The sequence below is a fragment of the Doryrhamphus excisus genome, linkage group LG10, assembly GCF_037039965.1.
Source record: "Doryrhamphus excisus strain RoL-2023G ecotype Guam linkage group LG10, RoL_Dexc_Guam_v1.1, whole genome shotgun sequence".
In the NCBI taxonomy this organism is placed as follows: Eukaryota; Metazoa; Chordata; class Actinopteri; order Syngnathiformes; family Syngnathidae; genus Doryrhamphus; species Doryrhamphus excisus.
Genome location: NC_136366.1, coordinates 5393504 through 5536949, shown reverse-complemented (window position 1 = coordinate 5536949; position 143446 = coordinate 5393504). Strand labels below are relative to the sequence as shown.

Here is a 143446-nt window from a genome sequence, read left to right as displayed (position 1 = left end):
ACTCCATGCTCGCTGATCGGCCCAATACCCTATATAATAGGTCACATAATTATTTTTGCTATTTATCTTTATTACTCTAGTTAGTTCATTCACATAAAACTAAGCCTACGCCAAAGTTGTTCTTCCTCTTTCATTTGATATATTACCTTTTATGTATTATTATTATTATAAAGCTCGTTTGTTTTGTATCATTGCTGTGATAGAAGAGAAAAATTATTGATATTCTTAATATTGCTCAAATAAATAGAACATGCAGACTTCCTTAGTTATAAAATAAATATGTGTAAAAACAATATTATTATATTGTATATTATTAGTATTGTCTGTTTTTTTAATTATTTTTATTATTAGTATTATCTGTTTCCCTGTACAGTGTCCTTGAATTTTTGGAAAGGCCCCTTTAAATAAAATACATGATTCTTCTTATTATTTTTATTAATTAAAACAAGCATCATAAAGAAAACGTAACAAAAATTGAAGAAAATGATTGAAAGAAACGCATTAATAAAGAGTAGTAGTAGAAATATTGGTTTCAAAATACATGCAGGCTTCCTCTGAAGAATGTCCAGTTAAGGGTTCTGTATTTTTAGTTGTGAAAATATTGTTATTATTAGTGGTAGTATAAAATGATATTAGTATAAAAGAATCCTACAAATTCCTTATCATTTCCTAGAGTTTATTTTGTTATTTATTCTATTTTATGTTATTGATGTTTCATCTGTACAGTGTATATCTGTACTACTACTATAATTATTATTACTATAAGCAGTTATTACTACTAGTAGTAATATAAAATAGTATTAGTGGAAAAATTAGTGGAGGTCAATGAAATCATTGAAAAGAACTTCCTAATATCATTCCTTGTGATATTACTTTTGTTAATACGGCGGAGCTGTCCATGCACATGTGGTGCTGACATCCCCTCCAATAGTGTGCAGCTTTTTTTTTTTATAGTGTCACATAATTGTTGACTTTTACATGTTTTTTTATCTAACAACAAGTTGTCTAAAATGATATAATAATCTAATCTAATAAATAAGTAAATGTGATAACATGTTATTGCAAATGTGAATCTTACATGTTAATTGTTAAACAAATAGCATTTTCTAAAATGTGACCTGTAGTAAATTCTAATATTAAAATCAAATAAAATACATTTTAAAGAATACTGAGAAGCCTCTTCTTCTACTTTTATGTAACATAACTGTTGACTTATAGTCGTTGTTGAACAAAAGTCTGTCAAATGTGAATACATTTTGTTATAAATGAAAAAAAGGATGTTACTTTAGTTAATACGGCGGAGCTGTCCATGCACGTGTGGTGCTGACATCCCCTCCAATACTGTGCAGTGTTTTTTTCTTATAGTATGTCACATAATTGTTGACTTTTACATGTTTTTTATCCAACAACAGGTTGTCTAAAATGTGATAACATACAAAATAAATAAATAAAATATTTTAAAAAATTAATGTGATTACGTTTTATTGTAAATGTGAATCTTACATGTTAATTGTTAAACGAACAAAAACATTCTCTAATATGGGACTTGTAGTGAATTCTAATATTAAAATCAAATAAAATACATATTAGAGAATACTGAGCAACTTTTATGTAACATAACTGTTGACTTATAGTCAACATATAGAGTCGTTAATTGTTGAACAAAAGTCTGTAAAATGTGAATACATTTTGTTATAAATGAAAAAAGGATGTTACTTTAGTTAATACGGCGGAGCTGTCCATGCACGTGTGGTGCTGACATCCCCTCCAATACTGTGCAGTGTTTTTTTCTTATACTATGTCACATAATTGTTGACTTTTACATGTTTTTATCAAACAACAGGTTCTCTAAAATGTGATGAAATTTTATTGTAAATGTGAATCTTACATGTTAATTGTCAAACAAATAAATAACCTTGTCTAAAATGTGATTAGTTGTAAATTGTAATATTAAAATCCAATAAAATACATATTAGAGAATACTGAGCAGCCTCTTCTATTTTTATGTAACATAACTGTTGACTTATAGTCATTAATTGTTGTCTACTTTAGTTAATACGGCGGAGCTGTCCATGCACGTGTGGTGCTGACATCCCCTCCAATACTGTGCAGTGTTTTTTTCTTATACTATGTCACATAATTGTTGACTTTTACACGTCACTTGTTCTTGATTTTGTTTGTTTAAAGACACAAGTAGACCTGCAGTGTGTTTGGGGGCGGGGTTAGTGTTTCATTTGCATAAAAGATGCTGTACATTTTGTGCGTCACAGCCTTGGCTCGTGATGGGAAGGAGGGAGGGAGGGGCGGAGTGGAGGGGGCACCCACGGGAGTCAACAATCTGCAGGAGAGTGTGTCTGCGCAGCAAAAAGCAGCCGCCTGATGCCATATGATGACTTAGCCCGCAGGCGTTACAGGTGACCGGAGCGTCCCGCAGGCTGGGGGAGGGTCTCATGCTGGCTGGAGTTCCACGCGAGGTGACCCGGCACCGGCGCCGGCAGCTTGATGCAATGAGGACAGTCACAGGAGAGCTCAAAGTAAGTCTGGAGAGATTCTCTTTTTAATCCTCGCTTGAGCCATAAAAAAATCAATCCAAAAATGGAGGGAACGCGTTCCACAATGGAGGACAGCACGCCGCCGCCACAAGTCCCCAACCCGGCGCAGACAGCCGCCTCCAAGCTGTCCCAAATGGGGGAGAGAACTAAACAACTTGGAGCGGCCATGCAGGACCCCGCTCGGCAGAACCGGCTCATCCTGGTCATCGTGTGTGTGGTGCTCCTGCTGGACAACATGCTGTACATGGTGATCGTGCCCATCATCCCAGACTACCTGGAAGGGCTGCAGAAGGCGGCGGACAAAGCTCAGGCGCCCCCACTTGGCAACCTCTCCAATGTCACAACACACCGAGCGGCCAAGGGTAACTTCGACGTGCAGATTGGCATCCTGTTTGCCTCCAAAGCCATCGTGCAGCTGCTGGTCAACCCCCTGAGCGGCACCTTCATCGACAGGGTGGGCTACGACATCCCGCTCATCATCGGGCTCAGCATCATGTTCCTGTCCACGCTCATCTTCACCTTCGCCGAGAGCTACACCACCTTGTTTGTGGCTCGCAGTATGCAGGGCATCGGCTCGGCCTTCGCCGACACGTCCGGTATCGCCCTGATTGCAGACCGCTACACGGAGGAGGCGGAGCGAAGCAAGGCGCTGGGCATCGCCCTGGCCTTCATCTCCTTCGGGAGCCTCGCAGCGCCCCCCTTCGGCGGGATTCTCTACGAGTTTGCAGGAAGGCGAGTGCCCTTTCTGACCCTCGCCGCCGTGTGCCTCATCGACGGGATCCTGTGCCTCCTGGTGCTCAAGCCCTTCTCCAACCGGGAAAGGGCAAACATGCCGGTGGGCACCCCCATCTACAAGCTCATGATGGACCCCTACATAGCGGTGGTGGCCGGGGCGCTGACCATCTGCAACATCCCGCTGGCCTTCCTGGAGCCAACCATCGCCAAGTGGATGGAGGAGACCATGAGCTCCAGCCAGTGGGAGATCGGAATGACGTGGTTCCCCGCCTTCTTCCCGCATGTCCTCGGGGTGTTCCTCACCGTCAAGCTGGCCGCCAAGTACCCGCACCTGCAGTGGTTCTACGGCGCCATCGGCATGGTGTTCATCGGGGCCAGCTCCTGCACGGTGCCCGCTTGCAAGAACTTCGGTGAGCTCATGATCCCGCTGTGTGGGATCTGCTTCGGCATCGCCTTTGTGGACACGGCGCTGCTGCCCACGCTGGGCTTCCTGGTGGACGTGCGTCACGTCTCCGTGTATGGCAGCGTCTACGCCATCGCCGACATCTCCTACTGCGTGGCCTACGCCATGGGGCCGGTGGTGGCCGGGAAGATCGTGCACGACCTGGGCTTTGTGCAGCTCAACCTCGGGATGGGTTTGGCCAACGTGCTGTACGCTCCGGCCCTGCTCCTGCTGAAGAATGTGACCCAGATGAAGCCGTCCTACTCGGAGAGGAACATGCTGCTGGAGGACGGCACCTCGGGACTCTACGACTCCATCAAGATGGAGCAGAGGGAAAAGAAGCGGAAAGGTTTGTGCACCACCATCGACGAGAACGGCATCGAGACCTTTGTGCAGCGCTCCTTCTCCGAGGAGGAATCCTCAGGTGGAGAATATGCATAAATCTTTGTGAAATAAGTGCCAAAATGTAGATTGTTGTCCTTCCTCTTTAATCAAGCGCATTAACAACTTAAAGAACCGTGAAGCTTCAGCTGTTTGCAGTAGAAAGGAGCCATTGATTGTATTTGTGACTCATCCATTGGTTCCATTCAGGGATTCCGTCCAGAACAGACACTCGTCTTTACGTGTGTGCTCATTTTTGCCTTTTAAGTTGCACTGCTAATAATTATGCAAAAATAATGAATGTGTGCGTATGTGTGTGTCCCTGAAACGCTTTATTTGATTGGTTTGACGATGATGTAATCAAGGAATGCAAAAGCCTCAATGTATGATAGATGTATATTGGTGTACAGAATTAAATGAATATCATGTCAACCATGCTCGTGGAAGTCTTTTGTCATGATAACGATAATCATCATGATAATGTCTATAACCATATACTATATCATGTCTAGAACTATATACTATATCATGTCTAGAACTATATACTATATCATGTCTATGATTATATACTATATGATGTCTATAACTATATACTATATGATGTCTATAACTATATACCTGGGGGTGGGAAACCTGCCGCCCGGGGGCTGCTGTGAGAGTGCAAGTCTAAAAATCTCAGTGCACATCATATTCATAATAATAATAAATAATATATAAATATATATATATGTGTGTGTGTGTGTGTGTGCAAAATATACACCATAATAATAAAACCACAAAATAATGATCTAGTATACAGAATGTTTATAACTTCCATTATATATGTTTTATACATTTATTATGACCTAAAGTGTGCTTATAACAGAAAAATTTAATAGAGGTAGTATCAAAATTTAAGAGAAAATATTGAATATATATATATATATATATATATATATATATATATATATATATATATATATATATATCGAACGTTATGAGCAAAGTGCAATTCTAAAAACCTCAGCACAAATTATAATAAAATAATATCAATTATAAGAAACACAAAATATAGAATATGTTATACAATATTGTGGATAATAATTTAAATAATAATAAAATGTATGTAATATACTTAATAATTATAAAACCACAAAAATAATGATCATAATATTTAGAAGAATTTGCCAATGATATTATATATACGTTTTATACATTTATTATAACCTAAAATTTGCAGTAACAGTATCAGTAAAAATATCAGTAAAAACATCCAACAATAAGACTTAAGTCCAATTCTAAAAACCTCAGCACATACGTACAATAAATAATAATAATAAATATTATTATATAATAATAATAAATATAATAAATATTTTTCAAATAATATCAATAATCAGCATTCAAAGCACAACTTATATAATAATAATAATAATATATAGTTATATATATAATTATAGTTATATATAGAGAGTAATAACAATAAAAATATGAGGTACACAGCGATCATAAAATTTGAACAGAAAATGGCCTTTAACGAAGTCAGCGTCTCAAATATTAAATTGCAAAAATCCCTACCACGACCTACTGCACATTCACGCACACTACGGCGTCAGTATGGCGTGCTCGGTGTGGGGTGGCAAATAAAAGTTGCCGGCGAATAGCAAGACTTCAGGGAGGAGCCTTGGCAAGACCCCCCCTCCCTCCCCACAGCGTCCCCTTCTGAGCCAGCCAGGGAGTTAGTCCAGCTCTCGGTCATGTTGCAGCTTTAAGGATGCTGGGGAAAATGAATCGATTGGAGAGAAATTCCAGATGACAGGTGAGGTGACCACATTCAAGCCTCCCGCTTGAAGCTTGAAGACCAATACGGAGTTATTCTTATCTCACAGGTAAGCCAGAAACATCATAAATTAAATGATAAATATTGAAGTATTTAAGATTGTAAGAATGATAAACAGGTGTCAAGTTTTATGACGTTTTGATTGATTTGATTCATTAAGGGATGGAAGTGACATTGCCATGAAAAAAACGGAGTTGTTAATAATTTGGACTTGAAGTTGTATGTGGTTGGTGAGCACTTAAGCATGTATTTCCAATGATGCCTGTCAAATGAAGCTGGGGATTTTCATTGACCAGATATCTGAGAAATTGTACTGTTTAAAGGCAAAGTGTACACTTTTTAGGGGGACATTTTTCTCTTTTCTGTACATTTTAAAGATATAAAAACAGCTAAAAAAGAGGCAGCTAAGATTGCACGTAACGTGACACGTCTGTTAAGCCATGAAAGCTTATGTCTGCAGTGACATTGTTATTATTATTGTTGTTAACATTGTTACAGCTGCACGGCGGACGAGTGGTTAGCGCACAGGCCACACAGCTAGGAGACCCGAGTTCGATTCCACAGTCTGCCATCTCTGTGTGGAGTTTGCATGTTCTCCCCGTGCATGTGTGGGTTTTCTCCGGGTACTCCGGTTTCCTCCCACATTCCAAAAACATGCTAGGTTAATTGGCAACTCCAAATTGTCCATAGGTATGAATGAGAGTGTGAATGGTTGCTTGTCCATATGTGCCCTGTGATTGGCTGGCCGCCAGTCCAGGGTGTACCCCGCCTCTCGCTCGAAGACAGCTGGTATAGGCTCCAGCAGTAAATGATGAACATTGTTAGGCCCAAGAACTACATTACTCGTGTAGTGACACCACACCGGCTAGCCACTAGCCGGCTAGCTTCAACACCCTCGCTTTTGGAGTTTGGTTAACACGAGGACTAGCGTTCCTTCCTATGTTGCCATGTGACATCTATGCACCCAGGAAGGAAGTTCCAATAACGCTTAAAAATGACGAAAATACTGCAAAATACCGTACTGTGCAGCATAGATGTAAAACCAGAAAACCTTGTAGCGGACTTTCTCTGTGAATTAGGTGTATCCCATCATCCATCCATTCATATTATATGCAGCTTATTCTCACTAAGGTGGGGACATGCTGGAGCCTATCCCAGCTGTCTTTGGGCGAGAGGCAGGCTGGCCAACCATTCAGAGGGCACATATTCAATTCGTTTTTTCCCATTCAAAGCATGCAGCGACATTTCCTGACTTTCAGGGTAGCATTTAGCAGTGTATACAGTATGTACATTTATATGGTATATGGTACTTTATAAGGTATGAGCCGTGAGAAGCAATCCAATCATTTTCAGGAAAACGGATGGAATTTGACCATTTAGTGAGCACCCGAAAAGGAAATGAATGCAGAGTTGGGTGTGAGACTTTGATTGCCGGTCCCGGTTTGCCGTTGCTCGCGCAGCTGGTGGCGTTCTGCTGTCTTTTGACCTCCGAATGAGGAAATGCTGCCTTTATGATTGACGCCAAGAAACATACGTTGAACGGATGCAAGTAGAACGGCACTGCATCATTCTGACGTAGTCATAACAAAACCATAAATCAGTCAACCGGCATCATAATAAACAAATGGATTCCATGGTGCATGTGTTCTTACTAACAATAGTGTATTTATTAAAAAAGGGATTCACCATGCCAGTTCTCAATCAAGAACCCTCCAAAGACCCGGACCCCGGTGATGTAAACACCATTTATCTTATCTAATCTAAATTTCTAGAAACATCAAAAATCAGAAATCAAGTTAAAAATGCTACACCTGTGTCTAGAGTCTGCCAAAACTGCCCCTCCCAGCGCTGAAGACCACATTGGACACGTACCTGAGGGGCATGAAACACCTGCTGACAGAAGAGCAGTTCAAAAAAACACAAGAGGCAGTGAAGCACTTCGGCGCTCCTGGTGGCGTGGGGGAGCTACTGCATGGCAAGCTTGTGGAGCGGAGGGAGAAGAAGGCCAACTGGGTAAAAGAAACACACAAATACTGTATATAAGGTACACATTAGGATCAAATCATTATATTGTGACAGGGTTTATTAAATGTTTATTTAATATTTTATTGTTTTTTCCACAAATATATTATTATATTTATATATAAATATTGTTATTTGAAAAATATTTTTATATTATATTTAAAATTTAAATTTATTATTATATATTTTTTTTATTTATTTATTTTGGTATTTACTAATACCAAAAATAATTTGATATACTGATAACCAATATTAACCCATTTAGACTTAACTGTTTGTGCACACCTGGAGGTAAGGGCTCAAACTAATCGGGACCTGTTGATATGTCCTAATCATATATCATGACATGACTATCACCCCATGACAACTACCAGGAGAACCAGAGTATAGCGGGGAGAGAGCCACCTGGCGTGGCCCAGCATGGTGCACTGTATTCGGGCACACTGCTGGTGTGACGCCATGGAGGTCTCTGGTAAACATTTAACAGTAACAGGAGGTCTCTGGTAAACCCTCCATGGGGGATGCGTCCCACCCCGGTGGAACTGGAAGAACTGGCCGGAGACTGGGAATTCTGGGATGCGACCCAGTATCGGAAAATGCTTGTATGAATGGGATGAAAATTTGCTATTAAATGATCATCTTGGTGTTTTTTTTCTCTCTTTGAGCGTAGGTGTATGACTACTGGTTAAATGACATGTACCTCAACAACAGACTCGCACTGCCGGTCAACTCCAGCCCAGCGATGGTCTTCCCGCCACAGAATTTCAGAGCTCCTATTGAGTCCATAAAGTGAGTGTGTGTGTGTGTGTGTGTGTGTGTGTGTGTGATGGGAAAAGTGTATGAGTGATGCAAATCAATCATCCTAACCAGGCAAGTCTTTGACTGGGAGACTTTGACTAAAGATGCAGAGCCTCAGGACTTTGTGTCATTTTTGGGGGAATTTTGCCCATGAACACATATTTCTTCCCCTTTTGTGTGCATTATAACACGAGAAAACAAGTTAATATGAGCTATGTGCTGTCCTCACAACGTGTGTCTGTATGCCGCTAGACAGCCAACGAACTAATGAAAAAAACTCTGCACACAAAGCTAGCTTTTCTTGCTTTATGAAGCTTTCTTGTAAAAAAAAAAATGTGGTAACTGAAACATACAGAAAAAATAAAATAAAATTCCAATACTGCTCATGTTGCAGGCTAAACACACCTTAGCTAACAGTTAGCTAACACACGTACACCAACTGCAAATGCAAGCTAGCAGTAGCATGAAGTTGAAAGCGAAGCGGAAAAAAAGTACAACTTTTGAAATACAAAATACATCTAAGTAAGTGCTTTATACACCAATATACTTACAGAGACGATAATTTCACAAGAAACAAGCGTTTACAGCAACTTTCAGCGTGTTTATTAGGTTTTCCCGTTTTGTTTCTGCCGTAAAGCAAGCCTGCTTTTCACCCAGAGAAAACGACAAAGCTTGTCTATATACGAGAGCACTCACTCTGTAGTGGCCCAAAACGATACTTTCTAGAGAAGACGTCTCCCTATGTAAATTTTTTAACTTTGGCGTTTTTAACCATATTTATTAGAACTTTTAGCTATTTATTACTTTCTTTGTGACTAACTTATGAAACGTATGAATTATTAATGACCCAAAGACATGACAAGCTAGCCTACACTATTTTGAAAAAAAAAAAACCTCTACCAATGTTGCATGGTTACATGCATAGATGCTGTGATGATAACAGGGAATAATTGCAGTAATTGCAGTAATTGCAGTAATAATTGCCCTATTTGGAGGATTTAAAACACTTCTTTTTCCCATTCAAAGCATGCAGCAACATTTCACACCTTGACTGTTTCTTCTCGTGAAATGATAAGTGTGTGTTGCTATAGATAAAAAAATATGTGCAGTGTGTGTGTGTGCGTGTGTGTGCACATTATTATTTGAGTGGTGTTTTAGTTGAAAATAAAAATATTTTTTGCTGCAATCACATCTCAGGGCATAAATATAAAATACTCCAGAAATGTATTTTATGGAAATAAGCTTATTTTTTATTTAAAAAAGCTGTGGCATTTTATGAATATACTGGTCTCTAACGAGTTAAAAAAAAAAATTAAAATATTTCATTTAATTAGTGAGAATATTTAAGGCATTTACGTGTCGAAGCCAACGATGCTGCGTGTTTTGTGTGGGATTGTTCAGCAAATGAAGCACCCGACAGGACAATTTTTGAAGATTGAGAAAAAGACAGTAAACTTGTATGAATGACTCGGAGGGGAGATTTGATGAATTATGAGGACAGATGAGGTCATTATAGAGAAGATGAAGAGCTAAGAAGGGATGGAAGACACCAAAGGTGGATTGGGTCTGGTAAACCTGCTATTGATCTACCAGGAACCACTAATACTATTACATTTTAACTACCTTTACAATGAAAAAAATAATAATTATCCAACAAGATCTTACCACGATTTGTTGTTCCTTTTTGCAGGTTTGCTGCAAACTTGATCTCTGGAATTTTAGAGTACAAAAGTCAACTTGATACGTAAGTGAAAGTCAATTTCTGACAAATAACCTTGAAGGAGGTAAATATATCTCTTTTACGTGTTGGCAGACGTGCTTTACCTGTGGAGTACGCCCGAGGTCAGCTGGCCGGAACCTCTCTTTGTATGGAGCAGTATTACCGCATCTTTACCTCCTACCGGGTACCGGGCCATAAAAGGGACACGCTCGTGGCGCAGGACAGTACCGTGATGCCGGAACCGGAACACATCATTGTGGCTTGCAAAAACCAGGTTAGATGGGGAAACTTGAACACAACATCCAGAACCTGAAGACTTTACTACATAAAGGAGCATTCATTCATTTTCGACTGCTTATCCTCACATCCTGGACTGGTGGCCAGCCAATCACAGGGCACATATAGACAAACAACCATTCACACTCACATTCATACCTATGGACAATTTGGAGTGGACAATTAACCTAGCATGTTTTTGGAATGTGGGAGGAAACCGGAGTAACTCAGTATTTTTTTATGTCATTTTGTGAACAAACTGGACTTGGCAGAGGTCTGAGCTCCACTTTGGCCACTGAAAGCTTTGTCAACATCGGGTAAGCTGTTTTTGCAGCTAACCCCTTCAGGAGACATCGTCTCTTTGGTGGAGTGATTGAACATAGACCTCCTTCAAGGCCAAATTAAAGCAAAAAAAGTACAAATTTCTTCTCCTTAAACTAAAAGTACAACTGAAAAGAAGAGGTCCTTGGTGGAGGTAATACGTGCTAAAGTGTAGACCTCCACAAGGGCCAACCTGCTACAAAAAAAGTTTGAATGAGTTTGCAACAAACACCAAAAAAGCACAAGTAATAAGTCATTGAGCACAAACCTCTGCCAAGGCCAAATTGATGAACTCTTGCAAAAAATTGTCATGAAATCCTGAACTGGCTCCAGCTCCAGACTTTCTACTAAAATACTGACAAACACACACCTGAGAAGATAAACTCCTTGGTGGAGGTGATAAGCGCTGTGGAACAGAGACCTCCTCCAAGGCCAAACCCTGGATTTCTTCTTCTAACACTACTAAAACTGAAACTAGAAAGAGGTCCAGGCTGGAGGTAATAAGTGAGTTCCTACTAGAACCCTAACTCCTAACTAACAAACAGCTAAGAAAATAAGCTCCTTGGTGGAGGTAATAAGCACTGGACCACAGACCTCCTCCAAGGCCAAACCCTGGATTTCGTCTTCTAACACTACTAAAACTGAAACTAGAAAGAGGTCCAGGCTGGAGGTAAGCGAGTTCTACTAGAACCCTAACTAACAAACAGCTAAGAAAATAAGCTCCTTGGTGGACGTAATAAGCGCTGGACCACAGACCTCCTCCAAGGCCAAACCCTGGATTTCTTCTTCTAACACTACTAAAACTGAAACTAGAAAGAGGTCCAGGCTGGAGGTAAGTGAGTTCCTACTAGAACCCTAACTAACAAACAGCTAAGAAAATAAGTTCCTTGGTGGAGGTAACAGTGCTAGAGTGATAACTTTTTACATGGCGTAGCAACAGGAGTTCAGAACATTCATTCAGCGTTTCCTGAAATCCCCATCCCTAAGTATCTGATGTTGTTCTTCTTCTGTTAAGTTATTTGTGCTGGATGTGGTAATCAACTTCCGCCGCCTAAGCACCCAAGACCTCCTGACTCAGCTGGAGAAGATTGTAAAAATGGCTGAAAATCCTGATGAGCGGCAGCCGCCCATCGGTCTTCTTACCTCCGACGGTCGAGCAGAGTGGGCAGAGGCTCGCGGCGTGCTTGTGAGAGGTAGTAGTCCCACGGCGGTTCAGTTCTACTGTCCAACAGGCTGACAATTCCTTGCTCTCTTAGAGTCAACCAATAGGGACTCGTTGGACATGATTGAGCGCTGCCTTTGTTTGGTCTGTTTGGATGACGCCAGCGGGACCGACCTGACCGACTCCACGCGGGCCATGTTGATGCTGCACGGGGGTGGAATGGGCAGGAATGGGGGCAACCGCTGGTACGACAAGAGTGTGCAGGTTTGTACTGGCCTAAGGATGTAAAAGTATTGGTTACTCCAGACTGGCCACACTACTGGGAATGATCTCTCTAAGGACTAAGGCGTAGGGCGAGCTGTGGACCGAAGCATGGAAGTCGGGATTGGTTGCAGACGATGAGGGGCCGTGATGAGAACTGTCGAGATACCTTGAGGATAGGACCCCAAAACAACCTGTTGTACTTCCCCTAAGCGCACTTGTAAACAAACATTCACATTAAGAGAAAGATTAGTTCTGAACTGGGTCAAAAGCTATTTAGCTGACAGGAAGCAATACATAAAGCTAAGAGAATACACATCTGCAAGTTCATATATTACGTGCGGAGTTCCCCAGGGGTCAATACTGGAACCATAACTGTTCGACTTGGATGATACCACTGCTTTTTGTTCTGTAGGGAGTACAGACAAAATCATTAGAAAGGTCAGAGAAGTAATGGTCACACGAAAAAAAATGGCTTGATTATAATAGATTGTCCTTGAACCTAAATAAAACTAAAATCATGCTATTTGGTAACAGCAGAAAGGACACGCACCAGCAAATACAAACAGACGGTGTAGACACTGAAAAAGTGAAGGAAATTACATTTCTGGGGATCACAATAAATTAAAATATGAGCTCGAAACCTCATATGAGAAATATACAACATAAAAGGTGGCCAGAAATATTTCAATATTGAACAAAAGCAAATTTTGTTCTCAATCATAAATCACTCCAAACTCTTTATTGTTCTCTGGTTCTACCATAACTTACTTATTGTGTGGAAATATGGGCTAAAACTATAAAAGCAATCTTCACTCGCTAAATGTACTGCAAAAAAGGTCAGTAAGGATAATTCATAATGCCGGATGATGTGCTATATATATCACTATATTGACACTTACTATGGTACCCATTATGTCATTGGATGCTCATATCACCTCGTACTTTGGTGCATCACAAAAAAAAAATTAAAAAAATTAAAAAAATTAAAAAAAAAATTAAAAATTTAAAAATTTAAAAATTTAAAAATTTAAAAATTTAAAAATATAATAAAATAAAGTTTAAAATGTTTTTTAATTATTAAAAAAAAACTTAAATTATATTAGGAAAGCAGGAAGTGAACAAATGTAACAGTTACTGATTGTAAAAGTAGCAGATGAAGGGGTAGGATTTAATAAGCTTTGCTTCTTCCTACTCCTTTTGGACATGTGGAACTGTGAACTGATTATGTGATGCATTCAATTGTAATCTGATGCATGTTCAAATGAAATAAAACCATTACCAAATGAGGTCTTTTAAAACGAGGTCATTGTGTCAGTTTGTCGTAGGCGCTGGTGGCTGCTGCGGAGTCGTGTGTGAGCATTCGCCATTCGAAGGGATTATTCTGGTGCAGTGCATCGAGTACCTTCTCAAGTACATGTAAGACTTTCACTCCCGGATTAGAGAGGATTTTGAGAGGTCCAACTCTAAAATGATGCACACTTTGCTGCTGTAGGACCGGCAGCCCATCCAAGCTGGTGAGAGCCTCAAGTGTGAGCGAGCTACCAGCACCCAGACGACTCCGCTGGAAATGCACTCCGGGGATGTGCAAACTCCTCGCATCTTCTGAAGACAAACTCCAAAGGTTTGTTTTTTCCTGTTGCGGGTTTTCCACTTCAACTGCAAAATGTGTTTTGTTTTTTTTTTAACAAAGGCTTGTGAAGAATCTGGACATGAACGTCCACAAATTCCACCATTATGGAAAAGAATTCATCAAGAAGCTGAAAATGAGTCCAGATGCCTTCATCCAGGTGGCTCTTCAGCTGGCCTACTACCGGTAAGTAGAAAGGCTCACAGGACTTCGTGTCATTTCCATCTTCATCCCTTTTCTCCATGGATCTTAGATGTCACGGCAGGCAAGTTTCCACCTATGAGAGCGCTTCCATACGACGCTTTAAGGACGGCCGAGTGGACAACATTCGCTCTGCTACTCCAGAGGCCCTGGACTTTGTCAGAGCGATGAGCAATGGGCGTACAAGCGTAAGGAGTTTGACGCTAGATGGATTGGATTGTGTTGTCGCATACGTTGTCCCCCTTTGTGCAGTTGGCTTGGTCAGGTATCAACATAGGAGGTAGACTCGGGGGAGATCCAAACCTCTCCATGGACAATCACCTATGGCTACTAGCACACCCAACCTCGGGCCAATCCACCTGGCAAATGAATGAATCTGGTTTCACTGTTTACATTCTTAGAATAGCGATGTCACGTGACTGAAGAGAGGGGGAAACGGACAAACTGCGTATCATTCAGTTGCAACATTAAGCATATGGTAATGGTAATGGTTTTATTTCATTTGAACATGCATCAGATTACAATTGAACGCATCACATAATCAGTTCACAGTTCCACATGTCCAAAAGGAGTAGGAAGAAGCAAAGCTTATTAAATCCTACCCCTCCATCTGGTACTTTTACAATCAGTAACTGTTACATTTGTTTTTGACAAAAAAAAAATTCAAACAAAAACAAACAAAAAAGTTAAATTATATTAGGAAAGCAGGAAGTGAACAAATGTAATTTTTTTTGTCACGTACCAAAGTACGAGGTGATATGACCATCCAATGACATAATGGGTACCATAGTGCGTGTCAATATAGTGATATATATAGCACATCATGACTGGTTCAAGACTCTTCATCCTTGTATTTAGCAAACATCAACTGCTTGTATTGTTTCTTGAATTGGCTCATCGTTGTGCATTGTTTGAGGTCCTTACTCAATCCATTCCATAGTTTGATTCCACATACTACTGACAGTTACTATGGTACCCATTATGTCACTGTATGGTCATATCACCTCGTACTTCGGTACGTGACAAAAATAAAATAAAAATAACTTATAAACTATATTAGGCAAGCAGGAAGTGAACAAATCTAACAGTTACTGATTGTAAAAGTACCAAGTGGAGGGGTAGGATTTAATAAGCTTTGCTTCTTCCTATTCCTTTTGGACATGTGGAACTGTGAACTGATTATGTGATGCATTCAATTGTAATCTGATGCATGTTCAAATGAAATAAAACCATTACCATTACCATTACATACTGAAATGCTTTTTAACGTAGTCCTAGCATATAAGTGTAATGCATTAGCATTAGCATTAGCACTGATTTCTACTTGTGTTTACCAGGATGCAGACAAGATGGAGTTGCTACGAGGCGCCATAACAGCACAGACAAAATATTCCACAATGGTAACTATCAGTGACTGCGCTTCACGGTCCCAATCTTGAATTGGCCTGACAAAAAAAAAACATCATAGCGACTTTGGTTTCCTTTTCCAGGCTATCATGGGGATGGCCATTGACAACCACCTGCTGGGATTACGTGAGATCGCACAGGAACTGAAGATGGACAAGCCGGAGATGTTCAAAGATGAAGCATACCACATCAGTAATCAGTTCCTGCTCTCCACAAGTCAGGTAGATCTTTGTTTAGATCCGTCTGAAAACCTGCTAAGCCTTGTAGTCGTCGGTGAGCATCCTGATCTTTCAGGTTCCAACCACTGTTGAGATGTTCTGCTGCTACGGACCCGTGGTTCCAAATGGATACGGGGTGTGCTACAACCCTCAGGCGCACCACTTTGTCTTCAGCGTCTCCAGCTTGCGGGAGAGTCCTCAGACTTGTTCATCACAATTTGTAAAAAATTTAGAACAGGGACTTTTAGACATGAGGGATCTATGCCGAAAAAGCAGCCCTGATCCCCATGAGCCTAAACAGGGGCAGACCATGGAGACCCCTACCCAAAAGAAACCCGCAGACCTTAGCAAGGGACGGGTTCTAGACAAGACACAAAGCCAGGCTAATTCAAAAGCTGGAGGTAAACCTTAGAACCGGACTTGAACCGTGTCTCTAATGTTCCACAGTAATGGTCTACAGTCGTCCCTCCTTTCTAGCGGTTAACCAGCAAGGTTGGGCAGACGTATTTCAATCCTCTGACCACGCCTCTTTGTCGCCCTGGCGCTATTCCACCGTACCGTAGTGTTTTTGTATACTTGTTAAACACATCGCTCCTGTCGTTATATTTTCCATATATATTGTAAGTTCCTCCTCCTTCCTTCCGCAAATTCTTCTTCCCTCTTCGTTTTCTGGGGTGCAGCCGCAGGGACCTTTGACAGCGTAGAACATTTCGTCGACATTGTGGGTGCTCTTGGGGATGACATTTGGTAACAAGCATACCCTGCTAGTTATGAAACATTTAGGTTAATAGCTCAAAACAAATGCATTCTGTACTACCCAGGAAGGCACGGAGGAGATTGATTGACAATTTTCCACAGTCCCTTAGCCAATCAGAACACAGAACACAATACATGGGTTCTCTCTTAGCCAGTCAGGCACTAAAAACATTGTGCAAAACAGCAAGTCCGCAAAAGATGAACCGCAATGTAGCTTTGTAGGATTCAGATTAATTACAGCATAGAAAACCTGTTTATGACTTCTAATTACGTTTTTAACGTCATTTAAATGGTCTAGAAATGAAATAATACGCCAATATTCACCTTTACACGCCTATTATTCATTGCTTACAACGCGTTGCTCAACTCTTATGCTGCAGAAACTTAAGACGGCTGCTAGCTTGCAAGCTATCAAGCATTCTTCTAAACTTAGAAAGCCAAAAATGTACCATTTCCACACAGAATGGGAGGCGAAATTCTTTTTTTCTAGTGACCTGGGGCCTCTATATATATATAAAACATGTAAAAATGTGCGTGGAAATCTGACTAAAAGTCTGCGTACACCAGAAACCTAAAATATGCGTACGTGCAAAACTATTCAGAGCTAATAAAAGTGGCGTACGGTTTATAGACGACCATCAAAATATTAGCTATATTGGAATGAGTTCAGGAGGACCTAATGTTGTGTGTTAGTTCAAAGCACAACAAAAGAAAACCTTGACACTATCCACACAAATAAAGGATGCGGTAAGTAAACTGATGACATACTTTGACAAATGCAACAAAAAAAAAAACTTAATTTTTGATAAAATATCCAAAGAAAAGTGAGAAACTGAGCACTGAGTACATATTAGCTCTTAGAATTATTGGAGAACCTGATGTTAGTTATAATTAATATATGTTATAACAACCTGATGTTTGTTATAATTAATATATGTTATAATCAAACACATAATATTATCATGATGATGAAGTAAAGTGATCAAGTATTCCAGAACTGCGTGTGTGTGAAAAACACATGAAAAACACATGTTTTTCATGTATCTTTTAGTGTGGATAGTATACTCTGTATACACAAATGTTTTAAGTCAATAATAAGTCAATAATGTTTATTTCTAATCTGCGATTTCCGTCAACGTACTGGTGCTCACATTCTCACATCCTGTTGTGTTTTTATAAAGCAAATACTTTGCCGTACGCAGCTTTTAGCCCCAGTTTTGTGCGTACGCAAGCCATATAAATGAGGCCCCTGAATACTAGCATTAATTAATTGTCTAAAAAAAACACAATACAGCAAAGGAGCAATGATCAAATCACAATATTGCGAGGGACGACTGTATATATATATATATATATATATATAGACAAAAATATAATATGGTTAACCATAAAGAGATGCAATGTAATGTCAATGCTCAAATAGTGTGTCAGTTGGTTGCTAGGTAAAGTAAGACACTGCTTTTCATGTTTACTAAGGTAACGTTAAAAGCAGGCACTTTTGAGCATGCTGCTTACTGGTTGGTTAGCGCTTCTTAGATGAATGTGTAGCAGGTCTTGCTGAAAAAAAAACGGCTTAGACCAGGTACCAGCAAGACCTGCATATGTTGTGTTTTTGTGCTGTACCTCCAGACCAGCATAGACCAGCTACCAGTGAATGCTGGTCTGTGGTGGTAGCTGGTCCATGCTGGTTTTTCCAGCAGGGTTATTCTGTAGACCCGAATGGTATTGCCCAAATAATAATAATATTAGATTATCTTTAATTAAGATTAATTAACTGTAATTCATTATATGAAGCATTTTTGGTACAATATTATTTTATAAGATATACATTATTTATTTTATTGTAGTGTTTTTTGCATTGAAAGCAAAGCTACGAGCTAGATGTGTTTATTTTTGTATCATAAGGCCTGATGTGGAGGTGCAATTGTAAAAAAAACTACACATATACTGTGTGAAATATATAAAACATACATAGTAGAGGTGATCACTGTATTTATGGACTGTACCGCATTTATTTTTGTCTATAAGAACAATCAGATGCGTAGTTGAAGTCTATGTAACATATACACTGATGCATGTTAGCAGCTTACACACACACACACACACACACACACACACACGTGGCAGGAAGACCAATATTAGTGTATACATTATATATCTACATATATACACGCAGGTTCAATCTTCTCTGTGTATTCAAGTGTACTTTAATGGAGCATTTGCACGCAAAGAGACAGTTAAATAGCTATGATGTTTATTTACACATGAGGGTTCAAAGGAGACGAGCGAGCGAGCGTCAATAACTGCCCGTCGAGCCTCACGGGCTTTGTTGGCGCCGTTTGTGTGTGTGTGTGTGTGTGTGTGTTCGAGCCTGATGTCGCAAAAAGTAAACAAGTCTCTGCGCCAGCTGGTTGATGTCTGCTAATGAGGATGGCTGTGACGATAAAGAGGCATTCCTTCACTAACGGCTCAGATGGCAAAAAGCAAAGGCAGACACGCGTCTACTGATGCCTGTCAGAAGCACTTTAATTACTTAATATCACATATATCACAGTGTTCTTTATACACAGGTACTGTGTAAGGATGGAACTACATCGGGGTCACGTGTAAAAGGAGAAACACTAAAGTCATAATGTCATTATTGTCGTTATGCAATCGATTTATCTTCATCAATGGAGAAAGTTGTGGTGTTGTTGTAACGTTGTTATGTTATAGGGGAGAGAATAAAGTTATATGGCTCTGAAAACATTGTGTGAAGTGATGAAAAAAATGTTACCAGAAAAAAAAGTCATAATGTTCCAAGAGGAGACGCGCATGGTGTTCCAAAAAAAAGGTTGCAAAGTTAAGAAAAAAGGATGTAGTGATTGTTATGAGAGTAAACCCACAAAGGAACCAGAAGAATATTATTATGATTAGTGTTGGGAAAATGTTTTTTGTCAAATTGGCTGTAATGTTGCAAGAGGAAAACAATGACAAAAGTTCTGGTGTTGGGGGAAAAAAACCTTGTAATGTTATGCTATTACAAGTAAAAGGTTAAAGGTCATAGGGTTAAGGTAAAAGTAAAAAAAAGGTAAAAAAAAAAAGGAAAAAAGGTAAGGTAAAAAAAAGTTGTGTTGTAATGTTGTGGAAAAAAATAAAGTCAAAATGTTACGAGGGGGCTGCACGGCGGTCGTGTGGTTAGTGCGCAGAACTCAAAGCTAGGAGACCAGGGTTCAATTCCACCCTCGACGGGTGTGGAGTTTGCATGTTCTCCCCGTGAATTTGGGTTTTCTCCGGGTACTCCGGTTTCCTCCCACATTCCAAAAACATGCGAGGTTAACTGGCCAAAGACAGCTGGGATAGGCTCCAGCACCCCCGCTACCCTCGTGAGGAAAAAGCGGTAGAAAATGAATGAATGAATGTTGCAAGAATAAAACAATGAGAAAAGTTCTGGAGTTGGGAAAAAAACTTGTAATATGTTATGCTATTACAAGGAAAAGGTCAAAGGTCAAACGGGTAAGGTAAAAAAAAGTTGTAATATTGTGGGGAAGAATAAGAAAGTCAGAATGTTACGAGGGGGCTGCACGGCGATCGTGTGATTAGCGCGCAGACCTCACAGCTAGGAGACCAGGGTTCAATTCCACCCTCGGCCATCTCTGTGTGGAGTTTGCATGTTCTCCCCGTGCATGTGTGGGTTTTCTCCGGGTACTCCGGTTTCCTCCCACATTCCAAAAACATGCTAGATTAATTGGCTACTCCAAATTGTCCATAGGTATGAATGTGAGTGTGAATGGTTGTTTGTCTATATGTGCCCTGTGATTGGCTGGCCACCAGTCCAGGGTGTACCCCGCCTCTCGCCCAAAGACAGCTGGGATAGGCTCCAGCACCCCCCGCTACCCTCGTGAGGAAAAAGCGGTAGAAAATGAATGAATGAATGAAGGTCCCCTTTAAGCTACAATAAAACAACAAATAAAGTTGCAATTATTTGAGAATTAGGCTGCGGAAAAAGTTACAATTATTATGAGAATAACGTCAAAATGTTCTGAGGCTGAAGTTATAATATTACAAGGAAAAATTATGATTATTTAAGAACAAAGTTTAAATATTTTTGGGGGGAAAACAGCAAATTTGTATAGTATAGTATATTTGTAGTAGTAAAACATGTTAAGTAACCTAAAAAAAGACCCGGAAATAAAACTGCACCTCCAGTCCAGTTCAAGCTTTCCTCCCCTGGAAGGCATTGAGGTTGAAGGCCGTTTCCATGAACTTCTTCAGCTCGTTCAGGTGTGTGGACTTGTTCCCTGTCGCAGGAGCGGCGGCAGGGTCCCTCCCGACGTACCTGAAAGAAAAACACAAGTATGATTTAAATGACGCATGACGTACCAGCAGAGGCACACGTCGACCTAAGCCCCCACCAGACGGGCCTCTTGTTGGCCACCACGGTGAGAAGACGAGGCCTGATGTAATCGTAGTAGCCCATGTTCTTGTGCTCCTCCTGACACCAGATCAGCTCAGCCTCGCTGTTGTGTTTCTCCACCTCCGCTCGGACCAGGTCAAAAGGGAACGGGGAGATCTGGGACAGAAGGATGCATCACTGCACCGCATTTGGAATTTGACTGGAATATTCAGGGAAAAGTCGCACTAAAATCAAGCGGGAATCCTTCAGCCACCTGCAACGCCAGTGTCATGGCGATTGAAAAATGAAAGTTTTCCCAGAGACCTCCGTGGCAGCACATCAGCTGCTTGGCGCTTGTGCCTGAATACAGTGCACCTTGCTGGGCCACGCCAGGTGGCTCCTTCTCCTCTGTACTCCGGTTCTCCTGACTTCCATAGCGGCACACCGACTGCTCGGAATATGTGCCCGAATATAGTGTCCTCTGCTGGGCCACAGCAGGTGACTCCCTTTGCTCTATACTCTGGTTCTCCTGACTTCCATAGTGGCACACTGACTGCTCGGAACATGTGCCCGAATATAGTGTCCTCTGCTGGGCCACACCAGGTGACTCCCTTGCCTCTATACTCTGGTTCTCCTGATAGTGGTGATGTGGTAGTAGTCATGCCATGATAGTTGATTAGGAAAACATCAACAGGTACACTTGGTCAAATCCTACACTTGGCCAATAAATTAATGAATGACCCTTATGTATGCATGCTGGGAATGTACTAAACCAGTACCAGTACCAATACCAGTACCTTCGTCCGGGGACTGCAAATGTTGAAACAAACCTGCTCCAGTCTGATGATGGCGACCTCGTTCTCCAGGTTCTGTTGTTTCCTCTCTTTGCTCAGCTCATAGTAGACTTTCCCAGTGCAGAAGATCAACCTTCTCACTCGGTCCGGACTTTGTCCAGAAGGTCCATGGTCCGGGATCAGCCTCTTGAATCTCGTACCTGCAGAAGTTCAACACAAGGCAATATCAACTTCCTTCTTCAACCTCTGGCAGACATTAACAACAACGTAAAAGTCCACCTTTGGCGAGGTCGTCAAAACTGGACCTGGCATCAGGGTGTCTGAGCAGAGACTTAGGCGTGAAGACAATCAGCTGGGAAAACAAAAAAGTTTTCATCACACAAGGCCGCCATGTCATGTGACATCAGCACAGGGACGGCATCATAAACAAAAGCTTTGGAGTTCAGCCAAGCGAGACAAGAATACTTATTTGCCTTTTTTAGTGCAAAAAGAGACAAATAACACCATATTCCCTATTGACATCCTGACTCATTTGCTCACAGTGCTTTATTTTCTCATGCTCAGTGGAGCGTCACATGTGCAGGCGACGGGGGATCACTTAAGACCGAAGCTAAAAAACACTCAAGCTGTGCGTGAAGAAAAGAAAAACATACAGTAGATCCTCAGCTTTTTGCAGGCGTTACGTTCCTGTACCAGCAGGAAATGACGAAAAGGTGTTTATTCTTGACATCATCCAATATGTTTGGGGCAACATTTGCAATAAAAGTGCGAAATCTCAACGCTAGTTGAGAAAATCTGCTTTTTATTTGTTATTCTTTGTGTATTGTTTTTACATTGTTTATTGTCGTTTGTTTCTACCTGCCAGGGGATAACAGATGGAAACTCGCAGTTGTGCTATAATCTGGCATATCTGGATTTTTGCAGATGTTCATCAACCTGCACTGTCACTAATATATATATATATATAAATAAATGAATCATACATAAACTGGGGTGTAAAAAAAACAAAAAAACTAAGGCAAAATTTTAACAAAACATAATGTTTTTTGTTTTTTTTTTTTTACAGAAACCTAATCATCCAAAACTGGAACATCCAAAAAACAAGACTGCAATGGAAAACCAAGACAAAATTTTGACCGAAATGTTCACTGAAAACAGAATCTTACCTAAATTGGGGTGTATGAAAAACCAAAACAAAAAATAAGACACGACTTTTACATGAACGACCAAATTACAAAAAAGGAATGATATGAAAACTGTGGCGTATTGTAAGATTGTACGAAAACCTAGAAAAAAAACAAAAAAACCGAATCATCCAAAAACTGGAATACATGAAAACCAAGACAGTGTTGAAATATGGTTTTTGTTGTTGTTTTTTATCGGAATATGATAAGCAATTTAAAAAAATTATAAAGTTGTAATTTTTGGAAAATTAAGTTGAGGATCATCAAATTTTTACAAGAAGAAAGTGGGAAAAAAATGGAAAAATGGAGTGGAGAGCAAACCTCCACTCTTCTAGTATCTCCTCCACCTGTTCCTTCCTCTCACTACAAATCCCAATGTCATCTGCAAACATCATAGTAAACATCAAGGTAAAAACACTTTTTAAAAAGTCGTAATAATATGAGAAACAAAACAAATGTTCTTTTTTTCTAGGTTGAGGTGAAGTTCCCATATTATTAGAATAAGATCAACATATTATCAGAAGAAAATCATAGTTTTAGGAAACAATTACAGAGATGATTTAAAAAAAAAGTTAAAATATTTGTCAATAAAAAAGAAAAAAAAAGCCAATAATACGCTTTTGGCCAATTGACTGCTAATCTGGGAGAGAGGTATGGCCCCTAGTGTCCACTCCAATACGTTGCCTACAGCCACAGTTGTTAATGGCTAATGTCGGATGGTTATTTGCCTACATGGTAGTGGACTGAATGGAGTCATCATTTGGAGCTTTTACATGTACAATTGGAAGACAATCTGAAAAAAAAAAAACCCAACATAAAATAAAATATTGAAAAAAGAAGACAGTGCAAGTCACGCTTTACCGGCTTCCTGAACGGCAGCAGAATCTGCCGTCTGAGCACATGACAGTAGTTAGCAGGCGTGGAGCAGTTGACCACAATCCAGTTACAGTCGTACAGCTGCTGCACTTCAAAATCTCCACCAAAATCCTAAAATAAGAAGAAAATGTGAGTTTTACTTCCTTAGATTGAAGCTGTGAGCGACATCATTTCGTACTAACACACTGAGGATGCTAATGTTGCCACTAATCTTTTGATCGTATCTTCTGCTGATGCCTCCCGGGGTGCTTCCTCACATATGCTGACCCCTGGGACCTGACTTAACCTTATACTTATATATATATATATATATATATATATATATATAGATGATTAGTACTTACGGTATTAGATTGTGCAGGCATGCCCAGTAGGATACAATAACGTCAGTGTAAAATTAAAAATAAGCAAAAAATAAGCAAAAAATAAGCAAAAAATAAGCGAGATAAAGTCAGACAGATGGTTGGGACATGTCCAGAGGACAGATAGTGAATATATCAAAAGAAGGATGCTGCCAGGTAGGAGGCGTAGAAGAAGACAAAAGAGGAGGTTTATGGATGTAATGAAGGAGGACATGAGGGTAGTTGGTGTGAGAGAGACTGCTGAGGTTCTCATTGGGAGCGACCAGGATGGATAGGATCAGGAAGGAGTACATCAGAGGGACATTACGTGTTAGAGGACTTATGGATGTAGTGAAGGAGGACATGAGAGAGACAGATGCAGAAGACAGGGTTGGATGGAGGAGACTGGATAGCTGTGGCGACCCCTGAAGGGAAAAGCCCAAAGAGAAAGAAGAAGATTCTATTCTATTATATCTACTAAAATGAAATCGTATAACAGAGTTGAAATAAAAAGGTAGACCTACAGGGAAGTGATCTGGATCGTCTTTGCTCATTTGCAGGAAGCGCTCAGGTCGGGCTGATGAATGTTCTGGACCCTGAGGACAGATCATAAGTACATGTCATGTATTTCCCAGAAATGCATATCCTCTCCTTACCATTCCCTCCATCCCGTGCGGGAGGAGCAGCACGATGCCGTTGTTGCGGACCCACTTAGCCTGACCGGAACTGATGAACTGGTCTATGATGCACTGGGCGGTGTTGTGAAAGTCTCCAAACTGGGCCTCCCAGAGAACGAGGACGTCGGGGCTGGCCATGGCGAAACCCAGCTCGAACCCTGTGGGCACGATCAGCGTGAATGCGGCACTTGGAATGTTTTAACGGCGGTGTGCGCCTTTTACCGAGGACGCCGTATTCCGACAGGGAGCTGTTGCAGACTGTGTAGGGCGCCTGGTCGCTCCACAGGTGGTTCATGGGGACGCATGTGCGTTTGTCCACCTCTTGGTCGTGAAGGACATGATGACGGTGGCTGGAAAAAACATGCAGGAAGTGCTTAAAAGACTAGAAGCGAAGAGGCAAACCTGGCGTGGTGTTGCTGTTAAAATGTGCTAGCTATGTTAGCGTTGCTAGTATGTAATAAAAGTCGTCTGTTACGTTGTGCAGAGTTGCATTGTACAGTCGCCACTTTTTAGCACCGTTTTTCCAAAAAAATTAATTAATAAATCATGCTAATGGCGGCACAGCGGTCGAGTGGTTAGCGTGCAGACCTCACAGCTAAGAAACCAGGGTTCAATTCCACCCTCGGCCATCTCTGTGTGGAATTTGCATCCAAATTGTCCATAGGTATGAATGTGAGTGTGAATGGTTGTTTGTCTATATGTGCCCTGTGATTGGCTGGCCACCAGTCCAGGGTGTACCCTGCCTCTCGCCCGAAGACAGCTGGGATAGGCTCCAGGACCCCCGCGACTCTCGTGAGGAAAAAGCGGTAGAAAATGAATAAATGAATGAAATCATGCTAATGGCGGCACGGCGGTCGAGTGGTTAGCGCGCAGACCTCACAACTAAAAGACCAGGGTTCAATTCCACCCTTGACCATCTAAGGAGGTGGTAAGAAGGACTTAAACCAATTTGGATCTGAACGAACCTGTTGATTTGTCCTATTCAAATCAGGAATGAAACTTATTTTATTTGGGATTAATGTCAATTAAAATTTTAGTTTTTTTCAAATGAATGTTTTCTCTGCCCTTCCCCATTTTTGTTCTTTCGTCCTTCATTTGCCTCCAATTTGTGTCCCATAAATGTCATTCATGGGACATTTCCATCCCTGCGTCCTGTGAACATGGCGTGTCTATGGGGGCCCCATTAGCGGGGAAAAAAGGGGAGCACCGGCGGCGCCGCACACATCCAAGACAAACACGTCGAGTTGGGTGTGTCGCCGATACACTCGCTCAAGTGGAACACGGCAATATGCTCAGCTCCTGTGAGAAGAAGTGAGCGACGGGAGGAAGGAAGTAAACAAAGTGAAGGTGGAAGGAGCGGATGCGTTTTTTGACTGTTGATTTCCACGAGGGTGTCACTGCCAAACGGGAGGCTAAGGAAAAAGGGCAGGACAGTGTCTGGTTAGTTAATGTGATGTATGTCGCTGGGAGTTGGGGGGGAGGGTAAGGGGTCGCAGAAGATTGGCTGCTGGAGAAATGATGGGGGACAGATGAGACAGGCGCTGGCTGGATGCGTTCATGTGTCACGTCTTTCTTTATGCCGTGTTGACACCTCGTAGGCGACACGAAAGAGAATAAGATGACGTCTCACCGCTCAAGACGACCTCAGATTATTTAACAACAGTCCAGCTGATTGATTACAACAAGCGCATGCAATACACCCTTCCTAGACAAGTTATATACTGTTAGCGCTACCTCGCTAGTTAGCAATTCCTTCCAAAGGTCAAACTAAAGCACAATATTATGAAAACTGGCGAGTGTGAAAGCCAAGACGGTGTTTGAAAACCTTTACAGGAATACGAAAACCCAATGATATGAAACTGGGCCACATGAAAACCTAGTTGTTTGTAAACCAAGGCAACATTTCGGGAACATAATAAATCATACATAAACTGGGCTGTACATAAACCGAGGCAAAATTTGGGTGAAAGTTTCCAACAGAAACAGAATCTTAAAAAAAACTGGGGACTACTGAGATATACAAGGGCGTACAAAGACAGTGCTGGATAACCGAGACAAATTTTTTACAAAAATATTCAATGGAAACAGAATCATACTCACACTAGGACGTACAAAAACCAAGACAAAATCTGGGTCAAAGTTTTCAACAGAAACAGAATCGTAAAAAAAAATGGCTGTATCTTAGAAGTCGACATAAAAAAAAAAACATTGTTGTTTATTATCGACTCCTATACTGTTTGTAGCTAGCGGCGAGTGTGACCAACCACAACAGAGTGGGTGTGCCTGGAGGCGGGCTGTGGGTGGAATACATCAAAACAGACCATTTTGATGGAAATTCTGGAAGAACTATAAAGCCTTATGTGCTGGTTATTGTGTGTAGCTGCTCTATAGGAGTCCACAACCCAATACAAAGGGACAAAAAATGAGCATAAAAGGTAAAATTTAAGATTGGCTGTACGAAAACCAAGACAAAACTGTAACAAAAAAATTCAACAAATACAAAAACAAAGGCAGCGTACAAAAACTGAGGCAAAATTTTGACTACAAACGAAAACATCATGCTAAACTGGGGTGTATGAAAACCAAAACAGAAAATGACAAGACAAAAATTTTATAATACTAAAACTGGGGAATTGAGTAAGCGATGAAACTTGAAGCTTGCAGAAACTTTGCATTTTGGATAAAGCTCCTACTAAATGAGATCTGCAGGTGTACCTTGCAGGAAGTGCCGTCTTACCTGAAAGTGCCCCTCTCCACATCCTGCCCACTGAGCCGCACGTGGGTGCCACCTTTGAGAAGAGATCCAAAGGCCATGTACTCTCCCAAGGCCCAGTCCAGCTGACGAGCCTTAACCAGGTCAGCTCGGCTGCGCAGGACACGAGACAGACCTTGGACGCACAAAAGACACCAAATCATGAAAAAAGGGATGCTCTTGCAAACTGAAGCAGTAAAAGGAATGGTGCTGCTGCAGAGAGTGAACGCTAAAAGCCTGGCTTGATGTTGAGATGTTTGAAAAGTCATCTGAATTAATGAGTACAAACGCTGATGGAAAAAGCTCTCGCTGGCCACCACATTAGGTACGCCTGCACCATCCAATGACCTGCTTCAAAATGCACAAAAACCAGAGCGTACAAAAACCGAGACAAAAGAAGCAAAATGTGGGGGAAAAGTTGAAATATTAAGGAAAAAATACTTTTTTTTTTAAACGTTGCAATTTTTTGAAAATTGTGGAAATATGAGTCCAACTATCAAAGCAAAATTTGAAAAAATATGTTCAATGCAAACTGAATCATACCTATATCATACTCAGGCTTACAAAACATTTACAACAACAATCAAATGATACAAAAACGAGCGTACAAAAACTGAGGCAAGTTTAAAAAAAAATGTTGAATGGAAACCATTCATTCATTCATTTTCTACCGCTTATCCTCACTAGAGGCGAGGTACACCCTGGACTGGTGGCCAGCCAATCACAGGGCACATATAGACAAACAACCATTCACACTCACATTCATACCTATGGACAATTTGGAGTGGCTAATTAACCTAGCATGTTTTTGGAATGTGGGAGGAATCCGGAGTACCCGGAGAAAACCCACACATGCACGGGGAGAACATGCAAACTCCACACAGAGATGGCCGAAGGTGGGATTGACTGGTCTCCTAGCCGTGAGGTCTGCGCGCTAACCACTCGACCGCCGTGCAGCCTCAATGGAAACCAAATTATTGGTTCCTATTCCTATTTTAAAATTTGGATGTAACTGTAGTTTGTGCACACCTGGAGGTAAGAAGGACTGGAACATACTAAGATGTGACTGTGACCAAGTGTACGTGTTGATTTGTCCTATTCAAATATCATGACATTACAACCACCATATCACTACCACCAGGAGGACCAGAGTATAGAGGGGGGCGAGCCACCTGGCGTGGCCCAGCAAGGTGCACTGTATTCGGGCACATTGTATGCAGCAGCCGGTGTGACGCCACGGAGGTCTCTGCTTTTGCACTTTTCAAAGGCTGCGACGCTCGTGTTTCAGGTGGCTGATAAGGGTTTGTTTTTTTGTTTTTTTTGTTTACAAGTGAGGTCATTGGAGGTTAACGTTACAAGCAGGAGAAAAAAGGAGTGCTTGATTTGCTCACCTGCATAGTACGGTGATCTCGCCTCATTGCAGCTACTCTGAACTATTATGTTATTGGATCGGTTTGACAATAATAATTGTAGTAGCAACTTAGCTTTTTTTTTTTACTTTAATAAAGAAAACTGACCAGGATGTATGGTAAAGTCTTCCAGAGGTACTGAGCTGGCAGTCTGGCCAATGTGCTGCATGATCTCCTCGTCCAGTCCTGTGGGGGGGCAACTCATGGTCTTAGGTTCTCCTTCTGCTGTGAAGAAATCTACAAGAACATCGAAATGAATGAGAGAAAAATAATGATTATAAGGAGAAAAAGAGTTTGGTACCAGGCCAGGGGGAGTCCAACCAATGTCGAATGTGTGAGATCTTCTCGTCCTTGGAGCTGGTGTACGCCTCCTCACATATCCTGTCATATTTGGCCACTTCCTCCTGCGACCACACATTGACCAGTTCATCAACAATATATGTAGTGCTATGTAGTTTATTTGTATCACACATGCTTAAAGAGGTACATTAGGGAACTTCACGCTGTCAAACTTGCACTGTTCATCATACCTGAAATGATGTAGAAAAAAAAACAATAAGCAAATCATAACATTTAAAAATCCAACTTTATACAACAAAGCTTTAAGAACTGATATTGCAAGAATGTACAACAATTTCTCAACTGGCCTTAAACTTTTGATGAAGGTTGTATGTAAAAATGATGAAGGAACATAAAATATACAGATGGTGTAACCCTTCTATAATTTGTCATTATTTATTCTGTAGCTATGTATTGTCAAAGGAATCAGTGTCAATACTATTAGTATTACAAACAATATTTGTTTTTAGTATTGCTAGTTTCTTTGACATTTCCCTCTTATTTTAGAAATTATAATTTTTTTATGTTATATGATTGATATTATCATTGATATTATTTTTATATCAGGTTTTAAAATTGTTGTTATAAACAAGAGTTGACATGGAAATTGATAAAGTAGTAACATAAGGATACTTAATAATAATAATAAATAATAATAATACATTTTATTTGTATAGCACTTTTCAGAGTACTCAAAGACGCTTTACAGTAGAGAAAAATAAATCAAAATAGAGTTGAATAAAAAGAGAGTAAAAGATGCATTAAAATACTTGTAATAATAATGCAACAATACACTGTACAACAAAGTTGAAAATGTATTTTTCTTTATTTCTATAAATAAAGAAAAATATATTTGAAAATAGGCTGTACGGCGGTCGAGTGGTTAGCGCACTGACCTCACAGCTAAGAGACCCGAGTTCAATTCCACCCTCGGCCATCTCTGTGTGGAGTTTGCATGTTCTCCCCGTGCATGCGTGGGTTTTCTCCGGGTACTCCGGTTTCCTCCCACATTCTAAAAACATGCTAGGTTAATTGGCCACTCCAAATTGTCCATAGGTATGAATGTGAGTGTGAATGGTTGTTTGTCTATATGTGCCCTGTGATTGGCTAACCACCAGTCCAGGGTGTACGCCGCCTCCCGCCCGAAGACAGCTGGGATAGGCTCCAGCACCACTGTAACCCTCTATATATTTTCAAAAAGCAGCTTACGAAGAAATGGCGACCGAGAGGGGATAGCCAGCGGTGAGAAATGGTCTAACCCGCCAGTCATAGCTCAGCCTGGCTCTAATATGAAAAGGCTATTTGCGACTGTCCACATTGCAGGGTTCGTCCATGAAGGCAACGTCCATCAACAGCATGCACGGAGGCGATGCTGTATATGTATGAATGGTTATTGCCCTTGAATGGAGGTGCTGTTTTGGATGAAGTGATGGCAGTGAATTACACATTTACATCTACTGCAGCATCAAATGTCAACGCAGTTTCCACACTATAAATCCCGCGTATTTGGATGGTCCTGCAACTAACGGTATATATCCAAATATATACTGTACATATAGAATTGATAATATGCTGCCCTTACAGCTGCACTTTTTTAGGGAATTTTACCCATCATATGATTTTTATATGATATAAAAACAGATAAAAAGAGGCAGCTAATTTACGCTTGTAATGTAACACACCTAGAAAGTCTACTATTAAAACACCTCCACAAACTTCAACCAAGGTTTTATGGTTTTATATCCATAATGTAAGCATGTAGCAACAGCTACATTTATGATAATGTGTCATACTTACAGTATTTTGCTCGTTTTAAGCATTAAGCAAGCAGCAGCGAGGACGTTTCTATATTTAACCCCCCCCCCCGCAACGTTGAAATGGTATGTACGGATTCTCAAAGAACGGCAGAAAGCTCGACAAAACGTCCGTCATTTGCAAAGAATTCTGCGTTAAGAAGCCGTACAACGGCAGCACGACAAACATGCAGAACCCCCCCTTAAAAAGGGGACACCACAACACGGACAAGTCTACCACCGCCTCCCACACACACACTTTTCCTTTAAGTGGAATGATGCTTGGGTTTTTTTGGCTTTTGTGTGAACAGTCATGGGAAGGTCCTATCTTGACACACTCCTAAATATTGTAACCTCTTTTCAGTACAAAGTAAAATAAAGTTCACATAATTTATCTTCCTGTTGGTGAGATGGCCCTCTGTCCCAATACTTTTGTCTGTGGTATATGGCGGTTCGTCACCTCAAATTCCTGCAGCGTGACCACTCCCTCGGCAATGAGTTTGTCGGAGTACTTTTTCAGCACGTGTTCCTGCCGGCGTATCTGCTTGTACATCAGAGGCTGAGTGAACATGGGCTCGTCCATTTCATTGTGGCCAGAGCGCCTGTAGCAAACCTGAAAAACAACATGGAGGATGTCCTTCAATAAAGCAAAGCATGGTCCTATACTGAAACTATATTGAAGTTGTATGAATTCCAGGTAGTGACCAGGTCGATGACAACGTCCTTGTTGAAGGTGTTCCTCCATTCCGCAGCCACACGACACACGTACACGACGGCCTCGGGGTTATCGGCATTAACGTGGAAGATGGGAGCATTGACCACTCGGGCGACATCGGTCGGGTAAGGGGATGAGCGAGCGACCCGAGGGTCTGTTGTGAAGCCGATCTGCGAATGGTCAAACCACACAGTAGCGTCACATCTCCTCTTGGATGTCTGCTGAGAGCGTCTACCTCCGTCCGTCTATTATAAAAGCTCATATGTTGCTATGAAAAGCATTTATCTTCAATCTGTAATTTGAATTTTTTATGAACAAAAACAGCTTTTGGTTTTCAGATAAAAACTACAAATGTGGAGGGAATTTTTAGTGGCTGTATTTGTTAAAAAAAATATATAAAATGGAGATACATGCATTTTACTGGACAGCAAGCATTTGGGCTATAAATGTCATGTATATTACATTTGTTTTAATTTTTTTAAATGTCACAAATGTTGAAATATACGAATTTTTTAATTTTAATATGAATAAAATATTTTTGAATAAAAAATAACAATGAAACATCTGACTCACGGTGTCATTTTAATAAGAACATGTTACACTAAATTCATCACATAGCGACTTAACACTCAAAAACTGTACCGATATACCCACTATGAGTATTAAAAAAAACTTATTAAGTTTTCCCATAAAGCCTTGCATCTGAGCAATACATTCATTGGGGCACTGCAATGACTTCAGCTTCCTTCTGGGCTTCAGACTCCGGGTGCTATGGCTCCCTCTGGTGGACGAAGGCAGCATTGCAGTCCCATCTACCATTTTCTATGCTGCTTGTCCTCCATTTTAATATGTTTGAATAAAAAATAACAATGAAACATCTGACTCACAGTGTCATTTTAATAAGAACATGTTACACTAAATTCATCACATAGCGACTTAACACTCAAAAACTGTACCAATATACCCACTATGAGTATTAAAAAAAACTTATTAAGTTTTCCCATAATGCCTTGCATCTGAGCAATGCATTCATTGGGGCACTGCAATGACTTCAGCTTCCTTCTGGGCTTTAGACTCCGGGTGCTATGGCTCCCTCTGGTGGACGAAGGCAGCATTGCAGCCCCATCTACCATTTTCTATGCTGCTTGTCCTCCAATGAACGGTTCTTCTGGCAGTAATTCATTATGGGAAGCTGCTAAACTCGTATTGGTACCGGTACATGTAACATTTCCAAGCTTCCTTTTGAGTGTTAAGTTGCTGTGTGACGAAAGAAACCCTAACTTGCTTTCTCGGAATAGAAAAGAGCAGGACCCTGTCACCTGATTGTTGACCACCACATGGATGGTTCCATGGGTGGTGTATGAGGGGAGCTCACTTAGGTGGAAGGTTTCGTACACGACACCTTGCCCAGCGAAAGCAGCATCTCCGTGCATCAGGATCGACATGACCTAAAAAAAAACCACCCGATTATTGACCCGATGAGACAAAAAGGTCAAACATGGTTTGTGTTTTTCTCTATCATGATGACCTTTTTCCCGAGCGTGTCGCCCCTGTAGAACTGCTCGGCTTTGGCCTTTCCCTGGACCACCGGATCCACCGCTTCCAAGTGGGACGGGTTGGCCATGAGGGACAGCGTGATGTTCTTCTCTGTCCCACGGTTGATTCTCTCATGGTGCATCCCCAGGTGGTATTTGACGTCCCCTGAACCCTGCAGGCCATAACGGAGCTCACACAAACGTGTCTCCACAGGGGGGCGCTACATCTACCGAGCTTCCTCACTTCATCAGCGGCCTCTAATTTGGGGTCAAACTGACAGAAGATCTGATCCAAGTCCTTCCGGATCACGTTGGCTAAGACATTAAGCCGACCCCTGGGAGCAAGAACAGTCCATCATATGGATGAGCGGGAAGACAAGATGGAGTTTACGTTACCGATGCGGCATCCCCATGATCACGCTGTCGACGCCGGCGGCGCTGGAGACGTCAATGATGGTTTTAAGAGCTGGGATGAGGACTTCACAGCCTTCTAGACCAAAACGTTTCTCTGACGACCACTTCCTGGCCAGGAAGTCCTCAAACCTAAGACCAAGTACAGTCGTGTGAAATAATGACAACATTCTACTGTGTGGCCTGCCATAAATACTGTACGATTTTCAACATTATTAGAGCCTTGTAGACATGAAATAACAGCCCTATAGTCACCTTTACGCTCCTATTAAGCCTAGGTCACAACCAGACATATTGGATGTATGAAATATGAAAAATCGAGGGATTGTGCTGCCACGGCAACAAGACTCATGAGCAACGAGTCTTCATTCACTGCTGACCGTGTTGATCTGACGAGGCGAGCTAGCAGCGTCCTCTTCTCAGCGTCGCCCAACCGCATGAGCCCAGGGGTTTCGAACTTCTGCCGAATCCACTGACACTGGGTCACGTTGTTGATGAACATAAATTCAACGCCCACGTGAGCGCAGTAGGACGCCTGGGAGGGAAAGGAAACGCTCGATGGCCTCCTTGCAGTTCCAGGAAAGGTAGAAGAAGAAGTACCTCCAGTCTGCGTATGACCTCTCTCAGAGGGAGGGTGGTCTCGCCTCCTCCGATGAAGGTAGTGTGAGGAAGTCGGAAGCTTCTGTCCAGGTCAGACTCACCAAGACCGTAGAACCCTGGTATGACATCATAGGGAGAAATAAACTGATGCTTTACCAAATGGCTAATTATTATAAACATATATATAACAAACAGGTAATAAATATTTTCAGACTCTTATATATTAAAGTATATAATGATAATAATCATCCTTGGTTAGATACATTTATATGATAATTACAACCAATTATACAATGTCATTATGGGAGTGCTAAAAATAATATACTACACATAAAAAGCATCTGAGCTTTTTATTGTTTATTGTACTTGAATTGTACTTGAATTTATTTTCTTTTAATTTATTTTATTTTTATGTAATTTAATGTACAATCATGTAATGTGAAATGAATTTGTTTAATTAAAAACAAAAATTGAATCCCATTCCATTCAGATTTAATTTAATTGGAAATATATTTACTTTAAAATAAACATACTTAGAAATACATTTTTAATAAAAATAATTGTAAAGTTCAATTAAATTCCATTTGACTTAATGTATTTTAAATGTGTACATAAAATTAATTAAAATATAATAAATGTAAAAAAAATGTAATAGCCAAGTCCATTCCATTTTAATAATTAATTAAATTTAAAATTTAATTTGAAAAGATTTAAAAGTTAAATGTAATTTAAAAGTTAATTTTAAATGTAATTTAAAAGTTAATTATACATTTTATTTAAAAGTTAATTTTAAATGTAATTTAATAAAATAAAATAAAATAAAATAAAATAAAATAAAATAAAATAAAATAAAATAAAATAAAATAAAATAAAATAAAATAAAATAAAATAAAATAAAATAAAATAAAATAAAATAAAATAAAATAAAATAAAACTTTAATTGGATTGTTAACTTATTACTAAAACTGAAAATATTACGATGACATAATAATTCAACTAAACAAGAAAATAGATTTTAAAAACGAGCACCCTTAAAAGGCATAGATAAAACAGATAAAACAGATAAGACAAAGACTTGAACGGCATTTTGAACAAAAGTAGTGCAGCATTAATTCACGGAAAAGCGATGTATTTGTGACGTTTTGTGGCGATTCTTTTTCATCTGATGTTACGTGAATATGCACTCCTGATAAACAGCTTGAAAAGTGAAAGACATGTTGTCTTTCCGTAGCAAAACAACATGATTATTTTTGTCTTCTGAAAAGGAACGTCCAAGCGGCTCAGCCATTTTGTGCTTTTATGAAGATTTTTCTGTAAATGAATATGAATGGCTAGGATGAAATGTCTACTGTCGAGTAGCCGGTACAAGTAGCCTCCCCAGGGACAAAGCCCACCTGCTGAAACTCAAAGCTGAGCAACAAGATAAGAGGAGACAGGTGAAAATCAAATTAAAAGACAAAAGGGGCCAGGAATAGACTTCATGTATCAGCTGACCATGGAAAAGGCCTTGTTAGCTTTCATTAGGCTGCGATCCACCTTGTCACAATGCATCATGTGATGAAATGCTGGGACCATAAACAGACAGAAAATGTGAGGAGGACCTGTGAGGACTTTGAGGAGCAGATGGCTGCAGGTTCAAGACCCGCTGCAGGTTCAACACCCGCTGCATGTGTTTACCGATGTTTGAAGTACCTAATTTATCAATGGTGGTGATGAGATCAGAAGGAACGAAGGAGTCCAGGTCAGCATCCAGGATACCCAGAGGATCTAACTGGGCCACATGATGACCACGGATCTGCAAGAGGGGGCCAAACATGGCTGACGGAGCTATTTGTAGTCCGGATGTAGCGCGTGTGATTACCTGGTAGGCTCTGATGAGCGTGTGCACAGCCAGGTGGTCTTCAACCACTTTTTGCGTCGTGTCGGGCGAATGGGACAGGACTCGACCCTGAAGGAGGGTGGAGGGTCGTCTCGCAACCTCCTCTGCAGGCGGACTAGGTGCTCCCTTCCTGTTTCGGAAGAAGGCGTCCCACGACTGGAAAAGAACCGTAGAAGATAAGTAAAAGAAGGGATGCCAGCTGTGCAGATGTTACGTATTAGAAGATAGCGTTACCTCGTGAACATTTGTAGGATCCTCCAACCAAGCAAAGTACATCTCCTCCACATAGCTGGAGCTGCTGCTCACTGCCCCAGCCACTGTAGCCTCAGAGGAACAACCCCTCCTGGGATGGGGCCTGCACCGGGACAGGATGCCTCCGCACCCTCCGCACCCTCGCCACCACAAACCTCCTCCGGCCCTCAGGACACATACCAGCCCCTGAAAATGACTCATGGCTGAGGGTGAAGACATGTGAAATGATTAGCAAACGCTTTTGAATCTTTGTTTTTACACTGGCAATCATTCATGGAAGAACACCGGAAGGTTTACTACAAAAACAATCTCCGGGGGCGGCACGATGGTCGAGTGGTTAGCGCGCAGAGACCAGGGTTCAATTCCACCCACGGCCATCTCTGTGTGGAGTTTGCATGTTCTCCCCGTCCCCGGGTTTTTTCCGGGTATTCCGGTTTCCTCCCACATTCCAAAAACATGCTAGGTTAATTGGCCACTCCAAATTGTCCATAGGTATGAATGTGAGTGTGAATGGTTGTTTGTCTATATGTGCCCTGTGATTGGCTGGCGACCAGTCCAGGGTGTACCCCACCTCTCGCCCGAAGACAGATGGGATAGGCTTCAGCAACCCCTGCGACCCTCGTGAGGAAAAAGCGGTAGAAAATGAACGATGAATGAACAATCTCCGGTGTCCATATTTGCTCATTTCAATGTCTTCCCAAAATCCACAAGGAAAATATACTACAAATATTACAATGAAATATGATTAGATATTATATATATTGAATAGAATTAATACAACTATATCAAAAAACCATACTACTTAAAAATCCATTTGCTTCATCGTATCAACAGTGTCAAATGTTGCAAATAAAAATAAAAATGAAAGTAACAGTATTTGGCTATTTGAATGTACCCTAAAAGGGGGCTGCACGGCGTTCGAGTGGTTAGCGCGCAGACCGCACAGCTAGGACACCAGGGTTCAATTCCACCCTCGGGCATCTCTGTGTGGAGTTTGCATGTTCTCCCTGTGATGCGTGGGTTTTCTCCGGGTACTCCGGTTTCCTCCCACATTCCAAAAACATGCTAGGTTAATTGGCCACTCCAAATTGTCCATAGGTATGAATGTGAGTGTGAATGGTTGTTTGTCTATATGTGGCCTGTGATTGGCTGGCAATCAGTCCAGGGTGTACCCCGCCTCTCGCCCAAAGACAGCTGGGATAGGCTCCAGCACCCCCGCGACCCTCGTGAGGAAAAGCGGTAGAAAATGAATGAATGAATGAATGAATATTTTAGTACTTTTTGGTTTTTGTTCTTTCAATGTGCCTGGGTAAAAAGGACAAGTGCTACTGGGGGTTCTGTTGCGTTACTAAGGACAACGACCCTTCTGCCTGGTCCGTTATTCACAATAATGGAACTAACGGGTTTTATTTTAGGTTTTTCTATGAGAACCTTCCAGGCCAGAGAGACCAGCCGGACGTTCCTTCGCTCTGCAGCGGGTAACCGGTTGAATTTTCTTCCCATGGACCTTCCCTATGGATAAGTTGACCCATTTGACCTGTGGTCAAGAAACTCCCATTTCTTCTTTTTGCTTGTACTAACTCTACTAACGTGTAAATGTACAACATTTCAAGGCAAGTTTTTATTTCCATTTGTATGTATAAAATATTAGGAAGTATAAAAACACCATTTCCGTCGCACAAATGCTATGAAAGAGTTAATATTTTCCAAATAAAAGGACTACGGGGAAGCCCTCCTAGCATGCTAAAAGAGGCCATGTTTGTAAACAAAGACAAAGCCGTCCACGCCACAGAAAAACAATATGCTAATATGACGGGAATGATTCTTCTTACCTGCTCTTTACAGGAACTCTTATTTTCTTATTTTCTCTTGGCTAGCTACCTGTGCTGTTAGTTTACCAGGGACCACTAATCCCAACCTCCCCACCCACTCGCCCCCTTCCAACATAATCTTCCGTAATCTGCAACCCCGGCCTGTGACGTCACAAATGCGCGTGGCGGAAGTCGACAGGACAACGTGTTGAAAATGTCACTTTGTGCTCTCTTCTCAAAGACCGTCTTTTACTTTGGCTGCCGCCGCTGGGGAGGACGGAGAGACGACCAATGGCAGAGCTGGAGCACGCGGAAGATGACACGCCCCCTTTCCGAAACCACACGCGCACACATTCGGACACAACATTAGGTACACCCCAAAGGAACCATGGCTTCCAGGGAAGCACTAAAATCAGAAATAAAGTCAATAAAAATACACTAATATATATGATTTATTATTATTATATAATTAAAATACACGAATAATATGGCATAATAACTCAAATATTTGAATAACAATGGGGAAGCACTAAAATCATGAATAAAGTCAATAAAAATACACTAATATATATGATTTGTTATTATTATATAATTAAAATACACGAATAATATGGCATAATAACTCAAATATTTGAATAACAATGGGGAAGCACTAAAATCATAAATAAAGTCAATAAAAATACACGAATACATATGATTTATTATTATTATATAATTAAAAAACACGAATAATATGGCATAATAACTCAAATATTTGAATAACAATGGGGAAGCACTAAAATCATAAATAAAGTCAATAAAAATACACGAATACATATGATTTATTATTATTATATAATTAAAAAACACGAATAATATGGCATAATAACTCAAATATTTGAATAACAACAGGGAAGTACTAAAATCATAAATAAAGCCAATAAAAATACACTAATACATATGACTTATGATTATTATATATTTAAAATACACGAATAATATGGCATATTAACTCAAATATTTGAATAACAATGCGGAAGCACTAAAGTCATAAATAAAATCAATAAAAATACACTAATACATATGATTTATTATTATTATATAATTAATATACACAAATAATATGGCATAATAACTCAAATATTTGAATAACAATGGGGAAGCACTAAAATCATAAATACAGTCAATAACAATACACTAATATATATGATTTTTTATTATTATATAATTAAAATACACAAATAATATGATATAATAACTCAAATATATAAACAAAGAACAATAACATTTCTCCCAATGCTAACATGTGTGAGTCTGAATTATGTCTTATGTCTTTTTGTTTTTTGATATGTTATATATTGGGCAATAGAAGTGGTGACTATAGGGGTGTTACTTCATGTCGAGAGGGCTCTAATAATGTTAAAACTGTATTAAGAAGGTTGTAAACAGGTTTTTAATGCTCTATCAAAATATACCATTTATGGATGGATGGATGGATGGATGGATGGATGGATGGATGGATGGATGGCTGGATAGATTGCCAACGAAATGTCGATGCCTGGCTCCCATATAATAATAATGATAATAAAATAAAATAAAATAAAATAAAATAAAATAAAATAAAATAAAATAAAATAAAATAAAATAAAATAAAATAAAATAAAATAAAATAAAATAAAATAAAATAAAATAAAATAAAATAAAATTCACTTATCACGAGTTACACTAATACTCTGATGCCACGTAGGGGATGAGTTCAGGACCTCTGGTCTAAAATAGGAGTTACTACCGACTCATTATGTGCATGCCGTTGCTCCAAACGCGAGCCTCAGAATGAAGGGTCAGGCAATTATGAAGTGAAATGCCATTTTGTTTGCAGGAACTCTGAAGCCTGACAAAGATGGAGCGAGGGCCATTTGTTTTCTGGCGTTTTATTAATAGTGTTGATGCTGCTGCAAGGACCTGTGCCACTGGGCTAATAATGTACTGCACGGGGCTGCACGGGGCTCCTTGGTACAGCACATCCTCTTTCGGGACAATTACCATCACGACACACAAACCAACCAAAACAAGAACTTGACACTGTGTCTGGTCACCTGTCCACAGACGCAGTCTCAAGTTCTTGTTTTTTAATGCACAAGATTAGACACATGCGATCCAGAAAAGAAGTAAATGTCACAAAAAAGTGGGCTAATAAATTGACACACAAGGACTGCGGATTTCAGAAAATAACAGATGAAATGATACAGCACTCTACAAGAAGCACTGAAGTCTGTAAAATTAAATAATTAAAAATAAAAAAAATACAAAAATTATTAACTTAATAATGATGAAAATGGTAATATTACGTATATATATTATAACAATAATGATAATGATAATTCATTCATTCATTTTCTATATTTTGAGTGTTAAAAACCTGTTTACAACCTTCTTAATACAGTTTTAACATTATTAGAGCCCTCTAGACATGAAATAACACCCCTATAGTCACCACTGCTTTTGCCCAATATATAACATATCAAAAAACAAAAAGACATAAAAAGACATGATTCAGACTCACAGATGTTAGCATTGGGAGATCTGTTATTGTTCTTTGTTTATATATTTAAGTTATTATGTTATTATGTCATATTATTTGTGTATTTTAATTATATATTAATAAATAATATGTATTGTGGGGGGGGGGTTGGGATTAGTGGTCCCTGGTAAACTAAACCAAAACCAAAAAGTACTAAAATATTAATTCATTCATTCATTCATCGCGGGGGGTGCTGGAGCCTATCCCAGCTGTTTTTTCGGGCGAGAGGCGGGGTACACCCTGGACTGGTGGCCAGCCAATCACAGGGCACATATAGACAAACAACCATTCACACTCACATTCATACCTATGGACAATTTGGAGTGGCCAATTAACCTAGCATGTTTTTGGAATGTGGGAGGAAACCGGAGTACCCGGAGAAAACCCACGCATGCACGGGGAGAACATGCAAACTCCACACAGAGATGGCCGAGGGTGGAATTGAACCCTGGTCTCCTAGCTGTGAGGTCTGTGCGCTAACCACTAGTCCGCCGTGCCGCCCTCTGTTAAATAATTAAAAATAAAAAAAATAAAAAAATTGTTAACTATAATGATGAAAATGGTAATATTAATGATGATAATAATGATAAAGATTATAACAATAATGATAATAATAATAATAATAATATTACAATGATAATAATAAGAGGGGAAAACAAGACAGTGGCATGATGATTATATCTTGCAAAAAGGGGTAGGCATTTATTATCTTTTGCTTCAGCCTACTCCTTTTGGGCTTGTGATCAGATAGCTGAATACAAATGTAAATAAGGGAAAGTTATATTTTGATTGATGTAAGAAATGCACTGTAATGTTTCATATATTTGCCCAAATAAAGGAAAAAAAAACAAAAAACAAAAAAAAAAGGTGACTGTTTTAGCAGGATGTGTTGATTGGGAATCGTCATCATCGTCATCGTCGCCATCGTCGTCATCGACTGCACCAAAGGTCCCAGTGATCAAAGCTCAAGAGAACAAGTTAATGTTTCATTCAGCTGAAAACAAGTTGATCCACATTTTCAAAAATAAACATTCAAGTCCGCCAACCCCAAAGTGACTTTGTACCCGAGCCGCATTTGGGGGCGACGCCACGTGTAATTCACTTACACAAGCCGAGCCCCGTGTGCCGTTTATGGATTTCCAAGTCGTGACGTTACTTAAGACGCCTAATTCATCTAATAAAGCAAAATATGAAAGCCCAATTTCATTTGTCTTGAGAGCTGTGGGTGTATGCAGCGTCACGTAAATCAATCACCTTTGCCATCATTCAATAATGCATGATTTGATCAAACAAAGTGACTAATCCGCCATGCCGAGGCATGCCCTCAAAGGGCCTGCAATAAAACTGCTTATTTCTTCATGAGCGATGAATAATTAAGTTAATGACGGATGGACAGATGGATGCTTTTGAGGGTGGAAATCATCAAATTATCCAACACATGTAAATATTAGTCATTAACCACGTATACATGGACCAAATATTCCAATTCCATTCGGTTTATTTGCTCAAACGGAAAGAATGGAACCTTTGTATACACCTCATTCCCAAAGAAAAGTGCCAATCCAAATGAATATATAATGGGATTCAGAGGGGTGGAATATTCCTTTCCCCAATCCGATTGAGGTATCTTGTACCCGCTCAATTGGAAAGTTGTCAGACTGCGTTTTTCTTCGTGGTGTTTTTCTTCTTCTGTTGTTTATTGGCGGTTGGCAAGCAGCTTTCGTGTGCATTAGCGCCATCTGTGGAACAGAATCTAAACCCTTCTATACTTTATTCATAAGTCCAGTTTTATTAAAAAAGAAAATATATATCTATATAAAACATGTCCCAAAGTTTAATTATAAAATATTAGCAAGATTGAATTGTATCTTTTTTCTGTTTAAATTTATCCCGGGTGCGTTCTTTCAGAGCATGTTCAGATATGACGTAACACGCAGATCCAGACGTTTTTCAGTTTTAAAAATGGAGGCGAGCAATCGACACTGGACTGCTGCGGAAAGTTTGTTTTTGATTCAAACTAAATTTCAAGACTGGATGAAGGATAATGGATAATGGCTCTCCTGTGGGTGGTTCGCTGGAGTCCCAAAGCTTTAGAAATGGCTTGATGACCTTTGACCTTTTCTGGACTGATAGACCTCAATTAACTTGAATGAATTTGGATTTTTTTTTTTTTAAGCAAAAACATTTCATTTAAAAACTGCATTTTGTGTTCAGTTGTTGTTGACTAATATTAGATGTATTTTATTGGATATTTCTCACACTTAAATGTTGGATTCTTGAGAGATTGTTTGTCTGGAATTATGAATAAAGTTTTCATTTTTAACGTAGTTAATAATTACTCATTTATTTTTTTGTTTTATTTGACTTATTTCTTGTTTAAAATACAATTGTCACATTTTATGCTACTATATAAAATACACTATGAAAAAAAGTTTATCAGGCACGTGACGCGTAGTTGAGTATTGATATCGCCGATACCAGCCTGAATCGACTCCGTATTGTACCTCTTGCATCCAGTAGTAAGAAATAAAACACTCATTCCAGAGAGAACAGCAGAGAAATCAAACTTGAGGGGTAATATGTTTTAATTAAGAAATAATAAAAACAGCGCAACCTAAAAACCTGCGGTACAGTACTACGTGATACATGTACAGGTGTTACCTATGTAACCATAGCGTCGTTAAATAGTGCCTATACATGTCAATTCCTGTCATTTTTTTTTCAAAAAGCAGAGTAAAACATTAAAATAATATGTTGTGATATTTTTTTTTTCACTCTACTGTTTTTGATAGCATTGTGAGGAAAAAGACACATTTAAGGGTACAGAAGAGCGGCGTAGGCATATACTGTATGCGTTCAATAATTCTATAAGATATTGTATGTTACCCATGCATAGACTAGCGTCTCAGTCACTCGCCGCTTCTTTCAGCAGATACATAGCGAGAGCGATACAATACTGGTAAAATAGGGGTCATCGTCATTGTCAAGGCCTGGATTAGCAACAGTGAAAACAAGTCGGTTACCACGTATGGGAAGTATTTAGACACCCTGTTTCCACTGGACGGTACGTACTCGCTATTCCACTTGGCGTCTGGAACCTGTGTTATGTGTTACACAGCATCCACACATTGATGAGAAGTGGTTGGGATACTACAGACAGATCCCAGCCATAGAATATTTTAGTCATGTGTTATTTTCTGTTCATAATACACACACAGAACAACGAATAACACTTTCTTCCTTCTAATAAACAATGTGCGCGGGTGACGCATTTAAGCGCACTACGTAACATGAGTGGAAAAGTGATGTTAAATTGTCATTTATAGAGATGCACTATTTTTTTTCCCAAAACTTTCTGCTTCTTAAGACCGATATGGTTACTTTATATGTACTTTTTTTAATATTTGGAAATAAATGTAGTTAGTGTACACCTGGAGGTAAGAAGGACTGGAAATGTACCTGTTGATTTGTCCCAATCTACTACCATGACATGACTACTACCGCGTCACTGCTATCAGGAGAACCAGAGTATAGAGGGGGAGGAGCCACCTGCTGTGGCCCAGGAGGTTGCACTATATTCGGGTACACGCTTCAAGCAGCCGGTGTGATGCCATGGAGGTTGCTGGCAAAGCTTTTGCACTTTTAAACGCTTCGGCATCTTCGGGCCTTTTTTCTTGAAATTATCGGTTTCCTGAGCTATTTCTAATATTATGGGATGGATTGGTGTGATGTCATAATTCCATTATTATTGTGTAACCCGAGTCATTTGATCCATAAAATATGGCATTTGTAATTATTTCACAATGATTTCTGTAGGTACAATTGTAATAATTTATTTTTTTCTGATAATTTTTTGGGAGTTTGGAAATTATTGGCTTTAAATTTCCTCTTATGGGAACAAATCACCGTTATCATACTTTTTGGTTTAAGTGGACATTTTTTAAACAATGTAAGCCGAGGTTCCACTGTACTGTACTGTACTAGTATATTCTTTGTATACATGGCTAAAAATGACATCGTACCCTGTTATACACTGTGTATATCAAAGAAAAGTGGGATTTTGTCCGTCATCAACAATCCTTATCGTGTCATCCAAAACATGAAAACACACTTTTTCTCGTCTCTTTTTGGCGCTTTTTTCAAAAGGCTTTACAGGTGGAATAGGCGTGTCCCATTATGTGTATTCTTAGCTGCCTGTTTTTAGCTGTTTTTATATCTTTAGAACGCACAGAAAAGAGAAAGACGTGTGTTCATGTCTCACATAAAGACTGTGGATGATGGGACGAATTCCAAAAAAAGTGGCTCCTCAGTCTCCTCTTGGATAACGCAGTCTTGTATTGGCAGTGTTATCCTACTGGATTGTTTTTGTTTGTTGTCGTATCTCGCCTGGGCGATGCGTTCAATGTGGTTTTGGGTTCCAGCCGAGTGGAGTTGGTACTATGCGTCATTTTGAGTTTTCTTCAACCTTTCATGAGCAAAAATGAAACATTGCAGAGCACATTTGGACAGCAAAAAGGATGTACTATTGCTATAAATGTACTGGTAATACTGGTAGAAGGCGCTACCTACGAGAAAAAAGGCAAGTCTGTGTTTTGGTCGTTTGTGTGCTGGGATCACAAACCTCGGCCATGTTCACAATTGCAGTTCAGTTCTCTGGTCCAGACTAAGCAGGGGTGTCCAAACTTTTCCCCTCGAGGGCAACAACACGAGAAAGTATGCAACTTTGCCACTTTGATATTTTCCATTTTCAAAATATTTAAAAATGTTCTTTTTACCCCCCAACATACTTTCCAAAAATTACAACTTTGTGTCGTTTGTCATAATATTCCAACTTTAAGAAAAAACTAAAATGTTTTCTTTGATATTTCAACTCTATGCTGTTACAATGATATCATATTTGCAGTTTATTCGTAATTATGACTTCACCCCCATAACATTAAAGGGGACCTATTATGCTCATTTTCCCACACTTTCAATTGAGTTGTGGTCTGCTGTAGCGACACAATAACCCGCACAGAAAACTTTCTAGATCATCCAGAATCTGCACCTATTCCAGCTGTATTTCCTTTGATTTGTGCTTCCTGCCCAAACGGTCTGCTGTCATTTATTCCACCCATGGTGGCCCGCCTCTGTACACGCCCACTCCACTGTGATTGGTCCCACGCCCCCAAAGTGCTTCCTAACTACAAACCATATCAGGAGGTCCGCCCCTCTGTGACATCACAAAGAAATAGTTTTACAACGCCTTCTGAAACAGAGCGTTTTGAGCCATCCCAAACTTCTTTCTGCGCTGACTTCCAAATGTGCAAACCTCATGATTGGAAACTTCGGCATGGTTTAACACCAGAATACAACATTCCCAATCCAACATTCCAACTACTTTTATAGGTCAGAAAGTGGAAAAAGCATTTTCCGCAACCTAATTTTCCAAAGTTTTTTCCAGTGTTATGCCACTAAAATGACATTACTTCTCATAATATGACGTTATTCTTGTAAAATTAAAAATTTTCTCATGAGATTACAACTTTTTCTGATAAATATTTGGACTTTAATCTTGGAAATTTACTGCAGATTTTTTTGTTTTCTTGTCGAATTACACTTTCAGAATGTACCGCGCCGTTTAAAGGGCCCCGAGCCGCACTTTGGACACCCCTGGCACAACATAAGAACCTGATTGGACAGCTTTTGTGACCTAGTACATGACTGAACTGAGATTTAGATACTGCTGTACTTCCGAGATGTACTTTTAAAGGGTGACAAGCAGAAATACTACACTTCCAACACCTTTTCTTTAGATGCCATTTTTGCTGCAAGCCAAGTGAGACCCACGCCTCAAACGGTGTCGGTTGCCGAACGAATCCCAAAGCCCGCTACAGTTCCCTTCAATAGTTCCCGTCAACTGAACCAAGCGTACCAAGTTTGAAGGCACCCTTATAGGCAGAGTGTAAGAGTGATTGTAACCAGAGTCTTATTAGGGTAGGAGGACCAAGAGGAACCTCCTGTACATGCCCCTTTTTTTTTTTTTTTAATGGGAGTCCGATGTTACAGGGGACATCCCAGAATCCTTAGCGGAGTCCAAGGCATCGGCGGTGGCGGGGGAAGAGAAGCTCTGGTAGATGAAAGCGTAGAGGGTGACGTCAGGTCTTGTCTTGCGGCAGTTCTTGCAAACCAAATGGGAATACTGGTTCAAAAGACTGTACAGCCTCCCTGGGATGACACAGGAAGAGACGTGGAGACGTATGGGGGTGAAAAGACACCAAAGAGACCGAAGAGAACAAACAGCTTGAGCTCCAAAGGACAAAAAATATAGTTGAAACTCGGTTTTCGGGCAAATTTTGTCTAGTCCTGTATTGTGTCGTACCGCGTAGGCCTGTCAAGACAATTATAAGAGGCTTCACCGTGTTCACTGCGACCAGCAGCTAGCGAGCGAGTAGCAGCTAGCGAGCAGCAGTTATTAAACATTACCGATATATTCATTCATTCATTTTCTACTCGCTAGCTGCTACTCGCTAGCTACATGTGTCGTGCACTACACCATGTTCATGATAGCGGAATGAACGGAGTCTCTTTGCCCAAGTGGAGAAAGACCAGGCTGCTGCTCGCTAGCTGCTGCTCGCTAGCTGCTGCTCGCTAGCTGCTGCTCGCTAGCTGCTGCTCGCTAGCTGCTGCTCGCTAGCTGCTGCTCGCTAGCTGCTGCTCGCTAGCTGCTGCTCGCTAGCTGCTGCTCGCTAGCTGCTGCTCGCTAGCTGCTGCTCGCTAGCTGCTGCTCGCTAGCTGCATGTGTCGTGCGCTACACCATGGACTACTTACTCCGTGCCTGTCGTGTATAAAACATCTAATGTCAATTTCAGCCCATTTACGAATCATGAAAACATTTGCGGCAAAGACAGTGAAACTTATGTTTCAGTTGCCGTGATTCCCAAAGTAAAATTAGATTAGATTAGATTAGATTCAACTTTATTGTTATTGCTCATGTCACTTGTACAGGGCAACAAAATGCAGTTAGCATCCAACCAGAAGTGCAAAGTACCTTAGTAGTAAGTAAATATAGAAAGAGAATAGAGCTGTAAATGGACAGATATACGTACAAACTATAACAGGCTGCGACTATAATACAGTGAGGATACACCTGACTGTGCAGGAAATGCGTTTGGCTGCTTCCAAACGTTACACCTCCTTCAACGTCAACAGTAACAGTCAATCAAGGAAGTATATATGCAAATGACTTGACATCCGAGAGCCTCAGGAAATGGAAATAATGTCGTACAAGCCAACCAATCACAGCATTTATCAAGACCTGCAAAGCGTATTTAAGGGTGAAAATTAGTGCTGATTACAAAAAAATGGGTCTGTATCGGCGGGTCTGCGGGTCTGCTCCAGTTTAGTAAATGGATGGCTGCGGGGAGAATTTCACTGAAAGGCCTCAATAAATGTCAGCGGAGGGGAGAAGGAAAAATGAAAAGGGGGGGGAGGGTGAGAAGAAGGAGAGGCTGGGGTCACCAGTAATCCACTCAGAGGCTGAATGGATGGGACAAGTGGAATAATTTAGCATCAACATGGGCAGGGCTTTAGTTTTTTTATGCATACTGGCCTACTACATGACTTTAGTCATGGCGGCAGAAAGACAACATCGATAAAGGCCGGTGGAATGTAAACAATAGGAAGTCATCTCTCTTCCAATTTAATATGGTAATTAAAGATAATTACACACAATTCCTCAATTGTGTGTACATAACCCGAGTAGCATGTCAGTCCAAATACTTACGTAGCGTTCATTAGACACACAGTCAATGAAATGCGTCCAGTTATTAATCATTAACATTAACCTGAGTAATAGTAAATTTAAGTATATAAAAAAAAGCTTAAAGCTTAAAAGCTAAAAGCTTAAATTCCACCCTCGGCCATCTCCGTGTGGAGTTTTCATGTTCTCCTTGTGCATGCGTGGGTTTTCTCCGGGTACTCCTGTTTCCTCCCACATTCCAAAAACATGCTAGGTTAATTAGCCACTCCAAATTGTCCATAGGTATGAATGTGAGTGTGAATGGTTGTTTGTCTATATGTGCCTTGTGATTGGCTGGCCACCAGTCCAGGGTGTACCCCGCCTCTCGCCCGAAGACAGCTGGGATAGGCTCCAGCACCCCCGCAACCCACGTGAGGATAAGCGGAAGAAAATGAATGAATGAATGAATGAATGAATAAATGAATGAATGAATGAAAAAAGCTTGCTGCATCGCCACAACTTCAAAATATCCTTAGAGAAACCCTGAAAACATTCACGGTTATCTGAAAAGTAGTTTCCTGCTTGTCAAAGGGAAACCCTTCCAAACAAAAGCGAACATGATCACCCTTACCCACAGTGACTTGTCTCTCTGTCAGGAAAGCGTGCATGTCGTGAACGTCTCGCATGAGCTGGGGATCTCCAAACGTGAAATAGGCCACGTCTCTGTCGGCTTCTGCCGCAGCCATCAGCTGAATCAGTGCTGACAAAGAGACAAGGAGAGAGTTAAACAAGAGGGAAACCCCAGGCGACTGCAGGAAATGTTTGCAGAATAAGCATCATTCCGGTGACTGAAGGAACGTCGACTGGAGCGCTGAAAGGGAACAGACATTTCTAATTGGTCAATAAGCAAAGCGTGCCACCAGTGACAGGCACATTTGTACCGCAAGCAGTGAATGTTGCACCAGCATGAGGCAAATTAGCTTTTAAGACTTATTAATATTTAACAGAATGGTTATTTATTCCGGATTTATGAACACATGACTGAAAACATTTTCTAAAGGGCTGCAATCTTTGTAGCGACCATGAGGCGATATACATGTGAGCAGCTGGACATGACATAACACGCTAAGCTAATTCCATAGCTAGGAGACCAGGGTTCGATGCCACCCTCGGCCATCTCTGTGTGGAGTTTGCATGTTCTCCCCGTGCATGCGTGGGTTTTCTCCGGGTACTCCGGTTTCCTCCCACATTCCAAAAACATGCTAGGTTAATTGGCCACTCCAAATTGTCCATAGGTATGAATGTGAGTGTGAATGGTTGTTTGTCTATATGTGCCCTGTGATTGGCTGGCCACCAGTCCAGGGTGCACCCGAAGACAGCTGGGCAACCCCTGCGACCCTTGTGAGGATAAGCGGTAGAAAATGAATGAGTTCTCCTCCTATTTTGTGTGGAAGTGGTAACTTTTTGGCTTCTTATTTTGTCTTTCCCCACCCTCGGCCATCTCTGTGTGGCGGCACAAGTGGTTAGCACGCAGCCCTCACAGCTAGGAGACCAGGGTTCAATTCCACCCTTGGCCATCTCTGTGTGGAGCTTGTTGGAGTTTGCTCCCTGTGCATGCGTGCGTTTTCTCCGGGTACTCCGGTTTCCTCCCACATTCCAAAAACATGCTAGGTTAATTGGCCACTCCAAATTGTCCATAGGTATGAATGTGAGTGTGAATGGTTGTTTGTCTATATGTGCCCTGTGATTGGCTGGCCACCAGTCCAGTGTGTACCCCGCCTCTCGCCTGAAGACAGCTGGGATAGGCTCCAGCACCCCCCGCTGTGAGGAAAAGCGGTAGAAAATGAATGAACCATAAAACAGCATAATCTCTTAATATATTCTGGAAAAACAGATTTTTCTGCCACAAAATTCAAAGCACAAAGTGACGAGGGATTAATCTAAAGCAACAACCAGAGTGGCACTTTGGACATCCCTGCTTTTATAGTATTGCTCTCTGTCAGGGTTGAGTACGTGATAAAGCCAAATTGACTATTTAGCTCGTTAGCTTCCCATGGTGTTGCTGGTTCTTTTTAGTTCTTTATTTAGTCTGCAAGGATGAACTGAATCTATGACGCGGCATTTAGCGATTGGCTAAAATGTGCAGCGTTAAGTATTCTCCAGGACAGCTAAGTGAACCCCCCCTCCCCGTTATGAAGAGTGATGTTGTGTGGGTCCACAGAGGGCTGGAATTTATGCTCTCCCTGCCTTGTAATCAATCGGCCTTTTAATGGAAAGCATAAACGTTTGTCAGCGGATCAATAAAAGGGAGGGGAGAAGCGGGTGAGCGACACACGGGCACGGCTACTAATTGAGCGAGGTCGGGAGAGATCTGCAAATGCAGCAGCGAAATCGGGAATGGCAGGAAGTGAAGACAATTAGATACTCCATCAGGAGTCAAACTCAGGGCCAGGGGGCCAGATTCGGCCCGCCATAATGATTTATGTGGCCCGCAAAAGCCTGAAAATAGGAAAAATACACTTTTTTATTTTAGTATATGATTTTATTATCTTTAGTATTTAAAACAACAATTGGCTGGCGACCAGTCCAGGGTGTACCCCGCCTCTCGCCCGAAGACAGCTGGGATAAGCTCCAGCACCCCCGCAACCCTCATGATAAGCGGAAAAGCGGGAGAAAATGAATGAATTTTAAAAACATATTGTCACTGTATGACTGTTTGTATATTTTAATCATTAATTTTTATATATAAATATATATTTATATATTTAATATCAAATAATGTTGTTTTGTATTTTTTCTATATTTTTTATGTAATATTTTTAATATATATTATAATTTTTATATATTTTTTTAATTTTTAATTTAATATATTGTTTTAACTTGTAAGTAAAATAAATTAATTCGACAGTTTTTCTTGTTGAATGGTTCTTTTAATAATTTTATTTCATTTTCTTTATTATTTAAATGTTTATATAATTTATTTTTTTTATAATTTTCCAATTATTCTTAAAGAAAACAAATATAAAATTAATTCATTAATTTTTTACCACTTTTCCACCCTTGTGAGGAAATTCTAAAATTAAAACAGACAATTTTTCTTGCTGGATATTTCCATCCCTCCATTTTTTACCGCTTATCCTCACGTCCTTTTGCAGGGGGTGCTGGAGCCTATCCCAGCTGTCTTCGGGCGAGAGGCGGGGTACACCCTGGACTGGTGGCCAGCCAATCACAGGGCACATATAGACAAACAACCATTCACACTCACATTCATACCTATGGACAATTTGGAGTGGCCAATGAAGCTAACATGATTTTGGAATGGGGGGGGGGGGGTCCCTGGAGTCTCGTACCTTTGAGTCTTGTGTCTCCACCGAAAGCTCCACAGCCCCAGTTGCCAGTGGCGATGGCCGAGAGGTGCTTTCTGTTGGCATTATTTCGGAAGAATCCACAATATGCCTAAAGGAAAAATAAACAACGGTAATAAATCAGTGGTGTCCAACGTGCGGCCTGCGGCTATTTGCAGGCTGCGGCTGTTGGCCAGCTGCACATTTTAAATATTTAATTCAACAAAATAAAAATAAAAAAAACAGCAACCTTGCAACCAACATGGCAATGTAACGATCAAATGGCAATCATACCATACCATACAGTGGTGTGAAAAAGGGTTTGAGTCCTTCCTGCTTTCTTTTTTTTCCCACTTAAAATGTTCATCAAATCATCAAACAAATGTAAATATTAGTCAATGACAAATGAAACTCATTATGAAGGGAGAAAACAAATCCAACACTCCCATGTCCCTGTGTGAGAAAGTCATGGCCCCCTAAAGCTAACAGCTGGTTGGGCCACCCTTAGCAGCAACAACTGCAATCAAGCGTTTGTGATAACTTGCAATGAGTCTCTTCCAGCTGTGGAGGAATGTTGGCCCACTATGCAGAATTGTTGTCATTCAGCCACATTGGAGGCTTTTCCAGCATGAAGCCTTTTGAAGGTCATGCCACAGCATCTCAATAGGATCCAGGTCAGGACTTGGACTAGGCCACTCCAAAGTCTTCATTTGGTTTTCCTTCAGCCATTCAGAGGTGGACCTGCTGGTGTGTTTTGGATCATTGTCCTGCTGGAGAACCCAAGTTGGTTTCAGCTTGAGGTCACCAACAGATGGCCGGACATTCTCCTTCAGCAGAACTCATGGTTCCATTTATCCCAGCAAGTCTTCCAGGTCCTTAGGCAGAAAGACAGCCCCAGACCATCACACTACCACCACCATATTTTACTGTTGCTATGATGTTCTTTTTATGAAATGTAGTGTTACTTTTAAGTCAGAGTAATGGGACACACACCTTCTTGTCTGGTCAGACCACCGAGTATTTTCCCGAAGGTCTTCGGGATCATCAAGTTTTTTCTGGCAAAATGGAGACCAGCCTGAATGGTTTTTGGTCTTGTAACTCTGCCACGCAGGCCGTTTTTGCGCAGTGTCTTTCTTACGGTGGAGTCATGAACACTGACCTTAACTGAGGCAAGTGGGGCCTGCAGTTCTTCTTCTGGATGTTGTTGTGGGGTCTTTTGTGACCTCTTGAATGAGTCGTCGCTGTGCTCTTGAGGTCATTTTGGTTGGCTGGCCTCTACTGGGAAGGTTCACCATTGTTCCATGTTTTGGCCATTTGTGGATATCCTTTCCCACTTTGCCACAACTCAGGTGTGATAAACCACAGTTAAGTACTGGAGTAATCACTTTTCCCACACAGGGTCATCATGTAGGTTTGGATTTTTGTTCTACTTAATAATAAAAAGTTTCTTAAAAACTGCATTTTGTTTCAAGTTGTTCTGTCATTGACTGATATTAAAATTTGTTTGATGGTCTGAAGGAGTGTGACAGAAAAAAAGGAATCAGGAAGGGGGCGAACACTTTTTCACACCACTATAAACATGCTAGCAACCTGTGAGGTTCGAGGTAAACAACAGGCAGGCCCATTAGAATTAATTCATGCAACAGGACTCTCATCAACAATGAATGATAACAGAGGACAATCCATGAACAGGCGGCACTGGAGAGATTACAGATAAGTAACATAAATGGTGTGTTCAAGGGCAGCTGAACACAGTGCGAAGTCTCAATGCTTGAGGAAAAAAAAAACTCCTTACAAACTCCTTATATAGAAAAAAATGCCAATTTTCAGAAGAAAAAAAATACATTTATGACTAAAAATCTGTATATTTTATATTCTTTTCTTGAATGGGAGCAAAACAAAACCTGTGCCTCACCTTGTTGAGCTCTCGGGTCATCTTTTCCGGGAGAAATTGCTCCATGAAGTGTTTATATTTCAGAGCATCAATGGCCACGATCTCGGTGCATCGTCTTTGCCAGTCATCTCTTCCAATCAGCAATAAGAAAAGTCACTTTGACTGTGAGGAGGAAAGGGGCAGTAGCTTAAAGCTTAAAAACTACCTGGGAGTTTCATCTTTGTAGCTCTCGTCCCATTTGTAGGTCTCAGCATAGCCTGAATATTTACTGTACTGTTCAGCACCTGCATAGAAACACATAGGAAGGTTTTTGCATTGAGACCTTGAATGAAAATCCAAAATTCTGGGATAAAACCTCTGAGACATGGCTGTCACTACACAAAAGGCATCAAAAACATCCTGAGCATACAATCAGCAGTCAGAGCACACAGTGGGGCACAATTTCTCAAATCAAATTTAGTGCTCTGCCTGCGAGTACTCGGTATCAGCATGGATTGGATTGCCGTCAATAAAAAGCCTGTGCTTTCATAGGTAATCTGCTTTGGGGGTTGACATGAAAAGCTCGCGGGCGTAATCGGGAGAAACCAACCGAAGCCGAGAAGCCATTAACAGCGTCCTAAACAAAGTCAAGACCCCAGGAATTTGGTCATTTGCGGCAAAGCGGAGTGCACTTCTTGGCTGCACCCAGCAGAGGCGCTGTTGATGCAAGTCTTAAAGACTTTTCCACATGACAGGATGTGCGTATTTAGTAGGTTCCTTTGGAACAGGGGTCTCAAACACGCAGCCCGCAGGCCAAATGTGGCCTGCAGGACACTAGTTTGAGGCCCCCGCCTTGATATGAAAGTTTAATGTTAGTGCGGCTGGTTGTCATCGTGTTGGCTAATTGTACACTTATGATTTTAGTTGTGGCTCAAAATATTGCTTTATAGTATTATACATATTATTATAACCGGGTCGAAACAGACCCTAACAATACAGTGGTCATCATTTCAACCAGACCATTTTAAAATGTAGTAAAAATTATTTTTTGGTTTATTTTGTTGAAATAGAGTCAAAAAGCCTTGATGCAGTAAACAAATGTTATGTGATTCTTTTCATGCATTAAAATGTAAAATGGGTCGGTGCCGACCCTAACACAAGAGGAGGGTTAAAATGACCAAAATATGCTAAATAAATGCAACCATAAAACCTTGTTGGAGGTGTTTTGAAAGCAGACTTAATAGTGTGGTGTGCATTAATTACATGCCTCTTTAGCTGTTTTTATATCTTTAGAATGCAAAGAAAAGAGAAAGATGAAGGATTGATGGGAAAAATTTTTTTAAAAAGTCCACTTTTCCTTTAAATCACAGCCATTTCTCATTTCTTTTCATCGATTTTATTTCAAACACTTGGCATTGGTGTAAAAAAACAAAAAAACAAAACCCAACAAGCAGGGTTTCAATGAGCTCCAGAATTGGCTAAATGATGTTCCTATGAAACATTCTTCATCGTGGAGACACCCTAAAATGTCCACTCCTACGAAAGGACCATTCATTTGTACAACACGTCCCTGTTCCTCCATTTATCAGGAGACAAGAGCCGCTGTCCTCCTCCATCACCTTGATGTCATTTGTACTGGAAACCACCCCGCCTCCTTACGACAACCCCCGCCATAAAGGTTCCCATCAGCAGATTACATCGTTACTACCTTCCCATCTATCTGGCAACACGGAGAAGTCGCCCTGACGTCACACGGTTGAGATGAATGGAAGACCCGTGTTTACTCTTGCTAAGAAATACAAAACGGACAGGTGAGCAAACGTCTGGATTGCAGGAAAGACAATCGAGCAAAGACGGCATGCAAAGGTTTGAATGAATCTGCGGCGTAACTACTCCATTCCATTAGTGGAGCAATGACCTTAGTTGGGTTATAAATTCCATTCTGTCCAAATGTAATAAAGTTAAGTGGGGAGGAGGACGGACGGCGGGAGGAGGGGGGACGGTGACGAACAACTGAAGGTGACTCAGAAGAGATGAATGTACCTGCTAGAAGACGGTCCGGCGCCGCCGTGTCGCTGGCCGCCGTGCTTAATAAGGCAAAAGTCGATTTTTACATTGATAAAACAGAATGAAGCCGTTTTTGTGCGCTTGGTGGAGGATTGCTGTCTGCCTGCTCCAAGACAGCACTGCTCGGTGGAAACCAACACAAATCTTATCCTGGGGGATTTCTAGAAATAAACCTCTATTACCTTCTTTCCATTATGTGGAAATAAATGAGTGCTAATGTAAGTGAGGAGCAGTCATTGAATGAGGTGGTGGCTAGAGGCCCCCGGGTTTGATTCCCTCAAATGGTGAGAGAGCTGGGGGTGTGTGTGGGGGGGGGGGGGGGGGAACCCCACGTATTTAAGACCTTAGTGTGGACTTGCTGTGTTTACTGCTGTGATGGGAGAGGAAAACAAATACAGTAGATGCCCACAAATTTGTAGATTTTTGGTTTAAAAAAAAAAAGACTCAGACTGAGGAAAAGACAGGAAACAGAACTGGAAGTAGCAGAGATGAGGTTCTCATTGGGAGTGACCAGGATGGATAGGATCAGGAACGACTTGTCATTGGGGCAGACTTGAATGGACATGTTGGTGCAGGAAATAGAGATGAAGAAGAGGTGATGGACAGGTTTGGTATTCAGGAGAGGAACGCAGAAGGACAGATGGTGGTTGACTTTGCCAAGGTTGGTTGTAGTGAATACTTTCTTCCAGAAGAGAGAGGAACATAGGGTGACCTAAAAGAGTGCCACTGAGGAAAAGACAGGAAGCAGAACTGGAAGTAGCAGAGATGAGGTTCTCATTGGGAGTGACCAGGATGGATAGGATCAGGAACGAGTTGTCATTGGGGCAGACTTGAATGGACATGTTGGTGCAGGAAATAGAGATGAAGAAGAGGTAATGGGCAGGTTTGGTATTCAGGAGAGGAACCCAGAAGGACAGATGGTGGTTGACTTTGCCAAAAGGATGGAAATGGCTGTAGTGAATACTTTCTTCCAGAAGAGAGAGGAGCATAGGGTGACCTTTAAGAGTGTCACTGAGGAAAAGACAGGATGCAGAACTTGAGGTAGCAGACATGAGGATGCTGAGGTTCACATTGGGAGTGACCAGGATGGATAGGATCAGGAAGGAGTACATCAGAGGGACATTACATGTTAGAGGCCTTGGAGATAAAGTCAGTTATCGGCCAGACTGAGATGGTTGGGACATGTCCAGAGGAGAGACTGGTGGCCAGCCAATCACAGGGCACATATAGACAAACAACCATTCACACTCACATTCATACCTATGGAAAATTTGGAGTCGCCAATTAACCTAGCATGTTTTTGGAATGTGGGAGGAAACCGGAATACCCGGAGAAAACCCACGCATGCACGGGGAGAACATGTAAACTCCACATGGAGATGGCCGAGGGTGGATATTGTGAAATATAATATAAATAAAAAGTAATGTAATGTGACTTCTTACCTGTGATGATGAGGCATTCATTGTGCTCAAGCGCTTCGGTGAAGAGACGGGAGACGATGAGTTCGGGGTTGATGATGAACCGGATCTCTTCTTGGACCAGGCCGTTTCCCGTGACGCCACCACCTACAAATCTGTTTGCAAAGTCCACCTTGTGAGGGGAAAAAAAAAAGACAGACATGTTTAGTGGCACTGATAACATACTGTTGTCCTTCCTATGTGATTGGGGTTAACTGTGAGATGTGCCGATTGTGACTTATGCAGATAAATGACTCTGTTCGCGTCTCCTATTAGCCCGCCACCCACTGTGGTCATTTAATACAGATAAAGAAGCTTGCTTCCTGCTTGGGAGTAATCAAATCAGGAAGCACAATCTGGCATGTGAAGTAAAAACTGGGGATGTGAAATCTTCATGTTTGTGTAAAGCCACTCCTCCTATGACCAATGCTGCCATTTCAACATGTCCGTCAAAGGAAAAGGGTCCTGCTCACTGGCCCACAGCCACATCAATCCACATGACAGCACGAGTCTTATTTTTTTTCCAACCGCATCTCCTCACCTCATTCACCCCCAGCCTTACCCCCCGCTCACCTTTTAGTCTCACCCCCCTTTGACAGACTGACAGCTCTGACTCTGCCCCATGGAGGCCAGGCACCGAGGACTCCGCCTGGCTCGGGCTGGGTCACCCCAGTAAGATGCCACCCCCCCCCAATGTGTACCCCAGGGTCCTCCATCTCCACATACATCTCTGAGCTACTCATGTGTGTACTTCAGCTGTCAGGCCAAAGTTTAAAAATACCCTCGCCAGGCTTGGACCAGTAAGGGTGATGACTGAAACACACAGACGTGTACACACACTTTAAAAAGTGGGCTGGACCGATGATACAATGCAATTAGGCATGGGTCCATGAGATTCTGACGGTATGATAACCTTGGGCAAAAATATCACTGTTTGACGGTACTGTAATTGCAGCTCTAATGTCTTATTTTACACCATGTGAGATAAAACAATGAAAGTAGAATATCGCGGTTCTCCTTAATCAGATTTTTTGTATCGTTTTTTTTTAAGCATATGAATGTGTATTGTGTTCTGCTTCCTTGTATTTGGTGTGTCTTTGGTGTATGAAACGGACATGGTATACATTCATTCATTCATTCATTTTCTACCGCTTATCCTCACGAGGGTCACTTAGGGTGCTGGAGCCTATCCCAGTAGTCTTCGGGCAAGAGGCGGGGTACACAGGGCACATATAGACAAACAACCATTCACACTCACATTCATACCTATGGACAATTTGGAGTGGCCAATTAACCTAGCATGTTTTTGGAATGTGGGAGGAAACCGGAGTACCCGGAGAAAACCCACACATGCACGGGGAGAACATGCAAAGTCCACACAGAGATGGCCGAGGGTGGGGAAAGACAAAATAAGAAGGCAAAAAGTTACCACTTCCACACAAAATAGGAGGAGAACTCATTCATTTTCTACCGCTTATCCTCACGAGGGTCGCAGGGGTTGCCCAGCTGTCTTCGGGCGAGAGGCGGGGTGCACCCTGGACTGGTGGCCAGCCAATCACAGGGCACATATAGACAAACAACCATTCACACTCACATTCATACCTATGGACAATTTGGAGTGGCCAATTAACCTAGCATGATTTTGGAATGTGGAAGGAAACCAGGAATAACCCACGCATGCACGGGGAGAACATGCACACTCCACACAGAGATCCCGAAGGGTGGAACTGAACTCAGGTCTCCTAGCTGTGAGGTCTGCGCGCTAACCACACGACCACGGTGCAGCCCAACATGGTATACAGCCCATGCGCCCAAATGCCCACAAATGCAAAACTACGATACCTGCAGCATCCCGTAACCGTCATCCTCAATGGTGCCTTCACAGGTGATATGTAAGCGTGTTAGCTGAGACTGGCAGCTTGAAAAAAAAAAAAAAAATCAGAGAAGCTGTCAGTGATATCATTTCAGTAAACAAATAGTGGAAGCTTTTTAACTAATACAGGGGAACCTCGGTTTGTGTATATTTTCTGACTAGCATAAAATATGGTGTTATTATAATATTATATGTTTATACACTATACACTACACTACACTATACACTACATGGATCCAACTGTGTTGTTGAAGAAAAAGTGCATTTTGGGCGAAATTTGTCCATCATCAAGGGTATATATCAAATATATTCAAATATTGTATAAAAAAGGAGTCTTACTTCTCCCAAGTTGGCAGATTGTTCAAGGTTTGTCTTGTGAATGTCACAAGACCCTTTGGCCCTAAAAAAAAAACAACAAAATTAATTGAGTTGAAGAAATTGGAAAAAAGGTGCTGCTTCTGATACTTACTGGTGTGTGTAACTCTCCTGAAGTAGCACATCAGTGTTTTCAATTTCTCGATTTTTCTTGATGAGGATCCTTCAAATAACCTGCAAAAGGAAACAGAAGCAATTTAATAATGGTGTCTCTTGAAGAAATGTTTTTGCCAATAATCCAACATCCTGATATTGTCTCTTTTCTGTGTGCTCCAAAAATATGAAACAGCTAAAAAGAGGCAGCTAAAAAACATCTATTCTGTCTAGAAAGCCAAAAAACCTCCAACAAGGTTTTTTTGGTTTTATATCCGTGCTGTGAACATGTCACAGGTGCATTCATGATAACATGTCATACATACAGTATTTTGCGGCTCCCTGACATACGGATTCTGAGCTCCACCGCATCATGGGCGCCTCTGACAAAGTGTATCCCACAATGAGGGCTATCCCTCAGGCTACGTTACAATGTTCATAGTCAGGGGTCTCCAGCCAGTAGATCACGAGCTGCCAGTAGCTCCTAAACACTTTTCCATTAGCTCTCCAAAGACTTCATCCATTTATCATCAACTCCTATACCACTATATTAGAAAGTGGGGTTCGTTTGTAGTTAGGAAGCACTTTGGGAGTGTGACCAATCACAGCGAAGTGTGTGGAATAAATTAAAACAAACCATTTTGGCGGGAAGCATAAATTTAAGGAAATACAACTGGAATAGGTGCAGATTCTGGAAGACCTAGAAAGTTTTCTATCATTCAAAAGGAAAAAGTCATTTGTCTCATTGCGCCATTGTTTCCTGTCATTTCCTTCTCAAGCAGAGAAAAGCGCCAACTCAAGACATGTCTCCTCTCCAACATATCCATCATTTAACAGAGGACAAACCTCGACAGTTATGCCAAAATAGCAATCAGCAGATTGCTTGCCGCTCTGCCTGTCCAAGACGGAGCATCACTGCAGCCAATAAGCAAAGTGACGGACACTCCCTCAATTATAGGAGGGGATGGGGCAGGGTGAGGGTGGGGGGTGAGGTAATAACGATCCACAGCGAGCGTCCCGTTTTAGACTGCACTGCTTGTCTTGTCTCATCTTTACAGAACCTCTTTTCTGTATTACGCTGCAGGCAGAAATGCTGATAGGGAAGGTGGGCAACGAAGCGATGGCAAGGCTATGCGACTGGAATCGATGCTTATGTTATTTCGCAGGCCTCTACGCCAATGTCCGATGTGAGGGAAGATACCATTCTTGTACAAATGACAATGATAGCAGGACAGAGCTTCAAGCAAAAATCTGAAGGTCTAAGTCCACTCAAGTCAAAGCGATACCTTCTAGCAGTCGCCTCTAAGACTGAAATTTACAGTAGAACACCAAACGTCGGACAAATTTACCTGCATTTTAAAACAATTTATCCCATAGGAATACTTACATTCCAGAAAATACAGTACTTACGTATATCATGCACTTAAATGTAAATTTAAGTCAAAGAGCACTTATGATACAAATTACAGACCTCTAAATGCTTTGCAAATGGGGAAACAAGCAAAATCAGCATTGTATCAAATACTTGTTCTGAAAATAAGTACTTTTTGCAGGATCTTGCAGGTCTGCCCACTTACAAAGAGTGCAAAATTTTGTCTGAGCACAGCATTTCATTGGAGGTCAGGTGGCATCAAAACTAGATGGATAGACGATGCTGCAATGCTGCCTCTGTCCACCAGAGGTGCCAAGAGGGAGGTTGACTTAATTGCTTTGCTCATTTACAGTGCATTTTCCTCATTTAAACTCATATTGGTTCATGTTTGTACATTTCTCAGGTATACCTTTAGAGTTTTAAAGTTGTAATAAGATGGGTTTAGTGTTCTAAAAGTTCACTTATAGCTTGTGATTGGCTGCTGCCATAGAAAGAGTGACTGTTCCGTCACTTCACTGTCACATGTAAGGGCCACTAGTGATTAACCGTGACTAAAAACGGTGGTTAATTTAATTACAATGTTTAATCATTTGACATTTTTATAAATTCAGATTCAAGTGATTTTGTGGAATTTTGTTTGGGATTCCATCTCTGATTGTGACAATGTACATATGATTAAAATTATACATAGTTGAATTCTTTGTGGGCGGCATGGCGGTCGAGTGGTTAGCGCGCTGACCTCACAGCTAGGAGACCAGGGTTCAATTCCACCCTCTGTGTGGAGTTTGCTTGTTGGAGTTTGCTCCGGTTTCCTCCCACATTCCAAAAACATGCTAAACCTGCAAAATCAGCAAGGGATCAAATACTTATTTCCCCAATGCATCTGTGAGGGTTGTTTTTTTTTAAAGGCAGTAGTGCCCCCTTATGGAACTCGGGAGTCCTATGTTACTTGGTCTATCGACAGATTTGAATATGCAGATCTACTCTTCTGAAGACCATAAGCCTGGGTACTACGTACTTACTGTACCTACTACTGTACAAAGGGCACCTACAGAGCAGTCCCTTCTCCTTTACCTGTAGAAGTTGATCTCAGGATAGTTGCAGTACTCTGACTTGCGGGAGTTGCGTCTGGGGAATGTGCAGAAGAAGGCGTTGGCCAGAAGACAGGCAATTTGCTCCTGAGAGAAGGTCAGGGAATGGTTCAACCGTGACTTCAGCAGCGGGATTGGCTGGGAAGAGACCACGATACAAGGACCGACATTGATGAGACACTGAGGATACATACACGAGTGTGACAGCGTGGGTCGGAGGGCTAACGAGGCCGGATGATTAGTTTAGCAGTCAACAGGAGACACACGAAGGGTTCCATTAAGTAAATGGGCTGAAGTAATTATGCTCCTTGTTTCTTTGCGCTCTTCCATGTTGGCTCAGTCGGACACAAGGTCTCATCTATCATCTCTGATTAGAGCTAAAGAGGCTCCCAAGGCTGCCCAGTTAGCAGATCAATACCAGCTCTAATAACAACCCGGCTCAACATCTGGCTGCAGGCTGACTCCTGCAATACCTGAGAGGAGCCAACCACTGGGAATGATGACATTTGGACTTGGAATTCTTGCTTTGCCTGAGATGAGATTTTCCAGCCGTGCTTTGTCTCCAAATGATATTACATTTAAAAAGATACGTGACATGCATGGGCTTAACTTAATGTGGAAGTGAAGCAGAAGCACTTCTATTTGACCAAATGAAGCAATGCTGGACCAAAGAAGAGTCTGTTTTATAATATATAATATATATAATAATAACATTGTTTAATCTGTGCCATTAGCAGTGTGTATTTTAACAAAATTGTCAAAAACAACAAAATAATATAATAAATATTAAAATAATATATACAGTATATATAAAATCCTATTTTAAAAAGATATACAGAGGGAATTACTTTTAATTGAACTTTTTACAGTTCTATACTGTATACAAAATATTACCATAAAACACACAATACATAAAACTTATGTATGTATGCAATGTCTGCTCCTGGATATGCTCCTGTGCAATACTATATGTATATTTTGGATATCTTGTATATATATTGAATATATCTTGTTAAATTGTCTTTTTTACTCTACTTTTATATACTTTTTTTTTTTTAACTTGACTACTGCACTGAAAGGACAAGCTCTCCAATCTCGTTGTACATCTTGTATAATGACAATTAGGCCATTCCATTCCATTCCAATGACAAAACACTTAACATAGAAAACGCTTCAGGTTAACTGACAAACGAGACAGATAAGAACCAATAAGGGTCCGGAAGACATTGCAAAAAAATTTTGAAATTACCAGGTCAAATTTACTGGAACTTTTCTCACAGGAATCAAGATTAACCATTAAATTTTTTAATTTAAATAAGAAATTAAATTTCCATCTGCTCTAAATAAACCAAAGCAAAAGGTTGCCTGCTCAATATCAATGGCATTGCTTCTTCCTACTATCGCAGTTGTAGTAAATCATCCTAATCTTCATAGTAGAAAGCTACAATACTTACCATGGTGCAGAGGCGAGGAGCACTGAGCGCCAGCTTGACCATGGAAGGCAGCACCACCTCGTACAGGTGTTGAACCTCACAATGCTCCAGACACTGCAGAACGAGAACAAGAACGCTTCCATGAATAAGTGAAGAATGCAGAGGGCCACTTTGATACTACCTATCACTGTTATTAATATGATAATCAAACCAATGTAGGCCAAGGTATTCAAAGCCACTATATACATACCGTACATACAAATATAAAAAATGCCTCTGTACCTCTCCTTTAATTTGCTGAAAATGCCACGTGCCAAGAAAAACACATTCAATCCCAGCCAAGCGGCCATTTTACATGATTTGGACTGATCTGATATTGTGTTCTATGGCTGTATGAACATGGTGGACCTCACAGCTAGGAGACCATGGTTCATTTCCACCCTCTGGCATCTCTGTGTGGAGTTTGCATGTTCTCCCCGTGGGTTTTCTCTGGGCACTCCGGTTTCCTCCCACATTCCTAAAACATGCTAGGTTAATTGGCAACTCCAAATTGTCCATAGGTATGAATGTGAGTGTGAATGGTTGTTTGTCTATATGTGCCCTGTGATTGGCTGGCGACCAGTCCAGGGTGTACCCCGCCTCTCGCCCGAAGACAACTGGGATAGGCTCCAGCACCCCCGCGACCCTCGTGAGGAACAGCGGTAGAAAATGAATGAATGAATGAATGAATGAATGTTAATTGTCCATAGGTATGAATGTGAGTGTGAATGGTTGTTTGTCTATATGTGCCCTGTGATTGGCTGGCGACCAGTCCAGGGTGTACCCCGCCTCTCACCTAAAGACAGCTGGGATAGGCTCCAGCATAGCCGCGACCATAGTAGGGATAAGCGGCATAGAAAATGGACGGATGGAACAAAATCAATTCCACTGGCAAAAGTATGAACCACAGTCCACGGTAAGAAGCTAATAACAGGTAGCCAATATGAAGGTGGAAAAAAAAAAATCAATAGCAGTCCTGACAACAGGTGTATTGTTGTTACTCATGTTGGTCTCATATCAAGAAATAAGAAAGCTGAGCGATAAGACGTCAAGTCTCACACAAGGAAGTATAAAGCTTGCTCGGGAGGATCTATGGATTGGAGCTGAACTTACATTTAACACCTCATTTATGAAGCTGAGTCTGAATCGCTATTACCTTAAAGTGGAAACCACTTAAAAAAAACACACACACACACAAATCCACCACATTAAAAGCAGCCACATATAACTTCAGCTTCAAGCTTGCCTCAGCAATCCCCCCTCCCCTCCAAAATAAACACACACTTCCTCCATCATACAGGACATCCAGGATTTACAACACAATCATTTATGTGTATTGGCTTCAAATGTCGGCGTCATCAATCACAGGGTCTTATTCCATCAAGGTAAGCTGATTAAATGGACCTTCTGGAGCAAAATGCAAATGACCAACATGTGCAGAGAGCGGCGGGGGTCTTTGCTCTGCAATTTGGCCGGGGAGCTTTTATATATACGGCAGCGGGCAGGGAGCCGGTCTGACTAAACGCTGTCACAAGTAATGAGCTGACAGGCATCATAAACCCCCCCCCCTCCCCTCTCCGTGGGACGAATAAGGTAGACATATGATATCTTTGCACAAGTGTAGGATACATTACTAATTAGATAGACATTACTAATTAGATAGATGGCGGTGCTGTGGGGAATGGCCACTTTCGGAATGTTCCAACTTGGGTTGCTGATGCGACAGAGTATCCTCTGTGACAAGCTAGCTCCAATGATTCCAATGAGGCAACATTAGCCGTATTGTGTGGGTGAGCAAATCAAGCGCTCTCTTTTTCCCCTGCTTGTGACATTAACGGCGTGTCTTAACATGAGCTCACTTATAAACTCGACCTTCATTTTAAAAAAGGAAGACATTTGTAGCCAACACCTTTCCTGACACAGAGCAAATCTGTTTAGCATGTAAGGGCATTTAGATCAACAATACTGTCTGCCCCAATGGCTGAACGGGACAAAAAAAAAATGGAAAAAATGAAAAAAAATTGTCATGAAAAAGTGTCACATGACTTTTGTCACAATGTTATGACCATAAGGTGACTTTTGGCACTAATCTTTCTTTCTTGCAGTACCACACATACAACAGCAGGTGGCGCGTTTGATTCAATTTGAGATCGTTCGGATATGTAGACATCCCCATCAGCAGTGTAGTCCATTAACTCTGACTTAATCCTCTAATTTATGTCTAGGAAGTCTTATTTTGTATTATTATGTCCACTATATTATATAATAATAATACAAAAGTAAGTGACTATAGGGGTGTTATTTCATGTCTAGAGCTCTCTAATAATTTTAAAATGTATTTAGAAGGTCGCATACAGGTTTTGATGCTCTAACTATGAAACTATTCTATTTATATAAAAGAAATCCTACATTAAAAACATAAATAAATAAAAAGGAAGACATTTGCTTGCTAGCTATACCAAATGTTCCGTGATGAGGGTAAAAAAAAAAAAAAAAAAACACACAGAGCACACAAAAACCTTATCACCTGAAACGTTACGACCACGGCATTTGAAAATTGCTAAACATTCACCGGCTGCTCGGAGCATGTGTCCAAGTACAGTGCACCTTGCTGGGCCACTACATGGCTCCTTCTGCTATACACCCTAATTGTTATGCATCCCTAATTGTTATGCAACCTATCCCAGCTGACTTTGGGCGAGAGGCGCTGTGCACCCTGGACTGGTCGGCAGCCAATCACAGATGTAGATGTATTTGATGTAGTTATTTTACTAATTATGTTACTTTTTTATTATCATTGACCCTGGTGCTGGATATAAGCAAAGAGATAGAGAGAGAGAGCGATAGAGCGAGAGCGAGAGATAGAGAGAGCGAGAGATAGAGAGAGCGAGAGATAGAGAGCGATAGAGAGGTAGATAGATAGATATAAGCAATAGCAATAATGCAAAATGAATGTTTATATCAAAAAATGGAAGTGTATCGTTTGCACACTGCACTAAATCACAATGTAGCGTTCTTTAATCGGATGTTATCTAAATGCGTATTAAGTCGTCTACCTAAAAAAAAAGATTTACATTTACCGTGTCTGTGCAACTCTTGATTAAATTCACAAATAAATGAACTACAGGTGTACAATCCGGAAAGGAAATGCTCGACAAAGCACAAAAGGTTTGCGTACTCCCTCGGGGGCCTGAGCAGTAGTCATCCCTGGATGGCTTCCACGCAGCGTTTATCAGAAAGTGATGCTGTGACAGTTTCATTTGGCAAAAGGGAAGGACTGACAATTTACAGACACGTCCCAATTTGTGTAATTCTTTTTTTTTATTTTCCTCCTGCCCTCACACCCCCTCAGTGAGAGGAGCGTCAATCAGGGGACCCGAGGCAGGCATGTATAGTTTATGGAATTATCCAGAGCGGTGTTTGCATTGGATGATTTCCTCCACAGGAATATAATAAGATGTGGTATCAAGGCTGGTGGATGCCGTAAAATGCTCCGGTCCTAAGACAAACTGCAAAGATGATCAATGAGTTGGTTTCACAGCTATTTACCCTCCCAAGCTTTTGGGAGATTAACTCGTTTTCCAGTTAGACATTTTTATATGTCTTTTTCAACCCGGCTGCTTGCTCCCAAAGACGGATTTGAACATTGTGAGGGAGCTGCCAATCCTCCCTCACTGATCAGGTGTATGCCCCACCTACACACTGTCATGTTTCTATTTGTGTATATAGTTGGCTTTTGTTATTTACATATATTCTAGTTAGTACTTTGATTATATTTGGTTGCCATTTAAGTTGTTTAATTGCCACTTTAGTTTTTCATTTAGAAGTCATTGGTTTTGTTCCTAATTTCTCATCAGTTTTTTTTTTGAGGTGATTGGTCGGGGCACAACCATGGAGGCGCGCCCATGTGAGTGCAGGCCAGAGGCTGATCGCCTTAATTGGACTCTCCCAAGTGTCACCTGGAGGAGAGGGGGATTAACTGGGTGGTAGTTCGGTAATCTAAGTTGTTATGTGTAATTGAGTGCTTAAATGTATACAGGAAGTGAAACTTCAGTGTGGGACTATTGGAAGACTTTTGTAACCTAAAAGAAGGGTGTTATAAATGTAAATAGGGTACCTTTTAGACGTATTGGATATTTTAGACGTATTTTTTCCAAATTAAAATCTTACAAACATATTTTACGTTTGTTTGCGCAAGAGGCACAAAGAGGTGATGATACAACCCCACCATAGAAGAGATCCTGTTTAGTGCAGTTTTAAGCCAAAAAAAAAAAAACGTGGACTTTGTAAGATCTCTCTCATTGAAACACATGCTCCGCAGCAACCAGGAAGTTGAATCTGGCCGTGGAACGCCTTTTTACTACTGCTGATTACTTTTACCAGTAAGATGTGTTTTAAATTTTTCAATTTACCCAAAAAACTATGAGAAATATGCTAAAAATACTAGTTACTAGTTTTTATTATTTCATTATTATTTTATGTTTTAAAAAAAAAAGATGTCAATTTGTTTTTTTGCAGGTAAAACGTCACCTGTATGCGTCATAAAAGGATTACCTTGGCAACAGTTTGACAGCGGAACTGACAAAAGTCAACAAGAACTCAGCAGAAATAAATTCATGCAAGCAAAAAAAAAAAATGCTGTTTATAGCACTAATAAGTTTAAACTCGACTTTTACGAACACTTTATAATACAACTTAGCAGCAGAAAGGATTAAAAAAAAAAATGGAAGGACAGGAATGGAACGAGAAGGTCACAGGAAGGGCAACTTCCTTCTACTTGATGGCCTTACTTAGCATCTTTACAGACGAGGGATGGATACTTTTAATTAAATTGGATGAAGCTATAAAACGTCTCACGCGCCGCATCGATCTCCCAAGCCCCGCCTTCCGCAGAGACATTAGTGGAAGGGGCGGAAATAAAAGACCGTTTAGGTTGGTTTATATTTAGCTGCGACATGACGCATGGAGGTCCGAGTTGAAAATATCCACATTGGGATGCTAAAACACTTTTAAGTGCTACACAAAAATGCTGTCAAATGATAACGGAGCAATTAGAATAAGTTGCAGTAACTCCATATAAAAACGGCCATAAACTATAACGCTACAAATAATAGACACAAAAAAATGAAAGAAAAAAAAATGCAAAAAATTCATAATATATGAAGAATCAGTGATAACTGGCTTGCAAGTTGCAGCTTACCTCCGTGCAAAGAAGGTTGAGCGCAGTGAAGTCCCACTTCTTTGCGTGTGCCGTGTTGTACCTCAATATAGCATCCTGAGGAGAGAGAAGTCGTACTAGTGTACCCACAGTGGACTATAAACGCCATATGGAATGGAATATCTACCGGGTGATTGAAAAGTTACTCCATAGTATATTGAAGTACTTTTTTTCTGTCCTATTATTGTTTTTTTTTCAATTTTTCTTGTGGGAATTACATTTCTGCTCTCGTTTTCTTTTCAGATAGTGTCTGAAATTCATTCATAAGGTTATGGTTTCCATCCTTCAGAAAGCTGGTGATCCCGGTCTCTAATCCCAGCTGGCGGTGAAATGCTGCCTATATTCAATTTGAAATACAATTCCATGCTATACATGTCTATTCATTTCCGGTAAGAATTGTAGCTTAGAAATAAATGGCAAGTACTTCAAAATAGGGATTTAGCTTTCAATCACCCAGTACAATTAAAGACCACTACAGGAGAGGAGCTGAGGCACAGAGTCACAGTATGGCTGATGTTGTTGCAAACACTGCCACCTTGTGGACATTTTCATGTTAATAATTTAGTAGAAGTAAAAAAATAAAGTGTGAAAACGTGAAAAAAGAACTTTAAAAATGAAAAATGAAATTTATATCACTGCTGGCTGATATCAGAGATCAGTCCATAAGCCAATATAATGTAGCGTACGTCATGACAGCGATTGAGAAGAGCTGCTGCCAATATTGGTACTGAATGACATGGGTATCGGCTGAATGATATCGTATATTAAGAAAGCCAATATCAGGCATCAGTATCGGAGTCAGTTATGAAGAGATGGACATCGATACGAACGCCAATACTGAGCCTCTCTCACAAGTATTAGTTTGAGAGAAAAGTTACTGCCGATATCGTTATCAATTGATATCAGTAATTGTGCTGAATGATATCGAATAGTGGGAAGAAAGTCATAATATCTCTCCAGATATTGGTTTGAGAGAAGAGCTGCTGCCGATATTGATATCAGTTGATATTGCTAATGACGTGCTGGATAACGTTAAGCATCTCTCATACCATTAGCTTGAGCGATATCGGTATGGCTTGATATGTGAACAATGTGAACGACAAAACGGACCTATTGATTTCGATTATTCAATTAAAAAAAAATACTGTATCGATAATAATCTAATTTAAAACTTCAGATTAACGGACTGTGGAGACGTGCAGCCGGTATCGGGAGTGATAGCATCGGTTGACAAAGCTTAGGCTCCCGGCGAATGCGACGCTGGACGATACCGGATATCTAAGAGAAAGCCAATGTTGGATACCGCTCCCGACATTCGTTTGAGACAAGAGCCGTTCACAATATCGATAATAATAAAGTGCTAGACGAAATCAGTAAAAAAGCAAATACCAAATATCTCCAAGGACATTAGTTTGACAAAGGAGCTGCTGTAGATATCGCCATCGGTTGATATTAGTATGCATAATCAAGTGCTCAACGATATCAGATACCAAGTGTCTATTAGTTTGCGAGAAGAGCTGTCGGTTGCTATCGGCACTGAAGTGCTAGACGATATTGGACATCCAAAATGGATGATTTGTATTTAAGGTCCATTAATGGGACGTATTTTCTGCCAAACCGGGGCCAACTGATCTCCACAAATCCACACAGACAAATCAAATGTCTTACCCTCACATCCAGGGAACTTTTGAACCCTCCTTGCAAGGCAGAGTGGATCAACTCCCAGCGACTCTGGACGCCACCTCCGTCCTACATGGAAGAAAGAACTCATGCAGCCTCTTTCTTTGTGTCTGGATGGGATTTTGTGGCGGAGCAAACCAGCAGACCTCGGCCTCCATTGGAAACAGATTCTTCTCCGAGCAAGGCATCTTCACAGACACGTCGTCCCACGCGTCTTTGAACTTGCCGGGGTAGGGGACGGGCACGTCTCCCTCCCTGAGGAGATCTGTCTGTAACATTGAAAAACAACACATGATGCATTCAAGGGTCACAGTTTGTTACACGGCAGGAACAAATTGGTTATCTGAGCTATTTTTAATGTAATCAGATTTATTGATATGATGTTATAATTCCCTCATATCAATTTACTAATTATCATGCACCGCTAATGATAATAAAATAGGCCAAAAGACCAAATTAACCTGTTCCCAAAAATGTTATACTGCACACTGCATGTGCAATGACAACAAATTTAAATGTAATCCAATCTCCACGTTTGTTTTTTTGCACCATTTCTAAGGCATATTTCACCATAAAAAATTAAGATGAACTTCAAATTGTGCCATTTGTTCCTCACCGCTTTCAGCCTGTCCGAAAATAAATATTCAGCTCACCCTGACTGTGACAGTGTGGTTCGGCAGTGCTTTCAGGTGAGACAGAGGTGGGGCACACTGGGGCATCCTGTTCAGCTCATCTATGGGCGTTCCAAGCCATGCTCTCCTTATCTCACGTGCCGGGGGTGAAACACTGCTATGGAAGATAAGCAGAAACAGGAGGTCATGAAGATGAATTCATTCATTCATTTTCTACCGCTTATCCTCAAGAGGGTTGTGGGCGCGCTGGAGCCTGTCCCAGCTGTCTTCGGGAGAGAGGCGGGGTAAACCCTGGACTGGTCGCCAGCCAATCACAGGGCACATATAGACAAACAACCATTCACACTCACATTCATACCTATGGACAATTTGGAGTCGCCAATTAACCTAGCATGTTTTTGGAATGTGGGAGGAAACCAGAGTAACCAAAAAAAAAATGCACAAGGAGAACATGCAAACTCCACACAGAGATCTCTAAGGGTGGGATTGAACTCGGGTCTCCGAGCTGTGAGGTCTGCGCGCTAACCACTAACTGCGCTAACGTGCAGCCAAATTTAGTATTATTATTATTCATTCATTTTCTACCGCTTATCCTCACTAGGGTTTCGGGGGTGCTGGAGCCTATCCCAGCTGTCTTCGGGCAGGAGGCCGGGTACACCGTGGACAGGTGGCCAGCCAATCACAGGGCACATATAGACAAACAACCATTCACACTCACATTCATACCTATGGACAATTTGGAGTGGCTAATTAACCTAGCATGTTTTTGGAATGTGGGAGGAAACCGAAGTACCTGGAGAAAACCCACGCATTCACGGGGAGAACTTGCAAACTCCACACAGAGATGGCCGAGGGTGGAATCAAACTAACTTTCACAGTGCAGCCAGGATGAATTCATCAGAAAGAAAAAAAAAAGTGCACATACCCTTCAGATGCTGACTGCATGAAGTCCTGACTCATTTCTGATGCTTCACTACAGTCTGCGGTGATGGCATCCCCGGTTCCCATGGAAACACGCGGCGCTCTCTTGTTGGCCAAACTTCCAGCATCAGATCTGTCTCCCTGAGCGTCTGCAAAGCCACACTCTTCCACGCCGGCATCGGTGGCATCTCCGTGGCCGTCGGCAGAGTTGGTGACGAGTGGCATTTTAGCGCCAGGGCTGTCGGGACTTTGCATCTCCACGTCGTTGGAGGGACCCGGGGCCTTCTTCGGACTTAGGCAGCAGGTGGGATTGTGGGAGTGTACAGCAACGCAGGTTGTTTTCACAGGGTGAGGCCCAGGGGAAGTGGGTCTTTTAGATTTCTGTCCATTAGAACAATGCGTCGGAGCCGGACTACTTCTCATACCGGAAAACCCAGACTCAGAGTCATCAGTGTCTCTGCTTAAAAAACAATCTCCATCTTGCTCAGGGTTTGGACAGAGGAGCTGACTTTCATCCTGGCTGTCACCAGTCACACTGCAAAAAGACCCAAAATGTCAGCCTAAGTCATTTGAATGGCATTGCTGGACTGTGCTTTTAATTTACCTCCTCTGTGAATTCATTTCTTCATCCATGTTTAAGAGGTCAGACATTTCAAGTTGACGAAAGCTGAATAAAAAACAACATTTTTACAATGACTTCCAACACTCAATGACATAATTGAAGCTTTTGTATTGCTGGAGTGAACAATGTGAATACTACATAACCTTTGAGGGACTTTTAGAATAGCCACTTAACTACAACACAGACAACGAGTACGTCAAGAAAAAGAAAATTACACCCGAGAACGTAATGTTTATGTTTTTTGTAACAACAAGGAACGAACAATGGCTTCAAAGAAATGCTAGCTATCGAATGTGTTGCCTCTGATGCTAATAGGTCGATAACAGGCCGTGTCAATTCAACGTCACAGCGAATAAAACTCCACATGATAATGCTAATTTCACACCCAGAAGCTAAACATCAAAGTGTTTGCTGTCAACTACGAGTACAAAGCAGCCGCCGCAAGCTAGCGGTTCATATAAGGATACAACTTACATTCAAGTCCCTCGAAGGTTGATATGCGTCGCCTTGGTGCATTGTGTAGTCAGTTACTCACTCCGTAACGCCATATTGAATACGACTCCAAATGTTGCAGTAAAATTGTTTTCGTCCGCTTTCTACTTTATTGACATGTAGTTATGACAGCCGCTGCAGCTTGGCGGCAGGAAGAATGAGGACCAATCATAACGTTGTTATACGGAGAAAAGGCGGGGTTCATACGCCAGTATCATAGCAACTGTGCCGCAAATTATTTTTTTTTGTCGTAAAAGATCAGGAACGTGACGGTGGGAAAAATCACTGCAGGCTATAAGCGATGACGCCAGCAATTAGTTATGAAAGTAAAGCTGAGAGAGAATCACGCAGTGCACTCCTTACATCTTGACAATAAAACTACAAAAAATATATACCGTATTCACTCCTTACATCTTGACAATAAAACTACAAAAAATATATACCGTATTCACTCCTTACATCTTGACAATAAAACTACAAAAATATATATACCGTATTCATTTGGGAAAATCCTCTACAAATGGCTCCAGCATACCCCCGCGACCAAATGAAATAAGCCGCATAGAAAATAAATGGGCGGATGGATGGAAAAAACATACACATTATATTTATCTATATAATATATATAATTGTATGGTCATGTCACCTCGTACTTCGGTACGTGACAAAAAAAACTTATATTAAGAAAGCAGGAAGTGAACAAATGTAACAGTTACCGATACTCCTTTTGGACATGTGGAACTGTGAACTGATTATGTGATGCATTCAATTGTAATCTGATAAAACCATTACCATTACCAAGGTCAAAAACTACTAAACGAATAAAAACTTTATTCCTAATTCACACATGACTCCATTTACAGTCAATCATCCTTTCAAGAGATGTTTCAGACAAATATTACCTCAAATGAAAAGTATGAAAAGGATCAATATTTTGAATTATTAAAAGTATCAACTTTGGGAGCATAAAGAGCTGACATCTGCACTATTGATAATTCCATCATTACTATTTCACAAAGCGTAATGATGAATTGAATGTATTTCATGTGTACATTTTTAATAAGGCAAACTGCTTATACACGAAAAATACACGAAACAACCTGTACACATTGTAATGGAAATTACATGAAGGCATCATTTACATTTCATATAGAATTAGATTGATTGTTTGAAATGGACAACAAATAATATGTCATAATAGTGCAAATGATACAAACATACAGTATTTGTAAAAATGATTTCATATTGCTCTGAGGGACAATTCCAGCAAATGTTTGGTGCATGTCTCCTAGGAGAAAGGCTTCACAATCTTCATGGAGATATAATTCTGTAGGTGGAAATGAAACATACATGAATGTTTTGGTGTGTTCAGGAACCTTTGACATAAACAAAGAAAGATCAAACTTACAGGCAGCGAGTAGAAGAGTATTCCAAAGAACAGCAACACAAGCAGGAGGAGTATCCCTGCAATGACGATCCATTTGAAGCGTCGCCACACGATGAACTTCATGGTCTTGCAAGGGCTTGTGAACCAGAAGAACGAGGTGTCGGGACGACTGGTAGAGAGAGAGAAAAGGCGGCAATGATCATGTGATCCATACGCAATCATGTCAAGATACGGGCGTTCTCTACTTGGGTGAGTCCAGTTTGGGATTCATGTTGGGCTCCTCTCGGCCTTTCCCAGCGGGTCTCTCCTCCATCTCCTTCTCGTCCACTATTTCCAGCGTCATCTCCACTTTCCCCTGTGGAAGAGTTTTACAAAGACATGAACAGGAGGGCATCACAAATGGACTGTGAGCGGGTCCAAACGTACGCCAAGAACGTGCTTCCCGTCCTGCTCGATGGTGCACGGCCACCAGCCCCGTACGGACTTCTGGGAGAAAAGCGAGTTGAGGAGGGATTTCTTGGTGGGGTCTGAGTTGGTCAATCCGGGCAACATTTTCAAGCTGCACTTTTCGGGGGTTTTAGCAGGAGGGATGAGATTGAGGAGGTCCAGCTCAACTGACCCTGTGATTGACATATGGATGGGGAATATGTTTGTTTCTCTGACATGAAGTGCACACATTGGTGTTAGCTTTCGGGGTTATGATTAGGTGGTAAGGTAAAGGGTTAGGGGTCTTAGGGGTTGGGGTTAGGTCATAGGGGTAGAGTTAAGGTTAGGTCTTACGGGTTGGGGTTAGGTCATGGGGTAGAGTTAGGGTTAGGTTTAGAGGTTAGGTGTTAGGTTTAGGAGTTTTGATTAGGTGGTACAGTTAGGGGTTGGGTTTAGGTAATAGGGGTAGAGTTAGGGTTAGGTCTTACGTGTTGGGGTTAGGTCATGGGGGAGAGTTAGAGTTAGGTTTAGAGGTCAGGTGTTAGGTTTAGGAGTTATGGTGAGGTGGTAGGGTAAAGGGTTAGGTCTTAGGAGTTGGGGTTAGGTCATGGGGTAGGGTTAGGGTTAGGTCTTAGGGGTTGCGTTTAGGTCATAGGGGTAGAGTTCGGGTTAGGTCTTAGGGGTTGGGTTTAGGTCATAGGGGTAGAGTTAGGGTTAGGTTTAGGGGTCAGGTGTTAGGTTTAAGGGTTATGGTTAGGTGGTAGGGTAAAGGGTTAGGTCTTAGGGGTTGGGGTTAGGTCATAGGGGTAGAGTTAGGGTTAGGTCTTAGGGGTTGGGGTTAGGTCATAGGGGTAGAGTTAGGGTTAGGTCTTAGGGGTTGGGGTTAGGTCATAGGGGTAGAGTTAGGGTTAGGTCTTAGGGGTTGGGGTTAGGTCATAGGGGTAGAGTTAGGGTTAGGTTTAGGAGTTATGATTAGGTGGTAGGGTAAAGCATTAAGTCTTAGGGGCTGGGGTTAGGTCATACGGGTAGAGTTAGGGTCAGGTGTTAGGGGTTATGGTTTGAGTTAGGGTTAGGTTTCGAGGTTAGGGGTTATGGTTAGGTGGTAGGGTAAAGGGTTAGGTCTTAAGGGTTGTGGTTAGGTTACAGGGTTAGAGTTAGGGGTTATGGTTTGAGTTACGGTTTGGTTTAGAGGTTAGGTGTTAGAAGTTATGGTTAGGTCAGAGGGTTAGAGTTAGGGTTAGGTGTTAGGTTTAGGAGTTATGGTTAGGTGGTAGGGTAAAGGGTTAGGTCTTTGGGGTTGTGGTTAGGTCATAGGCTTAGAGTTAGAGTTAGAGGTTAGGGTTAGGGTTAGGAAAGCTCTTTTGAACAAAGCCAACTTTAAATGTCCTACTTTTCATGCCATACATACGTATAAAGTAGAAACTTTTATTTTTTACCCAAGTAGTCATCCAAGGAGAATTTGTCATTGTCCCAGATCTGAATGATCATCTTGGGAGGAATCCTGAACTCCGTTTTATCCAGATTCCAGAAGTGTTCCTTGGAAGAGACAACCCCAATGAGATACTTGGCGTTACATAATGTCTGTCTTTTGTTCGCCGTTCACTCACTTTCCTGGAGACCACACACAGCTGCTCTGCGGGCAGGTAGTCAAAGGCAAAGATGAACCTCCAGTTGAAGTTTCCATCGCCATCCAGGGATCTGTAATGAACGTCGGTCTTCTGCTTGTCCTCCTCCATCCCTGGCATCCATCTAGCACACATGGAACACTTAGCGTAAGTTAAACATGCCAACATGAAGGACGTAGTGTAAGAAGAAGTATGGTACCCTTTCACGTAGATATCACTCATGCTTTCCCCCGTGATGCTAGTTTCGTCCAAAGTGACGTCTGTTGTGTTCCAAACGATACTCCGCAGGTAGAATCTATTTCACAGATATCATGATACCACCTTTGCAGTGCAGTTATTGTACTTTTATTCCAAAGTAATCACATACTTCTTGGCTTTCCGTGGAGTGACATCACACGGAGGACCCGGTAGTCCGAGATTCTTGGGGAAAACGTCCACCCACATTTGAATCCGTCCCTGTTTTTGTGTACATCAAACACGATGGTCATGGATTGATTGTACTGCACCCTCGAAAAGGATGAACATTAAGATGGGCTGCTTGAACCTGAGACAAGTTGGGCTGGTGGGAACTGCACAGGGTTCTGGTCTCCACGTGCTCTGGTACCAGACCCTGGTTTCTGAGGACATGCAGGGCCAGTCTCTCTCTAGCTGGACCGGTGTGGGAGTTGGGAGCGTTGTTTGCTTCTAGAAGACCACATGGACATGCTCCATGAAAGAAAACCATACGGCACTTTTACAAGGTACAAGTTTGCCAATCCGAAATACCGAACTCCTGTAGGTTGTATCGTTTTCCTGCGAAAGACAGAGAGCTTCCATCGGCGTCAAGACTTGGAGAAGGTACACCACGAATCTTGGCAACATTCTGGAGGATCTGAGAAGGTTTCTGTTGGTCTCTCCATTGATTAACCCCTGACCTAAAAGGAAATACAACACAGCTTTGTATTGCAGTGGATGGCATCTGTAAAGCTGCGGTGGCGTTTAAAGCGAAGGCTATCGTTCGTCCATTTTCTATGCTGCAGGGATATGCTGGAGCCTACCCTGGACTGGTCACCAGCCAATCACAGAGCACATATGGACAAACAACCATTCACATTCATAGTGCCAATTTGCCCAACATGGATGTTTTTGGAATGTGGGAGGAAACTGGCAAAAACTGGGAGAACATGCAAACTCCACACAAAGATTCCCAAACGGAGGTTCGAATCCGGATCTCCTGATGACTGCGTGGCGAACATGCTGATGTAATACAACTGCGATCGTCTCAACTCACGTGCAGTATGTCTGCGGCAGGCCGCAGCAGGACCTGAAGCGGGACAGCAGCCGGTTCTCCAAGTCGATGACGGTCTCGCCGACTTTTTCGTCCCGGCTCAGTAAATCGTAGTCGTACACGGCGATTTTTAGATCCTTGTCTTGTGGCAAGAAGCAGGACAGCTCAAACATCCTAAACAAGATTAGAAGAGTCTTCTAGCGGACGGTCACAACTGAAGGTTGAAGTTGTTGGAGCTCAAGAGCTCACCTTCCGAACTCTGGATTGAGAGTGTTCGGTTTGTAGTTGTCCCTGTCATCCACGGTTTTCCTCCCGAGTGTGATCCTCACGTACGGATCACACTGGCAAAGGAAGGAAATATGTCTTTCACTTCACGCTCTTCCACTGCGTTGGTATCTTCATCGACAACAACATACCATGCCGTTTGTGTCCTTGGGCTGCAGGTCAATGCAACGCACCACGTAGATTCTCACCAGACATTCCTGAGGTCCGCTTTCAGGAAGCTCTCGGAACTGACGAGGGGGAGCTGGCACCCCAGGGTCATCAGGAAGTGGGTAGATCTTGAACGAGCCCTGTACCGACCAAAAAGGAAAACATTTCACACTATAGTGGATGGTCTGAATTGCTGACTTTTTGTTTAGTAACAGCTTCCTTTTTTTGACAATGTATTAGTCAATACGCTCCTTTATTAGTAAAAATGATCTTCCTAATGTTCCCTTTCACTTCCTGTGTTCTCTCGGCACGTAGATTTATGGGGGTTGGGTGCTTGGCCGAGCCCCCATCTGCAAAGCCACCTAGCTTTGTGTTTCACATCTCCCACATCCATTAGCCGAGTGCTAGCGGCGTATTGTTTTACAGTCTGTCCTGCTCATCGTTTTGCCCTGGCAGTGTTTTATTTCGATTCTTTCCTTTTTTTCGTCTTCCGGGTCAACTTGAGTTAACCGTGACAAAGCACGCTTAAAAGACATTTTACGTATTTTTTTTTTCACAAAAAGCATAAAAACGGCTAAATGAAGTGAAACACACATGTAAGGCATTCAAAAGTTCAAAAATGTTATGTATTATTCTAAGCTGGCCACAAGGTGTCAGTAATGCTAACACACAAGCACCAGACTTGATCGCCGGAAACAACAGGCTTTTTTTTTTTTGCAGGTTTCAATGCTATGCCAACGGGCACAATAATCCCTGACGTGGGCTGGAATTCACGCCGAGACAAAACTCGTCCACCCCCCCCATCTACTACACTGGGTAATAGGAGTGTCTCATGTTTAGAGGGCTCTAATGATGTTAAAAAAATTATTAGAAGGTTGTAAGCAGGATTTCTATGTTGTAATTACAAAAATCTACAAATAAAAAAATATAATAAATATATATAACATAATAAATAAAATATTTAAATAATAAATAAAACATTTACAAATAAGGAATCATACTTGACGGAAATGGACTAATCACAGTTATCAGGATAAGCGCGGGATTACCGTGTGTGATTATGTTGATACAAGTAATGGAATATCAATACTTTCTGTACCAGTAACCAATACTCAAATCAAAATATCAATACTTCTGACACTTCGGTCATTTTGAGGTAATATTTGTTTGTTGAAAGGGTGACCAACTGTAAATGGAGCCGTGTGTATACAGTTTTCTTTCTTATAGTAGATCTTAATATTTAATCATTTATTTGAATGGTTTTATCGGAATTATTTTCTTTTTGATGAATTTTACTCACTGTCAGATCGGAAATGTTACTTTAAGTATTTCAACTTTTAACATACAAAGAAGTCGGATGTCTTATTCAGTAAAAAGAACAAAACTGTAAAATTAAATGACATAGTTTGATGTGGTGTGATGTTTAAAGTGCTCCTGAAAAATGGGACATGAGAACATACAGCTGATAGTATAACACTTTTACTGATAGAATTATTCCAATAATTCAAGGAAAATTATAAGCATAGAATAGTGTGTGTGTGTGTGTTAAATATATTTTTTGGCTCCCCGGACAATTTTATTAACTCAATGCGGCCCACGAGTCAAAATATTTGCCCACCCCTGCCCTAGTTGATTTGTCCTTCCCCGAAGCAAGCAATTGTGTCCACTAGGGGGCGGGCAAACGCTGGATAAACATCAGCCTCACCTTGAACTCCCCCACAACGGAGGGGTCGTCTTCATCTTCGTCTGTCTTTCCTCGTAGAAGTTTGAAAGTGCTGCAGAAATCAGTGAGGCCGTGGAACTGTTCCACTTGTTCTAGTTCACAGTCGTACACCTGGAGGACACAATGCAAGGTCAGACAAGGTCGCATTGGAGATGCAGTGGAGGATTTGGACAGTGACAGATTTGTTGTGATGGCTCCCCCCTGGACTGGTGGCCAGCCAATGGCAGGGCACATAGAGACACATAGAGACATATAGAGACACATGGAGACATATAGAGACACATAGAGACATAGCGAGACACAGAGACATATAGAGACACATGGAGACATAGCGAGACACATGGAGACATATAGAGACACATAGAGACATATAGAGACACAAGAGACATATAGAGACACATGGACACACAGAGACACATGGAGACATATACAGACACATAGAGACATATGGAGACACATAGAGACATATACAGACACATAGAGACATATAGAGACAAATAAAGACACATAAAGACACATAGGACATATAGAGACAAATAGAGACACATAGAGACATAGAGACACATAAACACATACAGGGACAAATAGAGACACAAAGAGACACATAAAGACACATAGAGACACAGAGACATGTAGAGACAAATAGAGACATAGAGACACATAAACACATACAGAGACAAATAGAGACATATAGAGACAAATAGAGACATAGAGACACATAAACACATATAGAGACAAATAGAGACATAGAGACACATAAACACATACAGAGACAAATAGAGACATATAGAGACAAATAGAGACACATAGAGACATAGAGACAAATAGAGACATAAAGACACATAAACACATACAGAGACAAATAGAGACATAAAGAGATAAATAGAGACATATAGAGAAAAATAGAGACACATAAACACATACAGAGACAAATAGAGACATATACAAACACATAGAGACATAGCGAGACATATACTACAGACACATAGAGACACAGCGAGACACATAGAGACAAATAGAGACACATAGAGACACATGGAGACAAATGGAGACAAATAGAGACACATAGGGACACATAAACACATACAGAGACAAATAGAGACATATAGAGACACATACTCTAAACTCTAGACTCTCAAAAAATGACCATGAATTAGTTCCAAAAGGTCAGAAGAAAAATAAAATAAACAAAAACAGAGGCAATTTTTCTCAAGGAAAAAATGTAAATATAATTAATTCCAGCCATACGTCCAAGATTATGAACAAAAACAATTATCCGTACTGTGCGGGTGAGCAAATCAAGCGCTCCCTTTTTCTCCTGCCTGTGATGTCAATGGCCTTGCTGTAACTTCGCCTTCACTTGGGCATATGAAGTGTTGGAAACGTGCTATTATAAATACATTTGACCTTGACCTTAGTATCTTCTCACCTGTAATGTGTCATATCCCTTTTTCAGGTAAGGCCCACACTTCTCCTGCAGTCCGATGGAGGCGTAGAACTTACTCCACCAGTCCACTGCTTCCTCTTCCTGCACAATTGAAAGAATAAGTCAAAAGGTTTTCCCAGCCCTGGTCTAGAACCAAGTATGGTATGACTGTGGATTATTAAAGAAAAGAAGAGTGGCACTGACCTTCTCAGTTTGAACCTGCAGTTTTGGAAGTCAAACAAAGTCGTTAGTACGTGGAACCAGAAAGGAACATTTGGGTGTACATGAGTATGTGAGTGCTTATGATCCACCTCAGCTTTGATGGATGGACTTTCCTCCATGTTGATGATAACATCTCCATGAGCAGCTGCTATCATTGCCACTACAAACCAATGGGGGGAGGAATGAGTCCATAAATGTGTGGAGGATGCATATTTGTGTGTGTGTGTGTGTGTGTACCTCTGGCAGACATGCAGACTTCATTATTAACTCGATACGGATCACATCGGAACACTTCCAAGCAGTCGATGGTGCACTGACCCACCACCGGCTTCCTTCCAAAGGGTCTGTGGTCGATGACCTTCAGGACGATGGGAGGAGTGTACGTCTCTTCTTTGGGGAGAAGCTGGAAAATCACATTTTAAAAAATATTTAATGTATTACATAATACGCTCATAATCAAAATCTTTCATTCATTCATTCAGCCAAAAAGTTACCACTTCCACACAAAATCGAGGGAGAACTCATTCATTTTCTACCGCTTATCCTCACAAGGGTCGTGGGGGTGCTGGAGCCTATCCCAGCTGTCTTGGGGCGAGAGGCGGGGTACACCCTGGACTGGTGGCCAGCCAATCACAGGGCACATATAGACAAACAACCATTCACACTCACATTCATACCTATGGACAATTTGGAGTGGCCAATTAACCTAGCATGTTTTTGGAATGTGGGAGGAAACCGGAGTACCCGGAGAAAACCCACGCATGCATGAGAACATGCAAACTCCACACAGAGATGGCCCAGGGTGGAATTGAACCCTGGTCTCCTAGCTGTGAGGTCTAACCACTAAATTCTTGCAATTTTCCAACCAATCTCAAGATAGCGTGTGAAGTAGCACAAGGTATGGGTGCGCACCACTTTGAGCAGCAGTACAGATCCAGGAAAGTTGGGATTCTTCTTGAAGTTCTTGATGACGGCCGTTTGAACGATCTCGCCACCGCATTCCACGATCAAGTTAGGAGAAGCCACCGTAGCCAGCTGGTAGCTCTTCATGTTCCTCAAGCCCCAAGTCAAGACCTGAGAGAAGGAACAAGGCATATTTATCATCACCATAACCAATGATGGTAAAATGATATTTCATGTCTCATACCTCGATGGCGGTCAGCTGCACCACAGGTCTGATCCCTTGAGGAACCATGTAAAGCTTCTCCCCTCGCCGAGGTGGAGCCAGAGGAAGATCGGCCTCATTTGCCTACAAGAAAAAGACATGTCGATATTCTTTATTTATTTATTATTATTATTATTATTATTATTATTATTATTATTATTATTATTATTATTATTATTATTATTATTATTATTATTATTATTTATTATACTTTATTTATTATTATTATTTATTTATTTTATTTATTTTTTAATTACCAAAAAAAGGGTGTTCTATTATGTTTTTTGTATTATTGTTCTTTAAAAAAAATAGAAATCTATTTTTAAAGGCCTCTAAAGTTTTAAAAATACAATTAAAATGTGATATCCATATTTCAGGGTGAATTATATTTAGCTTTTTGACAAAAGCTAGCCAATGGTGACTCTGACAAAGTGTGTCCGACAATGAGTGCTCCTCATAATATATGTGCCCTGCCATTGGCTGGGTTTCTGCAAGTCGGATATCTGATTCAGAAAAAAACAAAAACAAAACTGTAGAATGTGATATCCATATTTCAGGGTGAAATATATTTCGCTTTTCGACAAAAGTTAGCCAATGGTGACTCTGACAAAGTGTGTCTGACAATGAGTGCTCCTCATAATATATGTGCCCTGCCATTGGCTGGGTTTCTGGAATAGATTTAATTGGATTTAAAGTTTTTCTAGGGATTATCCTTTTTTTCCATACCAATAACTTTGTGCGTTCCAAGACAGATTTATCTTTTTTTTTAATTATTATTTATTTTTATTTTTATGTATTTTTTAATTTTTTTATTAATTTATGTATTATTTATTATTTTTTATTATTTTCTTTTTTTTTATTTAGATTTAACTGTAGTTTCTGCAAACCTGGACGTAAGAAGGATCGGAAAAAAATAGGATTTGACCAACTGATTTGTCCAATGCCACGCCATTACTTCTACCACGTCACTGCTATCAGGACAACCAGAGTACGGAGTGGGAGGAGCCACCTGGCGTGGCCCAGCAAGGTGTACTGTATTCGGGCACACGGTCCAAGCATATTTGTAGCAGTGTTCGACTCTCTGAAGTCTTCAAGTTCCATCTTCGACTGAAACTTACCTTGTCCTTCAGCAGCAGCTCGGCCGCCATCAGTACTTCTCCAGCACTGCGTTCCTTTTTGCTAACCGGGTACCACCTAAGTTTGGGGGTTTCGGCTCCACTGAGCTTGACTTTGACAACCGGAGGACACAGGCAGCGACCCATGGGCTCATCTTTACCCTACAGAAGATAAAGGTTTGGATATGTCTTATCACAGTCCGTGATCCACATTCCTGTCTGTGTATCCCAAAAAAAAAAAAAAAACCCAACCACTTTATCGCTGTCATAAAGCTCCAAAACCACATCGGGGGGGTTGTGAGCGATGGTCTGCGGGTCTCCGTAGATTTCTACATCCTCAAAGATGAGACTCTGATCCCACGTGGGGTTCAAGGACGCGTTGATGACTTCTGTGGTCTTACTCAGGTGAAGGAATGACACGTGGGCGTAAGGATCTGCACAGGAGGAAGTCAATCAGGAAGTGTCCTCCATTTTGGTGTTTTTTCTTCTTTCTTTTACCTGAGAAACTGTCCTTATCCATGGCGCAGAGATTCCTGGCCTGGTACACGTACACTCTCAGCTGATAACGGTATGACCCTGAACGGAGCGTGTTCAACATGACACCAGTGATAAGAAATCAGACCTGCATTGCTGAGCTATTCTGAAGATGAAAAAGGTAAAGCCAGGAAGCGGCGTGCGAACGAGCACAAAGGCTTCAATCAGCATCAGCGGCCGGCGGCAGCGGGCATGTGCTTATCTGACACGGGACGACTCACGGCTAAAGTGGCAGGAAACTGTGGGTGTGTTGGCTCCAAATAGTTTAGCGGCATCCGTTTTACTGGCCTTCTCGTCAACATCGACGCCCTGTCAAGGAAATGCACGTAAGGGAGCGTTTTAAAGGAAAAGGGCACTTTGATATGAGTACACGACACCCTCTACTGGTAGCAGTGGTAAATACAATAACATAAAACACAGCACTAACAGATCCCTCTAAGACACCACAAGGGTGTAGAACACAAATTACGTTTACACGCTGTTAAAAAATTGCACTTCTGTGAAAAAATTTGCAAAACAGTGAGTCCGCAAAAGGTGAACCGCGATGTATACACCAAAAACTACATCTGGAGCTTGCCTACAGCCGCAGATGTTGACGATCCAACATGAAGGAATAGCACAGCTCTTGTTTAAAGTGTGCCAACAGCGGTGTACCTAATGAAGTGTCATGTCAGCGACGACACCAGGCATACTCACCAGCGCCCCTTCCAACCGGAAGATGGCGTAGGCCCCAATGCGGTCCGATGGCACCATCTTCCTCCTCCATCGTCGACGGCGGAAAGTGTCAGAGGAGCGTTCCTTCCTGTGGAACTTCCAGCCAATCAGGGAAGAATATTCCCAGCCCTCCCCTGTCTCGCGCCTCTGCCGAGGAGAAGGATTCGTTCAGAATGAAGATTGTGATAATTATTATTATTATTTACACATCAACTAGAGATGCATGATATCTTTTTTTCAAACTGATACCAATACATTTCTGCTTCTCAAGACCGATATGGTACCGATAATTGATAACTTTTTAAATATTTTTTATATTATATTATATTATATTATATTATATTATATTATATTATATTATATTATATTATATTATATTATATTATATTATATTATATTATATTATATTATATTATATTATATTATATTATATATTATATATTATATATTATATATTATATATTATATATTATATATTTATTATTTATTATTTATTTATATTATATATATATACAATTTTTTTAATATTATAATATTATTTTATATTATATATTTATTTAAAAAAATTTTTTTACTGTCATTTATGCACACATGGAGGCAAGTAGGACCGGAACCAATTAGGATTTGATTGATTTGTCCTGACATTACCAGCACATCACTACTACTTATTGGTGATGTCAAATCAGTCCGGTAATGATCAACTACTCCTCACCTCGACGACTGTTTTATCAGATATCTTCCTCCTGGGTCTGATGAGCCTCTTCCTGCGATGCACATGGTACATCTTTTCTGCCGCCACCCAGGATTTGGGTTTATCTTCGGGTGGAATGGTGACGCCATACTCCCAACCTACGGATGAAACAGTCATGAAGGATTCGCGTCACATTCCTGCTTCCTGTTTTTACCTTTCTCATCCACGGCTCTGTTGCTGTCAAAAGTCCACTCATCTTCCCAAGTCCATCCGAGGGGACACTCCAACTCCGAGGGGCTCTGGGCCTTTTCTCCATTCTACAACACACACACACACATGCAAGACCCGTATGGTTCATATCTCATATACATATATCTCATAGAGCCATATACTATATCTCATATAAGAATATTTTTTCCCCAACCTAATGTTCCAACAACTTGTATTTTGTTGTTTGTTGTTTAATAATATTCAAAGTCTCTGAAATGACATCATCTTTCCGACAAGCTTAATTGCAATTTTTAGACTATTTTTACTTTATTAAATGAAGTATTTTTTCAACTATTTCAACTTTCCTCTGATGAATTGTCCACTTGTATTTATCGACTTTATTGGCACAACAATGTATTTTATTTAATATGTAAATTCACTAATATTTACATTTTATGCTACTAAAAGGACATTATTTTTCCTCATAATATTATGAGTTTATTCTCGTAAAAATGCACATTACAATCCATTGTTTTTCTTTTCAAATTGTGAATTATTCTTATGATATTATTGGCATAACATTGTATTTTATTTGATGTGTAAATTCACTAATATTTACATTTTATGCTACTAAAATGAGATTATTTTTCCTCATGATATTACGAGTTTATTTTCGTAAAAATGCACATTAGAATCCATCGTTTTTCTTTGAAAATTGTGACTTATTCTCATAATATTATGACTTTTTTTACAACCTATTTTTCCAAATATTACAGCTCTTATTTATTTATTATTGATTATTATTATTATTTATTTTTACTTTATTCTCTAAAAATGACAGTGTATGTTTTTCAACAATTTCAGCTTTCTTCTTATGAATTGTCCACTTGTATTTATCAACTTTATTGGCATAACATTGTATTTTATTTAATATGTAAATTCACTAATATTTACATTTTATGCTACTAAAATGACATTATTTTTCCTCATGATATTACGAGTTTATTTTCATAAAAATGCACATTAGAATCCATCGTTTTTCTTTGAAAATTGTGACTTATTCTCATGATATTATGACTTTTTTTACAACCTATTTTTCCAAATATTACAGCTCTTATTTATTTATTATTGATTATTATTATTATTTATTTTTACTTTATTCTCTAAAAATGACAGTGTATGTTTTTCAACAATTTCAGCTTTCTTCTTATGAATTGTCCACTTGTATTTATCAACTTTATTGGCATAACATTGTATTTTATTTAATATGTAAATTCACTAATATTTACATTTTATGCTACTAAAATGACATTATTTTTCCTCATAATATTACGAGTTTATTCTCAAATGCACTTAAATGCACATTAGAATCCATAGTTTTTCTTTTCAAATTGTGACTTTTTCTCATGATATTATGACTTTTTTTACTACCTAATTTTCCAATTATTATAGCTCTTATTTACAACTTACGTTGTTTCTCATAATATTTAAAAAAACAAGATATTTTGTCTTTCATATTTCAACTTTATGCTATTAAAATGATGTCATTTTTCCTCAGAATATTAAAATGAGTTTTCCTGTTACATTCTAACTTCTTTCTTTAATATTTTAACTTAAATTATTATTATTATTATTATATTTTTACTGTTTTTTTGTTTTCTTTTCTTTTTCAATGATATTTTTAAAAAAGTACTGCGGGCCAATAAAAAAACACGTCACCATTGATCGTCATCACTGGTATCTGAAGGGCAGCAAGAGGAAGTAAAACAAAACAAAACGTGTTTAATGGTTATAAAACACTCACAACAATCTAAGGCGAGCTGCGGTCGTGTGAAAAATCTGTGTGGGTTTGGCACCGTGACCGACGACATAATAGCACGGAGCAAAGTGATAACAAGGGAAGCACGCGTGAACAGACAAGCTTTTGTGCAATAATCTTCACCTGCATTGCTGGCATTGTGTTGACACAGGTTGTTCGTGTGTGTATGTGTGTGTATGTGTGTGTGTGTCGGGGAGGGGTATATGCCGTACGTACCACATCCGTGTAGGGCTCTGCAGCAGCTTTCCATTCTCCACCGGGGAAACGTGTTTCGTTCTGAAACACTTGGTCGGTGAACTCTGTGTGGCCGGCGTCGGCTTCTGTCAACAAGCTGTAAAAGAGCCCAGAAGCCAACATGTGATTCTAAACTATTTACAGTACGTGAGTTCTGGTGGGGAGGGGGGGTGAGGAGACCAAAACATTGCTGGAGGTTTTTCATTTCCTGTGATTGTGTTGCTCATTTCATTTTTCCTGTGCTATGAATTATGATTTCTGCCAATTAATAGAGGAAATGTGCAGATATCAAGGTATTTTCCTCTTGCAGGACTAATAAAGGCATGTCTTATCTTAGCTTAGCTTATCTTATCTTATATTTCCTACAAAGTGTACAAAAGACCTTTCCAATTAATATGAGCGTTTCCTTTACATGAACAATACAGTCCAGGACAAACTGGCTAATTTGTTCTGTGCTATATTGTCCAAAACAAGACATCCAACCCACGATGCACAAGGTTGGGTCCACGAGAATTAGATGAGATTAATGAATTCTAAAATAATTAATTATAAAATATTTATATTTAATTATAAAACCATTAATGACATTAATTTTCAGAAAAGTACCATGAAAAAACAGGATTTGCGTGGGTTTTCTCCGGGTACTCCGGTTTCCTCCCACATTCCAAAAACATGCTAGGTTAATTAGCCACTCCAAATTGTCCATAGGTATGAATGCGAGTGTGAATGGTTGTTTGTCTATATGTGCCCTGTGATTGGCTGGAGACCAGTCCAGGGTGTACCCCGCCTCTCGCCCCAAGACAGCTGGGATAGGCTCCAGCAGTACCTGGAGAAATCGAACGTGGGTCTTGTAGCTGTGTGTCCTGTGCGCTAATCACGCGACATGCACCGTGCAGCCAATATTAAATGTTAATATTTAATCAATATAATATTAAATATAATTATCAGGGCTGTACGGTGGTCGAGTGGTTAGCTAGGAGACCTGGGTTCAATTCCGCCCTCGGACATTCCAAAAACATGCTAGGTTAATTGGCGACTCCAAATTGTCCATAGGTATGAATGTGAGTGTGAATGGTTGTTTGTCTATATGTGCCCTGTGATTGGCTGGCCACCAGTCCAGGGTGTACCCTGTCAATGCATGTCACCTTAACCTCCAAATTGCTCCCTGCCAATCTAAGTTGCTCCCTGACCTTGTGTATTACCAACAGTGTTTACTTCCTGTTAGCATTTTCAAATGTCTCCTACCTACCTCAACTGTCTTGGCTAAAAAACATCATTCAATGTCGTGTTTGTTCATCATACCAGCGCTCGGGGTCGACAAACCAGTCGCCCTCCCACTCCCAGCCGCGTGGTGGCAGAAATCGCTCCTGTTTGAGCTTCACTTTTCCTGTCACGTCGGAGAACTTATGGCGACCGACCAGGCCGGTGGTCCCCCACTTCCCAAACACCTGAGCCTGGTTTTCATACTACATTAGAGACAAAAAACGGCCATGTTTTTCAGTGCGCTCAAAAAAAAAAAAAGATTCACACATGCCACGATCGGAATATTTGGTACCATTTCCGCATAGACGCTGAAGTTTCCCTCGGAGAAGCTGTTGAACTTCTTCTCATGTGCAGTGAGGCCGAGCCACATGTTGACCCGCAGCTGGACGGGGATCTTGACTCCTTTGCTTTTGTCCATGGGGTACTACGGCATGTTTAAAGAAGGAACTTGAAGAGATGGACGTAAAGAAGGCTCGGTGATGGGAGACCAGGTAGCTGGTCCGGTACCTGCATGACGATGGTCTGAGTCCGTCCGCAGTGTTTGCCGCATGCCTGCTCGCTGAAGTTGGAGTAGAGGATGCGGTTGGCTGGCACACGGGCAAAAGCCACTCGCTTCTCTCCTCGCAACATCCAGATGATCACGTCGGGCATACTGTTCTGAGGCTGATGGAGATATTTAGTAGTTCAGTAGTGTCCAAAAGTATTAGGACACAATCTGGCATTTTTTTCAGTATTTTACCAGGTCCTGCAAAACTCTGGTATGGTTATGGCAACAGTGCCGACGTAACCGGTAGAAACTGAAGCACACACAGACTCCACACAGAGATGGCCGAGGGTGGAATTGAACTTAGGTCTCCTAGTTGTGTGGCCTGCGCACTAACCACTCGTCCGCCGTGCAGCATTTCTCCTACTTGTTTTGGATAAAAATGTATTTCTGTCTGCGATTAAATGTGATTAATTTGGCGTTAACTAAGCTGATTAATCACGATCAAATATTTTAATCGATTGACAGCTCTAAAAAAAAAGTGGTCTGTTATTATATCAGTCCTGAGAAGCCCAAAGTTATTGGTGTCATTCATTCATTTTCTACCACTTTTCCTCACGAGGGTCGCGGGGGGTGCTGGAGCCTATCCCAGCTGTCTTCCAGCGAGAGGCGGGGTACACACTGGACTGGTGGCCAGCCAATCACAGGGCACATATAGACAAAAAAACCATTCACACTCACATCCATACCTATGGACAATTAACCTAGCGGCCAATTAACCTAGCATGTTTATGGAATGTAGGAGGAAACCGGAGAAAACCCACGCATGCACGGGGAGAACATGCAAACTCCCCACAGAGATGGTCGAGGGGGGAATTGAACCCTGGTCTCCTAACTGCAGCCCAAATAATACAATCCATAATATATATAATAATATATAATATGATAAGGACAAGCATGGTGCATTCAAGGACACCTAAGTCTTTTTTTCTTTTGTTGTTCAATGGGCTCTATTTTCATAGGCCAGGCGCTTGGCTCCAAGCCCGTGTGTGCCTCTACGTCTCAAACACGGGGTGAGGCCAGCGCACTTTTCGCAATTTTCATGAGCAGCGCAGTCCGGCACGGTGTGGCATAGCCACGTTTCCGTCCCTCCCACTGACGCAAGTAGCATGAACGCCTCTTATTGCCTTGAAATGCGCAAGGCCCACTGGACTGCGCATAAGAGACCACCGTGCACATCATTCACCACGTAAACCACCTGGTAGGATACGTCATCTGTTCCTGATGGTTACATTAAACACAGCAGCAGGCTAATCCGGGCATCGTATTTGTGATTCACCTTCTTCATCGCCAAAAAGGAGAACCTTTGATGGTATATATCTCCTACTCATTCTCCTACACTAAAATAAACAACTTTTAATAAAATAATCTTTTTTTTAGTTGTTGTTAATTATTAGTTGTGTAATGGTGCGCTGGACGCAATCACCACTGTGTGGGGTGCGCCACGCTCTGCCACCCTGCGCCATAAAATTAGACTCCAATGACGTATTATCCACCAACGGCCATCATTCTTGAACACTCCTGTGATTCCTAAAGGGAGCATCTTTTTACTGACCTCCTCTGCCAGCTGCTTGATTCTGTCCAACCAGTCTTCAATGTCACTAACAGTCGCCTTGACATCTGTGACGTCCTCTCTCATGCCGCTGGCCGTCTGTCGGAGACTATCCAGTGCAGCATCACGCATGCTTTTCATCTGAAGATCCAGCGTCGTCACATTGGGCTGGTCCTCCACCGTGGGCAGCTGGGAACTGTAAGAAATGTTGTTAATGTCGTATCATTTGGACGCACGCAAGATATTATCCCACAACACATCCACCATGCCTTACCTCTTCAAGTCCTCCAGCATGTGATCGATGAGTTTGAGCCGAATTTCAAGCAGTCGTGCCTCAGAGACTTTCGCTTGGATGGCCGTTTTTAAAGAGGACAGGTTGGATTCCTACGTTCACATCAAAAAAGACCAAAAGCAAGCAGTGGTTTTATCGGCGTAGGTCTTTGCTGAAGCTTTTTGACAATTTTTAATTTATTCTCTGATAATTACAATGTATGTTTTTCAACAATTCCAGCTTTCTTCTTATGAATTGTAATGGTAATGGTAATGGTTTTATTTCATTTGAACATGCATCATATTACAATTGAATGCATCACATAATCAGTTCACAGTTCCACATGTCCAAAAGGAGTAGGAAGAAGCAAAGCTTATTAAATCCTACCCCTCCATCTGGTACTTTTACAATCAGTAACTGTTACATTTGTTCACTTCCTGCTTTCCATAATACAGTTTAAGGTTTTTTAATTTTATATATATATATAGAGAGAGATTTTTTAAATAATATTATATATTATTATTATATATATATTACATTTTTAATAATTTTAATAATAATGCACCTTGTACCGAAATACGAGGTGCTTAATTGCTTAATTGTCCACTTGTATTTATCAACTTTATTGGCATAACATTGTATTTTATTTTATATGTAAATTCACTAATATTTACATTTTATGCTACTAAAATGACATTATTTTTCCTCATAATATTATGAGTTTATTCTCTAAAAATGCACATTAGAATCCAACGTTTTCTTTTAAAATTGTGACTTATTCTCATGATATTATAACTTTTTGTACAACCTAATTTTCCAAATATTACAGTTCTTATTTACAACTTACTATTTAGGTTTTGTTGTTTCTCACAATATTGTTAAAAAAACAAGATATTTTGTTATTTTTCCTTAGAATATTAGTATTATTATTATATTTTTACTGTTTTTTTGTTTTCTTTTCTTTTTCAATGATATTTTTAGAAAGTGCTGCCAATAAAAAAAAGTCTGCCCTGCATTTGATCTTACCAGGCGCTCGGCAATAGAGAGAAGAATGTTGACAGAGTCCAAGCGATGGCTGATGTCTTCCCAAGAGGACGTGAGGGTGACGACAGGCTTTGTGTCGGCCCACGGCAGGTAATAGTAGTGGTTACCTGTGAAAGAAGCACTGTAAATACCGTATTTTCTGGACTATAAGTCGCTCCGGAGTATAAGTTGCACAAGGACAAAAATGTATAATGAGGTAGAAAAAAACATATATAAGTCGCACTGGAGTATAAGTCGCATTTTTTGCTGGTAATTTATTGTGCAAACTACCGTATTTTCCGGGGGTGCGCAATCATCATTGGGCTGACAGGAGGGAACGATGACATCATACCGATCAGTCCTACCTAGGAGGAAGATATCTGCTAAAACCATAGTTGATGTGAGGAGTAGTTGATTGGAGTTGTACAATAACTATTGTACTGATATGAGGGGAATTATTCATTAACGTTACAAATAACGGCGATAACTGAAAAGTAAAAAAAAAAACAAAAAACACTCCAACTAGCCATGCTGTGCATGTGAGCAAATCAATCAAATCAAAATTTGTTCTCCTGTCTGAGACGTTACCAGCCTGTTTAGAACTTTTGTAACTTTCCCTGACCTCACTTGTAAACAAACATTCACTTTCCGAGGAAGACATTTTGCATGCTAATTTTACCTGTCGAACACAAAAAAAACTTTATCAGCCACTTGAAACAGCAGTGCAATGAAGTGCAAAGTTTACCAGGGACCTCGTTGCACTCACAGCAGCTGCTCGGAGCATATGCCCGAATACAGTGCACCTTGCTGGGCCACAGCAAGGTGGCTCCCTCCCCTCTATACTCTGGTTCTCCAGGTATATATATATTAATCTCTCATTTTAAATAACACACCAATCAGTTTGTGATTGGAAAGGTTTGTGGAATTATTCCGTGTTAATATAATAAGACTTTCGTACCGTCAAACACGGCAAAGCTGTACTGGGTGGTGGAGGCCAGAGGCTTGCAGGTGGAGTCCAGCTTGTTCCCATAGTTTCCGATGCTGACCTCAAACTGGATGGGCTCGCCCGGCTCTTGGAGCATGCAGGCGCTGTGGAAGACGGCGCACAGAGAGAACTTCCTCCTCCGCTGGTATTTCTGCACACATTCATCAGTTAGCATTAGCATGCCTTCTACATTCGAATAACGCTACACACCTGTGCCACCAGGATGTCATCGCTGGAGATATCGTCGATGCTCCTGTCAACCTTTCCATCAAGCTGAGTGGACAGCTCAACAAGGACACGCCCCCTGTAGGCCACGCCTTCGCCCTGCAAGTGCACGCTCGCGAATTATTAAAATGTTCCTTACTGAGATTGTTTGGATTTTTCTGACCTTGCCGAGGTTGAGGTCGTCGTATGGGTCAGGGAGGCCGGTGAATTCCCTCGGACTGCCGTACAAGTTGACATAACACGGCCCAAAAGTCGGCAGGAAGCCAGTCTCGCTTGCTTCAAGGGTCGCTGTAACACACACACACACACACACACACACACACACATACACAAACAACAAGCAACTGTGAGCTGCAAAGTCTTGAAAAATCCGCTAAGGCTGCTGAGCATGATTTCTTACGTACATTCAGACAGGGTGTTGGAAATTTCACCTTGTGTTTCTGTTTGGAAAGGAAACGAGATGATGCGTTTAAAGACGCCAGTCCTTGAGAAATATTCGAGGAAGACCTCCACCAAGATAGCCATCTTTGTTTCAGCAGGATTACATTGGAAACACTTACCCGCTTTTCATAAAACTTTGCAGGAGCGAGAGCTCAGACACGGGCTAAGGAAGAAGGCATTTGGTGCAGATCCAGGTAAAGGTGCACATAATTTATATTTTTTTATTTTTAATGAAATGTTTTATGACTATTTTGTATTTGCTGAACGTTTGTGGGCAAGTTTAAGAGCTAATATACTAATAATAAAAACAAATAGTAATACAAAATATAGTATTAAATATAATTTTAAATATAGTATTAAATAGTATTAATTTAAATAATGGCCCAAAGGTCCCCAAATTGATATCCTTTTACATAAAATTTGATGTAATTATCGTTGTAGTTACACATTGAATATGCTACCACAGAGAGATTTCCCCTACTTATTATCGATAAAAACATAAGTATTTCTAGCTGTGATTAAGTGTGATTAATTGCAAGTTAACTATGGACAAAAAGTGCAATTAATCACGATCAAATATTTTAATTGATCGATCTAAGTGCCCCGTCGCCACACACACACACCGGGACAAGACACCCATCTGTCCCCCCCTGTCAACAGCCCTGGCCCGACTTATATTACTTTAAAGTAATATAAACGATATTAGGATTAATAATCAATTATACTACAATTTTATATGTGTGTATATTTCTTATATTTCATTAAAATATTCTAAATATGAGTAATATTAAATTACATATGAAATAATAATACTTTAAATTCTAGAAAATTTAAAGAAAATTCTTCTAAAATACTTTACATTTTATTAAAAATTAAATTAAATTAAATTAAATTAAATTAAATTAAATTAAATTAAATTAAATTAAATTAAATTAAATTAAATTAAATTAAATTAAACCGCTTTTCCTCACGAGGGTCGCGGGGGTGCTGGAGCCTATTAAATTAAATTGAAAAATATTATTATATATAATATAAATTAAAAAATATTGTAAATATTTATTGTATTGTATATTGTATATATATGTTCATACATACTATTGTTATTATTATTCGTTTATTGAATGCAATATTTGTCATACCATTAATGATACACTTTCTGAACTGATTTTAGGCTTTTGGGCTTTTACCCAATATGGTTCCACGTCCATGAATGGGCTACTGTACACAACAGTAGTCACCAGGACGCCCAAAAAATGTGAGAAAAACAAAGAAAAAGCCCAAATTTCATCCATTTTACAGTACATGGCTCATGTTCTCTGCGGGGGGCTAATTGAACACAACCTGGAGCAACTACCCGCCTTACCTTCAGTCTCTCCGCCCGCGGAGGACATCTGACTCAGGTTTAAGAATGCCGTTCCAATGGCGTCGTCTTTGCTGACGCGGTCCCTGCCAAGAGAGCAATGATTGACAGGTGAGATGTCAGCTATTGTGACGCTATTGTCTGTGTGGAAAAGTTTGTTCAGCTCTTACCAGTCAAACATGGTCAACTTGATGCGTTCACACATGGACGGGAACTGCACCCAGCACAGCACATCACGGTTAGTTCAAAGACTGCGTCTCATGTCCATCATCATCATCATCATCATCATCATACACTCTACCTTGACTTGGAGGCGAACCATCTGATTCCATTCGGGGTTTGCATTTCTCTCAATGACTTTGGTGCACAGCTAAAATGACAGAGCGTCATGGTGAGGAAGTAAAAAGTACTTGTGGGCTGCACCCACGTGTGACTTACCTTTTTCCCAGCAAAGCTGACCTCCAAATATGGATCCACTAAGTTCTTCCTGTCTCCATCCCCACCAAAAACTTGCTTTACCGTTTGCACAAATGCATCATCCACTGCAAAAGGTAAAAACAAAGAAAAGAACACATTCTAGCGTACTGAAAGAAATTCAACACAGTGCAGTACTTTCTGATGCCATACTTTGCGGCATGTCCTCGGCACGGTACACCTTGAGGCTGAGAGTGGCACATCGCATCGCAACGCCTGCCGGAACCAAAAGGTTACTCTCGATGTCGTCCTGCTCCTCACTTATGCATCTCCTCTCCGTCTGCAGGGACGGCAAATCCACATTTTATTCAGTAATGCATTCAGTAAGACATTTTACTGTGGTTGGTCACACTAACAACTTGTTTCATTTCATCAATAAAATAAAATAACAAAAAATAAATAGAATAAATAAATAAGATATACAAAACATGCAAAACCATTATTAATTGAAATTAACCCATAACAAGGACAATGTAAAAGATATATATTTTCAAGCAAAATACATATAAAAAATCGTGAAACTTGAGAAAAAAATTACAATAATAATTCAAAAATATATATAAATACCAAAAAAATACAAAAATAAGTACAGAAAATAATACATTCATTAATTTTAACCAACCCCCACCAAGGAAATTGCACAAAAAAATACAAATACCAAACAAATACAAAATTAAATACAACAAATATAAATTAATTTGAATGAACCCCCTTCAAGAGAAATGTAAAAAATGCATATATATATTTTGGACCAAAATAAATTTAAAAAATCATAAAACAAAAAAAACACAAATTGAAAAGTAAATACAGAAATTATTTCATGATTTAAATGACACCCTCACCAAGTAAAACGGATTTAAATAAAGGCGAATCCATCACTTTTAATTGAATCAACATAAAACTTAAAACTTAATAAACATAATAAATAATGAAGTGAAATGAACCCTCCCCCCAAATGTGCTTCATAATTATGTGCTACATATATAAGGAGCCAAACCACTTAAGAAATAACTGAAAGAAATAAGAAATAATAGCAAAGCCAACGGGTACACGCACCGGTGGCTCTTCCCCAGTCGCCACGATGATAATGCTGACTTTCAGGTAACCTTTGGCGCCGCAGCCGGAGTCGTCCGGATCACTCAGGAGGAGCCACTTCCTCATAACGGCGTGACCTGAACACAGCGTACCGTTAAAACCCACGCATGCATGGGGAGAACATGTCCACACAGAGATGGCTGAGGGTGGAGAAAGACAAAATAAAAAGCCAAAAAGTTACCACTTCCACACAAAATAGGAGGAGAACTCTTTAATTTTCTACCGCTTATCCGCACAAGGGTCGCAGGGGGTGCTGGAGCCTATCCCAGCTGTCTTAGGGCAAGAGGCGGGGTACACCCTGGACTGGTGGCCAGCCAATCACAGGGCACATATAGACAAACAACCATTCACACTCACATTCATACCTATGGACAATTTGGAGTCGCCAATTAACCTAGCATGTTTTTGGAATGGGGGATTGTTATTATCATTATTGTTATTATTAACATCGTTAAACCCGAGAAGTGTCATCATGAGGGGGCCATTTTGGTTTCTGCCCTCTGTGGAATTCTGCCCTAGGTGGAATTGGTGTGTCCCATTAGTTTGCTGTTTTTTTTATATTATATTATATTATATTATATTATATTTTGTGGGACGGCACAGCAAGGAGACCAGGGTTCAATTCCACCCTCGGGCATCTCTGTGTGGAGTTTACATGTTCTCCCCGTGCACGCGTGGGTTTTCTCCGGGTACTCCGGTTTCCTCCCACATTCCAAAAACATGCTCGGTTAATTAGCGACTCCAAATTGTCCATAGGTATGAATGTGAGTGTGAATGGTTGTTTGTCTATATGTGCCCTGTGATTGGCTGGCGACCAGTCCAGGGTGTACCCCGCCTCTTGCCCGACCCTCCGCGACCCTTGTGAGGAAAAAGCGGTAGAAAATGAATGAATGAATTATATTTTGTATACTGTACATCCTGAGTGGCAAACATCTTGCACTGAATGCGTTCAGACTGACCAGCTTCATCGTAGATGTAGCCAACATCCAGCTGGGGAACAAAGGAACAGTACGTCAGTGCTACAAATGAAAGTGCAGGAGTCCTTAACTTAAGTCACACGGCCTTACCTTGAACTCTCCCATTAGGCTGTCAGCTCTCAAGGAGAAGGAATCATAAACCTTTACAAAGTAAAGACACGGATTTTCATGAAGTTTGAACAAGCCTGAGACTTGAGATCGTTCATTTGTAAAACCGTACACACCCGTAGACCGATGGTCTCATCCAACAGTTCTGAAGGGAGCATGTTTACGTTGTAGAAAAACATCTAAAAGAAAGAGGACCAATAAATAACAAGCAAACATCCATGACCTTTAAGAATCGGAGGAGAAAATGCGGCAGGAAAAAGCCAACTGTCTTCCACTAAGGATATTCATAGTCAAATCTGATTTGTTCGATTTTGTCCAAACAGTCCACTGTTGGGTTTTTATCAATAAACAGAATTTCATTCATTCATTCATTTTCTACCACTTATCCTCACGAGGGTTGCAGGGGTTGCTGGAGCCTATCCCAGCTGTCTTCAGGCGAGAGGCGGGGTACACCCTGGACTGGTGGCCAGCCAATCACAGGGCACATATAGACAAACAACCATTCACACTCACATTCATACCTATGGACAATTTGGAGTGGCCAGTTAACCTAGCATGTTTTTGGAATGTGGGAGGAAACCGGAGTACCCGGAGAAAACTCCCGCATGCACGGGGAGAACATGCAAAGTCCACACAGAGATGGCCGAGGGTGGGGAAAGACAAAATAAGAAGCCAAAAAGTTACCACTTCCACACAAAATAGGAGGAGAACTCATTCATTTTCTACCGCTTATCCTCACAAGGGTCGCAGGGGTTGCTGGAGCCTATCCCAGCTGTCTTTGGGCGAGAAGCGGGGTACACCTTGTACTGGTGGCCAGCCAATCACAGGGCACATATAGACAAACAACCATTCACACTCACATTCATACCTATGGACAATTTGGAGTGGCCAATTAACCTAGCATGTTTTTGGAATGTGGGAGGAAACCGGAGTACCCGGAGAAAACCCACGCATGCAGAGGGAGAACATACAAACTCCACACAGAGATGGCCGAGGGTGGAATTGAACCTAGGTCTCCTAGTTGTGAGGTCTGCGCGCTAGCCACTTGACCGCCGTGCAGCCCACAGTCCAATCAAACTCCTCCAAATCCAATCTTCAAACGAATCTATCAACTAATCTATCAACAACTCCACAACTCCACTATCAAGTCCTGAAATAGATCAGAAAAAGTGAGCTTATTGAAGCTGACAAGGAGAAGAAGATAAAAAGGATGTCCAAAGCAGACAGTAAAAGGCAACCAATGAATTCCACCCCGTACCTCATCAAAGAAAGGGTTATTTCCACTTCTTATTCGGGTTCTGTGCGTCTGACCGCACACGTTGACCTTCACCACAGGCTTGATGTTGTTGCCAGGCAGCTGTCGACCCTCAATCACCCGCACGCGGATCTAGAAGGCACTTTTTTCTTGGTGAAATAGTCATTCCCGATTGAAACGTAGAAGGACAATATTATCGTCTAAGCCGTTCGTGTTTTACAGCTGTCATTCAGGTGATTAAAGGTACCCCCCCCCTTAATTGACGCCTGTGATTCATATTGAGCACTCCAGCCAAGACACAATACCTGGAAATCCTGAACCTTATTAGCCAGGGCTCGGTGCCTCTTGCGGCTGACGCGGATCGGCTTGTGGCCAGGCTGCCTTGGTGAGCCCAGACCTGCTGGGCTTCCCATCTGACCCCCCGCCTCCGTATCAGCATCCCCCTCATCATCTTCCTCGAAGGCTCCTGTGGTCCAAGGAGATGCTAAATGATCAACATTGCTTTTGGCAAAAGTACAAATAACTTGAAAAGCTCATTATAAATTACCAGTCAAATGTTATTATTTATTATTTATTATTTATTATTTATTATTTATTATTTATTATTTATTATTTATTATTTATTATTTATTATTTATTATTTATTATTTATTATTTATTATTTATTATTTATTATTTAAATTCATTGACAACAACAATGTATCCCACCAGGCATCTGGCATTATGATGCTGTGATAGATAAAGGTTTGTGCCAATCATAAAGAGTTATTTTCTTTCCATCCATCCATCTTCTTCTTTTTTATTTTATTATTTATTATTTTGTTATTAAAGTTCATTGACAACAACAATGTATCCCAACGGGCATCTAGCATTATGATGCTGTGATAGATAAAGGTTTGTGCCAATCATAAAGAGTTATTTTCTTTCCATCCATCCATCCATCCATCTTCTTATTTATTATTTATTAAAGTTCATTGACAACAACAATGTATCCCACCGGGCATCTAGCATTATGATGCTGTGATAGATAAAGGTTTGCGCCAATCATAAAGAGTTATTTTCTTTCCATCCATCCATCTTCTATCCAAGGTCATTCTATCGAGGGGGTGGCAGCCTAAGCAGGGACGCCCAAGACTTGCCCCTTCCCACTTTATCCAGCTCCCAGGGGGGGCGAGGAGGCATCCTGACCCAAGCCACTTCATCTGGCTCCTCGCAATGCAGAGAAGCAGTGGTTTTAATCCTAGCTAGCTAGCTAGCTAGCTAGCTAGCTAGCTAAAGTTATCTGTCTGTCATTGAGGTTTTTTGATTAGCGTTGATTCCAGCATTCCAACAAGTGCGTCCCTTGTTGACTCGATACGGGTGTCGGCAACCCGACGTGTCGCACGGCAAACATTTTGTGTGGTCAGCTCGGAATGTGCCGATGATATCGTTATTATGGAAATCCTCCGATATTGATTGGTGGCCGATCAATGGAAGCATCCCTAATATAAAGTCTTTGATGTTCTTACCATTATCCAGATGGGACCCCCCTCCATCAGTTTCGTCCCCAGGTGGTTCATACCCGATGAGCAAACTAATAGTTGCCTGAAAAAAAGACATCAAAAATAGAATAGAAATATTTGCGGTTGACTCAAATTGAGAAGAACTTTTTTTGTCATTTTGTTGTTGTTGTTTTACCCCAATAGGCTGCTGCTTCTCATTGCTCAAGGGCACATTCTTAGACGGCAGTGACCTCACCTCACCACCAGCCAGGTCTCTTAAAGAGATCTTTGCAGAACCAATGAACCTGAAAGCAAGTAAGAAATAACAAACTGTGTGAAATCTTGTGTCATTATTTGCGTGAGCTTGGGGGGGGATATGTGTGTGTGTGGGGGGGGTGGGGGGGTTGCTGTGTGTCAATGTAGTAGGAAACTGCTTGTTACCATGGCTAGTGGACCGTTTCACACTTCCCCATTCCACTTCTTCACCTCCGTGATTACAAAATAGGAATTATGACTCAGTACAGTACAGATTCCTATTTTCTGTGGCAAAAAAAAAGCACTCGATGCAGAAAGAAGCCCCAGAGATGACGAAAACATGGCATAGGAAACAACATAAGATGGTAACAATTATCCCACACCACAGGCATGTGGCGTTCTGTACCCATATGGCCATATTTAGAAAGAGGGGGGCGGCTTATATCAGTTTTAAGACCTCACTTGGGTTCAAAAAGTTAGATTTTCCTTGAAAAGTAGTTACGGGGTGTCAGTGTGACAGCATAGTACAGTACTTTGCAGTTATTTGCTGCCATGCCCCCCCAATAAGGGACAGGATTTGTGTACCATTTAGTGGAGTGCTTTACAGTACAGTACAGTCTATTTTGAATTCATGCACCCCCCCCCCTCCACACGCCCACCACACCCTTTCCAAACCCTCTTAAAAGCTTGATATTGTTCTCCTTCTTCTATTTCGGGTCAACTTTGCCATTCAATGCTAATGGTAATGGTTTTATTTCATTTGAACATGCATCAGATTACAATTGAATGCATCACATAATCAGTTCACAGTTCCACATGTCCAAAAGGAGTAGGAAGAAGCAAAGCTTATTAAATCCTACCCCTCCATCTGGTACTTTTACAATCAGTAACTGTTACATTTGTTCACTTCCTGCTTTCCTAATATATTTATAATATAGTTTTTTTTTTTCAAGTTTATTATTTAGTTTTTTCTATTGTCGACCAAACGCCTCCATACGTGGTACATTATTAAAAAAAAACAAAAAAAAAAACCTTAAACTATGTTAGGAAAGCAGGAAGTGAACAAATGTAACAGTTACTGATTGTAAAAGTACCAGATGGAGGGGTAGGATTTAATAAGCTTTGCTTCTTCCTAATCCTTTTGGACATGTGGAACTGTCGACTGACTATGTGATGCATTCAATTGTAATCTGATAAAACCATTACCATTACCATGATCAAAAACTACTAACATTATTACAAAAAACATTATTTAAAAAAACCCAAAACAAAACAAAAAAACCTTAAACTGTATTATGGAAAGCAGGAAGTGAACAAATGTAACAGTTACTGATTGTAAAAGTACCACATGGAGGGGTAGGATTTAATAAGTTTGCTTCTTCCTACTCCTTTTGGACATGTGGAACTGTGAACTGACTATGTGATGCATTCAATTGTAATCTGATAAAACCATTACCATTACCATGATCAAAAACTACTAACATTATTACAAAAACATTATTTAAAAAAAAAACAAACAAACAAAAAAACCCCTTAAACTGCATTATGGAAAGCAGGAAGTGAACAAATGTAACAGTTGCTGATTGTAAAAGTACCAGATGGAGGGGTAGGATTTAATAAGCTTTGCTTCTTCCTACTCCTTTTGTACTCCTTGTGGAACTGTGAACTGATTATGTGATGCATTCAATTGTAATCTGATGCATGTTCAAATGAAATAAAACCATTACCATTTTTGTCATAAACAAAGAGGGGTTTAAACAATAGCCTGCAACGCGTGGACAAGGCCTTCATCACACATCTCACATTCCATTTCCAAAATCAACATCACAGATCTCATCGTCTCCTTAAAGCGACGTGATATTGATAATTCTATCACAGCCGTACTAGTGACAAGCCATGGCAGACACTCTTGCTCAATCCCGCACTGGTGTGTCTAAAGCAGGCAGGGGTCATGGAAAAACGTCCCAAACGCTCCTCCCGACAACACTGATTTGTCCAGTTCGTAATCAAGAAGCAGATTTATTTCCCCCATCCTGTGGAGGGAAGTTGACAAAAGTGCAGCGATTCTCTCCTTTTAAGGCAGCATTCCTTCAGAGTGCAGCCATGAGGCGGACAATGCTTCTTGTTCAAGGACTCTGCAAGTCTCAACTTAACCACAATGTGCTCACTGCTCTAGGAAAACATCATATGACTCTTATCCACATTTCCTCAGGTGAATTTAGTTGGCTTTTATTATGCCGGGTCAAATTCTGATTCAAATAGGCATATTACAAAACTATGGTGAATCATGATTCATTTGTTTGAATTTAAATGTTTCATCATTTGCCAGCGCTGTTAATAATAAGCTGTAGTAAATAATAAGCTTATTAAATCCTACCCCTCCATCTGATACTTTTACAATCAGTAACTGTTCCATTTGTTCACTTCCTGCTTTCCTAATATTCATTCATTTTCTACCGCTTATCCTCACAAGGGTCGCAGGGGTGATGGAGCATGCACGGGGAGAACATGCAAACTCCACACACAGATGGCCGAGGGTGGAATCGAACCCTGGTCTCCTTGCTGTGAGGTCTGCGCGCTAACCACTTGACCGCCGTGCAGCCCGCTTTCCGAATATAATTTCATTCATTCATTCATTTTCTACCGCTTATCCTCACGAGGGTCGCGGGGGTGCTGGAGCCTATCCCAGCTGTCTTCAGGCGAGAGGCGGGGTACACCCTGGACTGGAGGCCAGCCAATCACAGGGCACATATAGACAAACAACCATTCACACTCACATTCATACCTATGGACAATTTGGAGTGGCCAATTAACCTAGCATGTTTTTGGAATGTGGGAGGAAACCGGAGTACCCGGCGAAAACCCACGCATGCACGGGGAGAACATGCAAACTCCACACAGAGATGGCCGAGGGTGGAATTGAACCCTGGTCTCCTAGCTGTGAGGTCTGCGTGTAACCACTTGACCGCCGTGCAGCCCGCTTTCCTAATATAATTTATTTTATTGTTTTTACTTTATTTTATTATTTTTAGTCACGTACCAAAGTACGAGGTGATATGACCATCCAATGACATAATGGGTACCATAGTAACTGTCAATATAGTGATATATATATATATATATATATATATATATATATATATATATATATATATATAGTAATGCAGTTTTGGAAACCATGATAAACCACGATAACAGGGATTACTGTAGCAGTGTTCCCTTTACTTTTACTTTCAACTTCTCTAAAAATACATAACACCCTCCACTGTAGCTGAGTAACAGTGTAACATTTGGTCACTAAACAAAAATGGTTGGCTTATTTGAATTTCACTGTGAAATACAAAAAAACAAATTTAAATTCAAAACAGTGTTTTTTTTTTGTCCGTGTCAAAAAGCATCTCAAAAAACGGTTGGATTTTTTTCTAAACGGAATAATACCATCCATCTAAACATATCTTGCTAGCAAAATGCTGGAACCAAGAAAAGAGGGCTTATTATTTACAATTTTTACCATGGAAATGATAAAAACGGCACGGCGGTCGAGTGGTTAGCGCGGAGACGTGAGTTCAATCCCATCCTCGGCCATCTCTGTGTGGAGTTTGCATGTTCTCCCCGTGCATGCGTGGGTTTTCTCCGGGTACTCCGGTTTCCTCCCACATTCCAAAAACATGCTAGGTTAATTAGCCACTCCAAATTGTCCATAGGTATGAATGTGAGTGTGAATGGTTGTTTGTCTATATGTGCCCTGTGATTGGCTGACCACCAGTCCAGGGTGTACCCCGCCTCTCGCCCGAAGACAGCTGGGATAGGCTCCAGTACCCCCTGTGACCCTTGTGAGGATAAGCGGTAGAAAATGAATGAGTTCTCCTCCTATTTTGTGTGGAAGTGGTAACTTTTTGGCTTCTTATTTTGTCTTTCTCCACCCTCGGTGAATGAATTAATTTATTCAAATGAATTTTGAATAAACCAATCATTTGTGCTTTTTAATTCTCATTCACGGAAATCTTTGGAAAATCTAACATGTATCATCGGATTTGCCAGTCCCATACTTTTACATACTTGTCTTTGCCGATTGTCTCGTAGTCTTTCACAACCACGTCGATGAGTGAAGACGCATCCAAGGCAGAACCCTTCAGATCAAATTCCAGCACCTACAACATGAAAAAGACGCAGGATGAGCCGCAGGAGTCAACGCAGGAGTCAACACAGGAGTCATCATTTCCGAGATCTGTATGTCACACAACTGCACTCACTTCATTCCATGTGGGATTTAGCTCATTGTCAACAGCTTTGGTTTTCTTCTTTTCACCTGAAATCACAAAAGGTATAGCCTCTTTAACTAGAAGCAGCGTTATGTCATGGAAAAAGACAACTTGGGTGGCAAAATTTCCAACTGTGGTGTTATTAATGTGGACAAAAATCATTATTACCACAACATTATAGTCACATTAAGTACTTTAAAATTAAGTACAAACGGGATAAAGTAACATTTAAGGCAAAATTACAAAAAAATACAATAATAAAATAATTTAATGAGTTTCAAGTCTCCTGAACGCACTTTCCACTGACCAAATAATAAGTTACTTGAATGCATCTCACCTCTGAACACAACAGCAGCAATTGGATCAGGGTTTCCGAGTTTCTTTTTAGGGATGCCACACGCAGATTCGACAACCACCCGCAACATTTCGGTAATGAATAAGTCCAAAACTATTCTCAGAGGAGGACCATATTATTCCGAAGAAAAGTCAGCGAGAACTGAAAGAAGCAGCCGTGAGCAGGAGGAGGAGAGAAGGAGAAGAAAGAGGAGGAGAGTTGCATTCGTGAGTCACAACAGGCTGACTCAGGTCACTTCCCGAGCAACTAAGACATAAATATCAACAATTTACTTTATCGCCTCATTCTGTTTTACATTTGTTCTCAGCGACCAGAGAGCATTAAGCATCGAACGTAAATAAATGAATGAAGTTTGACGCGTCAGCTGAGCGTCTCCGAATGATAATGATGCAGCAGCGCCTCCCAGTGGTGAAAAAAACAAAAGCGGACCCCTTCTGGTACCGTGGGAAATGATAGCATTCCTGATAATCGCCACAAAGCACAGAGAAGACACGGGGCCATGTTTCAAAATTACAATCGCAGCATTAATTAGATGTAAAATTATAGTTTTAATTAAATTGTAATTTTAATATTCGTGGGTGAAATCCAGCGGATCACCTGTGTACACATAATTGTTTGATTGTCCCCAAAGGCGTCCCCATTTTCTTTCAAACGGTGGGCTTTTAGTCAAATGTGGTTTCAAGTGCTTTGTCGTTAATTCAAATACAATTGATTTATTTGCTTTCAATACTTCGGCTGCGTTATCCCCACATCCAGTTCGTTAGGTAACCGCTTTTTTTAAAACATTTTTTTAGGGCAAGTACCAACTTTAAGTTTGTGTTAAACGTTTAACACGTTGTCGATGCTTAAGCTAGCCACTGTAATGTTAGCTGCTGTGGTTTTTCATCATATACTCAATATTTGTGATAATAATATCTTGTTTGTTTTCCTCTTCATTTTGACAAGTTTAAAGGTGGTATGAAGAAAGAGATGTCATCCAAAAAGGTATATGAAGCACCTGGCAATGGAATTGTCTTGAAGAACAAGTACACTACAAAGGTAAAAACACACAACAATATGGTAACTAATGTATAGCAATGTTGATTTAAAAAAAAACATACAAAATAATGTATATTGGTACAATTTTGACTTTGCCTTAGTTCTGTTATCCCACAATTCATGGCGTTTGTAGCTATGGGCCACATACACTGTTAACTCCTCAGTAAGAAAAGTAGCTATTGGCTCCAGACGCTAGAGGTGGTCATAGGCTAATTTGCATATGTTATTGTAACAGATGCTCTGAGGAAAAGCATAACCTCATAGGAGAGGGAAAAAAGCGAGTTAAAAGCACCTTAATTACATTTAGAGTGATGTATACGATCCATATATGATATGGATGCTATACTCGTTAGGAGAAAAGGTGTAAACTCCATCCAACTGTACCAGGTGGCAGCCATTTTGACAATGAATCAGTCCATAGTGTGAAAACTTCATGTAGAACAAAAGCTTCTTACGGCCAAACGATTTGTGATATTGACACAACAACACCATCGTGAGTGGCCCGAGGGTTGGGGCTACGCATACATCTCCTCGTTTTGCAAATCGCTTGAGAAATGAGGACGAGTAGAAAACATATAAAATTTAAGATTTTGAAGAAAAAACAATACCGTCTTTAACATAGGAGCCAATGGGAGAATTTTCAGACAGTTGTTACGTCAAGGGGCCACAGAAGGCAATCCGCTCATCTCTCAGCCATAATAGTGACATTTTTGGAAAAGGGACTAAAATTCCTACATTTCTACCAAAACACGTCAACCTAGCTCGAACGGTGTGGCTAGGAGGAGTTGTTTGCAAAAAAATTTTTTTTCAGCCTCCCTCACTCTACCTTAGAGTGGGAACCAAGGTGGATTTTGGTTTTAGTCTCTAAATTCTCATTTTTTCCTGATAGAACGAGGTGTACCTAATCTAGTGGCCCATTTTTTTTTCTTATCGCTAATGGCGGCTGGACCAGCGTTCTTCTTTGGGGCCTTAATGTTGAAAAAGGATGTTAAAGGCAAAGATACTCTCGGCACACAGACACAGACAAACACGATGCACTAGCTAAACAGACAAATTAGTGGACGAGGCATCGTAAAGTCGTAGGTTCAGAATGGCACTCGAGGACTTCCTGTACAGTGTATTCAGTCTTCATGATCTGTGATGAGCCAGTCACACACAGCAACCACCCCTCCCTAGACATTCATTCATTTTCTACCGCTTATTCTCACGAGGGTTGTCTTCGGGACAAGAGAGGCGGGGTACACCCTGGACTGGTGGCCAGCCAATCACAGGGCACATATAGACAAACAACCATTCACACTCACATTCATACCTATGGACAATTTGGAGTGGCCAATTAACCTAGCATGTTTTTGACACACACAGAGGTGACCAAGTAGAGATTCGAACACTAGGTCTGGCCAACATGCTAACACTCACCACCATGCGGCCTCCTCTTCATCCCAAATTCTGACAATTCCATCCAAATCCAGGAGTTGTGCAGTACATTCTACGTGTGCCGTATTTAACATGTTTTGCTTGTCAATGTTTATGTAATATTTGACATATTGTGGCAAGGTGTAAGCTAATATAGTTTTTAAAGATGTTTCGGTTGGGGTGGGGGGGTCATCGGTCATCAGTCCACCCGGGGCGTCATTCCAGCCAGGACCGCCACTGCCCACAATCAATGAATTGGAGCAGTAAAGACACATGATGTGATTACAGCACAGAGGAAAACAGGCAAAGAGGCTGTACTGCAGATAAATGCCCTGATTCAATCCTGTCTGTGAATTCATCATCAAGCCAATCAATAAGGCCTTCTGTTTATTGTAATGTGCAGGTGATGACGTCTCTTGTCCTCCAAATTAGGGTTGGCCAATATGGACCTCAGCATCTACGGTATCTCAATATGTTTGGCACGCATCCTGATGTGACGATACTGTATATATTCATATTCAGAGTCTTGTCGAAAAAAGCTACAAACCTTGACGATGACAGCATTTCATCCACAGTATGCATTAATGCAGTCCATCATCATCATCAGTGACATCACCTCGCCTTGTTTATCGTTTATACTGCAATAAGACATTTTCTTAGCAGTGGAAGAATTTATAGTCTATAAAAATTATCACCCAACTCTCATACATAAAAATCAAGGGGTGCGACTAGCATGATGCTAGGATGATATTTACCATGACCCACACCACAGTGCACCCCCTGTAGAGCCGACATGACATCTGTAAAGCTGAACTTTTTTTTTTAATTTTTATTAATTCATTCATTCATTTAATTAATTTAATTAATTCCATTCATTCATTCATTCTCTACTGCTTATCCTTGTGTGGGGTGCTGGAGCCTATCCCAGCTGTCTTTGGGCGAGAGGCGGGGTACACCCTGGACTGGTGGCCAGCCAATCACAGGGCACATATAGACAAACAACTATTCACACTCCCATTCATGAATTTTATTTCTTATTATTATTTATGTTATTTTTTATACTCCAGAGCGACTTGTAGTCCAGAAAATATGGTATTCATCCATCCATTTTCTACTGCTTATCCTCACGAGGGTCGCGGGGGGATGCTGGAGCCTATCCCAGCTGTCTTTGGGTGAGAGGCAGGGTACACCCTGGACTGGTGGCCAGCCAATCACAGGGCACATACAGACAAACAACCATTCACACTCACTGTTTTAGTCATTTGTATGCTAAATATGAGCCTAATGTGTCCCCTACTATCTATCCCCACTAGATGGCACTGTTTTGCTTCCCCATATGACCAAGCTGTAAGGCTGTGCTGCTTGTATTATTTGATAGGAGAGTTCTTCCAATGAGCAGGCATCCTTGGCCAGGAACCAGCAATGGCATTCTTACGACCGGGACAGAGAGGCCTGCATGAGGGCAGTGGTGGACATGATGTGGGTGGAGAAAGAGCTGGATGAGATGGCTCAGGGCGAGCTAAAGCCACACAATAAGGACCTTTCAGAGGGTAAGACACAGGCAGTGTGTCACCAAACCGTACGACAACAACAAGATTTGTGAGACCACGTTGTTTTGTTTCTTTGCCGGCCCACAGAGGACAGCATCAGCGACATGATAGATGACTTTGAAATCTCCCTGGAGATAGATCAACACAAGCTGGCGCAGCTGCAGCAGCAGCTTGACACGGCCCGCGAGGACCTTGCACGGGCCAATGAAAGGTGTGTCAAAGAGTAAGAACCATGGAGGCATCACCGTGTACAGAGTCCACATGCGCTATAAACTACCATGCAGGTGCCAGGAAAAGGAGAGCGAGGTGAGCGAGCTCAAGCAGCAGCTCGAATGTCATCAGCTGTGCTACAAGGAGAACGAGCAGCTGACGGAGGAGCTGAGAGAGCTCCAGAACAAATTGGAGGAGGAGAGGCAGCAGAAAGACAACCTAAAGATGAAGGTGCTGCAGAGCCACACGCCAACCTCACATTCATCAGAACCTCGATGATTCGCTTAATAGTAGGCATGTCGGATAATATACGGTAATATAGCCTCTCAAAGAAAGTGCTAAAACATCACACAGCAATCTAATATGCAGATATGCACTTTTATCTTGAAGTACAGTTGATAGAACTACAAAGCATCTCTACATAGAAAATATCAAATATCATATCAGACTAGTTGGATAGTCAAGTAATCATTGATTATTTATTGCATCTGTCATTTAAATAATCAATTTAGTATTACGGGGCTGCACGGTGGACTAGTAGTTAGTGCGCAGACCTCACAGTTAGGAGACCCGGGTTCAATTCCACCCTCGGCCATCTCTGTGTGGAGTTTGCATGTTCTCCCCGTGCATGCGTGGGTGGGGAAAGAATAAATAAGAAGCCAAAAAGTTACCACTTCCACACAAAATAGGAGGAGAACTCATTCATTTTCTACCGCTTATCCTCACGAACGTTGCGGGGGTGCTGGAGTCTATCCCAGCTGTCTTCAGGCGTTAAAAACCTATGGACAATTTGGAGTGGCCAATGAAGCTAGCATATTTTTGGAATGTGGGAGGAAACCGGAGTACCCGGAGAAAAAAACTCTACAGGGAGATGTCCAAGCAGGGAATCCAATACAGGTCTTCCCGATATCCTGATTGTGCGTCCTACATGCTAACCACTCATCCACCTTTATTTCAAGTCAAATTTTGCCCTAATAAGTGAAAAGGCCGTAGCAGCTGTGCAATAAAAGTAAAATAAAGTAAAACTAGTCACCATTTGTTGTACTGTCGGTGGCATAGCGTTTAAGGAAGTGCAGAGGAACGCTGTTGAAGACCCACGAGTCAATGTCATATCTCACGCTTTGAAGCCTCTTTACCTGTCATGGAGGTGTAAAAAGAAGTTAGCGGCCATATTACGACATTTTAAAACATTTAAAAACTGCTCACTCTTTGATGGTGTCGTGTTGAAGGAGTGGAAAGCTTAAGACCAGCCAGTCCACGTCTCTTAAGTAGGGGTGTACAATCATTGTCGGACTGGGAACCGGCTGCTCGGAGCATGTGCCGGAAAACAGTGCACCTTGCCGGGCCATGCTAAGTAGCTCCTTCTGCCCTATATCCTGGTCCTCCTGACCCCTCCTGCCCGGACCATGTGTCCAATTATAGTGCCCTTAGCTGGGCTACAGAAGGTAGCACCCTCCACTCCACGCTCATGTTCTCCTGGTAGTGGTGAGGTCATGATAGTTGATTAGCACAAATCAACAGGTACAAGTTGTTTGTTTATTTGTTTAAGTCCCTCTACCTCCAAGTGTGCCCAAACTGCGGTTGAATCAGAATTTTAGTACATCTAAAAAAGTTATCGATATCGTATTGGTCTTGAGAAGTGAAAGATGTCGTGTCGGTCTGGAAAAAGATGTTTGATTTGCTTCTTGACGTTGTCCCAGTCTTCTATCCTATGGAGGGTCATGGTGGAGCGTTACCAAGCAGACCAGGAGAAGATCAAACACCTGGAGAAACAGGTATGACACTGGCCAAATTAGCACTGCATAACGAACAAGGGTGCCGCCAGAAGTTCTGGACCCCCGCCCAGGGCAGCTGTGGTCACCACATACTAACTGGGCTGGGATGTGTTAAAAGGCAGCAGCTGTGCCATTACACCACCAGGGACCGACTAGTGAGCAGATGAATTCCGCAATCTTTTTCCTCCTACCGTGTGCTGTCAATCATTGTGGCAAAAAACACGACGCCAGATTACTTGTCTCTTTTCTTGGCATTTGCAGAGAAGCCACCACCTCGCACGTATGTTTTTGTTTTTGTAATGGTTGTATTTCATTTGAACATGCATCAGATTACAATTGAATGCATCCCATAATCAGTTCACAGTTCCACATGTCCAAAAGGAGTAGGAAGAAGCAAAGCTTATTAAATCCTACCCCTCCATCTGGTACTTTTACAATCACTAACTGTTACATTTGTTCACTTCCTGCTTTCCTAATATAATTTAAGTTTTTTTTATTTATTAAAAATGTTTTTTTATTTATAATAAAATTCATTCATTCATTTTCTACCGCTTTTCCTCACGAGGGTCGCGGGGGTGCTGGAGCCTATCCCAGCTGTCTTCGGGGCGAGAGGTGGGGTACACCCTGGACTGGTGGCCAGCCAATCACAGGGCACATATAGACAAACAACCATTCACACTCACATTCATACCTATGAACAATTTGGAGTTGCCAATTAACCTAGCATGTTTTTGGAATGTGGGAAAAAAAATGGGGTACCCGGAGAAAACCCACGCATGCACGGGGAGAACATGCAAACTCCACACAGAGATGGCCGAGGGTGGAAGTGAACCCTGGTCTCCTAGCTGTGAGGTCTGCGCGCTAACCACTTGACCGCCGTGCTGCCCCATAATAAAAAATTTTTTTTTTAATTTTCTATTTTTTTTTTTAGATCAACATTTCCTCACAGGACCTTGAGGATGAGGTGCAGGGTGCTTCGTATTTGAGGAAACAGATGCACAGACTCTGCAAAATAATGCAGAGAACCATGGACAAAAAGACTGTTAAGGTGTGTACCAGTGAAGTTTCCAGCAGGGCTGTCACAAGATCTCACACAATTAAAGCAAATTGTTCATAAAACGTGTGTGGGTACTATAATAATATTAATAATAATAAAATGTATTCACGAAATGGAAATGAATTAGGTTATAGACATAAGTTGTTTTGCTGGCGTTTATGTTTGTTTGTGTTGAAAATAACTTGAAAAATTCATGGATGGATTTGGATGACATTTTCAGAAATTGTCCGATACGGAGGGGTACGAGGCGATCGAGGAAACTGACAACATGATGCCATGCTCATCCTCCGCGCCCAAGGGTAGCATGGTGGATGAAAGCGTCCTCAGCTGTCCTCGCTGCTGCCTCCCGTATCCAGCCAGTCAGTACGGAGACCTGCTAAGCCACATGGAAGTCTGCCTGGACTGAGCAGACCATCAAAGCTTCCTGAGATCTTTAGCGATTCATCTTCATTTGACTCAGTTGTGTTCAACTCTTCTGCTTTAATTTCATTGCATTGTTTGTATTTACCCTCCAAAATAAAAGCTTGATCCGCTCCATGTCATAAGAAGCTGAAAACATCTTGTGGAAGTTAATCCCCTTTCTGTACTATTTAAGGAGCAGAGATTGGCAGCCACCAATATGGGAAATTAGACGCCTACACAGGAAGTGTACGCATCATGTTCCCGATGTATGTAGAGCTACCATTAAATCACATCCTTGACTTTCTCTTTGCTGTTTAGCCAATAAAAAATGTATCCAAAATCCTGTTGGTTCCATTCTGGTGTCCTTTTTTAGATGACAATAAAAACGTGGTTTCTGGAGGTAAAAACTATTAATTAATTTAATTTAAATTAATTCATTCATTTTCTACCGCTTATCCTCGCGGGACGTGCTGGAGCCTATACCAGCTATCTTACACCCTGGACTGGTGGCCAGCCAATCACAGGGCACACATAGACAAACAACCATTCACACTCACATTCATACCTATGGACAATTTGGAGTCGCCAATTAGCCTAGCATGTTTTTGGAAAGTGGGAGGAAACCGGAGTACCCGGAAAAAATCCACACAAAGGTGACCAAGCGGACATTCGAACCCAGGTCTGGCCAACATGCTAGAAAACCCATGCATGCACGGGGAGAACATGCAAACTCCACACAGAGGTGGTCAAGTGTGGGATTGAACTTGGGTTTCCTAGCTGTGAGGTCTGTGCGCTAACCACTCGACCTCCGTGCAGCCCGAGGTAAAAACAAGGTGTAAATCTGGCTTCATTCGAAGAAGAGATTGTGTTTGGTGCAGTTTTAACTTGGAAAAATGGCCACAATGTGGCACATATAACTATGGACAATTTGGAGTTGCTAATTATCCTAGCATGTTTTTGGAATGTCGGAGGAAAACGGAGTACCTGGAGAAAACCCACGCATGCACGTGGAGAACATGCAAACTCCACATAGAGATGGCCGAGGGTGGGATTGAACTGTGAGGTCTGCGTGCTAACCACTCGACCGCCGTGCAGTCCATAAACAACACAAACAATGGTTGTTTTGCATGAATATATATATATATATATTTTTGTATGAATGACAAAAGGGTCTCACCCGTGCCATTGTTCTATGGAACAAAAGCACCAAGGTGGTAAAACCAAAGAACAGAGTGAACTCTTTTCCTGCTGCGTTGGAGGCAAGACACCAGGACAACCGGGAAAATAATCGGGTTCATTTTCATTTGTGTGATTAATTCACAAATTAATCATCGTCCCAGGCCCATGAGAGAAATGTTGTCACATGAGATGTTGTGACCCCCTGACTATGAACCTGACCAATAGGAAGCCGCGCTGTTTATGCCATAACTCAGCTATCATTACCAGTGATGGGATTGACTCCTGCAAAATGTCAAGTGGTGGGATTTACAACTTAAGAAAGCTCATGGGCTTTATGACACTTGCGTCACACTCATTAGTGCCCCCTGGGATCCCCTTACCAGCCAGTAAGCCACCGGCTGCCTTCTGTTCCCAGGACTTCACCGTTCCATCTTCTGGAAGGAAGGAATTCTAACGGCTTTGCTGTTTCAAGTTGAGACACAGAAGGATCCAAACTTGTGGAGGCCAAAATGGGAGACAAGGACACGGCGGAGAAGTTCCTGGACAACAACCCCCAGTTTGCAAAGGAGTACTACGAAAAAAAGGTCAAGTCCGACGTCATAACGGCCGCTTTCAACAACCAGGTGCAGGTGAAAGACCCGTCTTCGTACGCCGACGTCTCCACCATCCAGGAGGCCCAGTTCTTATTCGAGCTCATCAAGGAGATACAAGTCGACGCCCCCATGGAGAAAGCTATGCACAAGATCCTACAGAGGATCGCGTTGCTAGTCCAAGCGGATCGCTGCAGCTACTTCGGCTACCGATCTCGCAACGGAACGCCCGAGCTGTCCACGATCCTTTTCGACGTCACGCACAATTCGGCGTTTGAGAAGAATCTGGTGAACCCCAACGTGGAGATTGTTTTCCCCACAGACATGGGGATCGTCGGGTGGACGGCGCACTCCAAGAAACCTCAGAATATCGCTGACGTGAAAAAGGTGAGCGGACGAAGCAAACGTCTTTTTCTCACAGCGTTTGTGTTGACGAGCTCTCCCGCTTGTTTACTTTCAGGACTCTCATTTCAGCGACTTTGTGGACAAGCAGACCAAATACGCCACCAGATGCATGATTACGGCTCCCATCATGAGCGGGAAGGATCCCGTTGGCGTCGTCATGGCCCTCAACAAGCAGGGCGCTGACGCTTTCTCGAAGAGTGACCAGGAGGTGAGCGCACGCCTCAGGTCTGCAGTACAGCAGCGTCGTTGCATCGTAGCGTCGGTCACATGGCGCCGACTTGACCGCAGGTTGCTCATCTGAGCGGGCTTCATCAGTTCTTGCTCAACGACCTGGTGGGACCACCGTAGTCTGGCGAGATAGAACAGCTGTTGGTTGGTCCGAAGTGCAGGGGTGTGGCCACGGAACATTCGGAAAATATAATTGAACAAAAATGGAAAAATCAGGAGTCATTTCAGGCCAAAGCCAAAACATTAAGAGAACAAAGTTGTCATTTCATAAGAAATAAAGAAGAAAATGTTATTTTTTAAATATAATTGCAATATTACATATTGGAGTATATAACATGTGATAAACAAACAAAACAGCAAAACAAGTTTTTGGAAAATATTTTTAAAAATTTGAAAAATTTTGAAAAAATATATAAAAAATTATAAACATTTTGAAACATCTTGAAAAATTTTGAACATTTTGAAAATCTTTGAAAAGTTTTGGGAAAATGTGGTTATAATGCTACAAGAATACGGTCCAAATATTATGGGTCATAATTCCAAGAAAAAAAAAATTATCAGGAGATAGTGAAACTAGTGGAAATTTGGAAATGGAAATAGAAATATTCAGGAAAAATCTCATTTTGGTAACATAAAGTTGAAACATTAAAGAAGAAAACGTTATTTTTTGAATATAGTAATTGTAATATTATATATTGGAGTATATAACATATGAGAAACAAACAAGACAGCAAATAAAGTTTTTCAAAAATGTTTGAAAAATGTGGAAAAATTTGGAAAGATCTTGAAAAATTTGGAAAAATCTTGAAACATTTTGAAAATTTGTGCCAATTTTTTGGAAAATGTGGTTATAATGCTACAAGAATACGGTCCAAATATTATGGCTCATAATTCCAAGAAAAAAAATTATCAGGAGATAGTGAAACTAGTGGAAATTTGGAAATGGAAAAATCTGCAGTAATTTTAAAAGAATGAAGTAGAAATATTCAGAAAAAATCTTATTTTGGTAGCATAAAGTTGAAACATTAAAGAAGAAAACGTTATTTTTTTTAAATATAGTAATTGTAATATTATATATTGGAGTATATAACATGTGAGAAACAAACAAAACAGCAAATAAAGTTTTTCAAAAGTGTTTGAAAAATTTGGAAAAATCTTGAAAAATTTGGAAAAATCTTGAAAAATTTGGAAAATTTGTGCCAATTTTTTGGAAAATGTGGTTATAATGCTACAAGAATACGGTCCAAAAATTATGGGTTATAATTCCAAGAAAAAAAATTATCAGGAGATAATGAAACTAGCAGAAATTTGGCAATGGAAAAATCTGCAGTAATTTTATGAGAATGAAGTAGAAATATTCAGGGATAAAAGTTGTATCATAACAAAGCAGCGGTGCCTAAAGGGGGGCCGAGTTAGGACAATTCCAAGGGCCCAGGAAGTAGGCATTTGCTTGGAGGGATACACACACACACACACACACACACACACAAATCCGCTACTGTTGTGAGGAAAAATCTAATTTTGGTAGCATAAAGTTGAAACATTAAAGAAGAAAACGTTATTTTTTATATAGTAATTGTAATATTATATATTGGAGTATATAACGTGAGAAACAAACAAAACAACATTTTTGGAAAAAATTTGAAAAAAAAAAAATTGTGCAAAGTTTTGGAAAAATTTGGTTATAATGCTACAAGAATACTGTCCAGATATTCTGGGTCATAATTCCAAGAAAAAAATTATTAGGAGATCAGGAGTTACCATGGTGAACGCCGGGATCTTAGCCAGCCTTAATTAGCATAAAGTACCTGAAAGTACCTCAAACAAGAAACAGGACTGGCATGTTCTACATCCTAATAACAGTTTAGTACTGTACTCACAAACCCTGTCGGTCTTCTTCTATGACAGCCGTAGGAGCATTAATAGATGACCTTCAGAATAAAAGCACAGGCCACTGAAAAGGGCTCATTAACCCGCCAGTGAAGAGACACTGAAGTACTCATATCGTCTGACCAATATGGAGTGAAATATAATGAATGAAGTACTTCTTGTTTTTGTTTTTGACAGCTCTTCAATAAATACGTGAACTTTGCTGCTGTGGTTGCCCTCCAAGCTCACACTGCTTACATGTGGGACGTGGAGTCTCGGAAAAGCCAGGTAAAGAAACATAAAAAGTCCCAGCTTGGCAATGAATGTATTACAGTAAAATAGGAATAATAATCGCTTATGTGCGTCCGCTCACCACAGGTTCTGCTGTGGTCGGCCAGTAAAGTGTTTGAGGAACTGACGGACATCGAGAGGCAGTTCCATAAAGCCCTGTACACCATCAGGACCTACGTCAAGTGTGAGAGGTACTCTGTGGGACTCCTGGACATGACCAAAGATAAAGTAAGACGCAGAGTAAAATACCTCCAAAAGAATGTACCGCTACTTCATAGGAATATGTTTGTTTTCACCTCCAGGAGTTCTTTGATGAGTGGGCCATCAAACTTGGTGAACAGGAACCCTACAAGGGTCCCAAAACCCCCGATGGCAGAGTATGTTTATCACTCAGTAGTACTGAGGTCTTCATATATTTATATCATATGAATAATTCACTTTGTTCAATTCCATCAGGAAATCAACTTCTACAAGATTATTGATTACCTACTGGAGGACAAGGAGGAAATTAAAGTTATCCCGTAAGTCGCCAATCCACCTCTGACAATGAGTTCCTCATGCAAATCATGGAGATAGAAAACATCAGATCAAGGTGAAAGCTTTGCCTTTCCAAAATGTTTGGAAATTGTCTTCTAAGTGGAGATGTTTGATGCTGCCGTTAACATTGAAAATAGCTCAGATAACTGATACTTTCAAAAAATGCTCCAATTAGGCGTGTGCATAAGCAAATCAAGCGCTCCTTTTTCCTCCTGCCTCTGATATTAACTGCCGGTCACAACTTCCCCCAGGGGCGTCACTAGGTTGTCTTTGCCTGAGAGGCAGGGTCACCAGCCAATCACAGGGCACATATAGACAAACATTCATACCTATGGACAATTTGGAGTGGCCAATTAACCTAGCATGTTAACCTCTCCTAGCTGTGAGGTCTGCGTGCTAACCACTTGACCACCGTGCAGCCTACCGATATTCATTCATTCATTCATTTTCTACTGCTTTTCCACACGAGGGTCGCAGGGGTGCTGGAGCCTATCCCAGCTGTCTTCAGGCGAGAGGCGGGGTACACAATGGACTGGTGGCCAGCCAATCACAGGGCACATATAGACAAACAACCATTCACACTCACATTCATACCTATGGACAATTTGGAGTGGCCAATTAACCTAGCATGTTTTTGGAATGTGGGAGGAAACCGGAGTACCCGGAGAAAACCCACGCATGCACGGAGAGAACATGTAAACTCCACACAGAGATGGCCGAGGGTGGAATTGAACTCGCGTCTCCTAGCTGTGAGGTCTGCGTACGAACCACTTTTTGCCGATATTATCTTCGGCAAAAAAACCCATCTCTCATGTGTCAAAGCGAATATCTGGTCTCATCGGTTTAACGTTCACAACCAATAACATTATCAGACATCCCTACTGTAAATATTAGTCCATAAGTAAGTTAAGCATAGTTCATATTAAGCAGTCAAATCAGTCAGTAGCCTCTTTCACGCAAAAATCCCGCAAAATTTCGCCTTCAATGATGGCTATTTCAGTGTAAGTGTAAAAAGAAGTCAACCACAGTAAATTGTACGATTTGATAGTGTATCGTGAGGACACTCAACACCCCTTGTTGAGGCTGCCCCTTCTTTTGGAGAAGCTAAAGAAAAAGCAAAAAAAAAGAGATGTCACTGAACTGGGCTCTTGTGAAGTACATTGGAGTCTTGTGTGGAAAGTTTGATTACCCAGCAATGGGCATCAAGTTCGATGTTCCGCAACCTTGTTGTTGTTTAATAGTAACCAACACATCCTCCTTTTCCAGAACGCCTCCCGCAGACCACTGGGCCCTGGTCAGCGGACTACCAACATATGTGGCTGAGAATGGATTTGTAAGCTGTCATTTGCTTCATTCATCACAACAAAAGATCTCCACAATCTGGTGCTAAACACACTTTTTTTTTTTCCATTTTCTTAGATCTGCAACATGATGAACGCTGTAGGGGATGAGTATTTTACATTTCAGGTGAGACACAACCTGACATCACAAGTCTTCCAAAAAGTGCACTTCATCCACCATCTTTTTGTGAGACGTCTGCGTTCTTAAGATGCTACAATGTAGCAGCTAATAATTTATGGAATGGGATGCACCTTTGGGGAAAAAACTCCAAAAAGCACCAACAACGCTCCATTTACATAATGTGACGTGCATATCAACCAAGCTACCATTATTATTGCATTATATTATTATTAACATTGTCAGAACTACATTATGGGCATTGTGACACCTAGCCACCTAGCCAAGCTAGCGACTAGCTTCCTATTGAAGCTACATATTAAGCTACATATTGGAGCTTTTGGAGTTTGGAAATGTGTAAGGCAGGGGTGTACAAACTAAGGCCCGGGGGCCACATGCGGCCCACCAAGCATTTGAATCTGGCCCAACCAGTTGCTTTCTATGTATTTCAACTTTTAACATACAAACTAGCAACATGACTTGCAAGTTGGATGTTTTATTTAGTAAAAAAAACCCAACAAAATTAAATTAAATTAAATTAAATTAAATTAAATTAAATTAAATTAAATTAAATTAAATTAAATTAAATTAAATTAAATTAAATTAAATTAAATTAAATTTGTTTGTGTGGAGTTTGCATTTTCTCCCCGTGCGTGAGTGGGTTTTCGTCGGGGACTCCGGTTTCCTCCCACATTCCAAAAAACATGCTAGGTTAATTGACTATTCATAGGTATGAATGTGAGTGTGAATGGTTGTTTGTCTATATGTGCTGGTGACCAGTCCAGGGTGTACCCCGCCTGGGATAGGCTCCAGCACCCCCACTGAGAAGAGAAAAAACCTCAACAAAAATTAAATTAAATTAAATTAAATTAAATTAAATTAAATTAAATTAAATTAAATTAAATTAAATTAAATTAAATTAAATTAAATTAAATTAAAGAGTTTGTGCGTTCATGTAAAGTTTGTGCGTTCATGTAAAGATCATGGATGATGATTTATGAAGTCTCCAAAAAGTGCAGTTTTCCTCGAATGCAGGGTTGTTCTTGCAGAAAGAAGCGGTGGACGAGAGCGGATGGATGATCAAGAATGTCCTCTCCCTTCCGATCGTCAACAAAAAGGAAGAAATTGTCGGCGTGGCTACTTTCTTCAACAGGAGAGACGGCAAACCATTCGATGACAATGACGAGCAAATTACAGAAGTACGGCGCAAGCTTTTCTTATATGCACTCACTGCCTTTACAAATTGCACGTTTGATGTCTGTAGGCGCTGACTCAGTTCCTTGGCTGGTCCACTCTGAATAGCGATACATACGACAAACTCAACAGGACCGAGTGGAGCAAGGAAGTCTCGCAGGAAATGCTAATGTACCAAACCAAAGCCACGCTAAATGATGTACAGACCATCTTGGTAAGCCTCCACTCATGCTGTTATTAGCCTCAACATTCAGAAGCTAAAGTCACAATATTTCTGCCCGACAGAACACTCAAGAAAAGTTTGGCTCCACACCCGAGGACTGTGACCAGAAGGAGATGTACAAACTTCTGGTAGCCATGGTTACAGGCACATTTTTGAAGACAAACCACATTCTGTTTGTGACGCTTGCATGTGTCGCTCACAACCCAGAGAGCCAACATTCCTGAGTCCAAGACTGTGGAGCTGCACGAGTTCCGCTTCAGTGACTTCCCGCTGTCCGAGGTTGAGCTCATCAAGTGTGGCATCCGCTGCTTTTTCGAGCTGGGCGTGGTTGAGAAGTTTAAAGTACCGGCAGAGGTAACCACATGCTTGTTGTTACCTGAAGAACTATTGTGGCGGACAGTAGAGGGGATGCCTCTCACCGCATTGGGGGGGTGGTTTTTGGACTGTTTCTTGTCTTGTCGGTCATTTGGTTGTTGGTGGTTGAAGGTGACCAAAACTGAGTTCAGACTGGGTTCCGACTGGGGATGAGTACACCACGATCTGTGTCTGTATCTGTTTACCCATCTAAATGATCTCTATCCGTATCCGTACTCGGAGTAAACCGGAAGTGGGCTTGGTTTAACACAGGGGTCAGCAACCTTTCCTATCAAAAGAGCCATTTTACCCACTCGCTGACTAAAGGAAAATAAGAGTGGAGCCGCAAAACGTAATTCAAAATATCTTATAAACTTTTAAAAGTTGTTTTTTTTCCCTAAGGTCTTCTTCTGAATCGCTCTTAGTCTGGCCCGTCACCTAGGACCCGTTTGCCTTGGGAGACCGTACCAGGGCCATATATCCCCAGACAACAAAACTCCTAGGACCGCTCAGACACTCCAACCCCTCCATCACGATAAGGTGGTGATTCACAGAGAAGAAGAAAAAAACATTCCCGAGTGGCAAAGCTCAGGGGGCCCCGAGGTCCTCAAGGGTCTGGATGTTCAGGGACTCTTTTAGCTGCATGGAAGCCAGGAAAAGTACCTCTGGATCGGGAGACCGGGGTGGTGCATTCCAGATTGCTGGAGAGAAGGTTTTCCTCACTGGACCATCTCGACACCCTTGCGAGGTTACTGGAGGGTACATGGGAGTTTGTCCAACCGGTCTACATGTGCTTTGTAGAGTTGGAAAAGGCATTCGACTATGTCCCTTGTAATGTCCTGTGGGGGGTGCTCCGGGAGTACGGGATCGGTGGAACGCTACGACATACCATTGGGCCAAGATTCTGGTTTTTAGAGGCTGTGGTCTTAAACTTTTGATCATCTGTTGGACAGCCTGTTTCAATGTAATGCAAGACATTGCTTACCTTTTGAAGGTCTATGTAGAACTTAGTCTTTCAAAACTCGTCTGAAGTTTTTGATCAGAAGTATACGTCTTAAACTGAACTTTTCTTTAACATGTAGATCCTGACACGATGGATGTATACCGTTCGCAAGGGCTACCGTGACATCACCTACCACAACTGGAGGCACGGATTCAACGTCGGACAAACCATGTTCGCTTTGCTGCTCGTGAGTACAACCTTTTTTTGTGTCACGACACGCCTTGGTTGACTTCTATGACAAAACACCCCAAAAACAGACAGGGAAGCTGAAGAAGTACTACTCAGATCTCGATGCCTTTGCCATGGTGGCTGCCGGATTCTGTCACGACATCGACCACAGAGGGACCAACAACCTCTACCAGACTAAGTAAGCAGATTGAAAAGCTTTGTCTGCAATTTGCTGACACAAGATGGAATCCATCACAATCATGTCCTTTTGTAGGAGTGCATCTCCACTGGCCAAACTTCACAGTACCTCCATCATGGAGCGACACCACCTTGAGTACAGCAAAACCCTCATGGAAGACGAGGTGCGACCTCGAAATAGAACATTTTCAGAATCTACTGACTGCTATCTAACCATTTGCTATAACTTTCAGAATCTGAACATTTTTCAAAACCTGCAAAAGCGCCAATTTGAGACAGTGCAGCATTTGTTTGAAGTTTGCATCATCGCTACTGACCTCGCTCTCTATTTCAAGTAAGGAAAAATCACTAACTTTGTGTCCTTCATATGAACGCAGGTTTGACTTTAGTTGTCTTCTTTTGATCCAGAAAGAGAACAATGTTCCAAAAGATTGTTGACTCAGTGGAGGGCATTCCAGATGAAAAAGAGAAGATTAGCTACATCTCCAATAATCCCACCAGGAAGGAGATCATCATGTAAATACTTCATATTTCCTGTCATTTCCTGAGATTGATCATTTTTAATGATTTTTTAAAAATCATGTTTTTATTACCACAGGGCAATGATGATGACAGCGTGCGACTTGTCTGCCATCACGAAACCCTGGGAGGTTCAGAGCAAGGTGTGTTTCTTACTAGCGTGTATCGTGATGATGAACTAGCATCGAGGTTCAACAACTCTTGGTCTCGGTCCCAGGTGGCTCTGATGGTGGCAGCGGAATTCTGGGAGCAAGGGGACTTGGAGAGGACAGTCCTGGAGCAGCAACCCATTGTAAGAACTTGATAAAGAATTATATATTCCTCCTGTTTCCGCTGCTTTAGCCAACACTGCATAGAAATCCCATTGATGAGTTCGGTTCTTTAGCCAACAATGAAGAAAAACCACACTGATGGGTTCTGCTGTGTTTAGAATTCTAAGTATTATAATTCTAATCTTGCGTTTGGTCTTCTTTAGCCAACAAGGGGCAAAAAATGGCAGAATTACCCCAGAATCACACTAAACTCTGGTCAGCACTGTGGCGAGTGTCGGCTCCGACTGCGGAAACCGCGCTCAGGAGAGCAAATATTTACGCCATAGCTAGCCTTCTATACAGGAATTTCTTGTAAACAATAGCCGTATTTGCCTGCACAACCGCTGTATCGTACATTTTTGTGATTTTTTTGTGCCAAGTACAAAAACAATTTTTAAATAGCGTTTAAATACTTCATTTTTTTGTTTGACTGTACAATGTTGACAAAATTGTCACTATAACTATTATGAATTCTTTGTATCGATATGGTGATGATATGAGAGTGCTCCGATGTCTGCGGCATGCGGATTTCAATCTTGCGGGATTCTTCCGGCGGGTGCACCAGAACCGCAACGGATTCAGTGTGATCCCGGCTTTATACATTTCTCCTGTTTCCACTTCTTTAGACAACACTGCAGAGAAATCACACTGATATGTTGTATTCTTTAGCCAAAACGCTAACGTGTTTTGCTGTGTTCGCCTCATGTGACTTCATTACAACTCTTTTGTTTAACCTTCCTTGGCCAACAAAAAATAGAAATGAAGCAGACTCGTCTTCGCTTAAGTGCCCAAATTATACATTTCTCCTATTTCCACTTCTTTGACCAACAATGAGTATAAATCACGTTGATGGGTTCTGTTCTTTAGCCAACAATGGAGATAAATCATGCTGATTTTATCCGCTCAGTGTCAGAATTGTAATATTTTTTAGCTAACAATGAATGCAAATCATGTTGATGCGCTGCATTCTTCAAGCTAAAATGGATAGAAATGCTGCCAACCGCTAGCTGTCTTCACTTTGTGTCAGAATGCTTCCTTAGTCAACAATGAATTGACCTTGCTTTGACTGAACAATGAATGCAACAAACGCTCACAATAGACAGGAATCCTGCTCATGCTAATCTTTTGCTTATTCTTCTTTAGCCAACAATTGATATTTTCTGTTGTGTTGATTAGTGACCACATTTTTTCTTTGAATAATATTGATCATCACCATGCCAATTTGATTTGTTGTCCCGACAAAGTGTTCTTTCTTCTTCAGACTTACTTCATACAAACATATCGAATTGTAATCCTCTCGCCTGCCTCTTCTTTTGCCAATCACACAATTAAATGACCCAGAGATTTTCTGTAGTCTTCACTGAATGTCTGTGACTGATCACTAAGTGACTCGTTTCCCCTTCCTTAGCCAACAATGAATGGAACGATGATTTCATTGAGCGTCTGAATGATAATCCCCTTCCCGTCTCCTTCTTTAGCCAATGATGGATAGAAATCACGCGGATGAGTTGCCAAAGATGCAGTGTGGCTTCATCGATTTTGTCTGCTCTTTCGTGTACAAGGTAAAGAAACCATTGGCTATTTTTTCCCGAAATACACTAAAAGTAGTGAGACACCCTGCAATCAAATAAAAATCTGGAATTGGTCTCCCGCAGGAGTTTTCACGCTTCCACACAGAGATCGCCCCCATGTTTGATGGTCTGAACAACAACAGGGGAGAGTGGAAAGCCCTCGCAGATGTCCACGCAGCCAAGATGCAGGCAATTGAAGACGAAAAGAAAAGACTGGAAGGAGGCCAGGGTGAGTACAGCTCCTGATGATTGTCTGAAGATCTTTGGAAAGGTCCTTTACTGCCAGCTGACCTTCTATGTCTTCCGCAGGTGAAGACGGCGGATCCAAGTCAAAGACGTGTGTCATCTGCTAGGACTGCTCGGCTGTTTAGGATTGGTCAACAACAAATCCTCATATGGTTGTTTTTATATCCAAATTGGACTATTACCATCACAGGAAGCCTAGCTCACAACCAGATGTATAAAGTTTTTGGCCGTGCGATTTGTGGTGTTGTCCAAATCGCTGCATTTTTTTAGTTCACGGAGAACATAGTTGTGATGACCATGAAGGAGTAAGATCACTTACACACCCAACGTACAACCTGTAAGTTGAACGTGTACGTAACGTGAACGTACGTACGCATAATGTCTGAGTCTGCTTGAAAGTGTGGCTGTCACTTCATTCGTACGAACAATGCATGGAATTGACCGACCAACGTCTGTCAAGCAATAAAAGTACTGACCTTGCGTTCTGTGCAGGCTTTGTATGAAGATTACAAGAACTACACGTGAGCTGTACATTGTTCGTACCAACGACGTACTTTAAGTTCTGTACCTGAAACATGATTGAAACATGAATCCTCCACTTGCAATTTTTATGACAAAGATACATAGATATCTACAAATCCATATCCAATAAACCATATCAAACAAAGCAGTAGGCACCCCTGCAGCTTTACTGTATATACCCAAGTTTTCATGAGATTGATGCCCTCTCTACCTAGTACAGGCAACGCACAACCGACCACAAGGATGCATAGGTTGACTTGCAACCTAAAATAAACCTAGGCGCCCCTAGAGTTTGTATGAATTGACAAAAAACAACCCATTCAAAAATCAGAACACATATATATCTTTCCCTTTTTTGTGCATTCTACTGCGAGAAAATTAGTTACTATGAGCTAGCTAACAATAGACATCGTAGGAAATACCGATTTTGATGCTAAAGCCCTCACAAAAAATTTCAAGAAACGCCAAGAGTGGTCCATTTACATAACGGACTTGTATATTAACCAAGCTCCAGTGATATTATTATTGTAGCAGCTCACATGAAAAACTATTTTTATCATCCAAACTAACATGACACCTTGCTAATCGCTAGTCTCAGCATCATCCACAGACGGAAGAGTGGATGGCTAGCTCTCCATTTGGCTACAAAGACTAAACAACAAGCTTCTTTTGATGTCAGAATTACATTGAGGACTAGAGCACACGTCTTGTGCTGGACGACACAGCCATCCCAATGAGTAAGTGTTGTCACTGACGGAGCTAGCATAAGTTAATGCATGATCACAGCATGGATATCAAAACATGCAACCTTGGTAGAGGTTTTTTTTTTTAGAGGGCCTCAAAGTGCATTGTTAGCTAGCTCATAGTTAGTTCATATTAACTTGCACAGAAGAGGGAAGGAAATATGTGTTCATGTTTCACATAAGGACTGGGAATGATGGGCATAATTCCAAAAAAGTGCAGTTCCCCTTTAAGTACACAAAATATTGCAATAATTCTTCTTAATTACACTAAAATATTGCTCAATTAAATTGTCAGCCATTTAATTGTGTGCCAGCCTTGCCAGCCATTGGACTAAATATGCCAAATATAAACATCAATAAAATGATATTTTTTTGTTGTTGTTGTTCTGGTGTTCCGCGCCAAAAAGTATATATAATACTATAGTTGTTATTATTTATGATGTAGTAGGGCTCGTTGGGCTGATGTCATCAGCTGCAAGCAGGGTAGAGAAGTAAGAAGATTTGACTATTATTGGATTTGCTTATAAGCCAGTTGGCTTTCCTTTTTAAGTCCCCTGCTTACATAAAGTAAAAATACTAGCTTATAAGTCTGCAGAACATATGTGGCAGGACAGGACAAGGCCAGGACCACGGGAGTACACACAAACGCAAATGTGATGACATTGCAAATATAGCTTGAATACAGCTTGATTTATGTATAATAGTATCATGTATAGAGCCTCAAACATGTAAATAAATAAAGTTTATTTTTAAAAATCATGCAAGTGTTTGTTTTTTTTAGCCTGAAATTGCATGTTTGTTTTTTTAAACTGGAAAATATTTTGGCCTATGAGCGTGCATTTAAAACAGCCCAATAAGATGACTAAAAATGAATGGAATATTATTGTAGTTAGAGCATAGAAAAGCTGTTTGACCTCCTGAATATGGGTTGCCTTGTGGAAATGAATGTTTTGCGGACTTAGAAAAGGCATTCCACCTGTGGGGGGGGGGGGGGGCTTAATGGGGTGCTACGACAGTATCAACTCCTATACTCACAAAATTGGAAAGTGGAAGCGCTTGGTGTGACCAATCAAAGTGGAGTATGCGGGCTGTGGGCGGAATAAATTAAAAGACGTTTTTGAAATCCAAGGAAATACAGCTGGAATAGGTGCAGATTCTTGAAGATCTTGTATTTAAAATGTATTACTGTTATTATTTATTCACCTTTTATTTGGTGGTATTTTTTTTATTTTGATGTTTTTGTCACTGGACGTACCACCTGGTTCACACCAGTTTTCACACCACTGCATTTAATCCGGCTTTGCAGAAATTCACTCATCATAGAACCAACTAACCGCAATAAACGAGCAATTATTGTTCAATCTACAAATTACAAGGCCCACTAGTGGGCATATTTGCACGGTATTTGCAGATTGATATTACTTGCTGTGATGTAACAACCAGCATGATAGTCCTCCATTTTTTGGGACATTTTAAAATCAGATGCATCCTCTCATACTGTATACTGTATTATACCCTCTGCTGCTAAATGAGGAAATATTTCAATTCCTTGTAGTTCTCACTTGAGTCAGTCTTTGTCAGAGCCATATCGAGTAGCCAACAAAAGCAGGCAGACTTGCCTGGATGTGGCAATATGGTCCCTGCAGGACAGTGTCTTCTATTCTGCTGTTCAATGCTGCCATTTATGTTGCAATGTCGGACGACCCATCTTCTTGCGCTGTAACAATCACGTCAGTGTTCGCCATATGTCATCCAAAATGCGGCTTATGAAAATGACATTTGTCTATTACAGCTACTGTCCTGGGAATTGTCTGTCATAGATTTATTCTTGTCTGTGTCGTAAATAAAACCTTAATGTCCTGAGCTGGATGCCATTATCATGATAAACAGACACAGGATATGAAATGGTGTAATCTCATTATAGGACATGGAGGAGTCGTGAGGGTCCGCAGTAGATTGGATTGCTTTTAGTCCAAGATCTGGACCGTCTCCCAACATGGGGGCTTCTTCCCAAGATGTCTGAGATGTTATTATCGTGAGCTGAGCATTATTAACATTATTAACATTTTAAAGGCCTGTGTGATGTGGAACACTGGAACAAAAGCAGCCCTAACCTGTTCTTTGTTTGGGTGCAATGTGGGGGGAGATGATGGTGGTGGTTTATTGTTTTGAGGTTGACCAGCTGTCGCTGTGATGGGGGGTCTTCAACACACAACCCCCTCCACAACCCCCTCCATCCAGGGACGGACTTACCATGAGACAAATATAATTGCCTCTGGCTTCAATATTTCCAGAGGCCTCGAAACCTCTCCTAAGAACTGTAAATGATGAACTGAATTTACACATGACTGTTTTATCTTCATTAGTTCCTGACATGATGAACTTAAATACGTTATATAATGTTTGTGATTGTGTTCTACATTCTTTGATTTTTGATGCGAAAGGGTAAATTCGTCAAAATGACATTTATAGTCCATGCTGTTCAGTCTCATTTCAGGAAGTGACACCATGAGAGTATTATCGGTCTGGGACACAAAAATGGTGGTGTACGAGATGAAGATGTTCACTGTGATTATAGCCCATATTTTAGTGATGTGTCAACAGTTTTTGAGAAGAAAAAAAGGGAGAAACATTTGGAGATGAAATAGAGAACATGGACTTAAGTCTTAAAGGGGACCGATGATGCTTTTTCCACTTTTCTGACCTATAAATGTAGTTAAAATATTGTATTCTGGTGTTAAAACATGCCAAAGTTTCAGATCATGAGGTTTGTACATTTGGAAGTGAGCCCTGAAAAAGTTTTGGATGGCTCAAAATGCTCGCTTTCACAAGGTGCGGTAAAACAGTTCCTTTGTGATGTCACAGAGGGGCAGACTTCCTTATATGGGCGTGGCTATAAGCCAGATAAGCCTCTCTGCCCACCACCAAGCCCTGCTACTCTTTTTACTTGCTAGCAATACATCGTACAACCCAAAAAAATTTACTACCCAAACAAATTTGACCCAACCTGTGGTGAGGCCTGAGGTATCAGGTCGTTGATCCTCTTGTCTTGCAGCGCCGACGGGCCCTTGCAGTAAAACTGATCCACGGTTGCGTTGGTGCTGTAGATCCACTCCACCAGCCACTTGAGCTTACAGTCACAAGTGAACTGGTTCCCTCGCAAGTCTCTGGAAGTAAAAAGTAGTTCACACTCAGTATCTGCCATGACCACCACCATCTGAAAGGCTTCCGGAGACCGCTTATGGTAGCAAAATGAACGATTCATTAAGGACAATTTGGAGTCCCAAATTAACCAAGCATGTTTTTGGAATGTGGGAGGAAACCGGAGTATTCGGCGAAAACTCACGCATGCACAGGGATAACATGCAAAACTCCACACAGAGATGGCCAATGGTGGAATTGAACTCAGCTCTCCTAACTGTGAGGTCTGCGCGCTAACCACACGACCACGAAATAAGCTACAAAACAACAAACACAACAAATAGAAGGTAAAAATATGTTTTTGCATTGCATAAATCCTTCAAGTACAACACTTCCCAGCCTCCCCTTCTGTGTCATTTCCACCATTATAACTCAAATTCAACTGCAGTTAGCCTATAGCACCAAGTAACGTTAGCTTATTTGGTCATATACATCCCATAACATGGTGTACATTAAGCCATTTAGTAGCACCATACCTTTACCGTTGGCCCATTTCTCCTCTTCTTTCTAAATGGGGCACCTGTTGGCTTTGACTTTGTCTTTTCCATGTTTTGTTGAGCCAAAAAAACAGCACCATTATCATCATCTCCTACCGTCACTAAGCTAGCAGCCAAGGCTAAACCAACTCATATCCACTCACAAATTCCCTTCTTTTTACTTCACATTTTCGAAGTTAATTAGCATGTTTGAGACACTTGCTCTGCAATATAATGAATATGATATAATATTAACAATTAAATGTGTTTGTTTTTTAGCGATTACTGTTGTAAATTCCGTTTTTTTTACCTTGAAATTAACCTGGGGGCTAAAGTCCAGAAGGGACCCGCCCCCTTGCTATACTCATTGGTTTCATCCACATCACGTGGTGGACGTTTGATGACTGTTGGGGGCGGGAGTATCACGTCTGTAGAGGGCGCTAGTCTGCCATTTGATGACTCCATGAGGATTCGGTGAGGGCTGAGCATTAGGAAATACAGCCCCCCCCCCCTTCCACGGCGCCCCCATATGAACCATAGCTAGAACCGCTACTGTCCACAGGCCATGTTTTTTTTTCTTCGAGTTTCCCGCTCTCTTAGTCACATTTTGGAGTGCTTTGGAAAATGACAAGCATTTTCTCCAGCTGATTCACCACAGATCACACCTCCTCTTCCTCCTCCTACTCCTCCTCCTTCAGAGAGGGAGAGAGAGAGAGAGAGAGAGAGAGAGCGAGAGAGAGAGAGAGCACAAACCATAAGGCGTGGTTTTTATTGGATGGAGATGCTCCGTCTGCTCCCGCTGGGATTCCCACCTGCCCCCATGCCCACGCCGCTTGAGTGATCCGTTGGTCGATCACCACCACAGAGCCTTGTTTGTGCGTGTTTGCACCGCTCGGTGGAGCCCCGGTTCCGGATAAACAGCAACCTGGTGCTGGTGCTGCTGCTGGTGGAGAGCCAGTCCTGAGGTCGGGTCCTGTCCCGAGGCGGTTCAGCGAGGATGGATCCCACATCGCGCCGAGCATCCCCGTGGCTCGCCTTGCTTGTGCTGGCGTGCGTGGGGCTGCAAGTGGACTCCAAGCGGGCCAGGCAGCCTCGGTGTCCCGCGTCGTGCACTTGCACCAAAGACAACGCGCTCTGCGAGAGCGCCGGCCTGATCCCCCGCACCTTCCCTCCGGATGTCATCTCGCTGTAAGGCAACCTCATATTCTCCTCGTACTCGTACTCGTATGTTTCCTGTTTCCGGGGGGGTACATTGCAGTCCTTTTACATTCCCTTCTTCTGCTCAGGTCCTTCGTCAAGTCTGAATTCACAGAGATCCCCAAGGAGAGCTTCATCCACACGCCAGCTCTGCACCTCCTGTGAGAACCCCCCCCCCCCATGTTTTTTGCTGCATGATTCCAATATTTACCTCATGAAGCTGCAGGAGGGGGGCAAATATTAGAAACAGTTTTCAGTGTGATGCAGTGCAGTGCTTACACTACAGCCGTGGGAATGAAGGCCGTATATTTTTGGAGTTCAAACCTTTCCAACGAGCGTTCTTATCTTTACAAAAGCGTATAAATTATGCAGGTGTCTTTTAATCTTAATTCCCAGTTCAGTGGTGTCCAAAGTGTGGGCCAACGGCCATTTGCGGCACACAACACATTCTCATAATCCAATTTAACAAGAAAGAACAGAAATCAGCAGTCATTTTAGGAAGAATAAAGTCAAAATATTAACGTTTTTTGACATGAAGTTGTAGGACATCCATCAGCAGTGTAGTCCATTAAGGGCCACGAACCCCCCCCCACACGGCACATAACACATTACCGATGCTAAAGGTTAAAATGCTAAAGCTACTTACCATTGAGAGACGCCTCGAAGGATCGGATTCAGGATCCAACACAAACCAAACACTGGCGGTGTGACCTACCACAGCAGGGTGGGCGTGCCTTGAGGCGGGCCGTGGGTGGAATACATTAAAACAGTTTTCGCTGGAACCACAAAATCCAAAGAAATCCAGCTGAATAGGTGCAAATTCTGGAAGAACTACAACGTTTTCTGTGCGAGTTATTGTGCGTAACTGCTCTATAGGAGTCCACAACTCAGGTTACAATTGAATGCATCACATAATTAGTTCACAGTTCCACATGTCCAAAAGGAGTAGGAAGAAGCAAAGCTTATTAAATCTTACCCCTCCATCTGGTACTTTTACAATCAGTAACTGTTACATTTGTTCACTTCCTGCTTTCCTAATATAATTTAAGTTTTTGTTGAAGTTTTTGTTTTGTTTGAATGAATGAGATCATACCTTTTTTGTAAACGACTTTACAAAAAGGTAAATAATGGCACCATTGATGACTTCAAATAGTAGAATTCCGAGTGATGATCTCTCTGTGTGCAGCCTTTTCACCGCCAATAACCTGGAGTCAATAAACGAGGATGCTTTCCTGGGTCTTCCTCATCTGGAGTATCTGTAAGTACGGACCACACCGATGTCTTCTAGAATGGCTTCCTCGTCAATTGGCTGAGCGTTTGTCTTTTTTCCTCCTCTAAAGGTTCATCGAAAACAACCAAATCACTTCCATATCGCCGTACGCTTTCCGTGGACTGAAAACATTAGTGCATCTGTGAGTATGACAGCCTCCAGAAAATATGCTGCTGTAAAAGTCATGCTTTGCATCGGGAGTCCTTCCAGTCGTCCTCAGAAGGAAGGTTGCAAGATGTTCATCTGTCGGATAAAAACGAATCAAAGTCTATTGTTCTAATACTTACACTCCTGATCACAATCTTAAGACTGGTTGAGGTTGTTAAGGAGGTTCCAAGTCGGGGTGCAAAATTCAAAAAGAAGAAAAGGGAGTGAGGCAAAAACAACCAAAAACAAAAACTCATTCAGTAGCAGACATTTTTCAAAAGACACCCCCTCCAGTGTCGGCCATTTTGGACCATTTTGACTGATCTTTCGCTTTTCCATCATTTAAAAAAAAACTTTGGACCAGCTAATGAACAGCCTGTTTCCCCATAATGCTTGTTTGCAATAAACTGCTTCCTCACTTTCTTTTAAATCCCACTCCCATTTCTTCTTTTCTATTTGAAGCTCCACTTAGAACTTCTTTAAGATCCAGCATTGCAAAATGTACATTCTTGCCATTTTGATAGGAGCATATAACCTGATGTCAATCATATTTCTACACAAGCAAAACACATTTTTGGGATGCAACCATCCATTTTAGATTTTAGTCTTTACTGTGCAAGGTGACGATTATGTTTACTACCTGGCCTGAGGCACTATAGCTTTAATTGCATGGCATGTCCTTCAGTATTGGGGGGGGGGGGCATGGACGTGTTACTGCCTCACATGAGGGCTTTCTATCCTTTTCATCTTGGTTCTTATCAATAATGCAGTACTGCTGCTGCTGGTGCTGGAATTAACGGTTCCCCATATAAGTCATATATTATAGACAAGCCTCCTCGGAGCAGCGCAAGCCGTCTGGCAACGTAGGTGCAGGTTCGCACTTGCTGCATGGCTGTAAGTCCATGCTCATGTGTGCGTTGCCTCCAGACCAAACAGTGATAAGCAAAGTAGGATTCCTGGTGTAGAAAACGACATCTTTTTGTACCCTGAGTGTCGACCTTTTTACCCAATCACAACAATTGTGGACTGACGACAGCCGCAGTGACAGCCGAGGAGAATGCATCAGTTCTAGAGATGAAGCTAATGGTGATGCTTATCATCACCAAGATGGGAGTACTAACGCCAGGTTGTTTTTGAGTTCTTATCCATTACAGCGAGGGTCGGCAAACTTTTTGACTCGCAGGCAGCATTTATTTAACAAAATTGACAGGGGGGCCAGACTTTATATTATATATAGTCCACCAGGAATTATTATATCTGTAAAAGTGTCATGCAACCTGCTATATGTGTTTGTGTCCCTTTTTTCAGGAGCACTTTGTAAACAGCAGACCACATCAAATAACCAAATTGAAAAAAAAAAAAGCTTGCCCAAAGACAGCTGGGATAGGCTCCAGCACCCCCGCGACCCTCGTTAGGATAAGCGGTAGAAAATGAATGAATGAATGAATCAAAAACGCTAAACCATCAAAAGGTTGGCTCAAGCCATGATGTCAGGTTGTATGTTAAGTTTTAATGAAACGTGCAGGCCGTATTTAAACACTTGGCGGGCCGGATGTGGCCCCCGGGCCGTAGTTTGCCCACCCCTGCATTACAGGAAAGGTGTTAAAATAAGAGTTTCTCATATTGACAATTGTTCATAGAAGATAAACATTACTATTTAAAAACACAATAAAACAGTAGAAATAGTTGTACAGGGGATGAGGAGGGGCCCATTGAGAGGCTCTGCCCCGAACCCCCAAATGACTAAATACGCCCCCCGCTTACAGTATTTCAATAAACACTGTATGTTGATTAAAATTAGGATTTAAGTCGAGGAAAATCCCCACAAAATTGTTGTGCTGGAGTATCCTCGGGCAAGAAAAACACGCTACAAACATCTGCTTGAGGTGTTGTTATTGCACAACCTAGCATGTTTATCATTAGCGTTTAATGAGGAGGCAAAAAAGGGAGGTGTCTAACAGTCTTTTTTTTTTTTTTCAGGAGTTTGGCCTACAATAATCTGGAGACGCTCCCCAAAGATTTGTTCAAAGGTCTGGAGGCGCTGACAAAAGTGTAAGTCCGCCTTCTGTTCCCCTCGCATAAACCTCACAATGCGTGGGTGCAAAAACATGCAAACATGAACCACGAGTTTAGTTAGCATGTTGGCCACACAGTCAGGATATTCTCCGGGTATTCCGGTTTGCTCCCACATTCCAAAAACATGCTAGGTTAATTGGAAAAATATGGTATTTTATTAGCATGAATTTGAAATATTAATGGCTGCACGGCGGGCGAGTGGTTAGCGCGCAGACCTCACAGGTAGGAGACCAGGGCTCAATTCCACCCTCGGCCATCTCTGTGTGGAGTTTGCATGTTCTCCCCGTGCATGCGTGGATTTTCTCCGGGTACTCCGGTTTCCTCCCACATTCCAAAAACATGCTAGGTTAATTAGCCACTCCAAATTGTCCATAATGAATCGTTCATTTTGCTACCATAAGCGGTCTCCGGAAGCTTTTCAGAGAATTCGGTGGTGGTCACGCCAGATTGTGAACTACTTTTTACTTCCAGAGACTTGCGAGGGAACCAGTTCACTTGTGACTGTAAGCTCAAGTGGTTGGTGGAGTGGATCTACAGCACCAACGCTACCGTGGATCAGATTTACTGCAAGGGCCCGTCGGCGCTGCAGGACAAGAGGATCAACGACCTGATACCTCAGGCCTTCGACTGTATCACCACAGGTTGGGTCAAATTTGGTTGGGTAGTAATTTTTTTGGGGTATTTTTTTAGTATTGGAGGTTTAAAAATATCCAATCCGATAATAATCAAAGTACTTTGACCAGGCTAACAAAAAATAGCACTAGGACCAATTTTTACATGTAAAGAAAGGCTATTAATCTACTGTCTAATCTACTATAATTAATTAATGTACTGTCTTGTTATTGAACCAATGCAAATCGTTGTACTTTTTTGACAGTTTCACCTTGGAGTTGAACTTGTGCTTTCATTTCTTTGGCAGAGTTCGCCTCCTACCAGTCCCTCAAGTTCGAATCCATATCAGTGGAGGCCTTTTCCTTCGGGGAGGACCAGTTTGTGGTGTTTGCTCAGCCCTTCATTGGCAAATGTAGCTTCATGGAGTGGGATCACGTGGAAATGGTCTTCAGGAACTTTGACGATATTGACAGTAAGTTCAAATAACAAATACGGTGCGGCCCTGCATGGCATCACACCGGGAACTGTTTCTAATATTTTCCCCTAGAAGCTAGCAACATCATCTATGAGATCACCATCACATGACTACAAGATGATGTCAGTCCTGTTTATCCTGTCCACATGTGAACATGTGACAGTTACACAAACCATGAATCCCTGGGAGACAAATTAGATCCTAATGTGCTGCAAGGAACATCTCGTCCTTGGAATAAACAGTAGAGTTGTTACGAGAGAGGAATAAACTTTTTGTGGTAGTACTCGGAAAAGAAGGTGACCCAAATTACGAATAATTCTCTCGCCGCTTAAAGATTAGCCTGACCGGTTAGTATGCAAAATTTTGCAATGCAGCATTCAAGCTATTTCTGCTGTAATTTATTCGTTTTTACGAATCAAAATGATATGAAAGTAGATTTTCTACTAAGGAGGTTGTAAATAAAGATTTGCAGATACTATCATGAAAAAATGCACAGCTAATACTGTTACTCCCATTTACTTACCCTGCGTTGCATCCTTGATCCTTGATGGAGTACTTCCTCCATAATAAGTACCGTATTTTCTGGACTATAAGTCGCTCCAGAGTATAAGTCGCACAAGGCCAAAAATGCATAATTATGTAGAAAAAAACATACATGAGTCATTCCGGAGTATAAGTCGCACAATGCCAAAAATTCATAATTAGGTAGAAAAAAACATACGTAAGTCGCACTGAATTATAAGTCGCACAATGCCAAAAATGCATAGTTAGGTAGGAAAAAAAACATACATAAGTTGCACTGGAGTATAATTCACACAAGGCCAAAAATGCATAATTAGGTAGAAAAAAACATACATAAGTCATTCCGGAGTATAAGTCATACAATGCCAAAAATGCATAATTAGTTAGAAAAAAAACATACATAAGTCATCCCGGAGTATAAGTCGCACAATGCCAAAAATGCATAATTTGGTGGAAAAAAACATACATAAGTAATTCCGGAGTATAAGTCGCACAATGCCAAAAATGCATAATTAGGTAGAAAAAAACATACATAAGTAATTCCGGAGTATAAGTCACACAATGCCAAAAATGCATAATTAGTTAGAAAAAAACATACATAAGTCGCACTGGAGTATAATTCGCACAAGGCCAAAAATGCATAATTAGGTAGAAAAAAACATACATACGTCATTCCGGAGTATAAGTCACACAATGCCAAAAATGCATATTTAGGCAGAAAAAAACATACATAAGTCGCACTGGAGTATAAGTCGCATTTTTTGCGGGTAAATTATTTTTTAGATAGGTAGAAAATGGGGGAAAAAAATCAAATACCATATTTTCTGGACTATAAGTCGACTATAGAGTATACTAAGTTGCACAAGGTCAAAAATGCATAATTAGGTAGAAAAAAAACATACATAAGTCGCTCCGGAGTATAAGTCGCACAAGGTCAAAAATGCATAATTAGTTACAAAAAAACATACATAAGTCGCAAAACTACTTGACCAAAACAGACATTACGTCCTCTTGGAAGGCAAGTTCTAACATTAATAAAATAATAATAATAATAAAAAACTAACACAATGCTTATTCAGCTACACTAAAAATAAACATGAACAGAAAAGGTGTCCAGTGTTTATGTAACATAAACAGTTTTTTCATTTATAAGTCGCTCTGGAGTATAAGTCGCAGGAACAGCCAACCTATGAAAAAAATTTAGCACATTTTTTTTTTAGCATATGAACGTGTATTGTTGTCTACATCCTTGTGGTGTATTAGAGCAATCTTTGCTGTGTGTTTGTTATTCTATTGACTACTGCTACTATTAGAAGATTGACAAAAATGGCCACCAGTTCCAGACAGTGGATGCTCTCCATGAAGCCATCTTCACTTCCTGGAGCTTTTATCGTTACTTTACTTTATTTTATTTTTATTTTATAGTAGTTTTTGAGGGTTTTTTTTAGCTATGGTCCTAAACCTTTGATAAGAACTCTTGTCCCATTTGTGCTTTCTGCATGTTGAGCCTCTACTGAAACTTCCTTCAGATCAAACATTGGGAAGAAATCCCGTTGACTGACTGACGATGCCGCGTCTTCTTCTGCAGGCACGTCCACGGTGATCTGCAAGCCTCTGGTGATTGACAACCAGCTCTTCATCATCGTGGCCCAGCTGTTCGGCGGCTCCCACATCTACAAGCGCGACACGTCGGCCAACAAGTTCATCAAGCTCCAAGGCATCGACATCCTGAAAATCCGCAAGCCCAACGACGTGGAGACGTTCCGCATCGACGGGGAGTCCTTCTTCGTCATCGCCGACAGCTCCAAGGCGGGTTCCACCACCATCTACAAGTGGAACGGCAACGGCTTCTACTCGCACCAGTCGCTCCACCCGTGGTACCGCGACACGGACGTGGAGTACATGGAGATCTCGTCCAAGCCTCACCTCATCCTGTCCAGCAGCTCCCAGAGGCCCGTCATCTACCAGTGGAACAAAGGAACCAAGCTCTTCGACCGACGCACCGACATCCCGGAAATGGAGGACGTCTACGCCGTCAAGCACTTCCAGGTCAAGTCGGAGCTTTACATCTGCCTGACGCGCTTCATCGGCGACTCCAAGGTGATGCGTTGGGACGGCGCTCTTTTTCGGGAACTGCAGACCATGCCGTCTCGCGGATCCATGGTCTTCCAGCCTTTCTCCGTGGGCAGCTGGCAGTACGCCATCTTGGGAAGCGACTACTCCTTCACGCAGGTGTACCGCTGGGATGCCAAGAAGGGCGAGTTCGTGCACTTCCAGGAGCTCAACATCCAGGCGCCGCGCGCCTTCTCGCCCGTTTCCATCGACAACCGCCAGTTCCTGCTGGCGTCCAGCTTTAAAGGGAAGACGCAGATTTACGAGCACCTGGTCATCGATCTTAGCGTCTGAGCGACCGCACCGCAGACGGGAGAGGCATGCCTTCTTCTTCTTTTCTCTTTACGTGTACTCTTTTCAAAAGTGCATTTCAACCGCATTTCACGGGCAAAAATATCGGGACGGGGTGAGGTCAGGGTTCTCAAGTGCTCCTTGATGGACCTGGAATATGACCGATTAACATGACATGATGCCTTCACTGACCCCTTATATCATGTTTGTCCGTGACAAGAGCTACAATTTGGAGAATGTTGTGGAAAAAACATACCTCTCGTAGGCGTAGGTGTCCCGATACTTTTGCCCGTAGTAGACAATGGAAGCTCCAAAATCCGACGTCCCCTAAGGAGAATGTTCTGGAAATATATGTGTAAATACTTTTATCCCTGATATAGAGTGTGGAGTGGAACCATCAAACAGAAAAAAGATGCCTCATTGAGCATGGGAAAGATCAGTTCCACAACTGTTTTGCTTTTTCTTTGGCTTTTTGTGCGATGCGACACCACCACAGGAGCCTAACAAAGACATTAAAAAAAATGTGACGATAACCGTAGAAGTGGAACTGAGACGTAGGACAGGGTCTGGCTGCTCGGTACAAAATGAAGTAAAAATATCCAATCCGATAATAATCAAGCTAACAAAAAATAGCACTTGGACCAACTTTTTACTTTACGTGTAAAGAAAGGCTATTAATCTACTATAATTAATTAATCTACTGTCTCGTTATTGAACCAATGCAAATCCTTGAACATTTTTGACAGTTTCACCTTGGAGTTGAACTTGTGCTTTCATGTCTTTGGCAGAGTTCGCCTAAGTAAAAATATCAAATCCGATAATAATCAAAGTACTTTGACCAAGCCAACAAAAAATAGCACTTGGACCAACTTTTTACATGTAAAGAAAGGCTATTAATCTACTGTCTAATCTACTAGAATTAATTAACCAATGCAAATCCTTGAACATTTTTGACAGTTTCACCTTGGAATTGAACTTGTGCTTTCATGTCTTTGGCAGAGTTCGCCTAAGTAAAAATATCCAATCCGATAATAATCAAAGTACTTTGACCAAGCTAACAAAAAATAGCACTTGGACCAACTTTTTACATGTAAAGAAAGGCTATTAATCTACTGTCTAATCTACTAGAATTAATTAACCAATGCAAATCCTTGAACATTTTTGACAGTTTCACCTTGGAATTGAACTTGTGCTTTCATGTCTTTGGCAGAGTTCGCCTAAGTAAAAATATCAAATCCGATAATAATCAAAGCACTTTGACCAAGCCAACAAAAAATAGCACTTGGACCAACTTTTTACATGTAAAGAAAGGCTATTAATCTACTATAATTAATTAATCTACTGTCTCGTTATTGAACCGATGCAAATCCTTGTACATTTTTGACAGTTTCACCTTGGAGTTGAACTTGTTCTTTCATGTCTTTGGCAGAGTTTGACTCTGAAGTAAAAATATCCAATCCAAGTACTTTGACCAAGCTAACAAAAAATAGCACTTGGCTAACGACGAGCTTGAACAAACTTTTTACGTGTATTTTAAGTAACATGTTACTTAAACAGCACATACAATGTACAAATCAGTACTATTCAAGTACTGTAGCGGACACAGCTTGACCCCGGAACAGACTAATTGATGAAACTTGATGAACTTTTGGAGGCTCCAGCGTGATGCATGCATCTCATCCCTTCGTCATGTCACGTATATTATCTAAAGGTCGCCAAACTTTGAGAAACTCAGTCTGCCAAAAAAAAAGAGAAATGTTTACATTTTTTCTGCCAAAATAATTTGTAAAAAAAAAAAAAACAACAACACTGAAGCTTTTGTACGTAACAGTAGTCGGGTATCGAACTCCTGGTGAATGTTTGTATCAGGTGTTTTCCAGCAGCACGTTGATTCTATTTTAGAACGAGTCATTTTTGTCAAGAGAACGTTCATTTTTTTTCGTCAACGAATTGACGCTTGCCTCGTTACAGTCGATAATCAATTAGTTGAATTGTAAAAGCCATAAATGACTTTGTCAAAACCTCAACCTTTAGGGTGTCCAAAGTCCGGCCCAGGGGCCCCATAGCGGTTGTTGTTTACGGATTGTGGAATATTTGAAAAATTTAAATAAATATAAGATATCGCTTTTATACTAAGAACATTCGAATGATGCCCGCCTCGGGGTGTCTCGGCATGTGAGTCTGCCCAGATACAAAGCCGAGATGCTGGGCTTTTTTCTTTGAACATATCCATGCATCATATTGTTGATATCATTAAACATATCCATATCCATGTTATGCATAGCCACACTAAAATGAGAAAACAAATATATACTATTATACAAAGGTTTTAATTTTATGAGAATAAATAAATGACAAGCTATAAGTTTTATTACAATATATTAAAAATTATATTTATAAAATATGAACATAAAAATAATTATAATTATTTATATTAAATATAAATATATTAAATAATATAAAATATAATAATTATATTAAATATAAAATTATTAAAATTCGCTTTTCCCTCAATTTTTTTTAAATACTACAAATTCAAATTTGACATTTCTCTGTTTTTTTTTTATTTGGCTTAAATGTCAAAATGAAAAATAAAAATGATTAAAAATAGGAATTTATTCTCGTTTTCAGGGTTCGCCACACCAAGTCTTATATTTGAAGTATTTCAAATACATAAGTGTTTACAAGATATAAAGTCATGCAGAAAAAATATATATTTTCAGGTAGAAAGCTGTATTTTTGGGGGGGGTGTGGGGTGAAAATATCCTATTTTTTTCCACAAGAGGCATATTTTAAAAAAACTGATATTTTAATCACACTTTGCAGGAAAAAGAAAAAAAGAAAATGTTATGTTGGGATTTTTTTGACATCATTTTCTGGTTAAATTTATAACTTAATTCCATGAAAAAATTGTGGCCCTGAGACTCTTTTCTACAAAGCGACCCCGACCTTGAGTTTTTTTCGGCGTGCAGACCGTACTTTGGACACCCTTGAGGAAGAATAAATGTATTTTCAAATGTAATGAGTAGTTGTGAGAGTGTCACGATTAGGATGAAGTTGATTGACATTTTGCTCTTCCAATAAAAGCTTTTCACACGTGAGCTTGAACCATCAAACACGCTGGTCCTTGTCGCCTGAAGTCTAACCCTGACTGGGGTACAACTGAGTGCAATGCTGGCCTGAAACCAGCAGGGGCGCTGTTGAATCAGTCTCAACTTGTTTACTGTCTCAGTGAGGAGGTTGAGACACTGTGGCATGGAAACAGGAGTTCAGAACACATCTAAATAGGAGTAATATTTTTTTTAATTAAAAAAATATATATAAATTTTTTTTTAAATTAAAAATAAATTAAATACTTTTTAATATAAAATTTTGTCTTAAAAAACATTATTTTAAATAAAAAAGTAAATTTTTTTAATTAAATTATTTTTTTAGTAGTAATATTGAGTAATATTTTTTATTTAAAAATGTAATTTTTGAATAAAAAATATTACTCAATATTACCACTAAAAAAATAAATTAAATTTTAATTTTAAAATAAAAATAAAATAAAAAGTTAATAAAAAAAATTAAATAGTTTTTAATTAAAAAATAAAATTTGTTTTTTAGTAGTAATATTGAGTAATACTTTATTTTTAAATTACGTTTTACATAAAAAATATTACTCAATATTACTACTAAAAAATGTAATTTAATTCTTTTACATTCAAATAAATTCAATATTTTTCAATTAAAAAAAATTAAAATATCTTTAATTAAAAAAAATTTTTAATTAAAAAATATATTTT

The 143446-nt window shown here is 41.0% G+C and overlaps 8 protein-coding genes across 15 annotated transcripts; 5 read left to right on the top strand and 3 right to left on the bottom strand.

Annotated features, from left to right (window-relative positions):
* The first annotated feature begins 2524 nt into the window (after window positions 1-2524).
* slc18a3a (solute carrier family 18 member 3a) lies at window positions 2525-4231 on the top strand. Its single transcript, XM_058064221.2, has one exon. It carries the CDS (start codon window positions 2596-2598, stop codon window positions 4168-4170), a length of 1575 nt encoding a protein of 524 aa, XP_057920204.2. The 5' UTR covers window positions 2525-2595; the 3' UTR covers window positions 4171-4231.
* Window positions 4232-7422: 3191 nt separating this feature from the next.
* Window positions 7423-38580, bottom strand: ogdhl (oxoglutarate dehydrogenase L). 4 transcript variants are annotated; one of them, XR_013629236.1, is made up of 25 exons: window positions 38466-38580; window positions 36616-36836; window positions 36364-36537; window positions 36195-36297; window positions 34503-34618; window positions 34283-34437; window positions 33888-34034; window positions 33736-33826; window positions 33485-33664; window positions 33276-33404; window positions 31947-32126; window positions 31702-31854; window positions 29411-29513; window positions 29218-29346; window positions 27686-27836; window positions 25171-25298; window positions 24928-25106; window positions 24796-24867; window positions 23916-24041; window positions 22150-22222; window positions 21907-22070; window positions 21096-21253; window positions 20884-21019; window positions 10415-10729; window positions 7423-7938 (listed from the first exon to the last, which is right to left on the bottom strand). XR_013629236.1 is itself a non-coding variant. In XM_078793896.1 (24 exons), the coding sequence occupies exons 2-23, from the start codon at window positions 36832-36834 to the stop codon at window positions 20896-20898; spliced, it is 3054 nt and encodes a 1017-aa protein (XP_078650022.1). In that variant the 5' UTR covers window positions 36835-36836; window positions 38466-38580; the 3' UTR covers window positions 7425-7938; window positions 20884-20895. The 4 variants fall into 4 exon arrangements, 3 of the variants coding, with proteins under 3 accessions (XP_078650022.1, XP_057916786.2, XP_078650023.1); XM_078793896.1 differs by lacking the exon at window positions 10415-10729 and having other exon boundaries at window positions 7425-7938; XM_058060803.2 differs by lacking the exons at window positions 7423-7938; window positions 10415-10729 and having other exon boundaries at window positions 19444-21019.
* On the top strand, window positions 7617-16910 carry chata (choline O-acetyltransferase a). Its single transcript, XM_058051349.2, has 14 exons — window positions 7617-7664; window positions 7751-7942; window positions 8622-8740; window positions 10440-10493; window positions 10563-10743; window positions 12082-12259; window positions 12323-12492; window positions 13808-13908; window positions 13985-14113; window positions 14183-14305; window positions 14373-14508; window positions 15658-15720; window positions 15811-15948; window positions 16022-16910. The coding sequence occupies exons 1-14, from the start codon at window positions 7617-7619 to the stop codon at window positions 16355-16357; spliced, it is 1968 nt and encodes a 655-aa protein (XP_057907332.2). The 3' UTR covers window positions 16358-16910.
* Window positions 38581-46009: 7429 nt separating the features above from the next.
* On the bottom strand, window positions 46010-73442 carry parga (poly (ADP-ribose) glycohydrolase a). Of its 3 annotated transcripts, none has more exons than XM_058064873.2 (18): window positions 73289-73442; window positions 72797-72859; window positions 72197-72727; window positions 71293-71428; window positions 70786-70908; window positions 70628-70708; window positions 68942-69016; window positions 63724-63816; window positions 62253-62407; window positions 59808-59887; window positions 59678-59738; window positions 59308-59383; window positions 57451-57598; window positions 54168-54246; window positions 53984-54092; window positions 52075-52180; window positions 49356-49484; window positions 46010-47211 (listed from the first exon to the last, which is right to left on the bottom strand). In XM_058064873.2, exons 2-18 carry the CDS (start codon window positions 72841-72843, stop codon window positions 47030-47032), a joined length of 2211 nt encoding a protein of 736 aa, XP_057920856.2. In that variant the 5' UTR covers window positions 72844-72859; window positions 73289-73442; the 3' UTR covers window positions 46010-47029. The 3 variants fall into 3 exon arrangements, with proteins under 3 accessions (XP_057920856.2, XP_057920857.2, XP_078650021.1); XM_058064874.2 differs by having other exon boundaries at window positions 71293-71425; XM_078793895.1 differs by having other exon boundaries at window positions 73350-73430.
* A 667-nt stretch (window positions 73443-74109) lies between these two features.
* myofl (myoferlin like) lies at window positions 74110-106415 on the bottom strand. Of its 2 annotated transcripts, XM_058064868.2 has the most exons (54): window positions 106205-106415; window positions 105859-105914; window positions 105665-105756; window positions 101547-101655; window positions 101378-101453; window positions 100175-100335; window positions 99873-100001; window positions 98731-98793; window positions 98597-98647; window positions 98489-98519; window positions 97491-97606; window positions 96588-96714; window positions 96399-96502; window positions 96262-96330; window positions 96131-96174; window positions 95964-96046; window positions 94564-94599; window positions 94323-94447; window positions 94145-94258; window positions 93908-94085; window positions 92953-93077; window positions 91930-92039; window positions 91659-91851; window positions 90067-90222; window positions 89852-89983; window positions 89599-89762; window positions 88279-88393; window positions 86248-86350; window positions 86055-86191; window positions 85325-85489; window positions 84850-84937; window positions 84593-84670; window positions 84347-84528; window positions 84098-84256; window positions 82962-83063; window positions 82727-82888; window positions 82052-82217; window positions 81904-81974; window positions 81797-81811; window positions 81596-81694; window positions 80149-80277; window positions 78428-78583; window positions 78261-78352; window positions 78015-78185; window positions 77510-77658; window positions 77289-77428; window positions 77112-77200; window positions 76944-77039; window positions 76727-76868; window positions 76556-76655; window positions 75120-75313; window positions 74939-75048; window positions 74715-74862; window positions 74110-74633 (listed from the first exon to the last, which is right to left on the bottom strand). In XM_058064868.2, the coding sequence occupies exons 1-54, from the start codon at window positions 106290-106292 to the stop codon at window positions 74595-74597; spliced, it is 6129 nt and encodes a 2042-aa protein (XP_057920851.2). In that variant the 5' UTR covers window positions 106293-106415; the 3' UTR covers window positions 74110-74594. The 2 variants fall into 2 exon arrangements, with proteins under 2 accessions (XP_057920851.2, XP_078650020.1); XM_078793894.1 differs by lacking the exon at window positions 94564-94599.
* Window positions 106416-107097: 682 nt separating this feature from the next.
* Window positions 107098-113993, top strand: LOC131119962 (centrosomal protein of 55 kDa-like). 2 transcript variants are annotated; one of them, XM_078794377.1, is made up of 7 exons: window positions 107102-107260; window positions 110055-110226; window positions 110314-110437; window positions 110511-110667; window positions 112137-112211; window positions 113143-113259; window positions 113489-113993. In XM_078794377.1, the coding sequence occupies exons 1-7, from the start codon at window positions 107180-107182 to the stop codon at window positions 113672-113674; spliced, it is 912 nt and encodes a 303-aa protein (XP_078650503.1). In that variant the 5' UTR covers window positions 107102-107179; the 3' UTR covers window positions 113675-113993. The 2 variants fall into 2 exon arrangements, with proteins under 2 accessions (XP_078650504.1, XP_078650503.1); XM_078794378.1 differs by lacking the exon at window positions 113143-113259 and having other exon boundaries at window positions 107098-107260.
* Window positions 113994-115358: 1365 nt separating this feature from the next.
* Window positions 115359-126869, top strand: LOC131104285 (cone cGMP-specific 3',5'-cyclic phosphodiesterase subunit alpha'-like). Its single transcript, XM_058051307.2, has 22 exons — window positions 115359-115826; window positions 115900-116052; window positions 118140-118229; window positions 118320-118460; window positions 118535-118609; window positions 118689-118753; window positions 120036-120102; window positions 120189-120236; window positions 121277-121426; window positions 121492-121635; window positions 121707-121772; window positions 121852-121998; window positions 123081-123188; window positions 123259-123368; window positions 123444-123531; window positions 123601-123701; window positions 123776-123883; window positions 123966-124029; window positions 124104-124178; window positions 125676-125759; window positions 125853-125997; window positions 126078-126869. Exons 1-22 carry the CDS (start codon window positions 115359-115361, stop codon window positions 126119-126121), a joined length of 2541 nt encoding a protein of 846 aa, XP_057907290.2. The 3' UTR covers window positions 126122-126869.
* A 4838-nt stretch (window positions 126870-131707) lies between these two features.
* Window positions 131708-142759, top strand: LOC131119961 (leucine-rich glioma-inactivated protein 1-like). The gene is made up of 8 exons (XM_078793893.1): window positions 131708-132144; window positions 132243-132314; window positions 133340-133411; window positions 133494-133565; window positions 135551-135622; window positions 136118-136287; window positions 136566-136730; window positions 138844-142759. The coding sequence occupies exons 1-8, from the start codon at window positions 131954-131956 to the stop codon at window positions 139659-139661; spliced, it is 1632 nt and encodes a 543-aa protein (XP_078650019.1). The 5' UTR covers window positions 131708-131953; the 3' UTR covers window positions 139662-142759.
* The last annotated feature ends 687 nt before the right edge of the window (window positions 142760-143446 follow it).

Bases quoted from the DNA above. Each gene is read 5' to 3' on its own strand.
- LOC131119962 (XM_078794377.1), top strand. From the start codon at position 107,180: ATGAAGAAAGAGATGTCATCCAAAAAGGTATATGAAGCACCTGGCAAT. The intron at 107,261-110,054 runs GTAAAAACACAC...ATTATTTGATAG, and splicing joins AGAACAAGTACACTACAAAG to GAGAGTTCTTCCAATGAGCA. The intron at 110,227-110,313 runs GTAAGACACAGG...GCCGGCCCACAG, and splicing joins CAATAAGGACCTTTCAGAGG to AGGACAGCATCAGCGACATG.
- slc18a3a (XM_058064221.2), top strand. From the start codon at position 2,596: ATGGAGGGAACGCGTTCCACAATGGAGGACAGCACGCCGCCGCCACAA.
- parga (XM_058064873.2), bottom strand. From the start codon at position 72,843: ATGTCTGACCTCTTAAACATGGATGAAGAAATGAATTCACAGAGGAG. The intron at 72,728-72,796 runs GTAAATTAAAAG...GTCTTTTTGCAG, and splicing joins GAAATGAATTCACAGAGGAG to TGTGACTGGTGACAGCCAGG. The intron at 59,384-59,677 runs GTAAGACTCCTT...TTTTTTTTCAAG, and splicing joins AATCTGCCAACTTGGGAGAA to CTGCCAGTCTCAGCTAACAC.
- LOC131104285 (XM_058051307.2), top strand. From the start codon at position 115,359: ATGGGAGACAAGGACACGGCGGAGAAGTTCCTGGACAACAACCCCCAG. The intron at 123,532-123,600 runs GTGCGACCTCGA...TATAACTTTCAG, and splicing joins AAACCCTCATGGAAGACGAG to AATCTGAACATTTTTCAAAA. The intron at 124,179-125,675 runs GTAAGAACTTGA...CTCCTTCTTTAG, and splicing joins TCCTGGAGCAGCAACCCATT to CCAATGATGGATAGAAATCA.
- chata (XM_058051349.2), top strand. From the start codon at position 7,617: ATGCCAGTTCTCAATCAAGAACCCTCCAAAGACCCGGACCCCGGTGAT. The intron at 10,744-12,081 runs GTTAGATGGGGA...TCTTCTGTTAAG, and splicing joins TTGTGGCTTGCAAAAACCAG to TTATTTGTGCTGGATGTGGT. The intron at 14,114-14,182 runs GTTTGTTTTTTC...TTTTTAACAAAG, and splicing joins TCTGAAGACAAACTCCAAAG to GCTTGTGAAGAATCTGGACA.
- myofl (XM_058064868.2), bottom strand. From the start codon at position 106,292: ATGTTGCGGGTGGTTGTCGAATCTGCGTGTGGCATCCCTAAAAAGAAA. The intron at 77,659-78,014 runs GTGAGTTGAGAC...ATTTCCTTTTAG, and splicing joins CTGCCGCAGACATACTGCAC to GTCAGGGGTTAATCAATGGA. The intron at 75,314-76,555 runs GTAAAAAATAAA...TGTCAATCACAG, and splicing joins CTCCTTGGATGACTACTTGG to GGTCAGTTGAGCTGGACCTC.
- ogdhl (XM_078793896.1), bottom strand. From the start codon at position 36,834: ATGAGTCATTTTCAGGGGCTGGTATGTGTCCTGAGGGCCGGAGGAGGT. The intron at 29,347-29,410 runs GTACCAAACTCT...ATGTTCTTGTAG, and splicing joins GTTGGACTCCCCCTGGCCTG to ATTTCTTCACAGCAGAAGGA. The intron at 21,020-21,095 runs GTGGGGGCTTAG...TTTTTCTTTCAG, and splicing joins GCCAACAAGAGGCCCGTCTG to GTACGTCGGGAGGGACCCTG.
- LOC131119961 (XM_078793893.1), top strand. From the start codon at position 131,954: ATGGATCCCACATCGCGCCGAGCATCCCCGTGGCTCGCCTTGCTTGTG. The intron at 132,315-133,339 runs GTGAGAACCCCC...CTCTGTGTGCAG, and splicing joins ACGCCAGCTCTGCACCTCCT to CCTTTTCACCGCCAATAACC. The intron at 136,288-136,565 runs GTTGGGTCAAAT...TTTCTTTGGCAG, and splicing joins CTTCGACTGTATCACCACAG to AGTTCGCCTCCTACCAGTCC.